We start from the raw sequence: 134,336 nt of genomic DNA, 5'->3' as shown, positions 1-134,336 counted from the left end.
GGCATTACCCTCCTCTACAAAACCCGTGGAAGGTGATAACTTAAACACTATCAAATCTCCCATTGCATCTCCTAGGGGAACTAGTGGAGGTGAGAGCTACAATCGAGTAGCTCCACCGTTTCTATCTCCCGATATACCGGTTCCCCATCCCCATTTGAACATTCGAGGCAACCCACCTAAGTTTTCTGTTGATAATTTTGATACTTTGCAATTTGAGTTTCGCTCTCATGTTTGCAGTGCCTCCAATGAACTTTGGAGAATCATCTTGGAAGGCTTCAAGCCCTACAACCCCGACAAGTTGACTAGAAGAGAAGCGGTTGATAGTCAACTCAACAACACCGCCTTGCACATGATTCAAACTAGTGTGGGGACAAAGGATTTGTCTCGTGTTCGGAACTACACCACCGCCAAGGAAGCTTGGGAGGGTTTGGCCGCTAGTTTCATTGGAAGTGAGAGCACGAGAAGGAACAAATATAATGCTCTTCGGAATCAAGCCGAAGGATTTATGAGGCTACCGGATGAAGATCATCAAGTCATGTATGGAAGACTTCTCACCGTTGCCGATTCCTTCCGGCTTATTGGTGCCACCCACATCAATGACTCTTGGATCAAGGAGAAGTACATTGAATGCATGATGCCGTTTGTACCCATTGATGTCAAGACACTTGTTGGGAGAGAATGCTATTCCTCTCTCACGTCTCAAGAAGCCGTGCACGAGATGCAAGCCCTCAAGGTGCTCGAGCAAAACTCTCATGATTCTCGCAATCGTGCCATTGGTATGTCAAAAGGGAACAACCTTGCCTTGATGGCCAACCCCGTAGAAGAAGTGCACCCTCAAGAGCAATATAGGGCATCTTGGAGTATGTCCTATCCGGAAGATTTGGAATGCCACTACCATGATCACATGGCCTTCCATGCAAAGTCCTTTTGGGTTGATCCCTCCAAGGCCAAGGAAGACAACATCAAGAGAAACCACAAAAGTGGGTTCACTAGCTTTGGTCCAAAGACAAGATCATGCTACAATTGTGATGAGAAGCGCCACTTCATTGCCGAATGCCCCTATGAGAATAGAGAGCTTCATAATGGAAGGCTCATTCCCAAGGACAAGAGCAAAGACACAAAGGGCAAATATTCAAAAGCCCCCAACAAGAAATTCTACAACAACAAGACCAAGAAGGGCAAGAGGCCCTCAAGAGTTGTGCTAGTGACTAGGGAAGAATATTCTTCCGATGAAGTTGAAAGTTCTAGTGGTGATGAAGGAGAAGAAAGCTCAAAGGAAGTGGTCGCCATTGCCACTACCAACATTCCCTCTTCATCTCTCTTTGAGTCCCCCAATGAGAATCCTCATATCAAGAATGCACATTGCTTCATGGCAAGGTCCTCCTTGGACACATCTATTGTGCTATCAACTCAAGAAGAATATACCTCCGGAGATGATGATGTTGATGATGAAGAAGATGCAACCTCTAATGGATTGGTCACTCTTGCCTCCCTCTCCACTAACTCTTCATCACCAAGTGAATCCCCCAATGAGGTCATTCATGTGGAGGAAGAAAGTTGTCTTATGGCTAAATCCTCCGAGGTATTATCTCCTAGCCCCTCCATGCCTAACATATCAAGTGATCTAGGGGTTGATCATGCTAGTCTAAAAGTGAAACAAGAAATGCTAGAGTTTGATGATTTCATTCTTAACTTACAAGGTAACACTAAAAAGCATGTTTCAAATCTCATGGTTCGTATAGCACAACTAAGTGATACTCTTGAGAAAAAATGTCAAATAGAGAGAGAAGACTCTCTTGAAATACATGCTCTTAAAAATGCTCTTGAGGAAAGTCAAGAAACCATAGCTTCTCTTGAAGAGAGGCTAGAAAATATTGAAGAGCCTCAAGATAAAATTAACAAGCTCACTAAAGCTAGAGATCGTGCTAGGGCTAAGAATAAAGTGCTTAAAAAGTAAAAGGCCCAATTTGGTGTTGATCATGAGAAACTTGTGAAGGATCTAGATGAACTAGACAAAGCTCACAAAGCTTTGAAGAGTGAATACACTCTCCTATCCAAGTCAAATGAGCAACTTCAAATTAGGCTTGCTTCATATGATGTGCCTAGTTCCTCTACCCCTTCATGTGATCATGCAAATGTTATTGAGGAAAATGCTAGGTTGAAGGATGAACTTGCTAAGGCCTCCTCTCCCCAAGGTAAACTTTCGTTGGATGATCTTTTGAGTAAGCAAAGATCAAACAATGGGAAGGAGGGCCTTGGTTATAATGCCAAGGCAAAGAACACAAACAAGCAAAAGGCCAAGCCCGCACAAGAGAAGAAGAAAGATATCACTAAGGGTGAAGCCCCAAAGGGCAACACCATTAATGATGATGATGCGGGAAATGCTAACCCTCACTATGTTCTATTTAAAGATTACTATGGTGATGTTTATGCTAAATATGTTGGCCCATATGATGGTTATGTTGCTTGGTCTATTTGGGTCCCAAAGACCCTTGTTGCTAACAAAAGAGGACCCATTGTGAAATGGGTACCTAAATCCAAGAATTGATCTCATGTAGGACTATGCCGCCGGAGGGTCAAAATGGGTACTTGATAGTGGATGTACAAGTCATATGACCGGCGGCAAGAACCTCGTCAAGGAGTTGAGGCCCAATATAAATAATATCACCGTCTCCTTTGGCAATAATTCTATATCCGAGGTAATGGGTTTTGGCAAGGTTGTGGTTGCACACAACATTACTCTTGTGGATGTCATGCTTGTCAAAACCCTTGGTTACAATTTTCTTTCCGTTTCCGCCCTTGGCAAGATGGGTTTCGCCGTCTTTATTGATAATGATATTGTGGTCCTCTTGTGGAGCAAGACTCTAAAATTCGCTTTCGTTGGGTATCGCGAACATAACTTGTATGTGGTGGACTTTTCGGGGACCACCACTTCAAGTGTGATGTGCCTATTCGGAAAGGCGGATGTGGGTTGGTTGTGGCATCGCCGCTTGGCCCATGTCAACATGAGAACTTTGCAAAGTCTTCACAAGGGGAACCATATTGTGGGACTAATGGAAAATGTGTCTTTTGCCAAAGATCGTGTTTGTAGGGCTTGTGTTGAAGGCAAAATGCATGACTCTCCGCATCCAAGCAAGACTATCATCTCTTCCAAGAGGATCTTGGAGCTCCTTCATGTGGATCTCTTTGGTCCCATTACTCACGCAAGTCTTGGTGCGAAGAAACATTGCTTGGTGATTGTTGATGACTACTCAAGATACACTTGGGTCTACTTTCTCAAGACGAAAGATGAGACTCAACAAATATTCATTGACTTTGCTACCGAGGTGCAACGCCAACACAACCTCCTCATTATGGCAATAAGAAGTGACAACGGCTCCGAGTTCAAGAACTATACACTCAATGATTTTCTTAGTGATGAGGGGATTCGTCATCAATATTCCGCTGCTTACACCCCTCAACAAAATGGTGTTGCGGAGAGGAAGAACCGGACTCTTATGGATATGGCAAGATCTATGATGGCGGAGTATAAATCTCGCTATAATTTTTGGGCCGAAGCCATCTCCACCGCTTGCCACTCTTCTAACCGGCTCTATCTCCGCAAGGGCTTGAACAAGACTCCATATGAAATACTCACCGGGAACAAGCCTAATATCTCATACTTCAAGGTGTTCGGGTGTAAGTGTTTCTACAAAATCAAAGGAGTTCGTTTATCTAAATTTGCTCCTAAAGCTTTGGAGGGTATATTTGTTGGTTACGGTGCCAAATCTCACACTTATAGAGTCTATGATATAGCCTCCGGGATTATCATCGAATCTTGTAGTGTGAGGTTCGAAGAAAATGATGGCTCCCAAGTGGGGCAAGTTGATGTACGTGCAGGTGATGAAATACCTCAAGATGCCATAGTAAGAATGGGTGTGGGATTTTTCCGCCCCATTGAGGGACACGGTGTGGCGTCTCGGGAAGGACTATGCTCTACCACGGTGGAGCCCTCATCTTCTCAACATCAACACACCCCATCTCTTGAAGCAAATAATGCACCAACCCAAGAACAAGAACAAAACCCTCCCTCTTGTGTGCAAGATCAAGGACAAGATCAACCATGGATTCATGATGGATCCGATGAATATCCTTTCAACATTCTCCTCTCACCGGATAATGTCCAAGATCAAGCACATGAGGATGAGCAACCTCAAGAAATTGAGGAAGCTCAAGTTGAAGGTCAAGACGGGGACCCAAATGATCAAGTTGATCAAGTGACACCTCCAAGGCCTAGAAGAACCAAGGAGGAGATCGAGGCCCGTCGTCTAGCAAGAAGAGAAAGGACCCTTGAAATTCGTGGACACACACATGACAAGGTCCTTGGTGATGTTCGCGCAAAGGTCTCCACAAGAAGGCAATTGGCTAACTTTAGCAATCATCACGCTTATATCTCCGTAGTGGAACCAAAGAAAGTGTTTGAAGCCCTTGAAGATTCGGATTGGGTGGAAGCTATGCATGAGGAACTCAACAACTTCAAGGAGAGTGGATTTTGTACACCCACGCATGGGTGTGGGTGTTTCCGTCACCGTTCATTGTGCTTTAAGATTCGGATAAAAAGAGGAGAGAGAAAGGAATCTTTCTATCTACCATGATGGGCACGAATCTCGAGGAATAAATGAACGGTGATAGAAACACCCACACCCATGTGTGGGTGTACAAAAGTATTTCCGCAACTTCAAGCGCAACAAAGTGTGGACCTTAGTAGAGAAGCCAAAGGGGTGCCGCAATGTTATAGGCACTAAATGGATATTCAAGAACAAGCAAGATGAGTTTGGAAATATTGTGAGGAACAAGGCAATATTGGTGGCTCAAGGTTTCTCTCAAGTTGAAGGAATTGACTTTGGAGAGACCTATGCTCCCGTGGCTCGCCTTGAGTCCATCAGTATCCTTCTTGCTTATGCATCGCATCATAACTTTAAGTTACAACAAATGGATGTGAAAAGTGCATTTCTTAATGGTCCTTTGCATGAAGAGGTTTATGTTAAGCAACCCCCGGGGTTTGAGGATCTCAACTTTCCTAACCATGTCTACAAGCTTGATAAAGCACTTTATGGTCTCAAACAAGCTCCTAGAGCTTGGTACGAGCACCTTAAAGAATTGTTGGTAGACCGTGGGTTTGATGTTGGGCTAATCGATCCCACTCTTTTCACTAAGAGGGTCAATGGGGAGCTTTTCATTTGCCAATTATATGTTGATGACATTATCTTTGGCTCTACTAACAAAGCTTTCAATGATGAATTTTCAAAGCTTATGACCGATAGGTTTGAGATGTCTATGATGGGAGAGATGAAGTTCTTCCTTGGTTTTGAGATCAAGCAATTGAGAGAAGGAACCTTCATCAATCAAGCAAAATATCTCCAAGACATGCTCAAGAGGTTCAGGATGACCGAGATGAAGGGTGTGGCCACTCCTATGGTCACCAAATGTCATCTTGCACTAGATCCCAATGGTAAAGAGGTGGATCAAAAGGTATATCGCTCCATGATTGGATCCTTGCTTTACCTTTGTGCATCTAGACCGGACATAGTGTTGAGTGTTGGTGTGTGTGCAAGGTATCAAGCTTCTCCTAAGGAGAGCCACATGATGGCTCTCAAAAGAATCTTTCGATATTTGGTTGATACCCCAAGATATGGTATTTGGTACTGATGCGTGTAGTTGACACGTCCGTTGGGAACCCCAAGAGGAAGGTGTGATGCGCACAGTAGCAAGTTTCCCTCAGTAAGAAACCAAGGTTTAATCGAACCAGTAGGAGTCAAGAAGCACGTTGAAGGTTGATGGTGGCGGAATGTAGTGCGGCGCAACACCAGGGATTCTGGCGCCAATGTGGAACCCGCACAACACAACCAAAGTACTTTGCCCCAACGTAACAGCGAGGTTGTCAATCTCACCGGCTTGCTGTGAACAAAGGATTAACCGTATTGTGTGGAAGATGATTGTTTGCGAAGAACAGTAAAGAACAATTGCAGTAGATTGTATTTCAGATGTAAAGAATAGACCGGGGTCCACAGTTCACTAGCGGTGTCTCTCCCATAAGATAAATAGCATGTTGGGTGAACGAATTACAGTTGGGCAATTGACAAATAAAGAAGGCATAACAATGCACATACATATATCATGATGAGTACTATGAGATTTAATCAGGGCATTACAACAAAGTACATAGACCGCCATCCAGCATGCATCTATGCCTAAAAAGTCCACTTTCAGGTTATCATCCGAACCCCTTCCGGTATTAAGTTGCAAGCAACAGACAATTGCATTAAGTATGGTGCATAATGTAATCAACACAAATATCCTTAGACAAAGCATCGATGTTTTATCCCTAGTGGCAACAGCACATCCACAACCTTAGAACTTTCTGTCACTGTCCCAGATTTAATGGAGGCATGAACCCACTATCGAGCATAAATACTTGATACGTCTCCGACGTATCGATAATTTCTTATGTTCCATGCCACATTATTGATGATATCTACATGTTTTATGCATACTTTATGTCATATTTATGCATTTTCCGGCACTAACCTATTAACGAGATGCCGAAGAGCCAGTTGCTGTTTTCTGCTGTTTTTGGTTTCAGAAATCCTACAAAGGAAATATTCTCGGAATTGGACGAAATCAACGCCCAGGGGCCTATTTTTACACGAAGCTTCCAGAAGACCGGAGGGGAGATGAAGTGGGGCCACAAGGCGCCGCCACAACAGGGCGGCGCGGCCCAGGCCTTGGCCGCGCGGCCCTGGTGTGTGGGGCCCTCGTGTGGCCCCCTGACCTGCCCTTCCGCCTGCTTAAAGCCTCCGTCGCGAAACCCCCAGTACCGAGAGCCACGATACGGAAAACCTTACTGAGACACCGCTGCCGCCAATCCCATCTCGGGGGATTCAGGAGATCGCCTCCGGCACCCTGCCGGAGAGGGGAATCATCTCCCGGAGGACTCTTCACCGCCATGGTCGCCTCCGGAGTGATGAGTGAGTAGTTCACCCCTGGACTATGGGTCCATAGCAGTAGCTAGATGGTCGTCTTCTCCTTATGTGCTTCATTGTTGGATCTTGTGAGCTGCCTAACATGATCAAGATCATCTATCTATAATGCTATATGTTGTGTTTGTCGGGATCCGATGGATAGAGAATACTATGTTATGTTGATTATCAATCTATTACCTATGTGTTGTTTATGATCTTGCATGCTCTTCGTTATTAGTTGAGGCTCTGGCCAAGTTTTTGCTCTTAACTCCAAGAGGGAGTATTTATGCTCGATAGTGGGTTCATGCCTCCATTAAATGCAGGACAGTGATGAAAGTTCTAAGGTTGTGGATGTGCTGTTGCCACTAGGGATAAAACATTGATGCTATGTCCGAGGATGTAGTTATTGATTACATTACGCACCATACTTAATGCAATTGTCTGTTGTTTGCAACTTAATACTGGAAGGGGTTCGGATGATAACCTGAAGGTGGACTTTTTAGGCATAGATGCATGCTGGATAGCGGTCTATGTACTTTGTCGTAATGCCCAATTAAATCTCACTATACTTATCATATCATGTATGTGCATTGTCATGCCCTCTCTATTTGTCAATTGCCCGACTGTAATTTGTTCACCCAACATGCTATTTATCTTATGGGAGAGACACCTCTAGTGAACTGTGGACCCCGGTCCATTCTTTTACATTAAATACAATCTACTGCAATACTTGTTCTACTGTTTTCTGCAAACAATCATCATCCACACTATACATCTAATCCTTTGTTACAGCAAGCCGGTGAGATTGACAACCTCACTGTTTCGTTGGGGCAAAGTACTTTGGTTGTGTTGTGCAGGTTCCACGTTGGCGCCGGAATCCCTGGTGTTGCGCCGCACTACATCCAGCCGCCATCAACCTTCGACGTGCTTCTTGACTCCTACTGGTTCGATAAACCTTGGTTTCTTACTGAGGGAAACTTGCTGCTGTACGCATCACACCTTCCACTTGGGGTTCCCAATGAGCGTGTGCTTTACGCGTCATCAAGCTAAATTTCTGGCGCCGTTGCCGGGGAGATCAAGACACGCTGCAAGGGGAGTCTCCACAATCCAATCTCTTTACTTTGTTTTTGTCTTGCTTTATTTTATTTACTTTCTTGTTTGCTGCACTTAAACAAAACACAAAAAAATTAGTTGCTAGCTTTACTTTATTTACTGTCTTGTTCTCCATATCAAAAACACAAAAAAATTAGTTACTTGCATTTACTTTATCTAGTTTGCTTTATTTACTACTGTTAAAATGAATACCCCTGAAAACACTAAGTTGTGTGACTTCACAACCACAAATAATAATGATTTCTTATGCACACCCATTGCTCCACCTCCTACTACAGCATAATTCTTTGAAATTAAACCTGCTTTACTGAATCTTGTTATGAGAGAGCAATTTTCTGGTGTTAGTTCTGATGATGCTGCTGCCCATCTCAATAATTTTGTTGAACTATGTGAAATGCAAAAGTATAAGGATGTAGATGGTGATATTATAAAATTGAAATTGTTTCCTTTCTCATTAAGAGGAAGAGCTAAAGATTGGTTGCTATCTCTGCCTAGAAATAGTATTGATTCATGGACTAAATGCAAGGATGCTTTTATTGGTAGATATTATCCCCCTGCTAAAATTATATCTTTGAGGAGTAGCATAATGAATTTTAAACAATTGGATAATGAGCATGTTGCACAAGCTTGGGAAAGAATGAAATCTTTGGTTAAGAATTGCCCAACCCATGGACTGACTACTTGGATGATCATCCAAACCTTTTATGCAGGACTGAACTTTTCTTCGCGGAACCTATTGGATTCAGCTGCTGGAGGTACCTTTATGTCCATCACTCTTGGTGAAGCAACAAAGCTTCTTGATAATATGATGATTAATTACTCTGAATGGCACACGGAAAGAGCTCCACATGGTAAGAAGGTAAATTCTGTCGAAGAAACCTCTTCCTTGAGTGATAAGATTGATGCTATTATGTCTATGCTTGTGAATGGTAGGACTAATGTTGATCCTAATAATGTTCCGTTAGCTTCATTGGTTGCTCAAAAAGAACATGTTGATGTAAATTTCATTAAAAATAACAATTACAATAATTCTAGGCCATATCCTGCTAATGGTAACTCTTATGGTAGATATGTTTCACCTAATGAGGAAAAGATGTTGGAAATTGAAAGATCCACCAAGAGCTTTATGCAATCACAATATGAGCAAAACAAATTGTTTACTAAAACTATGAATGAACAATCTACCTTGTTGAAGAGTATAGGAAATCAACTTGAAAATCTGAATATGGAGATTTCTGGGTTGCAAACTAAACTTGCAAATGCTGAAAACCAAATCTCATACATGTCTGCGTCACAATCTTCTTTAATTAATAAAATGGCTGCTAAACCTGAGGATATTGAAAATAAAATTGTTACTACAGCAAATGCCATCCAAGTTAGAATTAATGAGAATATAAGATTAATGGCTGAATTGCATGCTAGGTGGGAAAGAGAAGAAAATGAAAAACTAGCTAAAGAGAATAATGTAGCTAAAGTTTGGACTATTACCACCACTAGCAATGCTAATGTTCCACATGTTGCTGCACATCCTACTAATAATGGTGAAAGAATTGGTGTTGGCAATGTTTCTACTTCTAATGCAAAGCCTGCAAAACTGCCGGAAACTGCTAAAACTCTGAAATCGCTCATGATAAAACTGCTGAAATTTTTTCCAACATTGGGGATGATGATCCCATTGCTGTAGATCATAATGGTTTAGACTTTGATGATTTCCACATCTCTGAAGTCATAAAGTTTTTACAAAAGCTTGCTAAAAGTCCCAATGCTAGTGCTATAAATTTAGCCTTTACAAAACATATTACGAATGCTCTCATAAAAGCTAGAGAAGAGAAACTAGAACGTGAAGCTTCTATTCCTAGAAAGCTAGAGGATGGTTGGGAGCCCATCATTAATATGAAGGTCAATGACTTTGATTGTAATGCTTTATGTGATCTTGGTGCAAGTATTTCTGTTATGCCTAAGAAAATTTATGATATGCTTGACTTGCCACCATTGAAAAATTGTTATTTGGATGTTAATCTCACTGATAATGCTAAAAAGAAACCTTTGGGGAGGATTGATAATGTTCGCATTACCGTTAACAATAACCTTGTCCCCGTTGATTTTGTTGTCTTGGATATTGAATGCAATGCATCTTGCCCCATTATATTGGGAAGACCTTTTCTTCGAACTGTTGGAGCTATCATTGATATGAAGGAAGGTAATATTAAATATCAATTTCCTCTCAAAAAAGGTATGGAACACTTCCCTAGAAAGAGAATGAAGTTACCTTTTGATTCTATTATTAAAACAAATTATGATGTTGATACCGCATCTCTTGATAACACTTGATATACACTTTCTGCGCCTAGCTGAAAGGCGTTAAAGAAAAGCGCTTATGGGAGACAACCCATATTTTTACTACAGTACCTTTATTTTATATTTGAGTCTTGGAAGTTGTTTACTACTGTAGCAACCTCTCCTTATCTTAGTTTTGTGCATTGTTGTGCCAAGTAAAGTCGTTGATAGTAAGGTTCATACTAGATTTGGATTACTGCGCAGAAACAGATTTCTTTGCTGTCATGAATCTAGGCCTAATTCTCTGTAGGTAACTCAGAAAATTATGCCAATTTACGTGAGTGATCCTCAGATATTTACGCAAATTTCATTCAATTTGGGCATTTTCATTTGAGCAATTCTGGTGCCACTTTAAAATTCGTCTTTACGAACTATTCTGTTTTGACAGATTCTGCCTTTTATTTCGCATTGCCTCTTTTGCTATGTTGGATGAATTTCTTTGATCCATTAATGTCCAGTAGCTTTGTGCAATGTCCAGAAGTGTTAAGAATGATTATGTCACCTCTGAACATGTAAATTTTTATTGTGCACTAACCCTCTAATGAGTTGTTTTGAGTTTGGTGTGGAGGAAGTTTTCAAGGATCAAGAGAGGAAAATGATGCGATATGATCAAGGAGAGTGAAAGCTCTAAGCTTGGGGATGCCCCTATGGTTCACCCCTGCATATTTTAAGAAGACTCAAGCGTCTAAGCTTGGGGATGCCCAAGGCATCCCCTTCTTCATCGACAACATTATCAGGTTCCTCCCCTGAAACTATATTTTTATTCCATCACATCTTATGTGCTTTGCTTGGAGCGTCGGTTTGCTTTTGTTTTTGTTTTTGTTTGAATAAAATGGATCCTAGCATTCATTGTGTGGGAGAGAGACACGCTCCGCTGTTGCATATGGACAAATATGTCCTTAGGCTTTACTCATAGTATTCATGGCGAAGGATGAATCTTCTTCGTTAAATTGTTATATGGTTGGAATCGGGAAATGCTACATATAGTAATTCTAAAATGTCTTGAATAATTTGATACTTGGCAATTGTTATGCTCATGTTTAAGCTCTTGCATCATGTACTTTGCACCCATTAATGAAGAAATACATAGAGCCTGCTAAAATTTGGTTTGCATATTTGGTCTCTCTAAAGTCTAGATAATTTCTAGTATTGAGTTTTGAACAACAAGGAAGACGGTGTAGAGTCTTATAATGTTTACAATATGTCTTTTATGTGAGTTTTGCTGCACCGGTTCATCCTTGTGTTTGTTTCAAATAACCTTGCTAACCTAAACCTTGTATCGAGAGGGAATACTTCTCATGCATCCAAAATCCTTGAGCCAACCACTATGCCATTTGTGTCCACCATACCTACCTACTACATGGTATTTCTCCACCATTCCAAAGTAAATTGCTTGAGTGCTACCTTTAAATTTCCATCATTCGCCTTTGCAATATATAGCTCATGGGACAAAATAGCCTTAAAAACTATTGTGGTATTGAATATGTACTTATGCACTTTATCTCTTATTAAGTTGCTTGTTGTGCAATAACCATGCTCCTGGGGACACCATCAACTCTTTGTTGAATATCATGTGAGTTGCTATGCATGTCCGTCTTGTCTGAAGTAAGGGCGGTTTTCACAATCAAATGGTTTGAGTACGCATACTGTTAGAGAAGAACATTGGGCCGCTAACTAAAGCCATGAATCATGGTGGAAGTTTCAGTTGGACATAAAACCTCAATCTCTTATGAGAATATTATCTGTTGTTGAATGCTTAAGCATTAAAAGAGGAGTCCATTATCTGCTGTCTATGTTGTCCCGGTATGGGTGTCTAAGTTGAAGAATGATCAAAAGCGAGAAATCCAATGCGAACTTTCTCCTTAGACCCTTGTACAGGCGGCATAGAGGTACCCCTTTGTGACATTTGGTTGAAACATATGTCATGCAATGATAATCTGTGTTAATCCAAGCTAATTAGGACAAGGTGCGGGCACTATTAGTACACTATGCATGAGGCTTGCAACTTGTAAGATATAATTTACATGATACATATGCTTTATTACTACCGTTGACAAAATTGTTTCTTGTTTTCAAAATCAAAGCTCTAGCACAAATATAGCAATCGATGCTTTCCTCTTTGAAGGACCATTCTTTTACTTTTAATGTTGAGTCAGTTCATCTATTTCTCTCCTTCTCAAGAAGCAAACACTTGTGTGAACTGTGCATTGATTCCTACATATTTGCATATTGCACTTATTATATTACTCTATGTTGACAATATCCATGAGATATACATGTTATAAGTTGAAAGAACCGCTGAAACTTAATCTTCCTATGTGTTGCTTCAATGCTTTTACTTTGAATTATTGCTTTATGAGTTAACTCTTATGCAAGACTCATTGATGCTTGTCTTGAAGTACTATTCATGAAAAGCCTTTGCTATATGATTCACTTGTTTACTCATGTCATTTACATTGTTTTGATCGCTGCATTCACTACATATGCTTTACAAATAGTATGATCAAGGTTATGATGGCATGTCACTCCAGAAATTATCTTTGTTTATCGTTTACCTGCTCGGGACGAGCAGAAACTAAGCTTGGGGATGCTGATACGTCTCCGACGTATCGATAATTTCTTATGTTCCATGCCACATTATTGATGATATCTACATGTTTTATGCATACTTTATGTCATATTTATGCATTTTCCGGCACTAACCTATTAACGAGATGCCGAAGAGCCAGTTGCTGTTTTCTGCTGTTTTTGGTTTCAGAAATCCTACAAAGGAAATATTCTCGGAATTGGATGAAATCAACGCCCAGGGGCCTATTTTTACACGAAGCTTCCAGAAGACCGGAGGGGAGACGAAGTGGGGCCACGAGGCGCCGCCACAACAGGGCGGCGCGGCCCAGGCCTTGGCAGCGCGGCCCTGGTGTGTGGGGCCCTGGTGTGGCCCCCTGACCTGCCCTTCCGCCTACTTAAAGCCTCCCTCGCGAAACCCCCAGTACCGAGAGCCACGATACGGAAAACCTTACTGAGACGCCGCCGCTGCCAATCCCATCTCGGGGGATTCAGGAGATCGCCTCCGGCACCCTGCCGGAGAGGGGAATCATCTCCTGGAGGACTCTTCACTGCCATGGTCGCCTCCAGAGTGATGAGTGAGTAGTTCACCCCTAGACTATGGGTCCATAGCAGTAGCTAGATGGTCGTCTTCTCCTTATGTGCTTTATTGTTGGATCTTGTGAGCTGCCTAACATGATCAAGATCATCTATCTGTAATGCTATATGTTGTGTTTGTCGGGATCCGATGGATAGAGAATACTATGTTATGTTGATTATCAATCTATTACCTATGTGTTGTTTATGATCTTGCATGCTCTCCGTTATTAGTAGAGGCTCTGGCCAAGTTTTTGCTCTTAACTCCAAGAGGGAGTATTTATGCTCGATAGTGGGTTCATGCCTCCATTAAATCTGGGACAAAGGATGTAAAGTTCTAAGGTTGTGGATGTGCTGTTGCCACTAGGGATAAAACATTTATGCTATGTCCGAGGATGTAGTTATTGATTACATTACGCACCATACTTAATGCAATTGTCTGTTGTTTGCAACTTAATACTGGAAGGGGTTCGGATGATAACCTGAAGGTGGACTTTTTAGGCATAGATGCATGCTGGATAGCGGTCTATGTACTTTGTCGTAATGCCCAATTAAATCTCACTATACTTATCATATCATGTATGTGCATTGTCATGCCCTCTCTATTTGTCAATCGCCCGACTGTAATTTGTTCACCCAACATGCTATTTATCTTATGGGAGAGACACCTCTAGTGAACTGTGGACCCCGGTCCATTCTTTTACATTAAATACAATCTACTGCAATACTTGTTCTACTATTTTCTGCAAACAATCATCATCCACACTATACATCTAATCCTTTGTTACAACAAGCCGGTGAGATTGACAACCTCACTGTTTCGTTGGGGCAAAGTACTTTGGTTGTGTTGTGCAGGTTCCACGTTGGCGCCGGAATCCCTGGTGTTGCGCCGCACTACATCCCGCCGCCATCAACCTTCGACGTGCTTCTTGACTCCTACTGGTTCGATAAACCTTGGTTTCTTACTGAGGGAAACTTGCTGCTGTACGCATCACACCTTCCACTTGGGGTTCCCAACGATCGTGTGCTTTACGCGTCATCAATACTCCCTCTTGGAGTCACAAGTATCAACTTGGCCAGAGCCTCTACTAGCAACGGAGAGCATGCAAGAACATAAACAACTCATATATGATAGATTGATAATCAACTTGACATAGTATTCAATATCCATCGGATCCCAACAAACACAACATGTAGGATTACAAAGAAACGATCTTGATCATGATAGGCAGCTCACAAGATCGAGCATGATAGCACAATTAGGAGAAGACGACCATCTAGCTACTGCTATGGACCCATGGTCCAGGGGTGAACTACTCACACATCAATCCGGAGGCGATCATGGCGATGAAGAGTCCTCCGGGAGATGATTCCCCTCTCCGGCAGGGTGCCGGAGGCGATCTCCTGAATCCCCCGAGATGGGATTGGCGGCGGCGTCTCTGGAAGGTTTTCCGTATCGTGGCTCTCGGTACTGGGGGTTTCGCGACGGAGGCTTTAAGTAGGCGGAAGGGCGGGTCAGGGGGCGTCACGAGGGACCCACACAACAGGCCGGCGCGGCCCAAGCCCTGGCCGCGCCGCCTTGTTGTGTCGTCGCCTCGTGGCCCCACTTCGTATCTCCCTCGGTCTTCTGGAAGCTTCGTGGAAAAATAGGCCCCTGGGCGTTGATTTCGTCCAATTCCGAGAATATTTCCTTACTAGGATTTCTGAAACCAAAAACAGCAGAAAACAGCAACTGGCTCTTCGGCATCTCGTCAATAGGTTAGTGCCGGAAAATGCGTAATAACGACATATAATGTGTATAAAACATGTGAGTATCATCATAAAAGTAGCATGGAACATAAGAAATTATAGATACGTTTGGGACGTATCAAGCATCCCCAAGCTTAGTTCCTACTCGCCCTCGAGTAGGTAAACGATAACAAAGATAATTTCTGAAGTGACATGCTATCATAATCTTGATCAATACTATTGTAAAGCACATGAGATGAATGCAGCAATTCGAAGCAATGATGAAGATAATGAGTAAACAAATGAATCATATAGCAAAGACTTTTCATGAATAATACTTTCAAGACAAGCATCAATAAGACTTGCATAACAGTTAACTCATAAGCAATAAATTCTTAGTAGAAAGCTTTGAAACAACACAAAGGAAGATATAAGTTTCAGCGATTGCTTTCAACTTCAACATGTATATCTCATGGATAATTGTCAACACAAAGTAATATAACAAGTGCAATAGGTAAACATGTAAGAATCAATGCACACAGTTTACACAAGTGTTTGCTTCTAAGATAGAGAGAATAGGCAAACTGACTCAACAATAAAGTAGAAGAAAGGCCCTTCGCAGAGGGAAGCATGGATTACTATTTTTGTGCTAGAGCTTTTCATTTTGAAAACAAGAAACAATTTTGTCAACGGTAGTAATAAATCATATGAGTTATGTATAAGATATCTTATAAGTTGCAAGCCTCATGCATAGTATACTAATAGTGCCCGCACCTTGTCCTAATTAGCTTGGATTAACACGGATTATCATTGCATAACATATGTTTCAACCAAGTGTCACAAAGGGGTACCTCTATGCCGCCTGTACAAGGGTCTAAGGAGAAGGTTCGCATTGGATTTCTCGCTTTTGATCATTCTCAACTTAGACACCCATACCGGGACAACATAGACAACAGATAATGGACTCCTCTTTTAATGCTTAAGCATTCAACAACAGTTAATATTTCTCATAAGAGACTGAGGTTTTATGTCCAAACTGAAACTTCCACCATGATTCATGGCTTTAGTTAGCGGCCCAATGTTCTTCTCTAACAATATGCATACTCAAACCATTTGATCATGAAAATCTCCCTTACTTCAGACAAGATGAACATGCATAGAACCTCACATGATATTCAACAAAGGTAAAAGTTGATGGCGTCCCCAGAAAACATGATTACCGCTCAACAAGCAACTTACTAAGAAATAAGACACATAAGTACATATTCTTCACCACGATAGTTTTTAAGCTATTTTGTCCCATGAGCTATATATTGTAAAGGTAAAGAATAGAAATTTTAAAGGTAGCACTCAAGTAATGTACTCTGAAATGGCGGAGAAATACCATGTGGTAGGTAGGTATGGTGGACACAAATGGCATGGTTTTGGCTCAAGGATTTGGATGCACGAGAGGAATCCCTCTCAATACAAGGCTAGGCTAGCAAGGTTGTTTGAAGCAAACTCAAGTATAAATGGTGCAGCAAGACTCACATATAAACATATTGTAAGCATTATAAGACTTTACATCGTCTCCTTGTTGTTCAAACACCTCAACCAGAAAATATCTAGACTTAGAGAGAACAATCATGCAAACCAAATTTTAACATGCTCTATGTAGTTATTCATTAATGGGTACAAGGTACATGATGCAAGAGCTTAAACAAGATCTATATGAGCACAACAATTGCTAAGTATCACATTATTCAAGACATTATACCAATTACCACATGCGGCATTTTCCGTTTCCAACCATATATCAATGAATGAGGTAGTTCAACTTTCGCAATGAACATTAAAGATAAAGCTAAGAACACATGTGTTCATACGAAACAGCGGAGCGTAATATCTCCAATATAAAGAATGCTAGGATCCGACTTTATTCAAACAAAACAAAAACTAAAGCAAACAGACGCTCCAAGCAAAGCACATAAGATGTGACTGAATAAAAATATAGTTTCATTAGAGGAACCTGATAATGTTGTCGATGAAGAAGGGGATGCCTTGGGCATCCCCAAGCTTAGACGCTTGGGTCTTCTTAAAATATGCAGGGATGAACCACGGGGGCATCCCCAAGCTTTGACTTTTCACTCTTCTTGATCATATTGTATCATCCTCCTCTCTTGATCCTTGAAAACTTCCTCCACACCAAACTCGAAACAAACTCATTAGAGGGTCAGTGCATAATTCATATATTAAGAGGTGACATAATCATTCTTAATACTTCTGAACATTGCACAAAGCTACTGAAAGTTAATGGAACAAAGAAATCCATCAAACATAGCAAAACAGGCAATGCGAAATAAAAGGCAGAATCTGTCAAAACAGAACAGTCCGTAAAGACGAATTTTAAAATGGCACCAGAATTGCTCAGATGAAAATGTCCAAATTGAATGAAAGTTGCGTACATATCTGAGGATCAAACACGTAAATTGGCAGATTTTTCTGAGTTACCTACAGAGAATTCTGCCCAGATTCGTGACAGCAAGAAATCTGTTCCTGCGCAGTAATCCAAATCTAGTATTGACTTTACTATCAAAGATTTTACTTAGCACAACAATGCAATAAAATAAAGATAAGGAAAGGTTGCTACAGTAGTAACAACTTCCAAGACTCAAATATAAAACAAAGTACTGTAGTAAAAACATGGGTTGTCTCCCATAAGCGCTTTTCTTTAACGCCTTTCAGCTAGGCGCAGAAAGTGTGAATCAAGTGTTATCAAGAGATGAAGCATCAACATTACAATTTGTTCTAATAATAGAATCATAAGGTAACTTCATTCTCTTTATAGGGAAGTGTTCCATACCTTTCTTGAGAGGAAATTGATATTTAATATTACCCTCCTTCATATCAATGGTAGCACCAACAGTTCGAAGAAAAGGTCTTCCCAATATAATGGGACAAGATGCATTGCATTCAATATCCAAGACAACAAAATCAACGGGGACAAGGTTATTGTTCACATAATACGAACATTATCAATCCTCCCCAAAGGTTTCTTCGTAGCATTATGATGGCGTGTAACTCACACGTTCGTTGGGAACCCCAAGAGGAAGGTATGATGCGCACAGCAGCAAGTTTTCCCTCAGAAAGAAACCAAGGTTTATCGAACCAGGAGGAGCCAAGAAGCACGTTGAAGGTTGATGGCGGCGGGATGTAGTGCGGCGCAACACCAGGGATTCCGGCGCCAACGTGGAACCTGCACAACACAACCAAAGTACTTTGCCCCAACGAAACAGTGAGGTTGTCAATCTCACCGGCTTGCTATAACAAAGGATTAACCGTATTGTGTGGAAGATGATTGTTTGCAGAAAATAGTAGAACAGTATTGCAGTAGATTGTATTTCAGTAAAGAGAATTGGACCGGGGTCCACAGTTCACTAGAGGTGTCTCTCCCATAAGACAAACAGCATGTTGGGTGAACAAATTACAGTTGGGCAATTGACAAATAAAGAGAGCATGACAATGCACATACATATCATGATGAGTATAGTGAGATTTAATTGGGCATTATGACAAAGTACATAGACCGCCATCCAGCATGCATCTATGCCTAAAAAGTCCACCTTCAGGTTATCATCCGAACCCCCTCCAGTATTAAGTTGCTAACAACAGACAATTGCATTAAGTATTGCGCGTAATGTAACTAGTGACTACATCCTTGAACATAGCACTAATGTTTTATCCCTAGTGACAACAGCACATCCATAACCTTAGTGGTTCTTGTCACTCCTCCAGATTCACAGAGGCATGAACCCACTATCGAGCATAAATACTCCCTCTTGGAGTTACTAGCATCAACTTGGCCAGAGCATCTACTAATAACGGAGAGCATGCAAGATCATAAACAACACATAGACATAGCTTTGATAATCAACATAACAAGTATTCTCTATTCATCGGATCCCAACAAACGCAACATATAGAATTACAGATAGATGATCTTGATCATGTTAGGCAGCTCACAAGATCCGACAATGATAGCACAATGGGGAGAAGACAACCATCTAGCTACTGCTATGGACCCATAGTCCAGGGGTAGACTACTCACACATCACACCGGAGGCGACCATGGCGGCGTAGAGTCCTCCGGGAGATGATTCCCCTCTCCGGCAGGGTGCCGGAGGCGCTCTCCTGGATCCCCCGAGATGGGATCGGCGTTGGCGGCGTCTCTGGAAGGTTTTCCGTATCGTGGCTCTCGATGCGGGGGTTTCGTCACGGAGGCTATTTGTAGGCGGAAGGGCAGGTCAAGAGGCGGCACGGGGGCCCCACACCATAGGGCCGCGCGGCCAAGGGGGGGGGCCGCGCCGCCCTAGGGTGTGGCCCCCTCGTGGCCCCTCTTCGTCTCTCCTTCGGACTTCTGGAAGCTTCGTGGAAAAATAGGCCCCTGGGCTTTGATTTCGTCCAATTCCGAGAATATTTCCTTACTAGGATTTCTGAAACCAAAAACAGCAGAAAACAGCAACTGGCACTTCGGCATCTTGTTAATAGGTTAGTTCCAGAAAATGCACGAATATGACATAAAGTGTGCATAAAACATGTAGATAACATCAATAATGTGGCATGGATCATAAGAAATTGTCGATACGTCGGAGACGTATCACATTATCAGCAAGATTAACATCCAAATAACAATTTTTCAATGGTGGCAAGTCAAGCATATCATAGAGTTTCTTAGGCATAACGGAAATACTTGCACCAAGTTCACATAAAGCATTACAATCAAAATCATTGACCCTCATCTTAATGATGGGCTCCCAACCATCTTCTAACTTCCTAGGAATAGAAGTTTCAAGTTTTAGTTTATCTTCTCTAGCTTTTATGAGAGCATTTGTAATATGTTTTGTAAAGGCCAAATTTATAGCACTAGCATTAGGACTTCTAGCAAGTTTTTGTAAAAACTTTATAACTTCAGAGATGTTACAATCATCAAAATCTAAACCATTATGAGCTACAGCAATGGGATCATTGTCCCCAATGTTGGAAAAAATTTCAGCAGTTTTATCACGAGCAGTTTCAGCAGTTTTAGCAATTTCAGGTAATTTTGCACGCTTTGCACTAGGAGTAGAAACATTGCCAACACCAATTATTTCACCATTGATGGTAGGAGGTGTAGCAACATGTGAATCATTATCATTACTAGTGGTGGTAATATTCCAAACTTTAGTTAGATTATTCTCTTTAGCTAGTTTTTCATTTTCTTCTCTATCCCACTTAGCTCGCAATTCAGCCATCAATCTTATATTCTCATTAATTCTAACTTGGATGGCATTTGCTGTAGTAACAATCTTATTATCAATATCCTTATTAGGCATAACTTTCAATTTTAAAAGATCAACATCAGAGGCAAGTCTATCAACCTTAGAAGCAAGAATATCAATTTTATCAAGCTTTTCCTCAACAGATTTGTTAAAAGCAGTTTGTGTACTAATAAATTCTTTAAGCATGGCTTCAATACCAGGGGGTACACTCCTATTATTGTTGTAAGAATTACCATAAGAATTACCATAACCATTACCATTAGCAGAAGGATATGGCCTATAGTTGTTACCAGAATTATTCCTATAAGCATTGTTATTGAAATTATTATTTTTAATGAAATTCACATCAACTTGTTCTTCTTGGGCAACCAATGAAGCTAAAGGAACATTATTTGGATCAACATTAGATCTACCATTCACAAGCATAGACATAATCACATCAATCTTATCACTCAAGGAGGAGGTTTCTTCAACAGAATTTACCTTCTTACCTTGTGGAGCTCTTTCCGTGTGCCATTCAGAGTAATTTATCATCATATCATCAAGAAGCTTTGTCGCCGCCCCCAAAGTAATGGACATAAAGGTACCTCCAGCAGCTGAATCCAATAGGTTCCGCGAAGAGAAATTCAGTCCTGCATAGAAAGTTTGGATGATCATCCAAGTAGTCAGTCCATGGGTTGGGCAATTCTTTACCAAAGATTTCATTCTTTCCCATGCTTGAGCAACATGTTCATTATCCAATTGCTTGAAATTCATTATGCTACTTCTCAAAGATATAATTTTAGCAGGAGGATAATATCTACCAATAAAAGCATCTTTACATTTAGTCCATGAATCAATACTATTCTTAGGCAAAGATAGCAACCAATCTTTAGCTCTTCCTCTTAATGAGAAAGGAAACAATTTCAATTTTATAATATCACCATCTACATCCTTATACTTTTGCATTTCACATAGTTCAACAAAATTATTAAGATGGGCAGCAGCATCATCAGAACTAACACCAGAAAATTGCTCTCTCATGACAAGATTCAGTAAAGCAGGTTTAATTTCAAAGAATTCTGCTGTAGTAGCAGGTGGAGCAATAGGTGTGCATATGAAATCATTATTATTAGTGTTTGTGAAGTCACACAACTTAGTTTTTTCAGGGGTATTCGTTTTTTAGTAGTAGTAAATAAAGCAAACTAGATAAAGTAAATGCAAGTAACTAATTTTTTTGTGTTTTTGGTATAGAGAGCAATACAGTAAATAAAGTAGTAAATAAAATAAAGCAAGACAAAAACAAAGTAAAGAGATTGGAAGTGGAGACTCCCCTTGCAGCGTGTCTTGATCTCCCCGGCAACGGCGCCAGAAATTTACTTGATGCATGTAGTTGACACGTCCGTTGGGAACCCCAAGAGGAAGGTGTGATGCGCACAATAGCAAGTTTCCCTCAGTAAGAAACCAAGGTTTAATCGAACCAGTAGGAGTCAAGAAGCACGTTGAAGGTTGATGGTGGCGGAATGTAGTGCGGCGCAACACCAGGGATTCCGGCGCCAACGTGGAACCTGCACAACACAACCAAACTACTTTGCCCCAACGTAACAGCGAGGTTGTCAATCTCACCGGCTTGCTGTGAACAAAGGATTAACCGTATTGTGTGGAAGATGATTGTTTGCGAAGAACAGTAAAGAACAATTGCAGTAGATTGTATTTCAGATGTAAAGAATAGACCGGGGTCCACAGTTCACTAGCGGTGTCTCTCCCATAAGATAAATAGCATGTTGGGTGAACGAATTACAGTTGGGCAATTGACAAATAAAGAAGGCATAACAATGCACATACATATATCATGATGAGTACTATGAGATTTAATCAGGGCATTACGACAAAGTACATAGACCGCCATCCAGCATGCATCTATGCCTAAAAAGTCCACTTTCAGGTTATCATCCGAACCCCTTCCGGTATTAAGTTGCAAGCAACAGACAATTGCATTAAGTATGGTGCGTAATGTAATCAACACAAATATCCTTAGACAAAGCATCGATGTTTTATCCCTAGTGGCAACAGCACATTGATGGCGTGTAACTCACACGTTCGTTGGGAACCCCAAGAGGAAGGTATGATGCGCACAGCAGCAAGTTTTCCCTCAGAAAGAAACCAAGGTTTATCGAACCAGGAGGAGCCAAGAAGCACGTTGAAGGTTGATGGCGGCGGGATGTAGTGCGGCGCAACACCAGGGATTCCGGCGCCAACGTGGAACCTGCACAACACAACCAAAGTACTTTGCCCCAACGAAACAGTGAGGTTGTCAATCTCACCGGCTTGCTGTAACAAAGGATTAACCGTATTGTGTGGAAGATGATTGTTTGGAGAAAACAGTAGAACAGTATTGCAGTAGATTGTATTTCAGTAAAGAGAATTGGACCGGGGTCCACAGTTCACTAGAGGTGTCTCCCCCATAAGACAAACGGCATGTTGGGTGAACAAATTACAGTTGGGCAATTGACAAATAAAGAGAGCATGACAATGCACATACATATCATGATGAGTATAGTGAGATTTAATTGGGCATTACGACAAAGTACATAGACCGCCATCCAGCATGCATCTATGCCTAAAAAGTCCACCTTCAGGTTATCATCCGAACCCCCTGTAGTATTAAGTTGCTAACAACAGACAATTGCATTAAGTATTGCGCGTAATGTAACTAGTGACTACATCCTTGAACATAGCACTAATGTTTTATCCCTAGTGGCAACAGCACATCCATAACCTTAGTGGTTCTTGTCACTCCTCCAGATTCACAGAGGCATGAACCCACTATCGAGCATAAATACTCCCTCTTGGAGTTACTAGCATCAACTTGGCCAGAGCATCTACTAATAACGGAGAGCATGCAAGATCATAAACAACACATAGACATAGCTTTGATAATCAACATAACAAGTATTCTCTATTCATCGGATCCCAACAAACGCAACATATAGAATTACAGATAGATGATCTTGATCATGTTAGGCAGCTCACAAGATCCGACAATGATAGCACAATGGGGAGAAGACAACCATCTAGCTACTGCTATGGACCCATAGTCCAGGGGTAGACTACTCACACATCACACCGGAGGCGACCATGGTGGCGTAGAGTCCTCCGGGAGATGATTCCCCTCTCCGGCAGGGTGCCGGAGGCGATCTCCTGGATCCCCCGAGATGGGCTCGGCGTTGGCGGCGTCACTGGAAGGGTAGCCGTATCGAGGCTCTCGGACCAGGGGGCTGCGTCACGGAGGCTATTTGTAGGCGGAAGGGCAGGTCAAGAGGCGGCACGGGGGCCCCACACCATAGGGCCGCGCGGCCAAGGGGGGGGCCGCGCCGCCCTAGGGTGTGGCCCCCTCGTGGCCCCTCTTAGTCTCTCCTTCGGACTTCTGGAAGCTTTGTGGAAAAATAGGCCCCTGGGCTTTGATTTCGTCCAATTCCGAGAATATTTCCTTACTAGGATTTCTGAAACCAAAAACAGCAGAAACAAAGAATCGGCACTTCGGCATCTTGTTAATAGGTTAGTTCCGTAGAAAATGCACGAATATGACATAAAGTGTGCATAAAACATGTAGATAACATCAATAATGTGGCATGGATCATAAGAAATTATCGATACGTCGGAGACGTATCAGCATCCCCAAGCTTAGTTCTGCTCGTCCCGAGCAGGTAAAACGATAACACAGATAATTTCTGGAGTGACATGCCATCATAATCTTGATCATACTATTTGTAAAGCATATGTAGTGAATGCAGCGATCAAAACAATGTATATGACATGAGTAAACAAGTGAATCATAAAGCAAAGACTTTTCATGAATAGCACTTCAAGACAAGCATTAATAAGTCTTGCATAAGAGTTAACTCATAAAGCAATAATTTAAAGTAAAGGCATTGAAGCAACACAAAAGAAGATTAAGTTTCAGCGGTTGCTTTCAACTTGTAACATGTATATCTCATGGATATTGTCAACATAGAGTAATATAATAAGTGCAATAAGCAAGTATGTAGGAATCAATGCACAGTTCACACAAGTGTTTGCTTCTTGAGGTGGAGAGAAATAGGTGAACTGACTCAACATTGAAAGTAAAAGAATGGTCCTCCATAGAGGAAAAGCATCGATTGCTATATTTGTGCTAGAGCTTTGATTTTGAAAACATGAAACAATTTTGTCAACGGTAGTAATAAAGCATATGCATCACGTAAATTATATCTTATAAGTTGCAAGCCTCATGCATAGTGTACCAATAGTGCCCGCACCTTGTCCTAATTAGCTTGGACTACCTGGATTATCACCGCAATACATATGCTTTCACCAAGTATCACAAAGGTACCTCTATGCCGCCTGTACAAAGGTCTAAGGAGAAAGCTCGCATTTGGATTTCTCGCTTTTGATTATTCTCAACTTAGACATCCATACCGGGACAACATAGACAACAGATAATGGACTCCTCTTTTAATGCTTTAAGCATTCAACAACAATTAATTCTTTTCTCATTAGAGATTTGAGGATGTTTGTCCAAAACTGAAACTTCCACCATGGATCATGGCTTTAGTTAGCGGCCCAATGTTCTTCTCTAACAATATGCATGCTCAAACCATTCAACTCAGTGTAGATCACCCTTACTTCAGACAAGACGAACATGCATAGCAACTCACATGAAATTCAACAATGAATAGTTGATGGCGTCCCCAAGAACATGGTTATCGCACAACAAGCAACTTAATAAGAGATAAAGTGCATAATTACATATTCAATGCCACAATAGTTTTTAAGCTATTTGTCCCATGAGCTATATATTGCAAAGGTGAATGATGGAATTTTAAAGGTAGCACTCAAGCAATTTACTTTGGAATGGCGGAAAATACCATGTAGTGGGTAGGTATGGTGGACACAAATGGCATAGTGGTTGGCTCAAGTATTTTGGATGCATGAGAAGTATTCCCTCTCGATACAAGGTTTAGGCTAGCAAGGCTTATTTGAAACAAACACAAGGATGAACCGGTGCAGCAAAACTCACATAAAAGACATATTGAAAACATTATAAGACTCTACACCGTCTTCCTTGTTGTTCAAACTCAATACTAGAAATTATCTAGACCTTAGAGAAACCAAATATGCAAACCAAATTTTAGCATGCTCTATGTATTTCTTCATTAATGGGTGCAAAGCATATGATGCAAGAGCTTAAACATGAGCACAACAATTGCCAAGTATCACATTACCCAAGACGTTTATAGCAATTACTACATGTATCATTTTCCAATTCCAACCATATAACAATTTAACGAAGGAGAAACTTCGCCATGAATACTATGAGTAGAAACCAAGGACATACTTGTCCATATGCTACAGCGGAGTGTGTCTCTCTCCCATAAAGTGAATGCTAGGATCCATTTTATTCAAACAAAACAAAAAACAAAAACAAACCGACGCTCCAAGCAAAAGCACATAAGATGTGATGGAATAAAAATATAGTTTCAGGGGAGGAACCTGATAATGTTGTCGATGAAGAAGGGGATGCCTTGGGCATCCCCAAGCTTAGACGCTTGAGTCTTCTTGATATATGCAGGGGTGAACCACCGGGGCATCCCCAAGCTTAGAGCTTTCACTCTCCTTGATCATGTTGCATCATACTCCTCTCTTGATCCTTGAAAACTTCCTCCACACCAAACTCGAAACAACTCATTAGAGGGTTAGTGCACAATAAAAATTAACATATTCAGAGGTGACACAATCATTCTTAACACTTCTGGACATTGCATAATGCTACTGGACATTAGTGGATCAAAGAAATTCATCCAACATAGCAAAAGAGGCAATGCGAAATAAAAGGCAGAATCTGTCAAAACAGAACAGTTCGTATTGACGAATTTTAAAATGGCACCAGACTTGCTCAAATGAAAATTCCCAAATTGAATGAAAGTTGCGTACATATCTGAGGATCATGCACGTAAATTGGCTTAATTTTCTGAGCTACCTACAGGGAGGTGGACCCAGATTCGTGACAGCAAAGAAATCTGGAACTGTGCAGTAATCCAAATCTAGTACTTACTTTTCTATCAACGGCTTAACTTGGCACAACAAAACACTAAACTAAGATAAGGAGAGGTTGCTACAGTAGTAAACAACTTCCAAGACACAAAATAAAAACAAAGTACTGTAGGTAAAAACATGGGTTGTCTCCCATAAGCGCTTTTCTTTAACGCCTTTCAGCTAGACGCAGAAAGTGTGCATCAAGTGTTATCAAGAGATAGTGCATCGGCATTCTTACCAGGGGTGTTACTCTTACCTTTCTTACTCTTTGGTCTAGGGAATACATGACCGCATCCGGGTGTAGAGGTAAAATTTAGAGTGCCTTTCCCAACATCTATGACTGCTCCCATGAGTTTCATCAGGGATCTTCCAAGTGTGATTTGTCCTGTCCCTACACATTCAATAACGAGATAATCAATGGATACCGTCCTTCCAAGAAAGGTTGTGAAAACACCTTCAGCTATGCCCATAGGAATTACAACAGAGTTATCTGCAAGAGTTATTTCTTCTCCCCCTTCAGTAAGTCCCCAAAGTGTCAAAGATTTATAAATTTTTTCAGGCATGAGGCAAAACTCGGACATAATATCACAACGAGCAGGAAAAGTTTCACCACCAATATTAACTTTAACAGTAGGCACCCACATTGAAGGTTCAAAGCTTAATGGAACATAATCATAATATTCGCGAATTCGATTATACACTTCTTTTAAACAGGATATATTTGTTTCAATAGTGTCTAATCTATTATTCATACTAGCAAGAGATGGATCAAAATTATTATCGGAGCTAAATGATGTAATCAATTTCCTTATAGCATTAAAAGCTTGATCCCCATCACAATGAAGGAAATCTCCTCCCACTACAGCATCTAAGGCATATCTATAGCGAAGAATAAGCCCGAAATAGAAATTACTAAGAAGCAAACTTAAGGTCATTTTAGGTTCAGTTTTACTATAAGCATCAAAAATTCTAGACCATGCTTCTTTAAAATTCTCTTCACCTCCTTGTTTAAAGGTGAAGATTGATTCCTCAGGTGATAGAGTAACAACTACGGGACTAGACATTATAATAAGGTAAATGCAAGTAAACTAATTTTTTTGTGTTTTTGATATAGCAAACGAGATAGCAAATAAAGTAAAACTAGCAACTAATTTTTTTGTATTTTGATTTAGTGCAGCAAACAAAGTAGTAAATAAAACTAAGCAAGACAAAAACAAAGTAAAGAGATTGAGAAGTGGAGACTCCCTTGCAGCGTGTCTTGATCTCCCCGCAACGGCGCCAGAAAAGAGCTTGATGGCGTGTAACTCACACGTTCGTTGGGAACCCCAAGAGGAAGGTATGATGCGCACAGCAGCAAGTTTTCCCTCAGAAAGAAACCAAGGTTTATCGAACCAGGAGGAGCCAAGAAGCACGTTGAAGGTTGATGGCGGCGGGATGTAGTGCGGCGCAACACCAGGGATTCCGGCGCCAACTTGGAACCTGCACAACACAACCAAAGTACTTTGCCCCAACGAAATAGTGAGGTTGTCAATCTCACCGGCTTGCTGTAACAAAGGATTAACCGTATTGTGTGGAAGATGATTGTTTGCAGAAAACAGTAGAACAGTATTGCAGTAGATTGTATTTCAGTAAAGAGAATTGGACCGGGGTCCACAGTTCACTAGAGGTGTCTCTCCCATAAGACAAACAGCATGTTGGGTGAACAAATTACAGTTGGGCAATTGACAAATAAAGAGAGCATGACAATGCACATACATATCATGATGAGTATAGTGAGATTTAATTGGGCATTACGACAAAGTACATAGACCGCCATCCAAAGATGCATCTATGCCTAAAAAGTCCACCTTCAAGTTATCATCCGAACCCCTCCGCATTAAGTTGCTAACAATGCACAATTGCATTAAGTATTGCGCGTAATGTAACTAGTGACTACATCCTTGAACATAGCACTAATGTTTTATCCCTAGTGGCAACAGCACATCCATAACCTTAGTGGTTCTTGTCACTCCTCCGCATTCACGTAGGCATGAACCCACTATCGAGCATAAATACTCCCTCTTGGAGTTACTAGCATCAACTTGGCCAGAGCATCTACTAATAACGGAGAGCATGCAAGATCATAAACAACACATAGACATAGCTTTGATAATCAACATAACAAGTATTCTCTATTCATCGGATCCCAACAAATGCAACATATAGAATTACAGATAGATGATCTTGATCAGGTTAGGGCAAAGCTCACAAGATCCGACAATGATAGCACAATGGGGAGAAGACAACCATCTAGCTACTGCTATGGACCCATAGTCCAGGGGTAGACTACTCACACATCACACCGGAGGCGACCATGGCGGCGTAGAGTCCTCCGGGAGATGATTCCCCTCTCCGGCAGGGTGCCGGAGGCGATCTCCTGGATCCCCCGAGATGGGATCGGCGTTGGCGGCATCTCTGGAAGGTTTTCCGTATCGTGGCTCTCGGTACTGGGGGTTTCGTCACGGAGGCTATTTGTAGGCGGAAGGGCAGGTCAAGAGGCGGCACGGGGGCCCCACACCATAGGGCCGCGCGGCCAAGGGGGGCCGCGCCGCCTAGGGTGTGGCCCCTCGTGGCCCCTCTTCGTCTCTCCTTCGACTTCTGGAAGCTTCGTGGAAAAATAGGCCCCCGGGCTTTGATTTCGTCCAATTCCGAGAATATTTCCTTACTAGGATTTCTGAAACCAAAAACAGCAGAAACAAAGAATCGGCACTTCGGCATCTTGTTAATAGGTTAGTTCCAGAAAATGCACGAATATGACATAAAGTGTGCATAAAACATGTAGATAACATCAATAATGTGGCATGGATCATAAGAAATTATCGATACGTCGGAGACGTATCACACATCCACAACCTTAGAACTTTCTGTCACTGTCCCAGATTTAATGGAGGCATGAACCCACTATCGAGCATAAATACTCCCTCTTGGAGTCACAAGTATCAACTTGGCCAGAGCCTCTACTAGCAACGGAGAGCATGCAAGAACATAAACAACTCATATATGATAGATTGATAATCAACTTGACATAGTATTCAATATCCATCGGATCCCAACAAACACAACATGCAGGATTACAAAGAAACGATCTTGATCATGATAGGCAGCTCACAAGATCGAGCATGATAGCACAATTAGGAGAAGACGACCATCTAGCTACTGCTATGGACCCATGGTCCAGGGGTGAACTACTCACACATCAATCCGGAGGCGATCATGGCGATGAAGAGTCCTCCGGGAGATGATTCCCCTCTCCGGCAGGGTGCCGGAGGCGATCTCCTGAATCCCCCGAGATGGGATTGGCGGCGGCGGCGTCTCTGGAAGGTTTTCCGTATCGTGGCTCTCGGTACTGGGGGTTTCGCGACGGAGGCTTTAAGTAGGCGGAAGGGCAGGTCAGGGGCGTCACGAGGGACCCACACAACAGGCCGGCGCGGCCCAAGCCCTGGCCGCGCCGCCTTGTTGTGTCGTCGCCTCGTGGCCCCACTTCGTGTCTCCCTCGGTCTTCTGGAAGCTTCGTGGAAAAATAGGCCCCTGGGCGTTGATTTCGTCCAATTCCGAGAATATTTCCTTACTAGGATTTCTGAAACCAAAAACAGCAGAAAACAACAACTGGCTCTTCGGCATCTCGTCAATAGGTTAGTGCCGGAAAATGCGTAATAACGACATATAATGTGTATAAAACATGTGAGTATCATCATAAAAGTAGCATGGAACATAAGAAATTATAGATACGTTTGGGACGTATCAGGTACCCCAAAGGATCAAGTTTTATTCTCAATGGATATACCGATGCGGATTGGGCGGGTGACAAGGATGATAGGAAATCAACTTCCGGGGCTTGCCAATTCCTTGGTAGGTCCTTGGTGTGTTGGTCCTCTAAGAAGCAAAATTGCATATCTCTCTCCACCGCCGAAGCCGAATATGTTGCCGCCGCAAGTGGATGCACTCAATTGTTATGGATGAGGCAAACTTTAAAGGAATACGGTGTCATTTGTGACAAAGTGCCTCTATTATGTGACAATGAAAGTGCCATCAAGATTGCCTATAATCCGGTGCAACATTCAAGAACGAAGCATATTGAGATCCAGAATCATTTCATTAGGGATCATGTTGCCCGTGGTGATATTGAGCTTATCTATGTTCCTACTAAAGATCAACTTGCCGATATATTCACGAAGCCTCTTGATGAAGCAAGGTTCACTTATTTGAGGAATGAGCTAAATATCATTGATTCAAGGAGTATAGCTTGACCATCTTGCAAACACACCTTCGTCTCAAAACTTTATTTGGTTTAGATGTGGGCATGGAAATAGGGGGAGTGCGGTTTAAATTATTGAGCTATCCCTCCCCCCATAATGCCAACATTAAGAAATCATTCTCTTTATATCATATGTTGATATGTGAGCTTCAATGATGAGTAGTGGCTTGGACCCAAGATATATCTTTGCGGTGCCATGCCACAACACTCATATATGGTGGCCTAGGCCACCACACTCTTCTTTGAGAAGAGTTGGAGTTATTTGGATCTTCATTGGTTTTTATTGACATCTCCTTGTTTATGGGAAATCACTCACTTTTGGCCTTCATTTGCATTATTTGCAAAAATGAGTGATCATGTACCATCTCACAGTTTGGCGCATCTGTCCTAAGCCTATCTAATGTAAGCCATATTCTCTTCTCTCTCCGAGTGCATCAATTCCCTGTCAAATTCCAGTTTTTGGCACGTTTTTTCTGCTTCACCGGAAGTTTCGGTCGTTTCGGCTGGTACTTCTGGCTGGATCCTGTCTGCCAGCGTCTGTCCGCTGTTCCTGATCTGTTGGTGGGATTTCTGTGGGACCGGAAGTTCCGGCTCCAACGAGCGGAACTTCCGCCCTTACGATTCCTCCACTTAACCGCTTGGGAACGGGGTGGCAGTTCACACCCTCCACTTTTCCCCATCCAAGATCTCTTTGCTCTCTCTCTCTCCCGTGTGGCGGCTGCAACCTCTCCGGCCGGATCTCCCTCCTCCGGCGATCTTCGCCGGATCGGCTCCGTGGATTGGCATCCCCTCCCTCTCCTCCTCCATGGCTGCCCCCGGTTTGTGCCCTCTCCCTCTCTATGTGTGGGTAGACCTCACTAGATGAACTATAGGGCATACTCTAGGCAAAGCTATGGTAGAACATCTCTAGATGCCTTTCCTTTACTAGATCTTGCATAGGAGGTTGTGGTAATGAGGTTAAGCGAGCCATTGCCGCAGATCTGGTGAGAAACTGCTGCTGTTTTCGAACAGCCGGATGTTCCGGCTCTACACGCCGGAACTTCCGCCCCGGGCGGAACTTCCGCCGGTTCTCACCGGAACTTCCGGCCTGGCAAATTTTTCTGCTGTTACTCAATATCCTGTGCAGGCTCTGGTTTTTGGCTTCCTTGCTAGTGTGCACTCATTTATCATTCATATCCTGTTGATTCCATCCCAGGTAGTTCGAAGAAGAGAGGCAAGGGTCATGTGGATGAGATTGAGGAAGAACTTGAGCAAACTAGACCATCCAAGCTCACCGCTCGTCAGCAATCTGCTCAAAGGCAAAAGGCACCCGCTGGTCGAGGCAAGAATATCCATGTATCCGTGAAGAACTTGCAGTATCTTGAGTACAAGGAGCTCCGTGACATGAACCCTTACCTCACCCCTCGGAACAATAGGGTTGGGGATAAGCGGTTCCACAACAAGACTCAAGAGGAGATTTTCTATGAGGTGTATGTGCCATTCAAGAAGGGGGTAGCCCCTCAACATGCTATTGACACCGGCAAGATGGCCGCTTCTAGGTACTTTGAAGAAGCCTATGCTATGTGTGGTGAGTTTGGGCTCTATCCCATTATGGAGCTCAACAAGGATTATGATATCGGGTTGATCCAACAATTCTATGCCACCGTCCACTTTGATTCAGATGAAGCTAAAACATTCCGGTGGATGTCTCATGAAAGGCTCCTTGAGTCTAACTTGGCAAAGTTTGGAAGTGCCCTTGGATACCCTCGCCACCCGGAAGTAGATGCAAATGGTTGGAGGTGCCATGACAGTTCATTTTCTCAACCAAGGGAAGTCTTGGAGAACCTCTACATCAAAGGTTGGGGTATCCCGGGCAAGAGTGCGGATCTTCTTCCTACTTGGGACATTATGCTTAGAGTCTACCGGGAAACCATTGGACCAAAGGGTGGCAACCTTGATGAGTTGCATTTATATGAAGTGGATCTTATGGCAAACTCCTTTGCTAAGAAGGGCACCGGTGAGAAGCTTGATGTGATGGACTACATCTACAATGAGATGTGGTCATGTGTGATGGAGAAGAAGCTTCCCTCGTATGCTCCGTACATTATGAAGCTCATTGAGGACACTTGGATGGAGACTTGTCAGACTTCCCTCGTTCACTCTATTCCTCTCAACGTTACATCCCATGAAGTGAAGGTTTTGAGGACCAAGCGCCACAACGCGCCCATTGAAGATGTTCCTCCCATGGTTGAGAAGCCCCCTAGTTGGGCTTCTAAGCTTGCCCGCCGCATGAGACAGATTTTTTGCCTCACCTCTACAGTCAACCACCATCAGTATCAGCAACATGCAGAAGCCAAGAAGTCTCGGGTATGTCAGAAGAGCATCACGAGGGCTCTAAGTGTGGACGTGTCCCCTCCCGGATCCGAGGAGAACATCACTCCGGAGGCTGAGTGGGTCTCTCAGCACGGCATGCCTCTTCCTCCAGATGGCCTCGAGATCGAGTCTCCTCACACTCCTCCCTACCCCGGCGCTACATCGAACCTCCCTCCCGACTGGGTTAACGCCGACCCTTGGGACGAGTAGTTTCTCCTATCCCTTTTTGGTGCCTTGGTGCCAAAGGGGGAGAGTGAGAACCTTATTATGTTGCTCTCCGTTGGGTATTTGCATGGGGGAGTCACAAGCTCGTGTTGGCTTTGATTTTTATCGCTTCTGATTCTATTTATCCTTGTGGTGTCGAACTATGTTCTTAGTTTATTTGGCTTGTAAACTCTATCTATGTGTTTGGAACCTTATCTATGTGGATGGTAAACTCTGTATGTGAGTCTTCCATGGTTATCTATGTGTGCATGATCTTATTATCCATATGCTTATCACTATGTTGTATTGCTAACTCATGGAAGACGGATGCAAGATTTAGGGGGAGCTTCGTATGTACCAATGCTCATATCTAGGGGGAGCTCCTCTATATCTTTCACATTGTTGGTTTACATTATTCATTCCCTGCAAATACTTGTGTTGTCATCAAACACCAAAAAGGGGGAGATTGAAAGAACATTTCCCGCCCTTTTGGGTTTTGTGTGTTTGATGTCAACACTAGTTATATTTTTATGTGTGTTGATGTAGACAGGTACAAGATCTCAAGATATATACTTGGCTGATGATTTGGACAGACAAAAATGAAGCTATGCTGGTTTTTCTCATCTGGCGGAAGTTCCGTCCACAGCCGGCGGAACTTCCACCCAGGGGCGGAAGGTCCGGCCATAGCCAGCGGAACTTCCGCCCAGATTCTCCCCGCAGAGGCTTCTCAGCGCCTTTCTTATTGCAGGTTTTATTCTCTAGCCGGAAGTTCCGGTGAAGATGGCCGGAAGTTCCGGTCAAGCGGAACTTCCGCCTAACTTCCGGACAAGTTCCGAAAGTCGGCGATTTGTGGCTCAGTATGTCCAGTATGGTTTTTCTGGAATTCCGGAACTTGGCCGGAACTTCCGGTCACCGGAAGTTTCGCCCCCTATCTTTTCTGACAAGGTCGTCTGATGAAGAATCTTCCAGGCGGAAGTTCCGGCGCTCCTGGCCGGTACTTCCGGTGCCAGCCGGAACTTCCGGCCCTCCTGGCCGGAACTTCCGGTGTTACGAGAAATAGTTCAAACGGTCAGATCTGAGAGCTCCAATCATATAAATAGCTCTCTTCTCCAAAGGGACAAGTTGCTCAATCATTGCAAGAAATATCTGCCAAGCTTCACCACCATTAGAGCCACCTCAAGAACACAAGATTACAAGATCTCCTTCCTCCCCCAACCAAAGCTCTTGATCTTTGGAGATTCGAAGGAGAAGACACCGATCTACATCCTCACCGAAGCGTTTTTCATTTCCCCCTCATTTGTCTGAGGGATCTCATGCTAGTGTTCCTATTTGGTTCCCTAGTTGATTTGTGTTGATGTGTTGTTGTTGATTGTTGTATTGTTACAGATTTGGGAGCCTCCAATTCAGTTGTGGATGTGTGCCCCAAGAACCTTGTAAAGGCCCGGTTTCTGCCTCGAGGAAATCCCTTAGTGGAAGTGGGCTAGGCCTTCGTGGCGTTGCTCACAGGAGATCTGAGTGAAGCCTTCGTGGCTGTTGGTTTGGCTTGCGTAGCAACCACACTCCTCCAAACGTAGACGTACCTTCTTGCAAAGGAAGGGAACTACGGGAATCATCTCCGTGTCATCGCGTGCTCCACTCTCGGTTACCTCTATCCTATTCTATCTCCTATATATTGCATAGCTATATCTTGCTTAGTTGACAACCTTGTCATATAGGGAAATTCACTTAGTTGCATATCTAGATAATTTACCTTTGTGTCAAGCCTAAATTGAAAAAGAACTAAAAATTGGTTAGCACCTATTCACCCCCCCCCTCTAGGTGCGGCATACGATCCTTTCACTCGGGCTCCAACCCGGAGGAGCTCGGGACCCGTAAGGCAAACTCTTCGCCTCCTGCATCAAAAGCGTGCCGCCGAGCGCGACAAGTTGGCGAGTGGAGCGGGGGCGGTGGGAGGCGTTGCTAGGATGGGCGCCTTCACAACCTTGGAGCGCACCACCATGAACTGCCCTCAAACGACAGGGTACAACCTATGCGAGGCGAGGGCAGATGCTGCAAGGTTGGCGGTGTGGCTAGGGAGGCTGCCAACGTAGACATGGGGAGGGGGCGCGAGCTTCAAGAACGGCAACACCGCGGCGTTGGCAGGCCCAACACCTACAAGACGAGCAGAGGGGTGGGAGAGGAAGACGAGAGAGAAACACATATAAAAATATTTTAAATACGCAAAGTAGCAAGATGCAAATCATGAAAGGCAGATGATTAAGTAGGAAACAAAAGCATAAAAACAAACTCTAATAAACCCTCGAAAATTCTCCCCCGTTGGCGCCAATGCTGAAATGTGTGACTTTTTAGAAGATTAATATAGTGAGAGTTCATCATAAGGTGTGCATTTCTCTGAATCGAATCAAATGCATCTATCCAATGATAAATATGCGGAATGAATCAAACTATATTTAGAATTTTGCATTTGAATACAATATGCACAACATGAAATCCTCACTCCCTCTTTATCACTTAGAATACAAAAAAAGATGTCAAGTAAAATAAAATATTATGATAACCATAAAATAGTGCTTGAAATAAAACGAGGAACCTCTCTAAGATAAATACACGTACAAGTTAGAATGTTGCATTGAGATATGATGTGCACAATCATGGAATCACCACTCCCTCAATATGATTTAAAACATAATTTTTTTCAAGCGATCGATCATGGATATGAAATTAACCTAAACACGTCTACCAATAAATGGTTGAGAAATAAGATGAAACATATTAAAAGGCTCAACCAAAGAAATGTGTGAGAGGCAAAAAAAATCATATTATAAGACTAATACAAGGATGAGAATTGAGCATTAACATAGTCTTCGATGAATGATATTCCTTAGCATGACCAACCAACACAAAAGAATTAAAGAAGATATGAAATAAAGAAATACTATCTCTCATGTGTATAAGTTTTTAAGTAGAAAATATCACGAAGATATTTATCCACAACCAACATGTACACACAAAATAGATACTAAAAAATAGAACATGATATTCAAACGAAATCATGTACCAATGAGATTTTTTGTGATTTAAATCATGGCCAAAGGCTCCATTTTATCTTATTATTATATTGATCAACTTCAACCCCATACATATCAAAGACATCACAAATATCAACAAAGAAAATAATATATATGAGATAAAATTTCTAGATAGACATATTTTGGATGGGTGAATCATGAACAAGATTTTATATACTTCCTAGCATATATACTCATCTCAATTTACTCAAATTTGCACTAATACATTTGCAAGAAAAATAATATTTATAAATAAAGAGTTTCATGTAAAGAAGTAATCATGTGGTTGGATACAAGAAAATAAGGCATGAAAAAATACTTGTTACCGAGAAATCATTGGTATGGTGTAATAGATAATATTTCATCAATCATCATAGCTTGTCTCTAATTATTATTTAGTCACCACTTCTTTCTTTAAAATAGTAAAATTATTCAATGTATCTTCTCTGTATCTAAACAAAGTTCAAGTACAAAAATGGTCCCCAAACTAATAGGTTCAAAGTAGCTAGAGACACTACAACTTACTCCCTCCGTCCCAAAATATAAGGCGCCTAAACTTTAGCCAAAGTTCAACATATTTTAAGTTTGATTAAATTTATACGTAGAATTATAAACATTCACAATACCAAATTATTATCAATAGATTTAGTAGAAAGTGTAGTTTCTCAAAATGTCCATTTGATATTATAAATATTCATATTTTTTGTATAAACTTGGTCAAACTTAGAAGATGTTGACTTTTGGCGAAAACTTAATTAGGCGTCTTAAATTTTGGGACCGAAGGAGTATAAAACAAAATCCACATAAATATGTGCATACAGATGCAATTAAATTTCATGCACATCTTAAGCAATTTAAAATTTATTAGAATTTAACTATACATTAGATCAACGAAAGCAAGCATGCTATAGTTAAAAATATAGTAAATATGCATGGACACGTCTTTCAAGAACCAAAAGAAGACACAGTTTGGAACAATATCAAATAAAAGAAGAAGACACACAAAGGTGTGACACAATAAAGGTTGTTCAAATTATATAAAAAATCAATTAACACAAGATCGATTCTCAACTTCAACACATTAAAAAAACAAAAACGAATGAGCATGAAGGATAAATAAAACACACACGCTCGAACGCTCATGTCATTTTTAATGTGGTAAAGAAAACATAAAGAAATGAGATAACTACCTCCTAAATAGAGCAAGGTTCTAACACATAAACAAAACCCTCCATATTTTTCATGATAACACAAAGAAAAAAAAATATTTTTTTTGGCTTCCAAACAGAAATTCTTGAAAGTATAGATGTTATGATAAGATAATAAGGAGAGTGTTCAAGCAAATATATGAGAGCTCCTCCAAAATTAGTGCATTATTTATGATTTTGCATTTGAGTACAAAATGCAAACAACTTGGATTATCACTCTAGGTATACCTAATAAAACACGAAGAGATTTCAAGTAAATAAAATGGATCAATAAGATGTAGGGAAGACACATGGCCACATGGGAATCACATCAAAATAATTTCTTGGAAAGAGATAGGACGATTAAAAGTAAAAGACCAATGTAAAATATGATCATTAAATATCTACCTTATAATAGATTACCAACTATCCAAGGATAAGAAGTATTGGAAAATATTTTCTCATGATAGTTTGTAATTATATCAAAGATCATCTTCACAGGAAAAAATATAGTAAGAATTAAGCACCATGCAAAAACAAATTCTTGATAGTCTCAAATAGTTAAACAATCACGCAAAGCAATAATTATAATAAGGGAAAATTTGCTACAGGACACCGTTATTTTATGTCATTTGCTGAAACACACTGCTCAAATGTGTCTTTATCAAGTACCATTACAATTTTGTGGCACATTTGCTAGAACACACCACCTGGCTAAAACGGGAAGTTTTGCACTTTTGGCTAAGTGCAAAACTTTCCGTTTTAGCCAGGTGGTGTGTTCTGACAAATGTGCCACAGAATTGTAATGGTATCTGGTAAAAACACAATCGAGCGGTGTGTTTCAGCAAATGCCCAGAAATAGCAGTGTCCTGTGGCAAATTTTCCCTTATAATAACTTGAAGCAAATTGGTTTTCAACTTAGATGTAGAGGTCCTCATCTTAGAAAAATCTTACCAAGAATATATCTCACGAACTAGATCCACAAAGATATTATAATTTATAAAAGAAACAATATATCGCATATGCACAAGATAATTTATAATATCAATTCTATGTGATATAACCTAAAATATACACATTTTATTGGCTTGTGAATTTATGAGCGTTATAAATATAATTTATTCAACTAGCTAATTCAACTACCTAATTAGATCTACAAAGGTATTTGAAAAACATACAATGCTCATACACTTAAATAATCACTCGTCGTGACTGTAGATTCCTTCAGTTATATTAATCTTTTCCTTATATGCCGCATTAGTGATCTTTAGCATCGAAGGCGAGAATCATATTTTGAAGCACATTCAATAGCTAATGCAGCGACTACGCGGAACACAGATCGCAATATATGGATTTTATATCCGCCTACCTATGTCTCCTACCTGTGTAGATGTGCATGTATATCGATGCATATTTTGAATATTGTTTTGAAAAAAAAACTCCTTTGCCAGTAAAAACCTCAAGCTAGCTAGTAGTCGATTCTATCCAAGCCGATCCAACAAACTGTGGGAAAATATAACATAGATGGCTTATGAAAGCAACCGACTATATATTTGAGAAACCATATATCAATACATCAATTCTATAAAAATAAAAAGCACACTAGCCTATACCTCAAATGAGGTGTTAAATATAATTGTGTCTAGTCTCTCCCACCATTGATCTTTTCGTTGAGCTTGCTAGAGCATGAAATTCCACATAGTATCAGACCGATGAGGTCATGGTTTTAAATCGTAGTCAACACAGCGAGATCCAAATAAAAGGCTCACCCAACTAGACGTGGGGGAAGATGTTGAATATAGTTGCCTAATCTTGAACGGTCTTTTGGTTGAACTGAATACAACATGTAATTTTACGGTATGAATGCATTTTATTTCCTCTTTGCATTCACACAAAGTACAATGGAATGGATACTAATATTTTTGTTGCTAGGAATATTATACTTCTAGTACAAAAACATCGTCTATGACTTTCTGTTCTTGTCGGTGTAACCTCGTGGTTATATCGAGATGGTGGTGTGTAAATATATATGAATATGTCCACGAGCACTGAAGTAACTATATAAGTCTATGTGGCTTTGAAGTGTCCACATGGAATAGCTATTAGTTGTAGGTCGGTTTTTCTTCCCACTGTTATTCCAAATTTCTCAGACATGTCCAATGACTCTAGGCTCGTCCCACCAGGAAGAACCCAATCGAAATGGTAGAGAAGGTTTGCCAAAGCAATTTCCAAGGTTGACGTGCCGAATAGCATCCCTGGGCATTGCCTTCGTCCTGCCCCAAAGGGGGTGAATTCATAGTGTGTCCCAATGTAATCCATTGTGTTGTTCTCAAACCTCTCTGGCACAAATTCTTCAGCGTTCTTCCAACACTTTGGATCCCTAGAAACTGCAAAGACATTAATGAATATTGTGGTGCCTTTAGGCATGTCATAGCCTAAAATTTTACAATCCTCTCTGGCCATGCGGGGAATTAGAGGAGCGGGTTGATGCAACCTAAGAACCTCCTTAATGACCATTCGCATGTAGGTTAGTTCAGTAAGGTCGCTATTAGTAATGACATCTCGATCTTGACCAAGGGTCTCTCTGATCTCTAGTTGTGCCCTAGCCATGGCTTTAGGATGACGGACAAGCTCCGACATAGCCCATTCCAAAATGGTTCCTGTGGTATCTGTAGCACCTGAAAATATATCCTGGAAAGCAAGGATGTGATATGTATAATTAGATTTCTATAATGTGTAGTAGTATTACCGAGTTAAAATTTACTGAAACATAATGTACTATATAGTTTAAAATAAAGTAACATACATGGTATGAGAAATACTAACTATTACTACTGTACAAATGATTAAAAACATATTTCTGAGAAAATAAAAGGCACCTCCTCTTTTTTTGACTTTTGCTTTTTCAGTTCTCTCAGATTATATACTTTTTGATTTTATTTTTTTTCCAAGTCTAGTCACTCGAAAATAACAAACAGAATGGGGCAAAAATAGTTTGCAATTTTTTTGTGCATAAATTTCAAATTATTTAAAATTCAAAATAAATTCTTTAAATATATATACATAATGATAAAAAAATCCAAACTATTTTTCTCACGTTCCAATTGTTATGTTTAATTGATATGATTTTTTTTTCAAACAATGTGTGGCGTGAGAGATACAAAAATGAGAAAATTGTTTGAGAGGGTAATAAAAAAAAATTGCACGGATCTTGATGATATGGGTGCTCACCAAGCACCTGCTCCAAAAGTCCACTCTCTAATTAAAAACATACTTTGCAAAGAAAGAGTGCTAATTAAGAAAACTAGTGCTATGAAGAGAAGGTAGTACTCACAAATAAGACGGCACATATACTCTCAGTGGTTAGGGGGAATGCTAGTGAGTCCTCCTTCTGCAGCCTGAGCAGCACGTCCAGGAGGTCCTCGTCGTCGACGCTGCAGGTGCCTTCTCCGGCAGCTCGCACGGCCTTACGCTCCTCAATGACGTTTTCAATGATGCGCTGCATGCAGCCGTAGCTTCTCTGCATGCGGCGCGCGCCAAAGCTGAGCCAACGCGCTAACCGCGACGACGGGAAGAGGTCGACGAGGCAGAACCCACCCAGCAGAGTGAGCACCACGTCCAGCTCGCGTATGTACTCCTCCTGCTCGGCGAACTTGCCGCCGAACACCGCCCGCGCCACGATGCCGTTGCTGAGCTCCATCATCTTCTCGCTGACGTTAACGGAGGCGCCGGTTGATGCGGCGCCGGCGATGTAATGGAGGAGGCTGCCCACCTCCGCCAGCCTGATACCGTCCATGCGCCTCACCTGCTTGGCGCTGAGGAGCTCCACGATGCACACCTTGCGCATCTGGCGCCAGTGGTCGCCGTAGGGTGCGAAGATGATGCCCCTGCCGCCGCAGCCGGCGATGTCCTGCGTCGGGGTGCCCGGCCGCGTCGCGAACGTGAGGTCGTTCGTCTTCAACACCTGCGCCGCCGCCTCTCCGCTGGAGACGATCACGGCTGGGACCTCCCCGAGCTTGAGGAGCATGAGTGGCCCGTGCCAGCGGCACAGCTCCGTGATCTTGCGGTGCGGGACGACGCTGATGACGTGGTGGAGGCTGCCGATGATCGGGAGAGTCCACGGCCCGGGAGGCTGCGGCTTATGTGGCTTGCTCTTGGTCCCCGAGAGGTTGAGAAACCAAAGGGCCGGTATAGTGATGAGGGCTATGAAACACAGGCTTAGCCACGCCTCCATCGCAGCCTAGCAGCTAGCTTACAGGAAGTGTGAAGTTTGATCAACTTATGACCAGTATGCGCGCGGTGGCCTGCTGCTAGCAGAGGCCGAGTATATATGGAGAACGTGGTTATGTAAACCATGTCTATACTTGTAGTAACTTGTTCCTGTGAAACGAAAACAAAAACGTATCCTGGGCTTCCACCGATTCTTTTCCGGCCGATGCTTTCTGATTTAATTTGATCCAGCCACATATTGTAAGTTAGTGGGGGGCTGCTAATTGGCGAAGCTTCGGACGAGCAGATCGCTGGCTGCTAGCGCCACCACGTCTTGGTGCCACCATGACGCAGACCTTGCATCTGCCGCCACTATGTTACCGAGGCACCGTAGCAGAGGCGATGCTGCGCCCACGCCGGCGAAGGATATCTTCACGAAGTGTTATCGCCTAGTAGTATAATTTAACAGGACAGTATTACATTCCTTTCGATGGATAAGGCCTATGCTTGTTTCATAACGAATTTTGACCAAAAAATGGAGCAATAAAATTTTAATTATATTTTACGTAATTCCTATTGTAGATTCGTATTGAAAAACACTTTCTAATGACGTTAATTTACACCAACAATCTTTATATAGCTGTAGTAATTTTTGGTTAGAATGGTGTAAGTTGAGCTTCCAACTTGCACAGTTCGAACTGTCGACTACGACATTCATTGGCTCTCAAGTACACCTGGCCATCTGTCGGGCCGGGCCAGGCCTCGGGCCGGGCCAAGGAAAGCCCGACGGAAATCAGGCCCAAGCCCGGCCCAACCAAATACCCATGAAGCCCGTCGGGCCGCGGGCCGGGCCGTAATGTTAAATGCGATTTTCGGGCTATCAGGCCCGGCCCGGCCCGACCATCGGGCCAACTTTTACAGGCCCAGGCCTAAGTTTTTCGGGCCGGGCTTCGGGCCGGGCTGCCCATGGTCAGGCATGCTCTCAAGTAGGCCACACTCGCAAGCGCCTAGACATTGCTTAGTGTGTGACAACTCGATCTTCATTCCTACAAGTTGAACTATCGACTGTGGTTAATGTGATCACATTAGTGAAAAAATAGAAAGAGATAAGTTTCGAGACCCATCGAAATTCATGAAATTTCAGGTGTTTCGGAAATTATTTTGGATTTGTCTCCTTCAAATTTCATCAAATGTAAGAAAAAATGAATATATTTTATATTTGAAGCAAACGTATTCCGTGATATTCAGCTAAAATTTGGTCCCACCCAAATTAGCGAAATTTCAGAGATTTAGGGATATTTCGTTGAAATTTTGAGCCCTATTCACAAGTTCCCAACTCCATGCGGTTCCACACAAACTAAGCTCTAAAATGGAAGTATTATTACTTGAAAATTTGATTATTTTACTACTTCAGTTGGTGGAACACTCGGATAGTCATTTCTAACGGAGCCGGTAACTACCGGAGTCCCACAGGCCAATCATATGGTGCCAGCACATCCAGTACAAGTCTACAACACCTACGTATTCCTGGGTATTCGTTCCATCGCATCGCGCACGAAAGCTCGCGCTCCCCCACCACTCTTCCACCATTAACTCCCCTCCGTGCTCTGCTCTGCTTCCATGGCGTCGCCGCCGCAGCTGCAGCAGCAGGCCGACGTGGACCTGGGCAAGCTCAGATCTTCTCCTTCCTCGAGAGCAAGTTCCTCTACGGCGGCGGCGGTGGACCCGGCGGGCCCTGCTCGCGCTGCCTGGGACGCCGGCCAGGGCTACCGGCGCGCGGGTCAGGGTGCTGGCGATTGATGGGTGCGGGCCCGGGCCAGGCGACGCGCTGCTTGCCGCGGAGGCGCTCGCGAGGCTGGAGGCCGCGCTCAGGGCCAAGGCGGGCGACCCGGACGCCCGCGTCGCCGACTTCTTCGACGCCGCGGCCGGGGCGGGTGCGGGCGGCGTGCTGGCCGCGATGATGTTCGTCAAGGGGGATGACGGGCGGCCCCGGTACACGGCGGCTGACGCGCTAGCGTTCGTTACAAATTTGAAATCATGATTCATAGTCCAGTTAAGATGTTTTTCTAAATTTCAATAAAATATTCTTCAAACTTCTATGAGCAAGTCAAATCAAAGAAACAAGATATTTGTCTACGTATGGGTTTACATAATTTTTAAGAACATTTTGTGGAAGTTTAGTCTGTTTTTCACATGTAGTCCATTTATTTTTCTTTTTTCACATAAATATGATTCACACATAATCTAATTATATATTTTGTGTCAAAACAGTTTCAGTCTGTTTCAAAATTTTAATAAAATATTTTGTGAACAAGATAGTTGTCTAAGTATGGGTTCATATACATTTTAAGAAAAATATGTAGGAGTTCAGTTTGTTTTCCACACATACTCCAATTATAAAATATTTTTTATTGTATTTCCACACAAACTTTTTAATAACTTTTCCAGAAATTTGGAAGTTCATAATACTTTTCAAGTATGGCTTCAGTAATATTTGGGAGAAATCACCCTCCCTTTCCTCTCCCCGATACAGATCTGAGAGGCGATTTTGAGAGTCCACCGCCGGTCCACCTCTTTCGCCGGTGAGGCGTGGGTTCCCTCCCCTCCGTCGGCTGCTCCGGCGGCGGGAGGGTGGGGGAAGCCCGTCTCACGGCGTGTATTCATGGTAGGGCTTGGCAGGTGTCCGGCCGGCGGCGCTTCGGAGGCGGAGGTGCTGTTGGTTCGTCTGTTGTCTGCGCAGATCCCCTCCGGCGATGGAGTTCTCTGGGGCTTCACCGACCTGCGTGCGACTTTCCCTGCACCACGGCCAGATCCAGGTATGCGGTGGATCTGGATGCAGTTCAATAAGTGGATGATGCAGAGGTTCTTCGCGGCGGCGTCGGCGTTCCCGGCAGTAGTCTCTTCGGAGGCGGTGCTCGGTGACTTCCCGTCTGCGGTGTGGTGGGCTCCGGTGATCCAATGTTTGGGGAGCTTCAGCAGCGGCGCGCCATCGTCAGCTCCTGCTCGTCGTCGTCGGGATCCAGAGGGCTTCCTTGTAATTTTTCCTTTGGTTCTGAACCTTTCTGTAAGTTCGGAGAATTAATATACCATCCCTTTCGCAAAAAAAAGAGATATGACATACATCTCTTATATTACTGGAAAAGGATCATACTGAACTGAAGCGAATTACGTTTCAGAAATCAATTCGTTTAAGGACAAAATCAAAATACCTTCAAAATTTTGTGAGCTCTTCAAATCAAACAAAAAGATATTTTGTCAAAGTCTGAGTTCACTAACATCTTGGTATCAAATAAATATGACGTACATTCACTGAAATTTGTGTCATACCTAGTATGATCCAATTATGTTTCAGATATCAAAAAGATTCATGTCACAAATTTACTAATATTTGGGACTTCCCAAATAGTTCATATAATTCTCTTATTTATCAAAGTCGTTTCATATAAGTTCAAACCAAAGTATACTCCAGTTCCACCGAGGCTTCAATTTTAAAATATGTTTTAACAAGAATCCATTCATATCATACATTTTTTGTTGGAACTTTTGTTTTAAAAAATCTTGTTTCATATTTTTTTTCAAAATTTTCAGATAATTTTCATGACCTGAAACATGGTCCACTGAAAGTCTGAAACTAGCAAGTTCTGTATATAATTCTGAGAAATTTCATAAATAGTTTACAAATGTCAATCACACTCCAAAGTGGTTTCTTTCACAAGTATTTCATTCCTCTCCACAAATATTTCACAACTTTCTAGAAAATAGATGGATGCAATTCGATTCAAATCCTGTATAAAACAAAAAAAAGAGGAAAGAATCGCTCGATTCTTTTTTACACACATTCAACGATTTCCTGTATTATTAAAAACAATCACCCCATTCATTACATCTACTTTTAACAAATGACTCGCACATTCCACTGAAGCTTCACGAAATCAAAACCATATCAAGAAACACATGAACCAAATTCGGTTCAAATTCCAAAGCAAAGAAAATATTACGCAGATGTATCATATGACTTTCTTGGTCAAAGATAGAATCATGCCGCCGTTGGAGCACCGGGTTGTTGGCCGCAGTGAACGAGCGCAAGATCTGGAACCACTTTGTGCCTTGGCGTGAACTTGCGACTGCGCCTGCGAATCCCGTCGCAGAGCCCGCACGGAAGACGTAGAAAGAGGCTGAGCTCGTCGTGGTGCCTGACTATGCGGCAAATAAGCTGACCTCGTTGACGTCCTGCCCGCGGTTGGTGCGGCCGGTGCGCCTCCGGAGCTCCGCGTCGAGGAAGTCGTATGCACGACGTCGGCCCTGCTCGCCGCCTGCCAAAGGCTCGCCAGCCGCCTCGCTGCGTTGCTGTGTATTTTCTAGATCTCGATCCAGTGGAGGACTAGAACAGAAAGGCAGGAGAGATAGCGACGAGAGGATAAAGAAGCCAGCAAGCCGGAGAAGAAGCGGGGCCACCAGCAGAAACGTATAGATACGTATTGTATCCATCGCTCAGCTTCTTTCCGGGCAACACCAAACGAAAAGTCAGGAATACCGCTTCGCCCAGCACGCATCGCGAGCAATGAACCCACGGGCAGATGGTGACCGGTAGTTACCGGCTCCGCTAGAAAATCCGCTCCACGTGGAACACTAGTATTGCTGAAAGACCAGGAGCACTTGTCTTTGTCCCTTTCTCCCTCCGAGGATGGCGGCTAAGGCTTAGATTCGTCATTGGTCTACCTAGGCTGCTACGCATTGCTATGTCAGCTGCATCATCAAATAGGCCAAAGGGAGCGAAACGGGTTCACTCAGTTGCCAAGCTCTGCCTGCCATGGAGGGGTGGTTAATCTTGTGTTGCATAGCCATCTCCACTGTAGTACTAGCCCTTTGGTTTCTCAACATCTCCGGTGGCAGCAAAAGCAACGCCAAGATCAAGAGGCAGCTGCCACCCGGGCCATGGACACTCCCGATCATCGGCAGCCTCCACCATGTCGCCAGCATCCTTCCGCATCGCAGGATGATGGAGCTGTCCCGCCGGCACGGGCCGCTCATGCACCTCATGCTAGGCGAAGTGCCCACGGTGATCGTCTCCAGCGCCGAGGCCGCGTCCCTGGTGATGAAGACCAACGACCTGGCCTTTTCGGGCCGCCCGCACAGCGCGACGCTCGACATCTTCGGGTGCGGCGGCAGGGGCATCGTATTCGCCCCCTACGGCGACCCCTGGCGCCAGATGCGCAAGGTCTGCGTCATGGAGCTCCTCAGCGCCAAGCAGGTGCGCCGCATGGACGGCATCAGGCCCGAGCAGGTCGGGATCCTCCTCCGCTCCATCGCCGCCGCATCGTCCGCCGTCAACGTCAGCGACATGGTCATGGCGCTCAGCAACGACGTGGTGTCGCGGGCGGTGTTCGGCGGCAAGTTCCCCCAGCAGGAGGAGTACCTCCGAAACCTGGACGAGGCGTTTGTACTGCTCGGCGGCTTCTGCCTCGTCGACCTCTTCCCGTCGTCGCGGCTGGTGCGGTGGCTCAGCAGCGGCGAGCGCGGCATGAAGAGGAGCTACGGACACGTCCAGCGCATCAACACCGATGTCATCGAGCGCCGGAAAGCTGCGCGAGCTGCCGGTGTGTGCAGCCGCGCCGATGACGAGGACCTGCTGGATGTGCTGCTCAGGCTACAGGAGGAAGACGCGTTTACATTTCCCCTCACCACCGAAAGTATTGGCGCCGTCTTATTTGTGAGTCTTTGACTCTGTTGAAACCATTCTTTCCTTTTTCATAAGATATAACTAATTCTAATAGTAACACAACTCTGGTTTTCAGGACATATTTGCAGGTGCGACCCAAACCACGGGAGTTGCTTTGGAGTGGGCTATGTCGGAGCTCGTCCGTCATCCTAAAGCCATGGCTAAGGCACAACTTGAGATTAGAAATGTGCTAGGTAAAGATCGAGGTGTCATTACAAATAATGACCTTCATGGACTCCCTTACATGCGGATGGTTACTAAGGAGGTTCTTAGATTGCATCCACCCGGTCCTTTGATCCCCCGCAGAGCTAGGGAGGACCGTAAGGTTATGGGTTTTGACATGCTCGAAGGCACCAACGTGTACATTAATGCCTTTGCAGTTTCCAGGGATCCAAAATGCTGGAAATGTCCTGAAGAGTTTATGCCTGAAAGGTTTGAAAATAATAGCATGGATTACAACGGGACATACTTTGAATTCACTCCCTTTGGAGCTGGGAGAAGGCAGTGCCCTGGAATATTTTTCGGCGAGTCAACCATGGAGATTGCCTTGGCGAACCTTCTTTACCACTTCGACTGGGTGCTACCTGGTGGGGAGAGCCCAGAGTTGCTAGACATGACTGAGAAATACGGGATAATTGTAGGAAGAAAATATGACCTACATTTGATAGCTCTTCCACGTGGAGGCTTTAATGCCACATAGATACGTATAGATGTGGAAATGCACGCGGATACATATATCTTCAATTATACACAAGTATTATTACTATGTAACTACTGTTGCACTATATCACAATAAAAGAACGGCTAATATATTATGGTGGATAATGCAAACTACTGATTGCACCAAAAAAAGGAAGTTTGCTCTATGCCGAATGTTTCTAGGCCAGCCCAAAATGCGAGTTCTCAGGTTTTCAATTAATTTGAGAGCGCAATGTGCACCTGATCCTATGTTTTTTTAGAAGAGTTTGCCAGATACCATCTTAACTTTGGCAAGAAGCTTAACAATTCATTTACCTGGAGGAGACCTGTTTTGACTAGGCCCTAGTTTTGAACTCAATATCACAAATACCAAGTTCTCCTAGATCTTTAGGACATCAAACTACATTTTATTTAGCCAGTCGATATTTTTTCACCATCACCTTATGAAAAAATCTTGATCAAAAAATAATCCAATCATTACAAAACTTGTTTAGGTAGCTGAAAGAAAGAAATCATATACAATATCATATTACTTAGTGAGTTGAAATAATGAGAACTAATCTTCTACCACAGGATAGTAGTTTTCCTTCATAACTACTCAATTTTTTCTGCAACCTCCCATCGGCATGTTTCCATTCAACATCTGTGAGTCTCTGATAATGTATCGGGATGCCTAAATAGCAGATGGGTAATTGGCCTTGCTCACAACCAAAAAGTTTGACATACATGGGGCATCTCGTCTTCAACCTAACCAAAGGAAAACAATTCACTTGTTATGGAAAAAAAACTTTGAGTCCTGATGCCCGAAAGCTGATAATATTAATTTTGATACATCTGTTTCTAGAAAAAGATGCAACATTTATTTTGGAACATAGGGAGTATCATGTTTTTCTGGAATTAAGCAGAAAAGTGCTTTCGAAATTTATAAGCTAGCTTTATGTTTTGTATTTTTTTTTCTAGTTCGACATAGCGTTTTATTGATTGAACATAGATAGTTGAATACAAACGTGATATAGATGCAAGTGAGCCACTATAAGGGTACACTCTACCCTCTTCAGTTTAACAAAATGTACTAATTTTATAATGATAGTATCATTATTTTGTAAAAGATATATAGTTCTTTTGTTCGCACTAAAGAGGGTACCAAGGGCGGACCTAGAAAATAGTCTGACTAGGGCATATCGTTTGAGTGGAGGCATTTTTTCTATAAATTTGCAGATTTTAAGTGAGCTTCCTTCAAATATGTACAAATACGAGATTATAAAATTTTGAGTACGTGGGGGCACAACGCTGACATTATGTATCGCAGACTGGGCGATAGCATGAGCATCTGCATTACAAGCTCCGTTATCGTGAACAAACGAAATTAATAGACCTAAACGAAGTAGATGTCATGGATCACTCCACCAATAATAATGCCTGACCAGTAAAGCAAAGAGGAATTGATTTGGGAGTACTACTCTTTTGCTATCTTTATGTCTACTCCTAGCGCACAAACGTTCTAGGATACGTCAGAAAACTAAACTTAGAGATATGCTTTATGCATGTGAGTAAATAATTCCTGGGGTGGGTGCAGTCGGCCGCTGATCACAAATAATTATCTTTTTTGAGTAAGTATTGTACTTGATGTACCTGCTGCCAAACTGAGACGTGCCAATCTATCGGCCGGATGAAGTATATATTAAACCATACAGATAACATACGTCTCAATTCCGCCGGCTGCTAACGATGAGGAACATGCACGCGCGCATGTATATATGCGTTTATGAGAGCCTGTCGCATATCTACCGATAGAAAAGGTGCCACTAGCTGGCTGCCGGAGCGAGCAGCCGCGGCAACAGCCTGTGGACGATTGACACGAGGGAGGAGAGACCGTCTCATCTTGACGTCAGGTACACGTCGGCCATGCAAATAACGCACCATAACTGTTTGCAGGAATATCCCTTAGATAGTGTAACACTGTTATGGTCTATGTCTAGCCTTGTTTTCCAAAATGTAAGATGATTTGGTGGGCTGCTTTAGCATACCAAAACGTTATATTATAGAACAGAGATAAGGTCACTCCGTCTGAAACGTTTTTATTTTATTGTTTGAGAGCAACCACGTATTTATTAATCGAAAATCAAGATACATGAAGCAAACACACTTGAAAACTAAAACACAAACCGAGATAAAACAATTATCCTGAAGTTGCAGCTGAAATCCTAAAAGATCGACAAATACAAAACGATCCCTAGGGTTTCCTGTAACTACCGCAGCCAGCGGCGGGCACCCAACTCCAGCACCGCTAAGACGGGCACCGGAAGAGACGTCGAGGCTCCACCATTGCAATATCCAAAAAAAAAAACACCATCACCAACAAGGTTTTGTTAGTCGATGAAGAGGCTTGCTGCAAGGAGCGAGTCACAAGTCGATGTGGCATGTCGACCGAGAGACGTCCATGTGCTGTCTTGGACCAAGATCCGCCACTTCCCATTGACGAAGTTGGAGAAGAATGGCATATCCACCACCTCCGAACTAACATATTCGCTCCAGAAGAACTACCTTGCCCCTACCGCCAACGTCGTTGCAGATAAAAACAAACGTCAGCGACACACAAGAAACTAATCTTGTTAGATCTGAAAAAGGGCGAGAAGACCAAGCCCCTGATTTCAAGGATCGATCAACACACATTGCCATCAACTCTAAGGCGCCGCCCAACTGTCGCTAGTGTGAGAGTAGAGTTGAAGCAGATTTATTCTCCTAGACGCTGCTCCCAAAACCCCAACGGCGCACCACAGCAGATAAAACCTAACCCTAACTATTAGGCCAGAACGCCGGAACGAGTCCCCCCCCACTACCTCCCGCCGCTGCCATAGTGGCAAGCGGAGAGAGAGAGGACCAAGGACAACGTCCTGGTCGATGGAGGTGGAGATCGGGAGGAGTTAGGCCACCGCCGCCTCTCAAGGGAGGACATAGAGGCAAAACACGTTTCCGCCAAACGTTTTATATAGTGAAAGGAGGAAGTAGTAGTTTCATGTATTATATGGTCTATCCTTCTAATATTTTTTGTGATTTCTTTTGTCGCTGTGCATCCCACAACTGTTGCAAGGCTCCCTCCCATCATCTGACGACCACATGCCATGAGATTCATTGTGTGCGCATGTGTTCTGAGAGCAGGGTTTTTTTCTCCGCCGAGAATTTCGAAATCTCGCCAAAAATCTATTATTCCGGTTATCATCAGGAAAACTTTATACCGAATGAAATAGATAGGTATTTACATAATTTCCTCAAATTTATAAATTATGGATAAATTTACAAATTCGTTTAACAAATTCCGAGTGGTATTATAACCGCTATTTTCGACAATATATCCGAATCAGTATGGTGCAGCGTCACTGTCTCGGTATGTGACGCAGTGGTATAGGATGTGGATGTGTGCTACAGGCTGCTTAGAGCATCTCCACTCGTCTCCCCGACGAGGCCCCCGAGCGATGTTTTTTCCATCCGGACGGCGTAATTCGGCCCAGTCGCGCCCCCGGTTCCTCGTTTTCGTCCGGATTTGGCCCTTAATCCATCCGGCGAGCCCACGCCATCCCCGGTCCCCCGGGAATCTATCGGGGACTCCGGATGAGTGAAAAGCGGGGAATGGCCCGATCTGTCGGCGACTCGACACACGAACCCCACCGCCACCTCGCTGAAAATCTTCCCCACCCCTCGTATCTCTCTCGCCGCCGGCACCACCCCGCCGGCTTGTTGCCCAGATTCCGCCGTCCCTCCTTCTCCACCTGCCTATATTCCGCCGTCTTTCGACGAAGGCGTACCTGGCTGCTCCTCCGCCGGCCTGTTTTGCGGCTTTGGCATACTCCTCGTCGCTCGCGGCTCGGGTTGCCTCGACCACGCCCGTCAGGTGTTCGTTCATTTGCCTCGCCGGCCATGGACTCAGACGAAGAGGAGGAGCAGATGTTCGTCGAGCTTATGCGAGAAGAGATGGCAGCCGCCGCCCAAGACGAGGAGCACATGATGATCCTCGGTTGCTTGTCAAGCATTTACGCCGGACTGGCAACTGGTCGACGTGGTGGGTCGGCACCAGGTCGCCGGAAGTGCAAGCCGAGACAACGAATGGAGGGCTACTGCATGTTGTACGCCGACTACTTCGCCGACAATCCATTGCACGGTGAGAGTGTTTTCCGGCGTCGTTATCAGGATGAGCAGAAAGCTATTTCTGCAAATTGTGTATGCCATCCGATACTTTGACCCCTACTTCAGATGCAAGGCGGATTGCACTGGTTTGGTTGGATTTTCGTCACTGCAGAAGTGCACAGTGGCTATGAGGATGCTGGCGTATGGAGCTCCCGGTGATGGTGCAGATGACTATCTTCGGATGGCGGAGTCCACCGCCCTTGATTGTTTCTACCGGTTCTGCAGGGCCGTCATAGCAGTGTTCGGGGACTTTTACTTGAGATCACCCACTGTCGAAGACACTCAGAGGATCCTTGCAACAAATGAAGCTAGAGGTTTTCCAGGGATGCTTGGAAGCATTGACTGCATGCATTGGAAATGAAAGAACTATCCGTTTGCGTGGCAGGGAATGTACAAGGGTCACAAAAACGGCTGCACTGTGATACTTGAAGCAGTGGCTACCCATGATCTCTGGATTTGGCACTCTTTCTTTGGTATGCCTGGATCCAACAATGACATCAACGTCCTAAACTGCTCCCCGATCTTTTCCAAGCTTGTTGAGGGTCATGCTCCCCCGGTGAACTATGAGATCAATGGTCGGCAGTACAACAAAGGATACTACCTTGCAGACGGTATCTATCCAAAGTGGGCAACATTTGTGAAGACTATCTCGAAACCTAGCACCCCCAAACTTTGCGAGTTTGTGAAGAAACAAGAAGCTTGCCGAAAAGACGTCGAGCGTGCATTTGGTGTCCTCCAGCAGAGATTTGCTGTCGTCCGGTTCCCCGCTATGACTTGGTCCAAAGATCAGATGTGGGAGGTGATGAACTGCTGTGTGTGCCTATACAATATGATTATTGAAAATGAGCGAAAACATCCGGTTCCTCTGGCTGAGCAACAAGCACCATATGAGAGAGAGGGACCTCTTGCACAGCCTAATCACCAGGTGCCTCCATCATGGGCCGCCTTCATTGCTATGCGCCAGGAGATCCGAGACTCTACAATGCATCAACAGCTGCAAGATGATCTGGTAGAGCACATATGGACGCTCCGAGGCAACGCCAACTCCGACGCCAACTAGTGTGTCTTTATTTATTTGTTTCAAAACTTGTGAAATTGTGTGCTTCATTTGTTTCAGCACTTGTTAAACATTGTACTCCCTCCGATCCGAAATAAGTGTCGGATCCATTACTACAATGTCATTTTACAAAATAATCCTTATAGTAATTGAAAACTCTGACTAAAACTGTCTCAAGAACCGGATCGGCCGCTTGCACGCTGGATCTCCGGCCTGTCCAGGTCGTCGTCGGAGGAGATGCAGGACGTCCAAGGGGGCGCCGACCTGCTGCGCCACGCGAGGGCGCCGCCGGGTCCGGGGAATCCATGCCGGCGAGCGGTTGAACTGAGAGGTGAGGAGGCCCGCGACCTGCTGCTCCATGCGATGGCACCGCCGGGTCCGGGAATCCCTGCCGGTGAGCGGCTGAACAGGGAGGCGAGAGGGGATGAGGGCGCCGCCGGCGAGGGGACGGCCGCTCCGAGCTGTTGAGTAGGGGCCTCGAGCTCGAACCCTGCACGCGTGAGGAGGGCGGCTTCGCGTCGTGCCTCGCACTGGATGGGTCGAGGAAGAGGAACTTTGGCCGGTGATGTGGGATCTCCAGCCGGCGCCGGCGAGGTTGCCTCCCTCGTGGCCTGCAGAAAGAGGTGCGGGTGCGGGGGATGTGCGGGTGCGGTCATGCGGGAGATTGGTGTGGTGGCTAGTTGACTGAGCGGGGAAAGAAATTAGAGGACTGATTTGCAAAATGACCACTTCGGACACTTTTTCCGGACTGGAGGGAGTACTGATTTTCGCCCAATTTGTTTCAGCAATTTTCTGAATCCTGTTCGCCGAACTTGTTAAATTTTATGTCGAATTTGATTGAAATATGTCAAATGCCCCAAGTTGGGGGTGTCCTGCCGGGGGGACGGCTGAAACTTCGGCGCTCCCCAGGCCTAATTTTCCTCCAATCCGGACGAAACTTTCGCCGGATTTGGGCGTGGGGAGCACCAACGAGTGGAGATGCTCTTAGTATGTGGTCTTCGATCTCTCTCCTTTTTCTTTGTTTAATTCCATGGCGGAGCGCGATTGCTTGGTTCAGATCGCGGACCTGCACCATATGTGAAGCAGGTGAAATCTAATGAAAAGCTGCAGCGGCTGCTATGCAATCTAACCGTTGTTGGCTTTGACGACGGTTCCACTGGGCTGCTTAGCCGCAAGGCCCATCAGCTGCAAGTTGGGAAGAGAACATTTTCAACATCGATGTAGTACACTTGAGACACTCCCGGTAAGCTGGAAGTTGCGAAGAGAGAACCTTTTGCCCGGCTGCTACTATGCACTAGATTCAGGTCGCAATGACGACGTTATCTCTCGATCGAACATGTATATAATGGGCCTCACTCTCCTTCGTCCCCAAATACACTCGACTAGCTAGCTAACTCCTCGACACAAGAGGGCAACGTACCATATCTCGTACCTTGACATGGCGACAGGCGTCGCTACCACTCCTGCGTTCACCTATGAACCCTCGCCGTGGATTGATTTCTTTGCTGCATACGAGCCGCTGCCCCTGCAGGTATATATGCATGCACATTATTTGGAGGCCATTTGGTATTCTATATGTAAACTGTACCAAGGATTTTGTTTGTAAATATAATACATCTATAGACGTCAATGTTGCTCTTTCTGTGTGCTTCTTTGTATAGTAAGTGGCACCTTTCGAGGATTCATTTTCACTAAGTCAAGAGATATATATGTAAACAAACAATACGATTTAGTTAAATTTATAGACCAACTTTTACGATGCAACCACCACAGGCGAAATGGCAAACCACTTGGGAAACACGTAAATACTAGGTGGGCTACTCTGGTGGGGCGGCTTACGAATTCCAAAAGTTAATAAAATTCGAAGAAAGATATGAAAGGTGAAGTTTATAAATATACGTTTTGCAAAAAAGGGTGTATAATAAATGATCCAACACCAAACATAAAAATCAATAGGTATTGCATTAGTTCTTGCAATTTTCATATATGATGAAAAAATTACATAACTAATTATCAATGAAAAGAGGGTGAAATGAAAAGGGAAAATGGTCTAGCACTTTGTTACATGGGCCCAAGCTATCAAATTAATGGGTATCACTCTACACCTACTATTCGCCCAAAAGGCACACGTTTATCATGTTTGATTTCACAATATGTCTCCCATACTAGCAGGGATGGAGCCAGAAAAGTAACACAAGGGGAGCCAATTGCATGTAAAATTTATTGGATGGGGCCATATATGTAAATTTAGGTAACTTGCAGGTCAAATATATAGATTAACCAAGGTTTTTTAACAAAAAAAAATTACCATGAGGGGGGCCATGGCCCCAGCCAGCCCCTGCTGGCTCCGTCCCTGCATACTAGTATCTTTTTTACATAATTGGTACTTCTAATTATGCTTTAAAAAGATAATACTTCTAATCATTACAAATAGGTACATGGTGCAGACGAATTTGGAGGTTTAAATTTGGCAATCAATTTTGTAACAAAAAGTGTGTTGTGAACCACAAAAAATACATCATCTAAGTAGGTACAAGGGGTATAATGTAGGCCTACGCATGCTAACAATTGAACATCCAACGGAAAACACAAAAGGCTCCACTAATTTCATTATTTTTTATTGGTTACGATGTCAAAAGTAGAAAATAAGAGTTACTATATTGTATATATAAACGTGAAGCTAGAGATGCTGAGACACTCATTTACTAAGAGAATAAGCTCCGACATTATGCGACAACAAAACATAGTCAAAATAACCCAAATGAAATTAATTTCTAAACTGTAACTAGGCTAAAGAAGAAGAAGAATAAGAGGAGAGTGATGATAATCCATGTATTGACACTATTAGTTAAAGTGATTCAACATTTCAAAGTTTGTATGTCTCTAATTTCTATATATTTTACATACAGTGGGTTCCATTGAATAAAACTATAGGAATTAATATACTCCTATATGATACTATCAATTATTTCTTTGTAATACGATGGCTAATATTACTATAACCTATTGACCCAAATAAGATTTTTTTATTTTATTAAATAAAGACGGTAAACTAGGACACATATACTGAATCAAGATAATGATATATGTGCCTTCTAAATTATTATGGAGTAGGCACCGACCGGTGTATTTTGTGTGTTTTTATGCATAAATTCTAGGAGAGCATATAATTTCAAATATTAATTATTTAGCTAATGCTGCTAAAACTATTAGAAGCACACGTGAAGATACCATTTTCATAGTACAAACAATATTCATATAGTTAGTCAGATAAGTAAGTTGTACAAACTATATATGTACCATTTGTAACATAACCCATGTAAAATATCATCGGATGAAATATCATTAGGATTACTTAAGTAAGGATATGTAATCTAAAGCATATAATTCGATGTCGACGTGATATATGTATCTGATAATGTTTTTATTTAATAGTACGACATGGTAATTAAGGTGTAATATGCACATGTACAATATATTTTTAAGTGCATGTATGATACGTCCCAAACGTATCTATAATTTCTTATGTTCCATGCTACTTTTATGACGATACTCATATGTTTTATACACATTATATGTCATTATTATGCATTTTCCGGCATTAACCTATTGACGAGATGCCGAAGAGCCAGTTGTTGTTTTCTGCTGTTTTTGGTTTCAGAAATCCTAGTAAGGAAATATTCTCGAAATTGGACGAAATCAACGCCCAGGGTCCTATTTTTCCACGAAGCTTCCAGAAGTCCGAAGAGGAAACGAAGTGGGGCCACGAGGTGGCCACACACTAGGGCAGCGCGGCCCAAACCCTGGCCGCGCTGGCCTGTTGTGTGGGCCCCTCGTGATGCCCCCTGACCTGCCCTTCCGCCTACATATAGTCTTCGTCGCGAAACCCCCAGTACCGAGAGCCACGATACGGAAAACCTTCCAGAGACGCCGCCGCCGCCAATCCCATCTCAGGGGATTCAGGAGATCGCCTCCGGCACCCTGCCGGAGAGGGAATCATCTCCCGGAGGTCTCTTCATCGCCATGATCGCCTCCGGATCGATGTGTGAGTAGTTCACCCCTGGACTATGGGTCCATAGCAGTAGCTAGATGGTTGTCTTCTCCTCATTGTGCTATCATGTTAGATCTTGTGAGCTGCCTATCATGATCAAGATCGTCTATTTGTAATGCTACATGTTGTGTTTGTTGGGATCCGATGAATATTGAATACTATGTCAAGTTGATTATCAATCTATCATATATGTTGTTTATGTTCTTGCATGCTCTCCGTTGCTAGTAGAGGCTCTGGCCAAGTTGATACTTGTGACTCCAAGAGGGAGTATTTATGCTAGATAGTGGGTTCATGCCTCCATTAAATCTGGGACAGTGACAGAAAGTTCTAAGGTTGTGGATGTGCTGTTGCCACTAGGGATAAAACATCGATGCTTTGTCTAAGGATATTTGTGTTGATTACATTACGCACCATACTTAATGCAATTGTCTGTTGCTTGCAACTTAATACCGGAAGGGGTTCGGATGATAACCTGAAAGTGGACTTTTTAGGCATAGATGCATGCTGGATAGCGGTCTATGTACTTTGTCATAATGCCCTAATTAAATCTCATAGTACTCATCATGATATTTGTATGTGCATTGTTATGCCTTCTTTATTTGTCAATTGCCCAACTGTAATTTGTTCACCCAACATCTGTTTATCTTATGGGAGAGACACCACTAGTGAACTGTGGACCCTGGTCCTATTTTTTACATCTGAAATACAATCTACTGCAATTGTTATTTACTGTTCTTCGCAAACAAACATCATCATCCACACTATACATCTAATCCTTTGTTTACAGCAAGCCGGTGAGATTGACAACCTCACTGTTACATTGGGGCAAAGTACTTTGATTGTGTTGTGCAGGTTCCACGTTGGCGCCGGAATCCCTGGTGTTGCGCCGCACTACATTCCGCCACCAACAACCTTCAACGTGCTTCTTGGCTCCTCCTGGTTCGATAAACCTTGGTTTCTTTGTGAGGGAAAACTTACTGCTGTGCACATCACACCTTCCTCTTGGGGTTCCCAACGGACGTGTGTCTCACGCGCATCAAGACTGTTTTCTGGCGCCGTTGTCGGGGAATCTGAAGAAAAGCTACACCACGGAATTGCCAACTCCCACGGCAACAGCTTGTTTTCTGGCGCCGTTGCCGGGGAGATCAAGACACGCTGCAAGGGGAGTCTCCACTTCCAATCTCTTTACTTTGTTTTTGTCTTGCTTTATTTTATTTACTACTTTGTTTGCTGCACTAAAACAAAACACAAAAAAATTAGTTGCTAGTTTTACTTTATTTACTGTCTTGTTCTCCATATTAAAAACACAAAAAATTAGTTAATTGCATTTACTTTGTTTTGTTATCATGTCTCGCTCTGTACCTGTTACTTCCTCGCCTGAGGAATTAGTTTTTACTTTCAAACAAGGGGATGAGGAAAGTTTTAAAGATGCTTGGACTAGAATTTTTTTCCTATCGTAAAGCTGAACCTCAAATGACTCTAAGTTTGCTCCTTAGTAACTTTTATTTTGGGCTTATGATTCGCTATAGATATGCCTTGGATGTTGTAGTGGGAGGAGATTTCCTTCATTGCGATGGGGATCGAGCTTTTAATGCCATAAAGAAATTGGTTGCATCACATAGTTCAGCTAATAACTTTGATTCAGCTCTTATTAGCATTTATAATAGATTAAACACTCTTGAGACAAGTGCATCTTGCTTGAAAGAAAATTATAGTTATGTTCGTAACCGTCTTGATCAAGTTTTAGTGAACTCTGAACCTGTTATCACCAGATTTTGGACAAATCCAGAGGTGGGCCGTAAGAGAGATGTGCTTAGAGGACTACACGTGGAAGATCTCTGAAGCGGCCTTGCACGGAGAATTTGGGCTAGTTTGCCCGTGTATCTTTAATTGTAGTAGGTTATATCTTAGATCAAGATTTAGAGTTTGTATCGCACACGGTGGGATATTCCCACGTTAGAAAGTCCGCTGGACTATAAATATGTATCTAGGGTTTATGGAATAAACAACAACACAACGTTCACCCCAAAAACAAACCAATCTCGGCGCATCGCCAACTCCTTCGTCTCGAGGGTTTCAATCAGGTAGCGACATGCTGCCTAGATCGCATCTTGCGATCTAGGCAGCACAAGCTCCACGTTGTTCATGCGTTGCCCGTACTGAAGCGTCTTTGATGGCGGGCAACGTAGTTATCATAGATGTGTTAGGGTTAGCATAGTTCTTCGTATAACATGCTTACGTAGTGCAACCCTTGCATGTCTAGCCGCCCTCACGCCTATCTCAGGCGTGGGGGCGGCACCCTGCTTGTTCATCATCTAGTAGATCTGATCCGTTACGATTGCTCCTTGTTATGCAAGGATTAGTTTAATATCTGCAATAGTTAGGCCTTACAAAGGGGGGGAGGATCCAGTGGCACGTAGGGTGGCGTTCGCAAGTCCTAAACAGGATGTTCCGCGGATCAACATCATTGTTGGTTCTTTGGCCTTGTTTAGGATCGGCTTATGAGCACCGTGCGTGGCCGCGAGGCCCAACCTGGAGTAGGATGATCCGATTATGCGGTGAAAACCCTAAATCGTCGTAGATCTCATTAGCTTTATCTTGATCAAGCAGGATCACCAAGTATTCGTGCACCCCGTACGAATCATGGGTGAATCGGCTCTTTGAGCCGATTCACAGGATAACCTGAGAGCCGATCGAGGCTCGTATTTAATGTTTACGTGTATGCCATGCAGGAACTAAGCGAGGCATCCCCATCACCTTCCTGACCAGGTATAGGTCAGGTGGCACGCCCTTGCACTTCGCATCGCCGCGTGTGACCAGAAGAGCATTGCGGGCCGTCGCTCGGAGGGGTCTCAGCCAGCCGCAGCTCTAGGCTCTTCCCGGCTCTACCGTGTTGACAGGCCGCTGCCCGCCGGTGGGTTTTGGCGATCAACACATTCTGGCACGCCCGGTGGGACAATCGTCTACATCAACCACATCGCCATCTACATCTGAGATGGCGACGGACGGCACGCCAGTCACCTACGAGGAGCTGCCTGCTGAGCTCAAGAAGAAACATGACGAGATCAAGGCCACCCTCGAAGCCGACCTCATCGGCTCTTTTCAGAGAACCCGTACCCATGGCATCAGATGGAAGGGGTTCTCACCACAAGGTGCACTCGATGGGATAGATCTCTCTGCCCCGTCGGAGGAACGCACCAGGGCCCTGCGGCAGGAGATCAACTACTTGGTGGCTCACTCGCTACACCGCCACTCTGAAAACTTGGTCAACGTGTTGGAGCGTCTCGCTCTGCGCGTGATCCAGGAGATCATGAGCCACCAGTACTCGCCGTCAGGACCAGCTCTCGGGACGCACCAAGGAGAGTTGCCACTCCAGTCCCGTCCACCGCTGCCATATGCGTTGGCAGCACCACCTGAAGTGCCGGCTACACCGGCATTCGTCGTCTACAAGATCGGTGGTGACCCTAGTGACTACCAGTTCTTGGCTGAGGCGCCTAAGGAGAACCCTCAAGGATACGCGTGCACGTATGTGCCAGATTGTGGCAACTGGGCACTCTCAAACCAGGCCACAACGTCAGGGACTCCGGCGCAGACAGGAGGGACGTCGGCCGACAGAGCTTGAGAAGCGTACGTGGCTAACTAAGTACGCCACCCCGACGAAACTCCGAGCCCAGCTCCTGCAGCTGGCTCGTAGCTGGAAAAGCAAACATGGCTGGCTAAGTACGCCACCCCGGCGAATCTTCGAGTGCATCTCCTGCAGCCAGCACGGCGGATCAGATCGGTACCATGCGAGAGACCAGTTCGGCATTATGCCGAAAAGGAGGGCAATCGGCTATTCCAAGCCGTACCCCGACGAGTACGAGATGATCCCGCTGCCACCTAAATATCGGCTCCCTGACTTCTCCAAATTCAGTGGATCAGATGGCTCCAGCTCCATCGAGCACATCGGCCGATATTTGGCGCAACTAGGACCGGCTTCAGTGTCGGATCAGCTACGTGTGAGGCTCTTTTCACAGTCCCTCACAGGATCGGCTTTTGGATGGTATACCTCTTTGCCAGCAAACTCCATCCAGTCTTGGAAGCAATTGGAAGAACAGTTCCATATGCAATATCATTCAGAAGCTTCCGAGTCTAGCATTGCCGATCTAGCACAACTACGTCAGAAGCGCGGAGAAACGGTGACAGAGTACATCCAGCGCTTCAGGAATCTTAGGAACCGATGTTATTCGGTTCGTATAATCGAAAAGGAAGCAATCGAGTTGGCGATAGCTGGCCGTGCAACACAGCTCAAGGACATGGCCTCCCAAGCAGATTATCCCTCGCTGGCGCACATGGTTCAGAAACTATCAGCATATGAACAGCGCCACCCAGACCTGTACCAAGACAAGTTCAAGCGTGCGGTAGTCATGGTCGATACAGAGGAAGGTGAAGTGCTCGCGGAGACCAAGAAGTAGCATGGCTGAATGGACTCGGGGAGGAACCCCTGTGTCCTGCAAATGGGTAAAGCCACCAGGGCCGCCCAGGGGATTTGATTTTGACGTGACCAAGACTGAACAAATCTTCGACCTCCTGCTCAAGGAGAAACAGTTGACGATTCCTGAAGGTCTCAAGTTCCCTACGGCGCAAGAGCTAAACGGAAAGCCATACTGCAAGTTCCACAACTCGCTTTCCCATGCCACCAACGACCGCAGTGGTGTGGCGTCGCACATCCAAGCGGCGATAGAGAAGGGGCGTTTAATTTTCAACCAGTACGCCATGAAGGTAGACACCCAGCCCTTCCCCGCCGTTAACATGGTAGAAGTCATCTACCCTGAGAGTTGCCAGCCAGGTCCCACGTTCAGCATCAACATGGTAGGACCTGGGAACCACTCTGGCAAAGATGGAGATGAGGGCAGCTGCTCTCATAGCAAGGATACAGAGGAGGCCGCTCCACGCGATCGGCTCCATCATGATGGCAAGCGCTACGTTACAGAGGGAGAAGTGAAGAACATAAGATATCAACGACCTCTCTCTGATCACCTCCTCAACAAATATGTGAGACAAGATGACCAACGCCGACGGTCCAACTATGTTGATGAAGGAGATCGTGCCCGGCTAGAGAAGCCGAAGACATCGTCGGCAGGATCGCGATGAGGAGGAGCACGAGCGCCGTGCCACGGACACATCAAGGGAGCAAGATGACAACGCCGGACACCGGGACTGCCCTTTCTTCGTACAATCGCTGGGATTCAGGAATGAGCCGATTGCCCACAATCGGCAATTGCCGTAATGCAACAAGAAGAAGAAGGAGGCAGCCAACGTGTCTGTGTTTGAACGCTTAGGGCCTCTCCCACCACCAAACAAACGTGCTGAGTCACTTCGTTGGGCAGATCTTGAGGATTCCGAAGACGAAGGACTAGAAGAAGAAGAAGACAGGTGCCACCGTCCAAGGTGGTGCCCTGACGGACTCAGCCGTTCACAAAAGCGCAGGGTTCAACGTTTGCGCGGCCTGGAGGAAGCCGAAAGGTTATACCTGCATACGCTAAGGAAGGCACGGCCTGATCTGGCCGCAAAGGTTCAGCGAGCCCTGGATGAAGAGGGTCGTCCACGAAGAATGGAGTGGCGTCCCAAGCAAAAGAAAGCCGATGATGAAACATCGGCTGGCACAAACATGGTGCTTCTCTTGCCGACGGAGCTTAGTGTTCCACGATTATACGATGCACTTAAGGTGGACGACAGCAGGCGCGTCAAGTCAGAGGTTGGGTTGGTTTTATCCAGCCTAACCGAGTAGCAAGATTAAACCAATGAGCAAACCGTGCGAGGCTGATCCTTGTGATCGGCCCCAAAAGTTTATGGAGGGACATTACAAAACCTTCATCGAACGAGCAAGGTGGAGGCCGATTCCAGCAATCGGCCAAAATTATCTTCTGCACATATTCTGTTTGTGGTCAGCAACGATCTATCGCGGTGGCCACGTCGGCGAGATGAAAGTCAGCATAAGTCTTTGCGAAGCCGACGTGCAAGTACAAAGTGCCCGACTAACCAAGAAAGCCGATATCTGCAGTCATTCAATAGATTCGGCTCGGGGGGCATATAGTCAAATGAACATATGCGAGATAAACATGTGCGTACATGCGTGCGATGGAACATTGGGGGCCGGTTAAGGAAAAAATTGGCCAAATAAAAAAATTTCAGAAGCAAAGCCGATGCGCAGCCATCGACTTTAGTACGATTGCACAGGACCAAGACCTACTGGCTATGTGCTCAAGGGTTTACATCAACGTCGATGTTCAGTAGAAAGAAAGCTGATCAACGACTTATGCATCCTCGCCGGTATTCTTGCCTTGATGAAAGCTCGGGGGGCAGCTCGCCCTGAAAGTTCTTAAGAGAGCCGATTTTGATGGAATCGGCTGATTCTGCGTTACGATTCGGAGGCTGATGGTGACACATGTGGTTGGCTCACGATTGTCCTCGCCTTGATGAAGACTCGGGGGGCAACGGACTACATGAAGATTTGGTTCTTTAGAAACCAATTGGAGTTGCATCGGTTGATCCTGCGTCGTGATCCTCTCTGGAAGCGCCCGGTCGCGAAAGAAGATTGCTGAAGCTATGGAGAGGAATCAGAAGGGAGGCCGTCGGCTTTACAGATTTTGGACTGTCTGTCAGCTGCAAAGGGATTGGATTCTCAAAATAGCCGATGAGTGGTCATCGGCTAAGGGATTGCGAAGAAAATATGGTCGATACCAAATCGCAGCCCGAAATTGAGAAGTTCTCGGCCTACGAGCTAATCGACATGAGAATCCAGCTTCATGGGCGTCCAAAAGAAGAAAAAATCGATACATTGCTATCGGTCTTGATATGACAGGCGGAAGGAATGAAATTGGGGCAATTGAAGGATGAATCAAAAGAACAATTTCATTAATTCATAGGAGCGGCTTTACAAGAAAGAGCCGATGGCTCTCAAAAGAGGGATCTAGTGCCTAGCACACTGCTACTACTAGTCCTATTCTACTAGTCGTCGCTGTCCTCGTCGTCACCGCCGTCGATGTCGTCGGCGCTGCTCCCGGGGAGCTCCTCGTCGCTGCTACCCCAGCCCATGGCCGGAGCCTCTTCCTCCTCGTCATCATCATCGTCCTCGCTGTCCGCCCCGGGGAGCGGAAGCGGTTGGTTGGCGGGTACCCGGCGGAAGAGGAAGATTCATCTTCCTCCTCCTCTTCTTCTTCTTCGTCGTCATCTTCATCCTCGCTGTCCGCCCACATGCGGGAGCGCTTCTTCAGCGGGAGCTAGGCGGAGGGGAAGGTCTTGGCCTTCGTTACTTCTCCTTCTTTCTTCTCATCATCGGAGGGGAGGGGGTCCACTTCGGAAGAAGGTTTGTCCTCGTTCTTCTTCGGCGAGAATGGGGGGAAGAGGTTTGAGAAGGAGGAGGAAGAGGAAGACATTGCTGAGGGAGAAGAGGGTTTTTTGGGTGCCGATGGCTGGAACAGAGGAAGGGGATGAAGAAAGCTAATCGATCGGCACAGTTACATAATGAGGAGCCTGGTGGAAATTTACTGTCATTACAGTTTCCAAGGAGATGACGCCAGAGCTATCGAATTTTGGCAAGAGAAGCCGAGAAGACAGGGCATAATGATAACGGATACTGCAACAGCTCTGCTCTGCCACGACATGACCCGACGGAGGAACGCTTAATGATTTTGGAAAAATTATTTCCAAAACCAGGGGGGCATGTGTTATCACCAGATTTTGGACAAATCCAGAGGTGGGCCGTAAGAGAGATGTGCTTAGAGGACTACACGTGGAAGATCTCTGAAGCGGCCTTGCACGGAGAATTTGGGCTAGTTTGCCCGTGTATCTTTAATTGTAGTAGGTTATATCTTAGATCAAGATTTAGAGTTTGTATCGCACACGGTGGGATATTCCCACGTTAGAAAGTCCATTTGGACTATAAATATGTATCTAGGGTTTATGGAATAAACAACAACACAACGTTCACCCCAAAAACAAACCAATCTCGGCGCATCGCCAACTCCTTCGTCTCGAGGGTTTCAATCAGGTAGCGACATGTCGCCTAGATCGCATCTTGCGATCTAGGCAGCACAAGCTCCACGTTGTTCATGCGTTGCCCGTACTGAAGCGTCTTTGATGGCGGGCAACGTAGTTATCATAGATGTGTTAGGGTTAGCATAGTTCTTCGTATAACATGCTTACGTAGTGCAACCCTTGCATGTCTAGCCGCCCTCACGCCTATCTCAGGCGTGGGGGCGGCACCCTGCTTGTTCATCATCTAGTAGATCTGATCCGTTACGATTGCTCCTTGTTATGCAAGGATTAGTTTAATATCTGCAATAGTTAGGCCTTACAAAGGGGGGGAGGATCCAGTGGCACGTAGGGTGGCGTTCGCAAGTCCTAAACAGGATGTTCCGCGGATCAACATCATTGTTGGTTCTTTGGCCTTGTTTAGGATCGGCTTATGAGCACCGTGCGTGGCCGCGAGGCCCAACCTGGAGTAGGATGATCCGATTATGCGGTGAAAACCCTAAATCGTCGTAGATCTCATTAGCTTTATCTTGATCAAGCAGGATCACCAAGTATTCGTGCACCCCGTACGAATCATGGGTGAATCGGCTCTTTGAGCCGATTCACAGGATAACCTGAGAGCCGATCGAGGCTCGTATTTAATGTTTACGTGTATGCCATGCAGGAACTAAGCGAGGCATCCCCATCACCTTCCTGACCAGGTATAGGTCAGGTGGCACGCCCTTGCACTTCGCATCGCCGCGTGTGACCAGAAGAGCATTGCGGGCCGTCGCTCGGAGGGGTCTCAGCCAGCCGCAGCTCTAGGCTCTTCCCGGCTCTACCGTGTTGACAGGCCGCTGCCCGCCGGTGGGTTTTGGCGATCAACAGAACCTTCAATGTGGGACCCTACTATTAAAGTTATTATTGGTGGTGAAACTTTTCATGCCCGTTGTGATATTATGTCTGAATTTTGCCTTATGCCTAAGAGTATTTATGAATCTTTGACACTTTGGGGACTCATTGAAGGGGGAGAAGGAGTAACTCTTATTGATAACTCTGTTATAATTCCTAAGGGAATAACCGAGTGTGTGCACACAACCATTCTTGGAAGAACGGTATCCACTGATTATCTTGTTATTGAATGTGTAGGAACAGGACAAATCACACTTGGGAGATCCCTGCTGAAATTATTGGGAGCAATCATAGATGTGGGAGAAGGCACCCTAAAATTCACCTCTACACCGGGAGGTAGACATGTATTCCCTAACCCAAAGAGTAAGAAAAAGAGTAAGAAGGGTAGGCGTAAAGCCCGAGGTAATGTCGATGCTTCATCTCTTGATAATACTTGATTCACACTTTCTGCGCCTAGCTGAAAGGCGTTAAAGAAAAGCGCTTATGGGAGACAACCCATGTTTTTACTACATCACTTTTTGTTTTATATTTGAGTCTTGGAAGTTGTTACTACTGTAGCAACCTCTCCTTATCTTTATTTTATTGCATTGTTGTGCCAAGTAAAGTCTTTGATAGTAAAGTCAATACTAGATTTGGATTACTGCGCAGAAACAGATTTCTTGCTGACACGAATTTGGATATGGTTCTCTGTAGGTAACTCAGAAAAATCTGCCAATTTATGTGCGTGATCCTCAGATATGTACGCAACTTTCATTCAATTTGGGCATTTTCATCTGAGCAAGTCTGGTGCCTCTAAAAAATTCGTTTTTACGGACTGTTCTGTTTTGACAGATTCTGCCTTTTATTTCGCATTGCCTGTTTTGCTATGTTTGATGGATTTCTTTGTTCCATTAACTTTCAGTAGCTTTGTGCAATGTCCAGAAGTGTTAAGAATGATTATGTCACCTCTGAATATATGAATTATGCACTGACCCTCTAATGAGTTTGTTTTAAGTTTGGTGTGGAGGAAGTTTTCAAGGGTCAAGAGAGGAGGATGATACAATATGATCAAGAAGAGTGAAGAGTTTAAGCTTGGGGATGCCCCGTGCTTCATCCCTGCATATTTTAAGAAGACCCAAGCGTCTAAGCTTCGGGATGCCCAAGACATCCCTTCTTCATCGACAACTTATCAGGTCACCTCTAGTGAAACTATATTTTTATTCCGTCACATCTTATGTGCTTTACTTGGAGCGTCTCGTTTGTTTTTATTTTTGTTTTGTTTGAATAAGATCGGATCCTAGCATTCTTTGTTTGGGAGAGAGACACGCTCTGCTGTTTCGTATGAACACATGTGTTCTTAGCTTTATCTTTAATGTTCATTGTGAAATCTGGACTATTTCATTCATTGCTATATGGTTGGAAACGGAAAATGCCGCATGTGGTAAATGGTATAATGTCTTGAATAATGTGATACTTGGCAATTGTTGTGCTCATATAGATCATGTTTAAGCTCTTGCATCATGTACTTTGTACCTATTAATGAATAACTACATAGAGCTTGTTAAAATTTGGTTTGCATGATTGATCTCTAGAGTCTAGATATTTTCTGGTTAAGGTGTTTGAACAACAAGAAGACAATGTAAAGTCTTATAATAGCTACAATATGTTCATATGTGAGCTTTGCTGCACCTTTTATACTTGAGTTTGCTTCAAACAACCTTGCTAGCCTAGCCTTGTATTGAGAGGGATTCTTCTCGTGCATCCAAATCCTTGAGCCAAATACTATGCCATTTGTGTCCACCATACCTACCTACCACGTGGTATTTCTCCGCCATTCCAAAGTATATTACTTGAGTGCTACCTTTAAAACTTCTATTCTTTGCCTTTACAATATATAGCTCATGGGACAAATAGCCTTAAAAACTATTGTGGTGAAGAATATGTACTTATGTGTCTTATTTCTTAATAAGTTGCTTGTTGAGTGGTAACCATGTTTCTGGGGACGCCATCAACTTTTACCTTTGTTGAATATCATGTGAGTTGCTATGCATGTTCGTCTTGTCTGAAGTAAGAGTGATTTTCATGATCAAATGGTTTGAGTATGCATATTGTTAGAGAAGAACATTGGGCCGCTAACTAAAGCCATGATTCATGGTGGAAGTTTCAGTTTGGACACAAATCCTCAATCTCTTATGAGAATATTAACTGTTGTTGAATGCTTATGCATTAAAGAGGAGTCCATTATTATCTGTTGTCTATGTTGTCCCGGTATGGATGTCTAAGTTGAGAATAATCAAAAGCGAGAAATCCAATGCGAACTTTCTCCTTAGACCTTTGTACAGGCGGCATAGAGGTACCCCTTTGTGACACTTGGTTGAAACATATGCTATGCAATGATAATCCGTGTTAATCCAAGCTAATTAGGACAAGGTGCGGGCACTATTAGTATTCTATGCATGAGGCTTGCAACTTATAGGATATCTTATACATAACACATATGCTTAATTACTACCGTTGACAAAATTGTTTCTTGTTTTCAAAATGAAAAGCTCTAGCACAAATATAGTAATCCATGCTTCCCTCTGCGAAGGGCCTATCTTCTACTTTATTGTTGAGTCAGTTTACCTATTCCTTCTATCCCAGAAGCAAACACTTGTATCAACTGTGTGCATTGATTCTTACATGTTTACCTATTGCACTTGTTATATTACTTTATGTTGACAATTATCCATGAGATAAATATGTTGAAGTTGAAAGCAACCGCTGAAACTTATATCTTCCTTTGTGTTGCTTCAATGCCTTTACTTTGAATTTATTTCTTTATGAGTAACTCTTATGCAAGTCTTATTGATGCTTGTCTTGAAAGTATTATTCATGAAAAGTCTTTGCTATATGATTCATTTGTTTACTCATTATCTTCATCATTGCTTCGAATCGCTGCATTCATCTCATATGCTTACAATAGTATGATCAAGATTATGATAGCATGTCACTTCAGAAATTATCTTTGTTATCGTTTACCTACTCGAGGGCGAGTAGGAACTAAGCTTGGGGATGCTTGATACGTCCCAAACGTATCTATAATTTCTTATGTTCCATGCTACTTTTATGATGATACTCAGATGTTTTATACACATTATATGTCATTATTATGCATTTTCCGGCACTAACCTATTGACGAGATGCCGAAGAGCCAGTTGCTGTTTTTTGCTGTTTTTGGTTTCAGAAATCCTAGTAAGGAAATATTCTCGGAATTGGACGAAATCAACGCCCAGGGTCCTATTTTTCCACGAAGCTTCCAGAAGTCCGAAGAGGAAACGAAGTGGGGCCACGAGGTGGCCACACACTACGGCGGCGCGGCCCAAGCCCTGGCCGCGCTGGCCTGTTGTGTGGGCCCCTCGTGACGCCCCCTGACCTGCCCTTCCGCCTACATATAGTCTTCGTCGCGAAACCCCCAGTATCGAGAGCCACGATACGGAAAACCTTCCAGAGACGCCGCCGCCGCCAATCCCATCTCGGGGGATTCAGGAGATCGCCTCCGGCACCCTGCCGGAGAGGGGAATCATCTCCCGGAGGTCTCTTCATCGCCATGATCGCCTCCGGATCGATGTGTGAGTAGTTCACCCCTGGACTATGGGTCCATAGCAGTAGCTAGATGGTTGTCTTCTCCTCATTGTGCTATCATGTTAGATCTTGTGAGCTGCCTATCATGATCAAGATCATCTATTTATAATGCTACATGTTGTGTTTGTTGGGATCCGATGAATATTGAATACTATGTCAAGTTGATTATCAATCTATCATATATGTTGTTTATGTTCTTGCATGCTCTCCGTTGCTAGTAGAGGCTCTGGCCAAGTTGATACTTGTGACTCCAAGAGGGAGTATTTATGCTCGATAGTGGGTGATGTCTACGCCCCCTCCTTTTCCTGTAGACAGTGTTGAGCCTCCAAGAGCAGAGGTTTGTAGAACAGCAGCAAGTTTCCCTTAAGTGGATCACCCAAGGTTTATCGAACTCAGGGAGGAAGAGGTCAAAGATATCCCTCTCATGCAACCCTGCAACCACAAAGCAAGAAGTCTCTTGTGTCCCCAACACACCTAATAGGTGCACTAGTTCGGCGAAGAGATAGTGAAATACAGGTGGTATGAATAAGCAGTAGCAACGGCACCAGAAAAGTGCTTTGCCCAGACGGTAAACAAGCAGTAGTAACGCAAAGAAACAAAGAAACAAGCAGCAATAGCAGTATTTAGGGACAAGGCCTAGGGATCATACTTTCACTAGTGGACACTCTCAACTTTGATCACATAACAGAATAGATAAATGCATACTCTACACTCTTGTTGGATGATGAACACATTGCGTAGGATTACACGAACCCTCAATGCCGGAGTTAACAAGCTCCACAATTCAATGTTCATATTTAAATAAGCTTAGAGTGCATGACAGATCAACACAACTAAACCAAGTACTAACATAGCATGCACACTGTCACCTTCACACTATGTAGGAGGAATAGATCACATCAATACCATCATAGCAATAGTTAACTTCATAATCTACAAGAGATCATAATCATAGCCTACGCCAAGTACTAACACGGATGCACACACTGTCACCATTACACCGTGCAGGAGGAATAAAACTACTTTAATAACATCACTAGAGTAGCACATAGATAAATTGTGGTACAAAACACATTGCAATCATAAAGGGATATAAATAAGCACTTCACTATGCCATTCATAACAGTGAATAAGTATTCTGTGAAATATAGCCTAAGAGACCCACTTGGTGCACACACTGTCACCTTTACACACGTGGGACAAGGAGTCTCCGGAGATCACATAAGTAAAATTCACTTGACTAGCATAACGACATCTAGATTACAAGCATCATCATATGAATCTCAATCATGTAAGGCAGCTCATGAGATTATTGTATTGAAGTACATAAGGAGAGAGATGAACCACATAGCTACCGGTACAGCCCCGAGCCTCGATGGAGAACTACTCCCTCCTCATGGGAGACAACAGTGTTGATGGAGATGGCGGTGGTGTCGATGGAGGAGCCTTCCGGGGGCACTTCCCCGTCCCGGCGGCATGCCGGAACAGAGACTCCTGTCCCCCAGATCTTGGCTTCGCGATGGCGGCGGCTCTGGAAGGTTTCTTGTACCGTGGCTTTTTCGTCTCGAAGTTTTAGGTCGAGGGGCTTTATATAGGTGAAGAGGCGGCGTCAGAAGGTCAACGGGGCGCCGACACTATAGGGCGGCGCGGCCAGGGCCTGGGCCGCGCCGGCCTATGGTCTGGGTGGCCCGTGCCCCCTCTCTGCCGGTTCTCGTGTGTTCTGGATGCTTCCGGGCAAAATAGGAACCTGGGCGTTGATTTCGTCCAATTCCGAGAATATTTCGTTACTAGGATTTCTGAAACCAAAAACAGCAGAAAACAGCAACTGGCACTTCGGCATCTTGTTAATAGGTTAGTTCCGTAAAATGCACGAATATGACATAAAGTGTGCATAAAACATGTAGATATCATCAATAATGTGGCATGGAACATAAGAAATTATCGATACGTCGGAGACGTATCAGCATCCCCAAGCTTAGTTTCTGCTCGTCCCGAGCAGGTAAACGATAAACAAAGATAATTTCTGGAGTGACATGCCATCATAACCTTGATCATACTATTTGTAAAGCATATGTAGTGAATGCAGCGATCAAAACAATGTAAATGACATGAGTAAACAAGTGAATCATATAGCAAAGACTTTTCATGAATAGTACTTCAAGACAAGCATCAATGAGTCTTGCATAAGAGTTAACTCATAAAGCAATAATTCAAAGTAAAAGCATTGAAGCAACACATAGGAAGATTAAGTTTCAGCGGTTGCTTTCAACTTATAACATGTATATCTCATGGATATTGTCAACATAGAGTAATATAATAAGTGCAATATGCAAATATGTAGGAATCATCGCACAGTTCACACAAGTGTTTGCTTCTTGAGATGGAGAGAAATAGGTGAACTGACTCAACATTAAAAGTAAAAGAATGGTCCTTCAAAGAGGAAAGCATCGATTGCTATATTTGTGCTAGAGCTTTGATTTTGAAAACAAGAAACAATTTTGTCAACGGTAGTAATAAAGCATATGTATCATGTAAATTATATCTTACAAGTTGCAAGCCTCATGCATAGTGTACTAATAGTGCCCGCACCTTGTCCTAATTAGCTTGGACTACCGGGATCATCGCAATGCACATGTTTTAACCAAGTGTCACAAAAGGGGTACCTCTATGCCGCAGTACAAAGGTCTAAGGAGAAAGCTCGCATCGGATTTCTCGCTATTGATTATTCTCAACTTAGACATCCATACCGGGACAATATAGACAACAGATAATGGACTCCTCTTTTATGCATAAGCATGTGGCAACAATTAATTTTCTCATTTGAGATTGAGGATATTGTCCAAAACTGAAACTTCCACCATGGATCATGGCTTTAGTTAGCGGCCCAATGTTCTTCTCTAACAATATGCATGCTCTAACCATAAGGTGGTAGATCGCTCTTATTTCAGACAAGACGAACATGCATAGCAACTCACATGAAATTCAACAAAAGGTAGTTGATGGCGTCCCTAGTGAACATGGTTATCGCACAACGAGCAACTTAATAAGAGATAAAGTGCATAAGTACATATTCAATACCACAATAGTTTTTAAGCTATTTGTCCCATAAGCTATATATTGTAAAGGTGAAGAATGGAAATTTAAAGCTAGCACTCAAGCAATTTATTTTGGAATGGCGGAGAAATACCATGTAGTAGGTAGGTATGGTGGACACAAATGGCATAGTGGTTGGCTCAAGTATTTGGATGCATGAGAAGTATTCCCTCTCGATACAAGGTTTAGGCTAGCAAGGCTATTTGAAACAAACACAAGGATGAAGCGGTGCAGCAAAACTCACATAAAAGACATATTGAAAACATTATAAGACTCTACACCGTCTTCCTTGTTGTTCAAACTCAATACTAGAAATTATCTAGACTCTAGAGAGACCAAATATGCAAACCAAATTTTAGCATGCTCTATGTATTTCTTCATTAATGGGTGCAAAGCATATGATGCAAGAGCTTAAACATGAGCACAACAATTACCAAGTATCACATTACCCAAGACATTTATAGCAATTACTACATGTATCATTTTCCAATTCCAACCATATAACAATTTAACGAAGAAGAAACTTCACCATGAATACTATGAGTAGAAACTAAGGACATACTTGTCCATATGCAACAGCGGAGCGTGTCTCTCTCCCACACAAAGAATGCTAGGATCCATTTTATTCAAACAAAACAAAAACAAAAACAAACCGACGCTCCAAGCAAAGCACATAAGATGTGATGGAATAAAAATATAGTTTCAGGGAGGAACCTGATAATGTTGTCGATGAAGAAGGGGATGCCTTGGGCATCCCCAAGCTTAGACGCTTGAGTCTTCTTGATATATGCAGGGGTGAACCACCGGGGCATCCCCAAGCTTAGACTTTTCACTCTTCTTGATCATAGTATATCATCCTCCTCTCTTGACCCTTGAAAACTTCCTCCACACCAAACTCGAAACAAACTCATTAGAGGGTTAGTGCATAATCAAAAATCCACATGTTCAGAGGTGACACAATCATTCTTAACACTTCTGGACATTGCTCAAAGCTACTGGAAGTTAATGGAACAAACAAATCCATCCCACATAGCAAAAGGAGCAATGCGAAATAAAAGGCAGAATCTGTCAAAACAGAACAGTCCGTAAAGACGAATTTTATTGAGGCACCAGACTTGCTCAAATGAAAATACTCAAATTGAATGAAAGTTGCGTACATATCTGAGGATCACTCATGTAAATTGGCATAATTTTCTGAGTTACCTACAGAGAATTTTGCCCAGATTCATGACAGCAAAGAAATCTGTTTCTGCGCAGTAATCCAAATCTAGTATGAACCTTACTATCAACGACTTTACTTGGCACAACAAAACACTAAACTAAGATAAGGAGAGGTTGCTACAGTAGTAAACAACTTCCAAGACACAAATATAAAATAAAGTACTGTAGCAAATTAACACATGGGTTATCTCCCAAGAAGTTCTTTCTTTATAGCCATTAAGATGGGCTCAGCAGTTTTAATGATGCACTCGCAAGAAATAGTATTTGAAGCAAAAGTGAGCATCAAGAAGCAAATCAAAAACATATTTAAGTCTAACATGCTTCCTATGAAAAGGAACCTTGTACACAAATAAATTCATGAAGAGCAAAATGACAAGATCAGGAAGATAAAACAAGTGTAGCTTCAAAAATTTCAGCACATAGAGAGGCATTTTAGTAACATGAAAATTTCTACAACCATATTTTCCTCTCTCATAATAACTTTCAGTAGCAACATGAGCAAACTCAACAATATAACTATCACATAAAGCATTCTTATCATGAGTCTCATGCATAAAATTATTACTCTCCACATAGGCATAATCAATTTTATTAGTTGTAGTGGGAGCAAATTCAACAAAGTAGCTATCATTATTATTCTCATCATCAAATATAGGAGGCATATTGTAATCATAATCAAATTTATCCTCCATAACAGGTGGTACTAAAAGACCAATATCATTATCATAAATAGGAGGCAAAGTATCATCAAAGTAAATTTTCTCCTCAATGCTTGGGGGAATAAAAAGATCATGAAAACCAGCTTCCCCAAGCTTAGAACTTTCTATATTATTATCAACAATGGTGTTCAAAGCGTTCATACTAATATTACTACCAGCATGCAAATAAGATTCCATAGGTTTTTTAATTTTCGCATCAAACAATCCATGTTTTAAATCAGGAAATAGAATAAGAAGATCATTCTTGTCCATTATGACAAACTAGTGTAAACAAGAAACAAAAAGATGAAATTGCAGGATCTAAAGGAAATAGCTTTGAGTACTTACGGCGCCGGAAAATATCTTAGTAGCCGAGATCCGGAGTGTGAGTACCTTTTACCTTTCCTCCCCGGCAACGGCGCCAGAAAATAGCTTGATGTCTACGCCCCCTCCTTTTCCTGTAGACAGTGTTGGGCCTCCAAGAGCAGAGGTTTGTAGAACAGCAGCAAGTTTCCCTTAAGTGGATCACCCAAGGTTTATCGAACTCAGGGAGGAAGAGGTCAAAGATATCCCTCTCATGCAACCCTGCAACCACAAAGCAAGAAGTCTCTTGTGTCCCCAACACACCTAATAGGTGCACTAGTTCGGCGAAGAGATAGTGAAATACAGGTGGTATGAATAAGCAGTAGCAACGGCACCAGAAAAGTGCTTTGCCCAGGACAGTAAACAAGCAGTAGTAACGCAGTAAAACAGTAAACAAGCAGCAATAGCAGTATTTAGGGACAAGGCCTAGGGATCATACTTTCACTAGTGGACACTCTCAACTTTGATCACATAACAGAATAGATAAATGCATACTCTACACTCTTGTTGGATGATGAACACATTGCGTAGGATTACACGAACCCTCAATGCCGGAGTTAACAAGCTCCACAATTCAATGTTCATATTTAAATAACCTTAGAGTGCATGACAGATCAACACAACTAAACCAAGTACTAACATAGCATGCACACTGTCACCTTCACACTATGTAGGAGGAATAGATCACATCAATACCATCATAGCAATAGTTAACTTCATAATCTACAAGAGATCATAATCATAGCCTACGCCAAGTACTAACACGGATGCACACACTGTCACCATTACACCGTGCAGGAGGAATAAAACTACTTTAATAACATCACTAGAGTAGCACATAGATAAATTGTGATACAAAACACATTGCAATCATAAAGGGATATAAATAAGCACTTCACTATGCCATTCATAACAGTGAATAAGTATTCTGTGAAATATAGCCTAAGAGACCCACACGGTGCACACACTGTCACCTTTACACACGTGGGACAAGGAGTCTCCGGAGATCACATAAGTAAAATTCACTTGACTAGCATAACGACATCTAGATTACAAGCATCATCATATGAATCTTAATCATGTAAGGCAGCTCATGAGATTATTGTATTGAAGTACATAAGGAGAGAGATGAACCACATAGCTACCGGTACAGCCCCGAGCCTCGATGGAGAACTACTCCCTCCTCATGGGAGACAGCAGCGTTGATGGAGATGGCGGTGGTGTCGATGGAGGAGCCTTCCGGGGGCACTTCCCCGTCCCGGCGGCGTGCCGGAACAGAGACTCCTGTCCCCCAGATCTTGGCTTCGCGATGGCGGCGGCTCTGGATGGTTTCTCGTACCGTGGCTTTTTCGTCTCGAAGTTTTAGGTCGAGGGGCTTTATATAGGTGAAGAGGCGGCGTCAGAAGGTCAACGGGGCGCCGACACTATAGGGCGGCGCGGCCAGGGCCTGGGCCGCGCCGGCCTATGGTCTGGGTGGCCTGTGCCCCCTCTCTGGCGGTTCTCGTGTGTTCTGGATGCTTCCGGGCAAAATAGGAACCTGGGCGTTGATTTCGTCCAATTCCGAGAATATTTCGTTACTAGGATTTCTGAAACCAAAAACAGCAGAAAACAGCAACTGGCATTTCGGCATCTTGTTAATAGGTTAGTTCCAGAAAATGCATGAATATGACATAAAGTGTGCATAAAACATGTAGATATCATCAATAATGTGGCATGGAACATAAAAAATTATCGATACGTCGGAGACGTATCAGTGGGTTCATGCCTCCATTAAATGCGGGACAAAGGATGAAAGTTCTAAGGTTGTGGATGTGCTGTTGCCACTAGGGATAAAACATCGATGCTTTGTCTAAGGATATTTGTGTTGATTACATTACGCACCATACTTAATGCAATTGTCTGTTGCTTGCAACTTAATACCGGAAGGGGTTCGGATGATAACCTGAAAGTGGATTTTTTGGCATAGATGCATGCTGGATAGCGGTCTATGTACTTTGTCGTAATGCCCTGATTAAATCTCATAGTACTCATCATGATATTTGTATGTGCATTGTTATGCCTTCTTTATTTGTCAATTGCCCAACTGTAATTTGTTCACCCAACATCTGTTTATCTTATGGGAGGACACCACTAGTGAACTGTGGACCCCGGTCCTATTCTTTACATCTGAAATACAATCTACTGCAATTGTTCTTTACTGTTCTTCGCAAACAAACATCATCATCCACACTATACATCTAATCCTTTGTTTACAGCAAGCCGGTGAGATTGACAACCTCACTGTTACGTTGGGGCAAAGTACTTTGATTGTGTTGTGCAGGTTCTACGTTGGCGCCGGAATCCCTGGTGTTGCGCCGCACTACACTCCGCCACCAACAACCTTCAACGTGCTTCTTGGCTCCTCCTGGTTCGATAAACCTTGGTTTCTTTCTGAGGGAAAACTTATTGCTGTGCACATCACACCTTCCTCTTGGGGTTCCCAATGGACGTGTGTCTCACGCGCATCAATGTACAACATGTATGGCAGTGCCAATTTGGAATAAGGGACCACTAAATCTGTCAATAATATTTCATGTGTTATCTTGCTATACTTAGAATATTTGAACAAACGAATTTATGATTGACAAATTAATGATCAAGATTAAATTATCATATTATGTCCATTTATGTGCAAGGCGTGATGACTAACATATATAGTTTAACTGAAGTTGTGTTTTCTCTATTTTGTGTAGATCATACTGTCTATTTTTCTTCAAGCTTTGCACAAGTAAATATCAAGGTGATATGTATGTGTGTGACTTATTTCAAAAAATTAAACATTTAAATAGCATAATTAGATTTTTTTTATATCATGTGCACCTACACCTAGGTTCTCCATCATATTTTCGATGCTATGTGTTCCTATTATAAATATATGGTTATCTATACTATTGTAATCTACTCATATTTATTTCACTCCTGATAAATTGTAGTACTAATATCACACCCCTCCCCTAATTTTTGTTGTGGTAAATAAAACTTTGCACTTAACTACCCCAATTTTGGTTTAATCTTAATTATAAATGCATGAATGTTAGGGATCTTTGGAATGGATAACAAACAGATCCGATGAACTGAAAGAAGATATCCGTGTATTGCTCAGTACTCGCAAAAACACGATAGAGAGAATGTTCTTACTAGATACACTACAACATCTGGGAATCGATTACCACTTTGAAGAGCAGATCAACATGGTTTTAAGACAAATATTGGAAAGTGAAATTAGCAACTCCAACTTGCATGAAGTTTCTCTTCGGTTTCGGTTGCTTAGGGAGCAAGGACATTGGGTATCTCCAGGTATCCATCTTTACTTTTATATCATAATTGTTGGGAAAAATGTTAATGCCAGAAAATCATAAAGATATATTTTTATAATTATAGCTAACTGGGTTACCAATCTTGAATTTCTTATTCTTGAAAATAATAATTTCATAAACTAGGTATTATATATACCACAATTAAAACCTTGTTATCTTTGTGATGGCTAGCAACATGATTTTTTCGAGCTTGTAGATGTTTTCAATAAATTCAGAAGTGAAGATGGCAGCTTCATCAGGGATATAATGAATGATCCTAAGGGTCTATTAAGCTTATACAATGCAACTCATCTGCTCGTTCATGGTGAGAAAATGTAATAACCCAGAACATAGGAACAACGAAGGGTAGATTTAGAAATGGGATGTGCATTTCATCGCTAAACGGGGGAAATTTTCGCGCCTTATTGCAACTAAACCTAAGAGGGATCGAGGTTCTCTCTCATTTTGCACTTAGGGTTAGGCAATGTGAGTTAGGGAAATTTCGACATGATCTCTTTTGTATCTTGATTGATTTGGGGAATTGATTTCATTTGACAAGTGTTAATACATTTAACAATAAACATTGAACAATATAAATGGAATTCATAATTCAAAACAACTTATGAATTCAAACAACTTTGAATTTCAAAGTGAATCATAAATACAATGTTTATTCCAGAATATAAATGTTACATAAATCAAAAGCTCATAAACAAAAACTTGGGCTTTATTGATATCACAACACAGATTACAAAGTCTTTACAATATTCTTGATACAAAAATTGATGAATAATAAACAGAAATGAAAATGAAGATTACAATATTATTCCTAAACTAAAACTTAGACTAAATGACTTGAAGTATTTCTTCATGGTCATGTCCATCTTCAAAACCTGCAAAACAAAGAACCAACACTAGCCAGAATGTTAGTGTTAGTCAAATAGTTCAGTTTGGACAGCTTAGCAAATAACACAATGTTCAGTTTGGACAGTGCAAACTGTCACCACACACCCGTGCTTGTCCAAAACCAGGGACAAGACAAGATAAGGGCAGCAAAGAGACCAAACCCGAGCACACACCAGGGCTCAAGTTTCAGCATATGAGAGCACACAGCTCAAGTGTGTGGGCAGCAACAAGAAGGCCATGCAACAGATTAGTCACCAAGCAAGCCAGGCTTGTGTGTCAATGCAGGGATAGAAGCAGGGTTCATATAAAAGGGGCACAAACCCTAGAAATCATAACCAGTCGACTAGATAAGATTCACCAGGTAAGGGTGAAGCAAGAACAAGCTCAGTTCATCCAGCTTCTTGAGCAAGAACAGAACCAACACACACAACCACTTAAGCCACCGTAAATCATGGTGACCTAGAAGATCATCCAAGATCTGGAGGTGAAGGGCTGTGAACAAACCCAAGTCTGCATCAACAAAACATTTCTTTCTAGGAGCTGGAACAAGGTATACCTAGTTCCTGGAAAAGATCCAATGGATCTAATCCATCATATGCATGAAATAAGCATGGGATGAGCAGATGCTCATATGGGTAGATCATCACTTGGTGTTCACCAAGGATTACCGCTACCAAAAGCTACTAAGATAGAAACCATCCAGATACAGATCATGTGCACAGAAGCTAGAAATCATGCACAGATGCACACACTAGCAAGATCACATGCACAGATAGCACCAGTAGATAGCAAAGATTAGCAACCAAGACTACACAGAAAATCCTAAGCATGCAACCATCAGAAACCCTAGATTTCTTCACGTGCAAGCATATTGGCATTCATAGTTACTATGATCCCCAAATATGCAAGCAAAGATGAGTAGCCAACAAGATCCAACCAACTAGGTGAGCAACCAGTACAGCAAGGCTACTGAGGTCACATCACACTTAGCACCAATTAAAAGAAAGCTAAATAGATCACATCACTATCCAGTAATGGATTCAGACTCTAATTGCTTGTAAAAGAATCATGAACAGCAAATTCATATTCAAGCAAGTCATTTAAATCATCACTGCATAAGCAGTTCATCATCATTAAGTAATCCAAGCATGAATTTATCACAGATCCATGCTAAGCATGACAGCTGCATACTGTTAAGCAATACAGTCTAATTCATAGCCACTAGAGCAAGTCTAGATAGCTAAAAATAAGCAACAGCACAAGTAAGCAACAGCACAGTGATGCTTGAGCATCAGCATCACCAGATAAGTGAATCATTTAACCACGATTAGCCAGTAAGCCATCACTGACAATCAATTGATCAAATGGATCAATCATAGCAAGCCAAGTTACACAGAGAGGTTAGCCAACAAGCAAGAAATGATCCAATGGATCATTGGCTTGGAGAGGTAGCACTGAAGCATATCACAGGCACCACTGGCACACACACAAGTGTCACAGATACAATACAAGTACACCTAGACAAGCATAGCATGGCATAGTTAGCTCTTGAGCAAGCACAGTAGAGCATGGCAAGTGTAGAGCATGCTAGGAACAGCAGAGAAGTAAGCACAACATGGACAGCAAGCAAAGCAAAGAAGGTGCCAAGATCAAGAAATGGTAATTGGGCCATGAGCTTGCAATTAACAGAAGCACAAGCAAATTGCATAGGAGTAGCATAGCTCTGTGTGATCACAGGATCACCAGAGAGCAGCAGAGCATGAGGAGGAAGAAGAACAGAAGCATGGGAGGCGCACAAAAGAGGTAGAGGAGAGACAACACTTACTTGCGCCTGGAAGCAGAGGCTAGGGCATGGCGAGGCAGTGCTCGCGCGGCCCTAACAGCTGCAAGTCCAGGGTAGGCGCCGACGTTACGCCGGCGAACCCAGACACGAAACCGCACCACCATAGCAAGCACCTGAGGCGACGGCACGAGTACTGCAAGCAGCACCCGCGCCAGGTCAACCCCAGGCGCGTACCATCGTCGGCGAGGACGAGATCTCGCCGGAGTTCGTCGAGGCGATTCTCCAGTGGATCCAGATCGAGGCGATTCGCCAGGAGAGGACGAGAAGGGAGAAACTGTGCGGACAGATCGATAGATCTGCTCGCGGCGGTTCAGGTTCGGTAGGTGGCTACGGCGGAGGAGGCCGGCGATGGCCGGAGCAGGGCGGCGGCCATGGCGGCGACGCCATCGCCACGGGAGTCGCCAGAGATTAGGGTTAGGTCGAGTGAGTGAGAGGGCCGAGTGAGAGTGAGTGAGGTGGGCCGCTTCGGCGCCACCGAACCCAAAAGGGGGCCAGCCTTATTGGGCCGTCCCTGGTTAGGTTATTGGGCTGGGCCCAATATGAGTCCAGGGGGTATTTTGGTCTTTTTACATTTAATAAAAGACCAAAACTTTACCAAATTTTAATAAATCATAAACAACTCTAAAAATCCAATAAAAATTGGATTTATGAATGAAAAATAAATCTTAACCAGAATAAAATATGAAATGGAATTTATGAAACAAATTCAAAATTATGAATTTTCAGAATTTAAATAATAACTTGGAATTTAAAATTATTATTTCCTTGTAATTTAAATTCAAGGAAAAATCTCAAATAAGTTCAAATATTTATTTTCAAACATTTCAAAATGAAATTCTACTAATCCAAGTCATTTCTTTTGAAAGAGGGTATTTTTCCCAGAAAAATACTATACTCCTTTTTATTCCAAAAACTATAGAGTTCACTCTATAATTTCAAATTATTTTGGAATGACTAAGGTAATCATCAAGTAAAATCATTTTACTTTGAATTGTTGTACTTTGTGTGAATCACAATGATTAATACTTTTAAATCAATTGTAAATTACCGTCAAAGACATAAATCTTAAATACAACCCTAAATTGTAATAACTCATTGGGGTAAGGGATTCAACATAAAATAATCCATCCATGATTGCATTATTTGGATTTTTATAACATTGTCCTTACCGGACAATGATGCTTCTTACAGAACCCGAGGTCCAGGTTCCATCAACTGCATTGAACTGCACTATCTCGCAGTCCACAGGCAAGTTCACCCTTGCTCATGTCAACTTGATTATTTTCTATTACTTTAATGCAAAGCTATATACTTATCATTCCTGCATCGCAAATGAAATGTTATTTTCCAACTATGAATATGACTATGTGGCTGGCAATGGAACCATGGTATGTGTTGATATGGTGGAGGTTCCATTGCAATGGGTTATATCACCCTAGGATTAATTACCAATGCCGTCCAGTGATTCTAGCGCCGTACAAACCGCGTTGACCATGAGATCTATAATGGCTCTGGAAAAGCCAGCTGTATCTTTTCCCTTCTGCACGCCAACGGATCGGAGAGACGGTGGGGTCTTTAGGCACTGCCGCAATAGGTTGGGAAATCCTTTTAAATCCCCATCCATTGGTGATGTTAATCTCTTTCGATCTATGAGGGATTGTCCGGAGTACACCATGAGTAAAGCCGTATTATCGGGGGAAAGTCTACTGGAGGTGTACGGTCGGACAAAAGGGTGGGTTTGCAGTCGCGGAGAAGGCGGTGTGGGCTTGGATCTTTATACCTGGCCTCACACCAAAGGAAGTGTGAACGGGGGCAAGTCCCTGCGGATGGCAAAAAGGGTGAGATCTCTTGTGGGAAAAGTAACGCACCTCTGCAGAGTGTATCAAATTGTGGCTGTCACTCCCTGTTCCGGGAAGGGAACTGCGAACGCGGTAGGAAAGGAACTCCACGAAGTTCTGGTCAACCTGTGAAAACTGACGGGCATAGTTTTCATAATAAAAGCAACCTTTTGAAGAAATGTTTTCAAAACATGCATTGACCTGCGATTTCCTGATCAATGGTCGTAGCTAGTGCATCAAACACCTTTTATTCTTTTAGAACTTGCTGAGTACCTCTGTACTCACTTTCTTTCGACACCCTTGCTAGACTGTGATCCGGAAGTGGAGGCTATCAACGATGGAGCACCAGAAGGAAGCTACGAGCTGGTCTACGAAGAACCTGATCTTACCGGCGGAGTGGAAGGCGTAGACTATGGGATAGTCTACGGACCAGATGACACGGAGGTGGAGGAGTAGTGACATACCCTAGCAACATAGAGCCGAGCAGCGTAGAACTTACCTAAATAAGTTGTTGAGCTCTTTATATTTGTTATGAGTTGTAATCGTACTTAAGTAGTATCTTAGGGTGTTCTCATAGGACCTGTGAGAATACCAACTTGTTAAGACAATGTTTGTAATAAAGTATGGAGTGTTATGACCTGCAATGTTTCTGTTGTACCACTCTGAGGGATATGGCAATTTGTGAGGAAGCCCCTTCACAAAGATCATATCAACGACTTGTATACTACAACATGCAGTGGTATGCTGGGTCACCGCAGAAAACACTTGAAGAAGCAATGGATTTTAGCAGGCATCATCTTAAATTAATGAGTGGCAGCCTCAAGTTCCCATTAGATAAGCAAGTCCAGCGGGCCCTTTGCATACCGCTACCAAGGACCAATAAGAGGGTGGAAATGATGCATTATATCCTGGAGTATGAACAAGAGGATCATACCTTAATTCTATTGGAGCTTGCAAAACATGATTTTAACCTTCAGCAACATGTCCACCTAAAGGAGCTCAAAGCTATAACTAGGTATGTTATTTTTTCCCAGTCAACATGATGACATTAAGAAAGGAATAAGTCATTCATCGGTTCATATATTCATGCATTCCTTCTATTTCACTATGAATTTCGCTTGTGTTATTGGATATTCATCAAATAAAGATATATCTGAAATCTCCATCTTAGTGAATTTCTTTGGAACTAAAAGGCAAATATATGTGTGCATGGTAGGAAAAGTAGATATATGGTACAATAATGGAGTAAATATTAAACGGATTGCTTAATAGGGCTAGATATAGTATAATTTAACTCCATGGAAAATTTACTACATAAAGTAACATAAAATTAATTCTCAGGCGGTGGAAAGATTTTTATGGATACATACAGCTAAGCTTTATTCGAGATCGTGTGGTGGAGGGATTCACTTGGGCCTCTGTGTTGTTCTACGATACAGGCTTTGAGTTTGTCCGAAGTATCATCACAAAGATGATTGTACTAATTACCACATTAGATGACATCTATGATAACCATGCCACGCTGGAGGATTGTCGGAAACTACATGAAGCCATACAAAGGTTTGATTAATTGAGCTTTGCATTTTTATCAATATATTGGCCTACCTATTTAGATTCTTAATCTAGTAAGGTAATATATTTCATACCATATCATGAATTCCTAATAATTGGAAATTAATCGTGAAAAATAATACCTATCCCCCAAGATTTTCACAATGGTGAGAATGATATCTCAGATATAAGCATGTGTGTGCCAGCTAGTAACGACTTATAGCATTCAAGATGATTTAGTTCATACCTCACACATTGTCACGTGCATAGTGGAGCAGCTGCATTCACACACCCAAATGGAGTTGATATAATTTATGGGAAACGCCGCTCCAAATAGAATAGAAGTTCTGAGGAAAAACAAACTTATATTTGCTACCATGTGTGCTAAGCTAACAAAATATACATTTTTACTATATACATGTAGTTCAACCTGCAGCAGGGATGATTAGGTGGTCAGCAAAAATATCAGCTGAAAATTTACTAGTGTCACAAATGTCACTAGTCTATGTTACTTCCTCCATAGTTGAAAGCAACATACCGGTGATATCATGCAAAGTCTTATTTACTAGGGTGCAGACTCATTTTATCTTGAAATATGTGATATTATAGTAACATAGCTAGTTACCACAAGCATCTCTCTCCACATTTAATTGCATGCCATATGATTAAAATGCCTAGTTAGTATTGCATGTGGGAACTTATTATCGACTAAATTACTCCCACTATTAATAGTGTGAGAATCTCATATAGTAAGAGGCGAGAGAAAATGTGGTTTCTCTACTCGAATGCTGAATTAGTAGTGCCAAAGCCCAAATTAAATGATCCGGTCGCTTAAGATGCGCGAGTATAACATAGAAAGTTCAGTTACCTACAACCTCACAATTATATATTTCCATTTTTAAAGGCTTGACACGAGTATGTTTTCTTTGCCATTTCAAAGGATTATTCCACTATTAATGTGATGCTTATTTTGTTTTTGTAGTGTTACATGGTTGTATTTTACCTTATTATATTGATTCTTGGAACATATAGATATTCTATCGTTAGAAGTAAAGGGTAAAAAAAGAAAAATTATATCCAAGATGTAGGAAGAACAACAAATATTGTACTAGTAATGTTAGAGTCATCCCAGAGAAATTAGCCACAGATAGAATTCTTAACGAGTGATCTGTCAATAACGGGAACATGTATCTCTTCTTGATGAAATCTGGTTTAAATTAAACAAAGATAAGAAAGTGATTTGATTATCATGCATCAACAAATCATTGACCTAACGAATCTTGTGTCAAATGCAATTCACCTTGTAGATGGGATCATAGCGCTGTTTCTATTCTACCGAAGTACCTGAAAAAGTTCTATATGGAGATATTAAGGACATTCCAGAATGTTGAGGTTGAAATGCCAATTAATATTAACTATGATATTGCACATCTCAAGAGAGCGGTAATATATATTTAATATTTGTGTATATTGTGAAAACAACAACATATACCATATATCTTGTTGCCTCAACATATAGATTCAAAGAAAGTTTAGCTCAATATACAATCTCAGCTCTGCAATAATTGTACTCACTCGATATAATTCCATGATAGTTTCAAGATTGACATGCTATCTAATATGTATCTTTAATTATTTACATTTTATAATTTCATGTCAATATAAAATTATAAATTGGACTATAAGAATATCTAGTTGAAAATATTATTGCCTACAAAATAATAAAAAGTTTATGTAATGCCTTTAGTCTTGAAAAATATTGATATTTAATTTGGGAATTTATGTGGTCTAAAATATGTCTATGGCCATACTCAATATTAATATTGAAATCTAATAAATATATCGTGTTGGACAAGTGTTTTTTTTAGAAAAACATGTCCAGAACACATCTAATACTCCCTCAGTCCCAAATTAGATGCCATAGATTTGTCTAGATAGATACATAGAAATCTTAACAAATTTGTAACAAGTAATTTCGGTTAGATGGATTAAGATACTTCTGAAAGCATTAAATTGATGCCTTAGGAATTTGAAAAAGAATGCTTTTTAAATTAATGCTTCTATAAACTAGAGAGAGTAGTAGTCAAAGTAAATAATAATAATAATAATTTGATTTGTACTAAATATATAATGTAAATCATGTAAGAACACACATATGTAGTGAATAACAAATCTCACTACCTATAATTTGTTTTATTAATATTCATTTGCTGGACACGCAGGTCCAAAATAATGTGATGGGTTATCTTCATGAAGCGGAATGGTCACACCAGAATCACAAGCCAAGTTTTGTGGATCATGTGAAGTTAACTAGCCTGAACATAGGCGTGCCGGCAATATGTGTGAGTATGATGACATGCATGAATGACCAAATGATGAAGCCAGCACTCGAGTGGGCAGCAAGTGTCCCGGATGTCATCATAGCAGTAGGAAAGATTTCCCGTTTCATGAATGACATTGGTGCATTTGTGGTATATATGATATTTCTAGATAATGTATGGCATGTTACTCATTTTATTCACATAAATATGAGGTTCAAGAAGTTGATATTTAATCTTGAGAAACAATTTAAATAAAATGTGAGTTACATGAAACAAAAAATTATCAAATCAAAATTTAGAATTATTTATAATAATGTCATTTTTGCAATGCTACCCTTAACTCAATTTCTAGATTTTGCATAACATATTATATATTTAAAGAGGGGTAGTGATTTTACTATTACAATTACTACACATGTGTGCGAGATTATTACTTTAATGTGATACATAATTATTTAATCTAAACGTGAGTGTTGATGCAATCATACAGCGTCGGAAGTGCAAGGGCGATCTTCCAAGCACCGTGGAGCGTTACATAAGTGAGCATTGCGTCACAAGTGAGGTGGCCATTACAAGAATTGATACATTGATGGAAGAGGAATGGAGGACCCTGAACCAAGACCGCTTCAAAAACCATGCTCTTCTCCCAGCATTACAACAATTTATTAGCTTAGCTATTAGTACAATATTTTTTTATGGCAACAGGAATGATGTGTACACACACAGCACACACATCGGGTGCACTATTGAGAGTCTCTTCATCAAGCCTATCTAGTATTTACTGAATGTATGGTTGTGATGATATGTTGTTTAATCGTGGCATATATTTATTCTAGGTACTTGGTTTCGCCTTTATATATGGAAATATCATCATGTATGCTTATGAGGCACTAATACAAATAGAGTTTTACTAAAAAGAAAGTATGTATTTGTTCATCCTTACGGTGTGATAATATTTTCCCACTTACCCATCTACTAAATAATGTTATATTTTTCGGAAGAATCAATAAATTATTCTTGTTGTGCTTGCCGTAGAGGAAGGGCATTGGGGATTTCTTGTGCGAGGCATTGCATATGCAGTTAGAGTGAGGAATGATGATTAACTCTCGATGAGAAAATACATAGAACTTATTGTTGACATACTACAGAAAAGCTTAACAAAGATTTTCCTTTCGCACACACCATCTCTAATGTAATTATCACATATTGCTTTATTTAAGCCTACTACAATGTAATAGCACATTAAGACAACTATTGAAATAAGCACTCAACATATGTGATGGAGACTCTATGTGATTTGCTTTTCGGCTAGACCACCAAAGACCACCTAAATTGTACCCTGATATGGATAAGAAATCCCCATCCTCAATTCGCCTAGCCGCATCCGCACCCTCATTGCACCTTTACCCATTAGGTCTCCCAGTTTTCATTGCTAGATGACTATAGCGGCGAGCTTTCTCCTACTTTGCCTTTCACTGGCCGCTCTTGCCACATATTCCCAATGTTCGTCACATTCCTTCCTAGTTTTGTGAAGAGTGGTGGAAGGTGCCATGGAGAAGCACGGGTGAAGGATACAAGAGCTCCATCCATCTCTCATTTTTTTTGGAGTTTTGTCCCACCTCGTTGATTCCTTAGGCCTCGTTACGAATTGAAGGGGAGGTATTATCAGTGAGTTGTGGTTTGGATGGCAAATACAAACATCTATCTCTAATATCCACAAGTATAGAAGATTGATTATAGCATGTTTCAATAAGTAATTAGTGTCAAAATCACCAGTAGTTGAAGGTATTTTTTATAACTTCACATTGAAATTATATTATTATTTTGGTTTCATTGGAAAAATGAGTGACTTGCCAGACCCCGAGTCAAATGGACCTGGGATTGAAGACAATGACCTGGAGCACTTGGACCTCAGGAGGGGAGACTGGAGGCCCAAAAGAGACCAGGTGTCCTTGGTCCCACCCCGGGCCTTTCCACCCATGTTATTTTCCTCCTCGAGTGTCGCCATTCATCCATCTTCATCTCAGACTTGAAGTCTTGACCTAAAAACTCCTATAAAAATGACCCCCGAGGCGTTCTACAGGGACGCGGCCACGAAAACACAGAAACACCGAAACAGTACCAAAACCACCGAAGATTAGAGGGCGAAACGATGTCGGAGCCGCCTCCGGTTGGATCTCTGCCGATCGTCCCTCCGGATGAGTGCTGGATTCCGGCTAAAACCGACCCCGTCAAGCTCTCCATCGTCCCAGTTGGCGGCATACACATCTTCATCGGGGAAACCGTCGATTCCGACGGAAACCCACTGGTAAGTAGCGCTGACGCGATCGCCGCTGAGCAGGACGCAGCTGCAAAGATCCGATCCGAGTCGCTGGAGCTTTCTACGGAAGAATCCGCCTTAGACCTGGAAATTTCAAATTCTGGTTTTGGTAGCCGGATCCATACCTATTTTTGGTAGTTGGATCCGCACCTATATTTTTTGGTAGCCGGATCCATACATATTTTTGGTAGTTGGATCCGCACCTATATTTTTTTTTTGGTAGCCGGATCCATACCTATTTTTGGTAGTCGGATCCGCACCTATATTTTTGTAGCCGGATCCATACCAAAATATTGGTAGGTGGATCCGCACCTAAATTTTTGGAAGTCGGATCCACACCTAAATTTTGGTAGGTGGATCCGCACCGATAGGACCACTGCGACAATCAATCTCGCACCGGCTCGACGGAACGCCGAAGAAAAACCGCCACGACCGACGTTGATTCCGCTCCAAACAGCTAAGTCCCTATTTATATTTCATATTTTAAAATTTTATGATCATGAGATTAAGATTGGTTCACTCATATCCTGAGTCTTTTACCGCTTTCACTGTTGGTCATATCTTTCCCACGATTTGCCTCGCGCTCGTGAAAAACTTTGTACTGTTTTTTGCCGCTTAAGGCTCCAGTACGCTGCAAAATTTCCGCCTTCGGGCGTTAGCTTGAGTTTTCTGGCCTACACGTTTTCTGTTGTTTTATGTGTGGATTCCTTAGTAGTGACATCTCGGTACTTAAAGCCGGCCTCTGTTTCTGAGGTTCTTGATTGTTTCGCTATTAAGCGCTATCGCCTCAGCAGATGTTCTGTGTTTAAAGTTTGCCGTCTCGCGAAAAGTCAAGCATATAAACCAGAAGAACGGATAAACCAGCACTTGCTTAAAACATATAAATTACATTAACTGTTCAAGATAGTCGAGTTATTTCCGCCTTGACAGTTTTATGTTGTTCAACTGCTGCATAGTTTCAGCTTTAAAACATTTGTTCAAAGGCCGTTTTTGTTCCGCCTTACATTTGTTCGTTGAACATGATCAAAGAAACAATTTAATACAAATATGTTTTTATGTTTATGTATCAGGTACATGACACTTGGACGTACAACAATCTCCCGAGGTTAGGCGGATCCATGGCGTGCACAGCTGGAAAAGCAACTTGAGTCTTGATTCCGCTATGCTTAGCCGGAACCAACCCTCGGGGGCTGCGGTTTGATCTTAGGTGAAAAGTGTGTTTCCTTTCGGGTATCAGTGCTGGGAATTTCCGCCTAGATGCTTGGGATTTACGCTATTCCTAAGTCACATATAAAGATAAAGCTACTCTAAGAGCACCAAGCCGGATTTTCAAGTAAATTCACCTTGGCGCTCGGGGGCTACACCGATGAAGTTCTCTTTGGAGCAACAGGCCGGAAATTTTCCACCTTGACGCTTGGGGGCTAAGTTTCTGAGCATCGAGTCTCCTTGGAGCAAGCCGACTCAACGCTCGGGGGCTACATACATATGGTTATGTCAAGAAAAATTTCAAAGATGGCGAAAATCTGGCTAACTACTCGGATCCGCACCTAATTTTTTGGTAGCCGGATCCGCACCTAATTTTTTGGTAGCCGGATCTGCACCTAATTTTTGGTAGTCGGATCCGCACCTCAATTTTTTGGTAGCCGGATCCGCACCTAATTTTTGGTAGTCGGATCCGCACCTCAATTTTCGGTAGCCGGATCCGCACCTAATCTTTTGTTAGTCGGATCCGCACCTATATTTTGGGTAGTCGGATCCACACCTATATTTTGGCTAGTCAGATCCGAACCTACATTTGGCTAGTCGGATCCATACCGAAGATTACGTTGGATGGTGTCTCCGAAGAATCTGACCATTGGATCATGAAGTTTCCGACCAATACTTGGTTGGAGATACGAAGTTTGGAGTCCTTCAAGATTCTCTATTATTCGTTCCAGCCAAAGGATGAAGATACATGCGCAAGCTGAGCTGGATGGAAGAACGGTGAATCTTGGAGAACTCCGGGGGCTACTGTTGTGGATATACTTCATAGGTATACCATCGACATGGTCCGATTCCGGCAAGCCCGGGTGGCTCACAGATGGTGGTGATGGCTTATGACCCACCGGGCAGCCCAGTTGCTGTTGATCCTAAAGGATGAAGTCCAGCCCAGGATAGGGAAGCCGGATCCCAGCCGACCATCGGAGGAAGTCGGATCCGTGAAGGTCCATGTGGAACCCGGATCCATGGAGGCCCAGGAGTAACCCGGATCCATGGAGGCCCAGGAGTAACCCGGATCCATGGAGGCCCAGGAGTAACCCGGATCCATGGAGGCCCAGGAGTAACCCGGATCCATGGAGGCCCAGGAGTAACCCGGATCCATGGAGGCCCATGTGGAACCCGGATCCAGTACGACGTAGGGAGGAAGGCAGATCCTTGACGTACACGGCAAGACCTTGTACCGTAGTTAGGCGACCTGTAATCCGGCTAGGACTCTCCATGTAAACCCTAGATCCGTGCGCCTTTATAAGCCGGATCCTGGGAGCCCTAGAGGCACGTTCACGTTCACGTTCACGTGCACGTTCAGAACAACCACAACTCATTGTAACAACGCGAAAGCGCCCAGATAATACCAGACAAGCAGCAGTAGGCCCTGTCATCGTGCAGGTGTTCCGAAGCTGGGTAACTCGCGTACCACCGTCCCGTGTGCACTCCGCCCTATGGCCCCTACTTCTTCTCCCCCTCGTGAGGATCCCTCCTCCGGGGTACCGTCGATTAGGCAACGACACTCTCCAACAACATCAACATGAGGAAGAAGGGAGTAGTTCACCTCTGGACTATGGGTTTGTGGCAGTAGCTTGATCTATTTATCTCTTGTGCTATCATTGATTTAGTACCATATAAGCTGCCCAACATAATTATAGTCATCTATATAATTCCTATATATGTGGTGGATCTTTATTCTATGAGTTGATATTTGAGATTGGAATTCTATTATGTGTGAGATGTATTTGTAGATGCATATTATTTAAATGTTCTTAAGTAATTGTTATGATCCAACTTGTATGAGAGAGCGTGTGTGGGAAAATGTGCGTATTAGTTGGAATAACATGGTGGTTGCAATTGGATAGTGACAAAAAATTGGAGATCCACGATTGTTTTTACCTTTTTTGTTACATCACTAGGGATTAATTGAATGCATGTGTTATAATTATCTAGTGATAGCTAAGATAATCTTGTTTGCTTAAGATAACACATTTGATATTTAAACATCATGTCAAAAGTATCAAAGGCTATACTCTGTTTATTCTTAATTCTAGATTGCATGAAGTTTTCCCTTTCTGGAGGTGTATAAGAGAGATGTGTTGCATCATCTCTACAAAAACGCGTGATGCCCATATAAATGCTTATCATACACATAATGAAGTTTTATCAATATTATATTGCTAGTGAATTGTTTTATGTCCGTTACACCTTATAAGAGAATAATCAACTGAACACATGAAACCCAACCAACTTTTTATTATAAAAACAACTTTCCAACACTTTTATCACTTTTCATATTTTCTCCATTAATAATTCCGAAAATAAAAAAACACGTTTACTATTAGCAAACACAAACAAAAACCCAAAAATACCTTTATCTTATTGTTTTAACTTTCCTTGTCTAGTCATATATTATTTTACTTTATTTATTTACAAGTTTATTTCAGTTTTACTAATACGAAACCTTGTGCTTGACAACCACATGGTGGAGTTGGGAACACAAGGCAAAGACTTTGTGTTGTAAGTTGCTTGAAGAGGAGAAGGAAAAGATATCTCTCCGTCAATTCCTCGAAAGTTCGATATAAACGCTCGAGTCACCCTTGTGGGCAAGAAACGATTATTTCTACAATATTTTGTACTTGGAATCCCAATGAGTTGGTACACACTGAGTTGTTGTTGTCATCAGGCAAGATTCAAAACCAATTTCCTTGATAAAACAGCGGATATGGTGTTTCTTTGTCCCAAATGTCCATCTAGTTGTAGTACGTGTCAGTTTCTTCACAACATTTCTAATTAGTTTGGTTTAACTGACAATATCCTTAGTACTGAATCTCTATAACTTCCCAAGAATAATAATGTGAAGTCTTTATGATAGCTTCAAGTACATAAAGGAGCTCCCATCATGACTTACTATACCAAATAGGTGTAATTTAGTTTTAATATATACTTATCCCTTTTTATATTCCATTAGAAGTGTAAGTTTATATAGAAAATCAATAATATTTGGCAAGAATATCCACAACAATCGTGTGTTGGACCCATATCGCAAAGGTGTGCACGGAGACACATTCTATGGCCCGCAAATAAAATTGCCGCTAGTGACTCCTCGCTTACTTCAATCCCTGCTTGAATCGGCTCACTGATCCTTGGGTTTGCTCAATTCAGCATTTCCTCCTTTGTACAACTCGTCCGCAAAGTTCTCAATGTGATTTTACATATTACCCACAAGAAACAAATATTGTCATGAATTAACTAATATTGTGATATATCAACCTCCTAATTTTATTTGTGTTTCTTTGCTTGTTAATAGACGTCTTGTTATGTAAAAAAACATGTTTGGTGAAGTCACGGCAGTTTGCGTCCAGCCCATGCAGCTGCCCCAGATCACTATCAAAATGAAATTGAAATTATTACTACTATTTGGTTGTTATATGCTGTTTTCATTAAATTCAATGCAGCAGCTAGGTTCGTTATCAACTGGCACTGATCCACTTTAACTCCTACATTTCTGTGCCCTTCAAACAAGTACGCACTTGATCTCACACGTTGCAACGTAGGGTTCTTTTCTCTCTACATGTACCTATCTATATGTTTATAGCCTGACAAGCTTGCATGCATGTGTACCACGGCACTATGTAGCTTGGTAGTTTGAGAATGATGCTGTGGTCCATATATAGGCCAACTTGGCCGACACATTGGCTTAATTGAGTTCTCATCAACTCGACGGTAGCTATGGAAGTCCTAATCAACCAATTAAGTAGCCAAAAGGGAAATTAGCGACGAACATTTTAATCGCTTTGGAATGACTTCCACCCTAAAGGGGCCGTTTGGAATGGAGGTAAATTAGTGGTGGCATTGGGTATTTAGCTCAAAGTTAAACTAAATAGTGATGAACCCACTATTTTTACCCTTAATCCAAACAGGGCCTAAACAGTTAGCCAAAAACGTCTACAAATATATGCTTACCAACAGATGGCAATTAGAAAAAAATCACACAATGATGAGCTCGTGTGTGATAAGATGTTGCTGTCATTATTCTACAAGGATAAGCACCAAAGATTATTCTAAATATGTCACGTAATGTAACATTTGTGATAATAATGTGGCAAAGTGTGTACACAATGATACAAAAGACCGCACCACATATTGCAGAAGCAAAGAGCAATAAACTTGTCTTTATCTAAAATGAAGTTATGAACGTCACCTAGCTATCTAGCCTAACAACCAACATTTCAACGCTCCGATATTTTTGGATAATTTTTTTTTGGTGTGGTATGGATAAGAAATATATGTCGGATGAGTGTAGTGCCCCATAGGATTCTTGGTTATCCAACTTGTATAGTATCTAGTCTAATCCTTCTGATTTAGGTTGTTATGTTTTGAAGGTTAGGCAGGCATAGCTTTCCTTGTACGTTACAACTCTATATCACATTATCAGCGGGCCCCTTCAACTTTGGTCCTCTCATTGTTGTCCACCTCGGCACCGACAACTACTTGTACTGGCGTGTTCAGGTGTGATCCAAGTTATCCGCAACTATGTGCTCCTTGGCTTCATCGACGGCAGTTTTCACTGCGCCGAGGAAGAGGTCAGCGACACCATGGCCATCAAGGCCATATATTTCATTAGACAATCTATTTATAGAGATTACACATATGGTCACCACACAAGACAAATATTTGCGTCAAACAACTTTGCACAAGAAACCTCACAAGAAGCAAAACTACAAGTTCACCCTTGGAGAAACATGTGCCTCGCTGAAACATCGTCCATCTTCCTCCACCGTCACTCTGGTAGCACCGGAAAAAGAGGCGAACAACCGCCACACCGAGATCTGGGAGAGCACCATCGCATTCAATGATGCTTTTTGAGCCGATGAACCGGGTCGTCGCAGAGGACGAGCCCGAGACTTTGTGGCACATCGGCCGAGGATCTTCCCCGTGATCACCAGATCTCAGCGCCGCCATCTTCCCTGCACTCGGTCGAAGAAGACGAACGCCGCCGCTGCCGTCATCCACACACCCAACTGCAAGACGCCACACATAACTGCAGCAGCCAACGCAACCGTCACCCGCGAGAGTGCCGAACGCCAACCACCAGACACGAGTCTCACCAGATCCGAAGACCGGCGAGAAGACCAGGCCACCTGACCCCGATGCCACCGATTGAAGCAACACCGGGATGCAGAAAAAGTAGAGGCAAATTATTCCGACGCGACGCAGTCTTCTCCATAGAACAGCGCCCCAAGAAAACACTTCACCAAGACCGGAACCGACACTCCGGGGTCCCCACCCCCTCCGGTCGCCGGAGCGGCCGACAGGAGGAGGCAGGGACCAGCGGTAGAGATCGCCTCGGAGCGGTTCCTGGTATAGGAGCGGTTTCTGTTTCCGTGCTTGTTGGTGGGCTGCTTTAGCATACCAAAACGTTATATTATAGAACAGAGATAAGGTCACTCCGTCTCAAACGTTTTTTATTTTATTGTTTGAGAGCAACCACGTATTTATTAATCAAAAATCAAGATACATGAAGCAAACACACTTGAAAACTAAAACACAAACCGAGATAAAACAATTATCCTGAAGTTGCAGCTGAAATCCTAAAAGATCGACAAATATAAAACGATCCCTAGGGTTTCCTGTAACTACCGCAGCCAGCGGCGGGCACCCAACTCCAGCACCCGCTAAGACGGGCACCGGAAGAGACGTCGAGGCTCCACCATTGCAATATCAAAAAAACCACCATCGCCAACAAGGTTTTGTGAGTCGATGAAGAGGCTTGCTGCAAGCAGCGAGTCACAAGTCGATGTGGCATGTCGACCGAGAGACGTCCCTGTGCTGTCTTGGACCAAGATCCGACACTTCCCATCGACAAAGTTGGAGAAGAATGGCATATCCACCACCTCCGGACTAACATATTCGCTCCAGAAGAACTACCTCGCCCCTGCCGCCAACGTCGCCGCAGATAAAAACAAACGTCAGCGACACACCAAGAAACTAATCTTGTTAGATCTGAAAAAGGGCGAGAAGACCAAGTTGCTGATTTCAAGGATCGATGAACACACATTGCCATCAACTCTGAGGCGCCGCCCAGCTGTCGCTAGTGTGAGAGTAGAGTTGAAGCAGATTTATTCTCCTAGACGCCGCTCCCAAGACCCCAACGGCGCACCACAACAGATAAAACCTAACCCTAACTATTAGGCCAGAACGTCGGAACGAGTCCCCCCACTCCCCTCTCCCGCCGCTGCCATAGTGGCAAGCGGAGAGAGAGAGAGGACCAGGACCATAGTGGCAAGCGGAGAGAGAGAGGACCAAGGACAACGTCCTGGTCGACGGAGGTGGATATCGGGAGGAGTTAGGCCGCCGCCGCCTCTCAAGGGAGGACATAGAGGCAAAACACGTTTGGAAACGTTTTATATAGTGAAAGGAGGAAGTAGTAGTTTCATGTATTATATGGTCTATCCTTCTAATATTTTTTGTGATTTCTTTTGTCCCTGTGCATCCCACAACTGTTGCAAGGCATGTGTTCTGAGAGCAGGTTTTTTTTCTCCGCCGAGAATTTCGAAATCTCGCCAAAAATCTATTATTCCGGTTATCATCAGGAAAACTTTATACCGAATGAAATAGATAGGTATTTACGTAATTTTCTCAAATTTATAAATTATGGATAAATTTACAAATTCTTTTAACAAATTCCGAGTGGTATTATAACCGCTATTTTCGACAAATATATCCGCTAGTGTTTTTCTCAACCGAGTAAAAAAAAACCCTCTGGGAATCAGTATGGTGCAGCGTCACTGTCTCGGTATGTGACGCAGTGGTATAGGATGTGGATGTGTGCTACAGGCTGCTTAGTATATGGTCTTCGATCTCTCTCCTTTTTCTTTGTTTAATTCCATGGCGGAGCGCGGTTGCTTGGTTCAGATCGCGGACCTGCACTATATGTGAAGCAGGTGAAATCTAATGAAAAGCTGCAGCGGCTGCTATGCAATCTAACCGTTGTTGGCTTTGACCACGATTCCACTGGGCTGCTTAGCCGCAAAGGCCCATCAGCTGCAAGTTGGGAAGAGAACATTTTTAACGTCGATGTAGTACACTTGAGACACTCCGGGTAAGCTGGAAGTTGCGAAGACAGAACCTTTTGCCCGGCTGCTACTATACACTAGATTCGGGTCGCAATGACGACGTTATCACTCGATCGAACATGTATATAAGGGGCCTCACTCTCCTTCGTCCCCAAATACACTCGACTAGCTAGCTAACTCCTCGACACAAAAGGGCAACGTACCATATCTCGTACCTTGACATGGCGTCAGGCGTCGCTACCACTCCTGAGTTCACCTATGAACCCTCGCCGTGGATTGATTTCTTTGCTGCACACGAGCAGCTGCCCCTGCAGGTATATATGCATGCACATTATTTGGAGGCCATTTGGTATTCTATATGTAAACTGTACCAAGGATTTTGTTTGTAAATATAATACATCTATAGACGTCAATGTTGCTCTTTCTGTGTGCTTCTTTGTATAGTAAGTGGCACCTTTCGAGGATTCATTTTCACTAAGTCAAGAGATATATATGTAAACAAACAATACGATTTAGTTAAATTTATAGACCAACTTTTACGATGCAACCACCACAGGCGAAATGGCAAACCACTTGGGAAACACGTAAATACTAGGTGGGCTACTCTGGTGGGGCGGCTTACGAATTCCAAAAGTTAATAAAATTCGAAGAAAGATATGAAAGGTGAAGTTTATAAATATACGTTTTGCAAAAAAGGGTGTATAATAAATGATCCAACACCAAACATAAAAATCAATAGGTATTGCATTAGTTCTTGCAATTTTCATATATGATGAAAAAATTACATAACTAATTATCAATGAAAAGAGGGTGAAATGAAAAGGGAAAATGGTCTAGCACTTTGTTACATGGGCCCAAGCTATCAAATTAATGGGTATCACTCTACACCTACTATTCGCCCAAAAGGCACACGTTTATCATGTTTGATTTCACAATATGTCTCCCATACTAGCAGGGATGGAGCCAGAAAAGTAACACAAGGGGAGCCAATTGCATGTAAAATTTATTGGATGGGGCCATATATGTAAATTTAGGTAACTTGCAGGTCAAATATATAGATTAACCAAGGTTTTTTAACAAAAAAATTACCATGAGGGGGCCATGGCCCCAGCCAGCCCCTGCTGGCTCCGTCCCTGCATACTAGTATCTTTTTTACATAATTGGTACTTCTAATTATGCTTTAAAAAGATAATACTTCTAATCATTACAAATAGGTACATGGTGCAGACGAATTTGGAGGTTTAAATTTGGCAATCAATTTTGTAACAAAAAGTGTGTTGTGAACCACAAAAAATACATCATCTAAGTAGGTACAAGGGGTATAATGTAGGCCTACGCATGCTAACAATTGAACATCCAACGGAAAACACAAAAGGCTCCACTAATTTCATTATTTTTTATTGGTTACGATGTCAAAAGTAGAAAATAAGAGTTACTATATTGTATATATAAACGTGAAGCTAGAGATGCTGAGACACTCATTTACTAAGAGAATAAGCTCCGACATTATGCGACAACAAAACATAGTCAAAATAACCCAAATGAAATTAATTTCTAAACTGTAACTAGGCTAAAGAAGAAGAAGAATAAGAGGAGAGTGATGATAATCCATGTATTGACACTATTAGTTAAAGTGATTCAACATTTCAAAGTTTGTATGTCTCTAATTTCTATATATTTTACATACAGTGGGTTCCATTGAATAAAACTATAGGAATTAATATACTCCTATATGATACTATCAATTATTTCTTTGTAATACGATGGCTAATATTACTATAACCTATTGACCCAAATAAGATTTTTTTATTTTATTAAATAAAGACGGTAAACTAGGACACATATACTGAATCAAGATAATGATATATGTGCCTTCTAAATTATTATGGAGTAGGCACCGACCGGTGTATTTTGTGTGTTTTTATGCATAAATTCTAGGAGAGCATATAATTTCAAATATTAATTATTTAGCTAATGCTGCTAAAACTATTAGAAGCACACGTGAAGATACCATTTTCATAGTACAAACAATATTCATATAGTTAGTCAGATAAGTAAGTTGTACAAACTATATATGTACCATTTGTAACATAACCCATGTAAAATATCATCGGATGAAATATCATTAGGATTACTTAAGTAAGGATATGTAATCTAAAGCATATAATTCGATGTCGACGTGATATATGTATCTGATAATGTTTTTATTTAATAGTACGACATGGTAATTAAGGTGTAATATGCACATGTACAATATATTTTTAAGTGCATGTATGATACGTCCCAAACGTATCTATAATTTCTTATGTTCCATGCTACTTTTATGACGATACTCATATGTTTTATACACATTATATGTCATTATTATGCATTTTCCGGCATTAACCTATTGACGAGATGCCGAAGAGCCAGTTGTTGTTTTCTGCTGTTTTTGGTTTCAGAAATCCTAGTAAGGAAATATTCTCGAAATTGGACGAAATCAACGCCCAGGGTCCTATTTTTCCACGAAGCTTCCAGAAGTCCGAAGAGGAAACGAAGTGGGGCCACGAGGTGGCCACACACTAGGGCAGCGCGGCCCAAACCCTGGCCGCGCTGGCCTGTTGTGTGGGCCCCTCGTGATGCCCCCTGACCTGCCCTTCCGCCTACATATAGTCTTCGTCGCGAAACCCCCAGTACCGAGAGCCACGATACGGAAAACCTTCCAGAGACGCCGCCGCCGCCAATCCCATCTCAGGGGATTCAGGAGATCGCCTCCGGCACCCTGCCGGAGAGGGGAATCATCTCCCGGAGGTCTCTTCATCGCCATGATCGCCTCCGGATCGATGTGTGAGTAGTTCACCCCTGGACTATGGGTCCATAGCAGTAGCTAGATGGTTGTCTTCTCCTCATTGTGCTATCATGTTAGATCTTGTGAGCTGCCTATCATGATCAAGATCGTCTATTTGTAATGCTACATGTTGTGTTTGTTGGGATCCGATGAATATTGAATACTATGTCAAGTTGATTATCAATCTATCATATATGTTGTTTATGTTCTTGCATGCTCTCCGTTGCTAGTAGAGGCTCTGGCCAAGTTGATACTTGTGACTCCAAGAGGGAGTATTTATGCTAGATAGTGGGTTCATGCCTCCATTAAATCTGGGACAGTGACAGAAAGTTCTAAGGTTGTGGATGTGCTGTTGCCACTAGGGATAAAACATCGATGCTTTGTCTAAGGATATTTGTGTTGATTACATTACGCACCATACTTAATGCAATTGTCTGTTGCTTGCAACTTAATACCGGAAGGGGTTCGGATGATAACCTGAAAGTGGACTTTTTAGGCATAGATGCATGCTGGATAGCGGTCTATGTACTTTGTCATAATGCCCTAATTAAATCTCATAGTACTCATCATGATATTTGTATGTGCATTGTTATGCCTTCTTTATTTGTCAATTGCCCAACTGTAATTTGTTCACCCAACATCTGTTTATCTTATGGGAGAGACACCACTAGTGAACTGTGGACCCTGGTCCTATTTTTTACATCTGAAATACAATCTACTGCAATTGTTATTTACTGTTCTTCGCAAACAAACATCATCATCCACACTATACATCTAATCCTTTGTTTACAGCAAGCCGGTGAGATTGACAACCTCACTGTTACATTGGGGCAAAGTACTTTGATTGTGTTGTGCAGGTTCCACGTTGGCGCCGGAATCCCTGGTGTTGCGCCGCACTACATTCCGCCACCAACAACCTTCAACGTGCTTCTTGGCTCCTCCTGGTTCGATAAACCTTGGTTTCTTTGTGAGGGAAAACTTACTGCTGTGCACATCACACCTTCCTCTTGGGGTTCCCAACGGACGTGTGTCTCACGCGCATCAAGACTGTTTTCTGGCGCCGTTGTCGGGGAATCTGAAGAAAAGCTACACCACGGAATTGCCAACTCCCACGGCAACAGCTTGTTTTCTGGCGCCGTTGCCGGGGAGATCAAGACACGCTGCAAGGGGAGTCTCCACTTCCAATCTCTTTACTTTGTTTTTGTCTTGCTTTATTTTATTTACTACTTTGTTTGCTGCACTAAAACAAAACACAAAAAAATTAGTTGCTAGTTTTACTTTATTTACTGTCTTGTTCTCCATATTAAAAACACAAAAAATTAGTTAATTGCATTTACTTTGTTTTGTTATCATGTCTCGCTCTGTACCTGTTACTTCCTCGCCTGAGGAATTAGTTTTTACTTTCAAACAAGGGGATGAGGAAAGTTTTAAAGATGCTTGGACTAGAATTTTTTTCCTATCGTAAAGCTGAACCTCAAATGACTCTAAGTTTGCTCCTTAGTAACTTTTATTTTGGGCTTATGATTCGCTATAGATATGCCTTGGATGTTGTAGTGGGAGGAGATTTCCTTCATTGCGATGGGGATCGAGCTTTTAATGCCATAAAGAAATTGGTTGCATCACATAGTTCAGCTAATAACTTTGATTCAGCTCTTATTAGCATTTATAATAGATTAAACACTCTTGAGACAAGTGCATCTTGCTTGAAAGAAAATTATAGTTATGTTCGTAACCGTCTTGATCAAGTTTTAGTGAACTCTGAACCTGTTATCACCAGATTTTGGACAAATCCAGAGGTGGGCCGTAAGAGAGATGTGCTTAGAGGACTACACGTGGAAGATCTCTGAAGCGGCCTTGCACGGAGAATTTGGGCTAGTTTGCCCGTGTATCTTTAATTGTAGTAGGTTATATCTTAGATCAAGATTTAGAGTTTGTATCGCACACGGTGGGATATTCCCACGTTAGAAAGTCCGCTGGACTATAAATATGTATCTAGGGTTTATGGAATAAACAACAACACAACGTTCACCCCAAAAACAAACCAATCTCGGCGCATCGCCAACTCCTTCGTCTCGAGGGTTTCAATCAGGTAAGCGACATGCTGCCTAGATCGCATCTTGCGATCTAGGCAGCACAAGCTCCACGTTGTTCATGCGTTGCCCGTACTGAAGCGTCTTTGATGGCGGGCAACGTAGTTATCATAGATGTGTTAGGGTTAGCATAGTTCTTCGTATAACATGCTTACGTAGTGCAACCCTTGCATGTCTAGCCGCCCTCACGCCTATCTCAGGCGTGGGGGCGGCACCCTGCTTGTTCATCATCTAGTAGATCTGATCCGTTACGATTGCTCCTTGTTATGCAAGGATTAGTTTAATATCTGCAATAGTTAGGCCTTACAAAGGGGGGGAGGATCCAGTGGCACGTAGGGTGGCGTTCGCAAGTCCTAAACAGGATGTTCCGCGGATCAACATCATTGTTGGTTCTTTGGCCTTGTTTAGGATCGGCTTATGAGCACCGTGCGTGGCCGCGAGGCCCAACCTGGAGTAGGATGATCCGATTATGCGGTGAAAACCCTAAATCGTCGTAGATCTCATTAGCTTTATCTTGATCAAGCAGGATCACCAAGTATTCGTGCACCCCGTACGAATCATGGGTGAATCGGCTCTTTGAGCCGATTCACAGGATAACCTGAGAGCCGATCGAGGCTCGTATTTAATGTTTACGTGTATGCCATGCGGGAACTAAGCGAGGCATCCCCATCACCTTCCCGACCAGGTATAGGTCAGGTGGCACGCCTGCACTTCGCATCGCCGCGTGTGACCAGAAGAGCATTGCGGGCCGTCGCTCGGAGGGTCTCGGCCAGCCGCAGCTCTAGGCTCTTCCCGGCTCTACCGTGTTGACAGGCCGCTGCCCGCCGGTGGGTTTTGGCGATCAACACATTCTGGCACGCCCGGTGGGACAATCGTCTACATCAACCACATCGCCATCTACATCTGAGATGGCGACGGACGGCACGCCAGTCACCTACGAGGAGCTGCTGCTGAGCTCAAGAAGAAACATGACGAGATCAAGGCCACCCTCGAAGTCGACCTCATCGGCTCTTTCGGAGAACCCGTACCCATGGCATCGGATGGAAGGGGTTCTCACCACAAGGTGCACTCGATGGGATAGATCTCTCTGCCCCGTCGGAGGAACGCACCAGGGCCTGCGGCAGAGATCAACTACTTGGTGGCTCACTCGCTACACCGCCACTCTGAAAACTTGGTCAACGTGTTGGAGCGTCTCGCTCTGCGCGTGATCCAGGAGATCATGAGCCACCAGTACTCGCCGTCAGGACCAGCTCTCGGGACGCACCAAGGAGAGTTGCCACTCCCGATCCGTCCACCGCTGCCATATGCGTTGGCAGCACCACTGAAGTGCCGGCTACACCGGCATTCGTCGTCTACAAGATCGGTGGTGACCCTAGTGACTACCGAGTTCTTGGCTGAGGCGCCTAAGGAGAACCCTCAAGGATACGCGTGCACGTATGTGCCAGATTGTGTAACAGCTGGGCACTCTCAAACCAGGCCACAACGTCGGGGACTCCGGCGCAGACGGGAGGGACGTCGGCGACAGAGCTTGAGAAGCGGACGTGGCTAACTAAGTACGCCACCCCGACGAAACTCCGAGCCCAGCTCCTGCGGTTGGCTCAGAGCTGGAAAAGCAAACATGGCTGGCTAAGTACGCCACCCCGGCGAATCTTCGAGTGCATCTCCTGCAGCCAGCACGGCGGATCAGATCGGTACCATGCGAGAGACCAGTTCGGCATTATGCCGAAAAGGAGGGCAATCGGCTATTCCAAGCCGTACCGACGAGTACGAGATGATCCCGCTGCCACCTAAAAATCGGCTCCCGTACGTCTCCAAATTCAGTGGATCAGATGGCACCAGATCCAGCGACCACATCGGCCGATATTTGGCGCAACTAGGACCGGCTTCGGTGTCGGATCAGCTACGTGTGAGGCTCTTTTCACGAGTCCCTCACAGGATCGGCTTTTGGATGGTATACCTCTTTGCCAAAGAAACTCCATCCGATCTTGGAAGCAATTGGAAGAACAGTTCCATATGCAATATCATTCAGAAGCTTCCGAGTCTAGCATTGCCGATCTAGCACCACTACGTCAGTAGCGCGGAGAAACGGTGACAGAGTACATCCAGCGCTTCAGGAACCTTAGGAACCGATGTTATTCGGTTCGTATAAGTGAAAAGCAAGCCCTCGAGTTGGCGATAGCTGGCCTTGCAACACAGCTCAAGGACATGGCCTCCCAAGCAGATTATCCCTCGCTGGCGCACATGGTTCAGAAACTATCAGCATATGAACAGCGCCACCCAGACCTGTACCAAGACAAGTTCAAGCGTGCAGTAGTCATGGTCGATACAGAGGAAGGTGAAGTGCCTGCGGGAGACCAAGAAGTAGCAGTGGCTGAATGGACTCGGGGAGGAACCCCGTGTCCTGCAAATGGGTAAAGCCACCAGGGCCGCCCAGGGGATTTGATTGTGACGTGACCAAGACTGAACTACTCTTCGACCTCCTGCTCAGGGAGGAACCGTTGACGATTCCTGAAGGTCTCAAGTTCCCTACGGCGCAAGAGCTAAACGGAAAGCCATCTTTGCCAAGTTCCACAACTCGCTTTCCCATGCCACCAACGACCGCAGGTGTGGCGTCAGCACATCCAAGCGGCGATAGAGAAGGGGCGTTTAATTTTCAACCAGTACGCCATGAAGGTAGACACCCAGCCCTTCCCCGCCGTTAACATGGTAGAAGTCATCTACCCTGAGAGTTGCCAGCCAGGTCCCACGTTCAGCATCAACATGGTAGGACCTGGGAACCACTCTGGCAAAGATGGAGATGAGGGCAGCTGCTCTCATAGCAAGGATACCGAGGAGGCCGCTCCACGCGATCGGCTCCATCATGATGGCAAGCGCTACGTTACAGAGGGAGAAGTGAAGAACATAAGATATCAACGACCTCTCTCTGATCACCTCCTCAACAAATATGTGAGACAGTATGACCAACGCCGACGGTCCAACTATGTTGATGAAGGAGATCGTCTGGCTAGAGAAGCCAGAAGACATCGTCGGCAGGATCGCGATGAGGAGGAGCACGAGCGCCGTGCCACGGACACATCAAGGGAGCAAGATGACAACGCCAGACACTGGGACTGCCCTTTCTTCAGACACTGCTGGGATTCAGGAATGAGCCGATTGCCCACAATCGGCAATTGCCCAGAATGCAACAAGAAGAAGAAGGAGGCAGCCAACGTGTCTGTGTTTGAGCGCTTAGGGCCTCTCCCACCACCAAGCAAACGTGCTGAGTCACTTCGTTGGGCAGATCTTGAGGATTCCGAAGACGAAGGACTAGAAGAAGAAGAAGACAGGTGCCACCGTCCAAGGTGGTGCCCTGACGGACTCAGCCGTTCACAAAAGCGCAGGGTTCAACGTTTGCGCGGCCTGGAGGAAGCCGAAAGGTTATACCTGCATACGCTAAGGAAGGCACGGCCTGATCTGGCCGCAAAGGTTCAGCGAGCCCTGGATGAAGAGGGTCGTCCACGAAGAATGGAGTGGCGTCCCAAGCAAAAGAAAGCCGATGATGAAACATCGGCTGGCACAAACATGGTGCTTCTCTTGCCGACGGAGCTTAGTGTTCCACGATTATACGATGCACTTAAGGTGGACGACAGCAGGCGCGTCAAGTCAGAGGTTGGGTTGGTTTTATCCAGCCTAACCGAGTAGCAAGATTAAACCAATGAGCAAACCGTGCGAGGCTGATCCTTGTGATCGGCCCCAAAAGTTTATGGAGGGACATTACAAAACCTTCATCGAACGAGCAAGGTGGAGGCCGATTCCAGCAATCGGCCAAAATTATCTTCTGCACATATTCTGTTTGTGGTCAGCAACGATCTACTGGGCAGTGGCCACGTCGGCAGATGAAAGTCAGCATAAGTCTTTGCGAAGCCGACGTGCAAGTACAGTGCCCTGACTAACCAAGAAAGCCGATATCTGCAGTCATTCAGCAGATTCGGCTCGGGGGGCATATAGTCAAATGAACATATGCAGATAAACATGTGCAGACATGCGTGCAGTGGAACATTGGGGGCCGGTTAAGGAAAAATTGGCCAAATAAAAAAAATTTCAGAAGCAAAGCCGATGCGCAGCCATCGACTTTAGTACAGTTGCACAGGACCAAGACCTACTGGCTATGTGCTCAAGGGTTTACATCAACGTCGATGTTCAGTAGAAAGAAAGCTGATCAACGACTTATGCATCCTCGCCGGTATTCTTGCCTTGATGAAAGCTCGGGGGGCAGCTCGCCCTGAAAGTTCTTAAGAGAGCCGATTTTGATGGAATCGGCTGATTCTGCGTTACGATTCGGAGGCTGATGGTGACACATGTGGTTGGCTCACGATTGTCCTCGCCTTGATGAAGACTCGGGGGGCAACGGACTACATGAAGATTTGGTTCTTTAGAAACCAATTGGAGTTGCATCGGTTGATCCTGCGTCGTGATCCTCTCTGGAAGCGATTACGGTCGCGAAAGAAGATTGCTGAAGCTATGGAGAGGAATCAGGAAGGGAGGCCGTCGGCTTTTACAGATTTTGGACTGTCCTGTCGCTGCAAAGGGATTGGATTCTCAAAATAGCCGATGAGTGGTCATCGGCTAAGGGATTGCGAAGAAAATATGGTCAGATACCAAATCGCAGCCTGAAATTGAGAAGTTCTCGGCCTACGAGCTAATCGACATGAGAATCCAGCTTCATGGGCGTCCAAAAGAAGAAAAAAATCGATACATTGCTATCGGTCTTGATATGACAGGCGGAAGGAATGAAATTGGGGCAATTGAAGGATGAATCAAAAGAACAATTTCATTAATTCATAGGAGCGGCTTTACAAGAAAGAGCCGATGGCTCTCAAAAGAGGGATCTAGTGCCTAGCACACTGCTACTACTAGTCCTATTCTACTAGTCGTCGCTGTCCTCGTCGTCACCGCCGTCGATGTCGTCGGCGCTGCTCCCGGGGAGCTCCTCGTCGCTGCTACCCCAGCCCATGGCCGGAGCCTCTTCCTCCTCGTCATCATCATCGTCCTCGCTGTCCGCCCAGGAGCGGAAGCGCTTGGTTGGCGGGTACCCGGCGGAAGAGGAAGATTCATCTTCCTCCTCCTCTTCTTCTTCTTCGTCGTCATCTTCATCCTCGCTGTCCGCCCACATGCGGGAGCGCTTCTTCAGCGGGAGCTAGGCGGAGGGGAAGGTCTTGGCCTTCGTTACTTCTCCTTCTTTCTTCTCATCATCGGAGGGGAGGGGGTCCACTTCGGAAGAAGGTTTGTCCTCGTTCTTCTTCGGCGAGAATGGGGGGAAGAGGTTTGAGAAGGAGGAGGAAGAGGAAGACATTGCTGAGGGAGAAGAGGGTTTTTTGGGTGCCGATGGCTGGAACAGAGGAAGGGGATGAAGAAAGCTAATCGATCGGCACAGTTACATAATGAGGAGCCTGGTGGAAATTTACTGTCATTACAGTTTCCAAGGAGATGACGCCAGAGCTATCGAATTTTGCAGAGAAGCTGAGAAGACAGGGCATAATGATAACGGATACTGCAACAGCTCTGCTCTGCCACGACATGACCCGACGGAGGAACGCTTAATGATTTTGGAAAAATTATTTCCAAAACCAGGGGGGCATGTGTTATCACCAGATTTTGGACAAATCCAGAGGTGGGCCGTAAGAGAGATGTGCTTAGAGGACTACACGTGGAAGATCTCTGAAGCGGCCTTGCACGGAGAATTTGGGCTAGTTTGCCCGTGTATCTTTAATTGTAGTAGGTTATATCTTAGATCAAGATTTAGAGTTTGTATCGCACACGGTGGGATATTCCCACGTTAGAAAGTCCGCTGGACTATAAATATGTATCTAGGGTTTATGGAATAAACAACAACACAACGTTCACCCCAAAAACAAACCAATCTCGGCGCATCGCCAACTCCTTCGTCTCGAGGGTTTCAATCAGGTAAGCGACATGCTGCCTAGATCGCATCTTGCGATCTAGGCAGCACAAGCTCCACGTTGTTCATGCGTTGCCCGTACTGAAGCGTCTTTGATGGCGGGCAACGTAGTTATCATAGATGTGTTAGGGTTAGCATAGTTCTCCGTATAACATGCTTACGTAGTGCAACCCTTGCATGTCTAGCCGCCCTCACGCCTATCTCAGGCGTGGGGGCGGCACCCTGCTTGTTCATCATCTAGTAGATCTGATCCGTTACGATTGCTCCTTGTTATGCAAGGATTAGTTTAATATCTGCAATAGTTAGGCCTTACAAAGGGGGGGAGGATCCAGTGGCACGTAGGGTGGCGTTCGCAAGTCCTAAACAGGATGTTCCGCGGATCAACATCATTGTTGGTTCTTTGGCCTTGTTTAGGATCGGCTTATGAGCACCGTGCGTGGCCGCGAGGCCCAACCTGGAGTAGGATGATCCGATTATGCGGTGAAAACCCTAAATCGTCGTAGATCTCATTAGCTTTATCTTGATCAAGCAGGATCACCAAGTATTCGTGCACCCCGTACGAATCATGGGTGAATCGGCTCTTTGAGCCGATTCACAGGATAACCTGAGAGCCGATCGAGGCTCGTATTTAATGTTTACGTGTATGCCATGCGGGAACTAAGCGAGGCATCCCCATCACCTTCCCGACCAGGTATAGGTCAGGTGGCACGCCTGCACTTCGCATCGCCGCGTGTGACCAGAAGAGCATTGCGGGCCGTCGCTCGGAGGGACCAGCCAGCCGCAGCTCTAGGCTCTTCCCGGCTCTACCGTGTTGACAGGCCGCTGCCCGCCGGTGGGTTTTGGCGATCAACAGAACCTTCAATGTGGGACCCTACTATTAAAGTTATTATTGGTGGTGAAACTTTTCATGCCCGTTGTGATATTATGTCTGAATTTTGCCTTATGCCTAAGAGTATTTATGAATCTTTGACACTTTGGGGACTCATTGAAGGGGGAGAAGGAGTAACTCTTATTGATAACTCTGTTATAATTCCTAAGGGAATAACCGAGTGTGTGCACACAACCATTCTTGGAAGAACGGTATCCACTGATTATCTTGTTATTGAATGTGTAGGAACAGGACAAATCACACTTGGGAGATCCCTGCTGAAATTATTGGGAGCAATCATAGATGTGGGAGAAGGCACCCTAAAATTCACCTCTACACCGGGAGGTAGACATGTATTCCCTAACCCAAAGAGTAAGAAAAAGAGTAAGAAGGGTAGGCGTAAAGCCCGAGGTAATGTCGATGCTTCATCTCTTGATAATACTTGATTCACACTTTCTGCGCCTAGCTGAAAGGCGTTAAAGAAAAGCGCTTATGGGAGACAACCCATGTTTTTACTACATCACTTTTTGTTTTATATTTGAGTCTTGGAAGTTGTTACTACTGTAGCAACCTCTCCTTATCTTTATTTTATTGCATTGTTGTGCCAAGTAAAGTCTTTGATAGTAAAGTCAATACTAGATTTGGATTACTGCGCAGAAACAGATTTCTTGCTGACACGAATTTGGATATGGTTCTCTGTAGGTAACTCAGAAAAATCTGCCAATTTATGTGCGTGATCCTCAGATATGTACGCAACTTTCATTCAATTTGGGCATTTTCATCTGAGCAAGTCTGGTGCCTCTAAAAAATTCGTTTTTACGGACTGTTCTGTTTTGACAGATTCTGCCTTTTATTTCGCATTGCCTGTTTTGCTATGTTTGATGGATTTCTTTGTTCCATTAACTTTCAGTAGCTTTGTGCAATGTCCAGAAGTGTTAAGAATGATTATGTCACCTCTGAATATATGAATTATGCACTGACCCTCTAATGAGTTTGTTTTAAGTTTGGTGTGGAGGAAGTTTTCAAGGGTCAAGAGAGGAGGATGATACAATATGATCAAGAAGAGTGAAGAGTTTAAGCTTGGGGATGCCCCCGTGCTTCATCCCTGCATATTTTAAGAAGACCCAAGCGTCTAAGCTTCGGGATGCCCAAGACATCCCTTCTTCATCGACAACTTATCAGGTCACCTCTAGTGAAACTATATTTTTATTCCGTCACATCTTATGTGCTTTACTTGGAGCGTCTGTTTGTTTTTATTTTTGTTTTGTTTGAATAAGATCGGATCCTAGCATTCTTTGTTTGGGAGAGAGACACGCTCTGCTGTTTCGTATGAACACATGTGTTCTTAGCTTTATCTTTAATGTTCATTGTGAAATCTGGACTATTTCATTCATTGCTATATGGTTGGAAACGGAAAATGCCGCATGTGGTAAATGGTATAATGTCTTGAATAATGTGATACTTGGCAATTGTTGTGCTCATATAGATCATGTTTAAGCTCTTGCATCATGTACTTTGTACCTATTAATGAATAACTACATAGAGCTTGTTAAAATTTGGTTTGCATGATTGATCTCTAGAGTCTAGATATTTTCTGGTTAAGGTGTTTGAACAACAAGAAGACAATGTAAAGTCTTATAATAGCTACAATATGTTCATATGTGAGCTTTGCTGCACCTTTTATACTTGAGTTTGCTTCAAACAACCTTGCTAGCCTAGCCTTGTATTGAGAGGGATTCTTCTCGTGCATCCAAATCCTTGAGCCAAATACTATGCCATTTGTGTCCACCATACCTACCTACCACGTGGTATTTCTCCGCCATTCCAAAGTATATTACTTGAGTGCTACCTTTAAAACTTCTATTCTTTGCCTTTACAATATATAGCTCATGGGACAAATAGCCTTAAAAACTATTGTGGTGAAGAATATGTACTTATGTGTCTTATTTCTTAATAAGTTGCTTGTTGAGTGGTAACCATGTTTCTGGGGACGCCATCAACTTTTACCTTTGTTGAATATCATGTGAGTTGCTATGCATGTTCGTCTTGTCTGAAGTAAGAGTGATTTTCATGATCAAATGGTTTGAGTATGCATATTGTTAGAGAAGAACATTGGGCCGCTAACTAAAGCCATGATTCATGGTGGAAGTTTCAGTTTGGACACAAATCCTCAATCTCTTATGAGAATATTAACTGTTGTTGAATGCTTATGCATTAAAGAGGAGTCCATTATTATCTGTTGTCTATGTTGTCCCGGTATGGATGTCTAAGTTGAGAATAATCAAAAGCGAGAAATCCAATGCGAACTTTCTCCTTAGACCTTTGTACAGGCGGCATAGAGGTACCCCTTTGTGACACTTGGTTGAAACATATGCTATGCAATGATAATCCGTGTTAATCCAAGCTAATTAGGACAAGGTGCGGGCACTATTAGTATTCTATGCATGAGGCTTGCAACTTATAGGATATCTTATACATAACACATATGCTTAATTACTACCGTTGACAAAATTGTTTCTTGTTTTCAAAATGAAAAGCTCTAGCACAAATATAGTAATCCATGCTTCCCTCTGCGAAGGGCCTATCTTCTACTTTATTGTTGAGTCAGTTTACCTATTCCTTCTATCCCAGAAGCAAACACTTGTATCAACTGTGTGCATTGATTCTTACATGTTTACCTATTGCACTTGTTATATTACTTTATGTTGACAATTATCCATGAGATAAATATGTTGAAGTTGAAAGCAACCGCTGAAACTTATATCTTCCTTTGTGTTGCTTCAATGCCTTTACTTTGAATTTATTTCTTTATGAGTAACTCTTATGCAAGTCTTATTGATGCTTGTCTTGAAAGTATTATTCATGAAAAGTCTTTGCTATATGATTCATTTGTTTACTCATTATCTTCATCATTGCTTCGAATCGCTGCATTCATCTCATATGCTTACAATAGTATGATCAAGATTATGATAGCATGTCACTTCAGAAATTATCTTTGTTATCGTTTACCTACTCGAGGGCGAGTAGGAACTAAGCTTGGGGATGCTTGATACGTCCCAAACGTATCTATAATTTCTTATGTTCCATGCTACTTTTATGATGATACTCAGATGTTTTATACACATTATATGTCATTATTATGCATTTTCCGGCACTAACCTATTGACGAGATGCCGAAGAGCCAGTTGCTGTTTTTTGCTGTTTTTGGTTTCAGAAATCCTAGTAAGGAAATATTCTCGGAATTGGACGAAATCAACGCCCAGGGTCCTATTTTTCCACGAAGCTTCCAGAAGTCCGAAGAGGAAACGAAGTGGGGCCACGAGGTGGCCACACACTACGGCGGCGCGGCCCAAGCCCTGGCCGCGCTGGCCTGTTGTGTGGGCCCCTCGTGACGCCCCCTGACCTGCCCTTCCGCCTACATATAGTCTTCGTCGCGAAACCCCCAGTATCGAGAGCCACGATACGGAAAACCTTCCAGAGACGCCGCCGCCGCCAATCCCATCTCGGGGGATTCAGGAGATCGCCTCCGGCACCCTGCCGGAGAGGGGAATCATCTCCCGGAGGTCTCTTCATCGCCATGATCGCCTCCGGATCGATGTGTGAGTAGTTCACCCCTGGACTATGGGTCCATAGCAGTAGCTAGATGGTTGTCTTCTCCTCATTGTGCTATCATGTTAGATCTTGTGAGCTGCCTATCATGATCAAGATCATCTATTTATAATGCTACATGTTGTGTTTGTTGGGATCCGATGAATATTGAATACTATGTCAAGTTGATTATCAATCTATCATATATGTTGTTTATGTTCTTGCATGCTCTCCGTTGCTAGTAGAGGCTCTGGCCAAGTTGATACTTGTGACTCCAAGAGGGAGTATTTATGCTCGATAGTGGGTGATGTCTACGCCCCCTCCTTTTCCTGTAGACAGTGTTGAGCCTCCAAGAGCAGAGGTTTGTAGAACAGCAGCAAGTTTCCCTTAAGTGGATCACCCAAGGTTTATCGAACTCAGGGAGGAAGAGGTCAAAGATATCCCTCTCATGCAACCCTGCAACCACAAAGCAAGAAGTCTCTTGTGTCCCCAACACACCTAATAGGTGCACTAGTTCGGCGAAGAGATAGTGAAATACAGGTGGTATGAATAAGCAGTAGCAACGGCACCAGAAAAGTGCTTTGCCCAGGACAGTAAACAAGCAGTAGTAACGCAGTAAAACAGTAAACAAGCAGCAATAGCAGTATTTAGGGACAAGGCCTAGGGATCATACTTTCACTAGTGGACACTCTCAACTTTGATCACATAACAGAATAGATAAATGCATACTCTACACTCTTGTTGGATGATGAACACATTGCGTAGGATTACACGAACCCTCAATGCCGGAGTTAACAAGCTCCACAATTCAATGTTCATATTTAAATAAGCTTAGAGTGCATGACAGATCAACACAACTAAACCAAGTACTAACATAGCATGCACACTGTCACCTTCACACTATGTAGGAGGAATAGATCACATCAATACCATCATAGCAATAGTTAACTTCATAATCTACAAGAGATCATAATCATAGCCTACGCCAAGTACTAACACGGATGCACACACTGTCACCATTACACCGTGCAGGAGGAATAAAACTACTTTAATAACATCACTAGAGTAGCACATAGATAAATTGTGGTACAAAACACATTGCAATCATAAAGGGATATAAATAAGCACTTCACTATGCCATTCATAACAGTGAATAAGTATTCTGTGAAATATAGCCTAAGAGACCCACTTGGTGCACACACTGTCACCTTTACACACGTGGGACAAGGAGTCTCCGGAGATCACATAAGTAAAATTCACTTGACTAGCATAACGACATCTAGATTACAAGCATCATCATATGAATCTCAATCATGTAAGGCAGCTCATGAGATTATTGTATTGAAGTACATAAGGAGAGAGATGAACCACATAGCTACCGGTACAGCCCCGAGCCTCGATGGAGAACTACTCCCTCCTCATGGGAGACAACAGTGTTGATGGAGATGGCGGTGGTGTCGATGGAGGAGCCTTCCGGGGGCACTTCCCCGTCCCGGCGGCATGCCGGAACAGAGACTCCTGTCCCCCAGATCTTGGCTTCGCGATGGCGGCGGCTCTGGAAGGTTTCTTGTACCGTGGCTTTTTCGTCTCGAAGTTTTAGGTCGAGGGGCTTTATATAGGTGAAGAGGCGGCGTCAGAAGGTCAACGGGGCGCCGACACTATAGGGCGGCGCGGCCAGGGCCTGGGCCGCGCCGGCCTATGGTCTGGGTGGCCCGTGCCCCCTCTCTGCCGGTTCTCGTGTGTTCTGGATGCTTCCGGGCAAAATAGGAACCTGGGCGTTGATTTCGTCCAATTCCGAGAATATTTCGTTACTAGGATTTCTGAAACCAAAAACAGCAGAAAACAGCAACTGGCACTTCGGCATCTTGTTAATAGGTTAGTTCCAGAAAATGCACGAATATGACATAAAGTGTGCATAAAACATGTAGATATCATCAATAATGTGGCATGGAACATAAGAAATTATCGATACGTCGGAGACGTATCAGCATCCCCAAGCTTAGTTTCTGCTCGTCCCGGCGAGTAAACGATAAACAAAGATAATTTCTGGAGTGACATGCCATCATAACCTTGATCATACTATTTGTAAAGCATATGTAGTGAATGCAGCGATCAAAACAATGTAAATGACATGAGTAAACAAGTGAATCATATAGCAAAGACTTTTCATGAATAGTACTTCAAGACAAGCATCAATGAGTCTTGCATAAGAGTTAACTCATAAAGCAATAATTCAAAGTAAAAGCATTGAAGCAACACATAGGAAGATTAAGTTTCAGCGGTTGCTTTCAACTTATAACATGTATATCTCATGGATATTGTCAACATAGAGTAATATAATAAGTGCAATATGCAAATATGTAGGAATCACTGCACAGTTCACACAAGTGTTTGCTTCTTGAGATGGAGAGAAATAGGTGAACTGACTCAACATTAAAAGTAAAAGAATGGTCCTTCAAAGAGGAAAGCATCGATTGCTATATTTGTGCTAGAGCTTTGATTTTGAAAACAAGAAACAATTTTGTCAACGGTAGTAATAAAGCATATGTATCATGTAAATTATATCTTACAAGTTGCAAGCCTCATGCATAGTGTACTAATAGTGCCCGCACCTTGTCCTAATTAGCTTGGACTACCGGGATCATCGCAATGCACATGTTTTAACCAAGTGTCACAAAAGGGGTACCTCTATGCCGCCTGTACAAAGGTCTAAGGAGAAAGCTCGCATCGGATTTCTCGCTATTGATTATTCTCAACTTAGACATCCATACCGGGACAATATAGACAACAGATAATGGACTCCTCTTTTATGCATAAGCATGTGGCAACAATTAATTTTCTCATTTGAGATTGAGGATATTGTCCAAAACTGAAACTTCCACCATGGATCATGGCTTTAGTTAGCGGCCCAATGTTCTTCTCTAACAATATGCATGCTCTAACCATAAGGTGGTAGATCGCTCTTATTTCAGACAAGACGAACATGCATAGCAACTCACATGAAATTCAACAAAAGGTAGTTGATGGCGTCCCTAGTGAACATGGTTATCGCACAACGAGCAACTTAATAAGAGATAAAGTGCATAAGTACATATTCAATACCACAATAGTTTTTAAGCTATTTGTCCCATAAGCTATATATTGTAAAGGTGAAGAATGGAAATTTAAAGCTAGCACTCAAGCAATTTATTTTGGAATGGCGGAGAAATACCATGTAGTAGGTAGGTATGGTGGACACAAATGGCATAGTGGTTGGCTCAAGTATTTGGATGCATGAGAAGTATTCCCTCTCGATACAAGGTTTAGGCTAGCAAGGCTATTTGAAACAAACACAAGGATGAAGCGGTGCAGCAAAACTCACATAAAAGACATATTGAAAACATTATAAGACTCTACACCGTCTTCCTTGTTGTTCAAACTCAATACTAGAAATTATCTAGACTCTAGAGAGACCAAATATGCAAACCAAATTTTAGCATGCTCTATGTATTTCTTCATTAATGGGTGCAAAGCATATGATGCAAGAGCTTAAACATGAGCACAACAATTACCAAGTATCACATTACCCAAGACATTTATAGCAATTACTACATGTATCATTTTCCAATTCCAACCATATAACAATTTAACGAAGAAGAAACTTCACCATGAATACTATGAGTAGAAACTAAGGACATACTTGTCCATATGCAACAGCGGAGCGTGTCTCTCTCCCACACAAAGAATGCTAGGATCCATTTTATTCAAACAAAACAAAAACAAAAACAAACCGACGCTCCAAGCAAAGCACATAAGATGTGATGGAATAAAAATATAGTTTCAGGGGAGGAACCTGATAATGTTGTCGATGAAGAAGGGGATGCCTTGGGCATCCCCAAGCTTAGACGCTTGAGTCTTCTTGATATATGCAGGGGTGAACCACCGGGGCATCCCCAAGCTTAGACTTTTCACTCTTCTTGATCATAGTATATCATCCTCCTCTCTTGACCCTTGAAAACTTCCTCCACACCAAACTCGAAACAAACTCATTAGAGGGTTAGTGCATAATCAAAAATCCACATGTTCAGAGGTGACACAATCATTCTTAACACTTCTGGACATTGCTCAAAGCTACTGGAAGTTAATGGAACAAAGAAATCCATCCCACATAGCAAAAGGAGCAATGCGAAATAAAAGGCAGAATCTGTCAAAACAGAACAGTCCGTAAAGACGAATTTTATTGAGGCACCAGACTTGCTCAAATGAAAATACTCAAATTGAATGAAAGTTGCGTACATATCTGAGGATCACTCATGTAAATTGGCATAATTTTCTGAGTTACCTACAGAGAATTTTGCCCAGATTCATGACAGCAAAGAAATCTGTTTCTGCGCAGTAATCCAAATCTAGTATGAACCTTACTATCAACGACTTTACTTGGCACAACAAAACACTAAACTAAGATAAGGAGAGGTTGCTACAGTAGTAAACAACTTCCAAGACACAAATATAAAATAAAGTACTGTAGCAAATTAACACATGGGTTATCTCCCAAGAAGTTCTTTCTTTATAGCCATTAAGATGGGCTCAGCAGTTTTAATGATGCACTCGCAAGAAATAGTATTTGAAGCAAAAGTGAGCATCAAGAAGCAAATCAAAAACATATTTAAGTCTAACATGCTTCCTATGAAAAGGAACCTTGTACACAAATAAATTCATGAAGAGCAAAATGACAAGATCAGGAAGATAAAACAAGTGTAGCTTCAAAAATTTCAGCACATAGAGAGGCATTTTAGTAACATGAAAATTTCTACAACCATATTTTCCTCTCTCATAATAACTTTCAGTAGCAACATGAGCAAACTCAACAATATAACTATCACATAAAGCATTCTTATCATGAGTCTCATGCATAAAATTATTACTCTCCACATAGGCATAATCAATTTTATTAGTTGTAGTGGGAGCAAATTCAACAAAGTAGCTATCATTATTATTCTCATCATCAAATATAGGAGGCATATTGTAATCATAATCAAATTTATCCTCCATAACAGGTGGTACTAAAAGACCAATATCATTATCATAAATAGGAGGCAAAGTATCATCAAAGTAAATTTTCTCCTCAATGCTTGGGGGAATAAAAAGATCATGAAAACCAGCTTCCCCAAGCTTAGAACTTTCTATATTATTATCAACAATGGTGTTCAAAGCGTTCATACTAATATTACTACCAGCATGCAAATAAGATTCCATAGGTTTTTTAATTTTCGCATCAAACAATCCATGTTTTAAATCAGGAAATAGAATAAGAAGATCATTCTTGTCCATTATGACAAACTAGTGTAAACAAGAAACAAAAAGATGAAATTGCAGGATCTAAAGGAAATAGCTTTGAGTACTTACGGCGCCGGAAAATATCTTAGTAGCCGAGATCCGGAGTGTGAGTACCTTTTACCTTTCCTCCCCGGCAACGGCGCCGAGGAAAATAGCTTGATGTCTACGCCCCCTCCTTTTCCTGTAGACAGTGTTGGGCCTCCAAGAGCAGAGGTTTGTAGAACAGCAGCAAGTTTCCCTTAAGTGGATCACCCAAGGTTTATCGAACTCAGGGAGGAAGAGGTCAAAGATATCCCTCTCATGCAACCCTGCAACCACAAAGCAAGAAGTCTCTTGTGTCCCCAACACACCTAATAGGTGCACTAGTTCGGCGAAGAGATAGTGAAATACAGGTGGTATGAATAAGCAGTAGCAACGGCACCAGAAAAATGCTTTGCCCAGGACAGTAAACAAGCAGTAGTAACGCAGTAAAACAGTAAACAAGCAGCAATAGCAGTATTTAGGGACAAGGCCTAGGGATCATACTTTCACTAGTGGACACTCTCAACTTTGATCACATAACAGAATAGATAAATGCATACTCTACACTCTTGTTGGATGATGAACACATTGCGTAGGATTACACGAACCCTCAATGCCGGAGTTAACAAGCTCCACAATTCAATGTTCATATTTAAATAACCTTAGAGTGCATGACAGATCAACACAACTAAACCAAGTACTAACATAGCATGCACACTGTCACCTTCACACTATGTAGGAGGAATAGATCACATCAATACCATCATAGCAATAGTTAACTTCATAATCTACAAGAGATCATAATCATAGCCTACGCCAAGTACTAACACGGATGCACACACTGTCACCATTACACCGTGCAGGAGGAATAAAACTACTTTAATAACATCACTAGAGTAGCACATAGATAAATTGTGATACAAAACACATTGCAATCATAAAGGGATATAAATAAGCACTTCACTATGCCATTCATAACAGTGAATAAGTATTCTGTGAAATATAGCCTAAGAGACCCACACGGTGCACACACTGTCACCTTTACACACGTGGGACAAGGAGTCTCCGGAGATCACATAAGTAAAATTCACTTGACTAGCATAACGACATCTAGATTACAAGCATCATCATATGAATCTTAATCATGTAAGGCAGCTCATGAGATTATTGTATTGAAGTACATAAGGAGAGAGATGAACCACATAGCTACCGGTACAGCCCCGAGCCTCGATGGAGAACTACTCCCTCCTCATGGGAGACAGCAGCGTTGATGGAGATGGCGGTGGTGTCGATGGAGGAGCCTTCCGGGGGCACTTCCCCGTCCCGGCGGCGTGCCGGAACAGAGACTCCTGTCCCCCAGATCTTGGCTTCGCGATGGCGGCGGCTCTGGATGGTTTCTCGTACCGTGGCTTTTTCGTCTCGAAGTTTTAGGTCGAGGGGCTTTATATAGGTGAAGAGGCGGCGTCAGAAGGTCAACGGGGCGCCGACACTATAGGGCGGCGCGGCCAGGGCCTGGGCCGCGCCGGCCTATGGTCTGGGTGGCCTGTGCCCCCTCTCTGGCGGTTCTCGTGTGTTCTGGATGCTTCCGGGCAAAATAGGAACACAGGCGTTGATTTCGTCAATTCGAGAATATTTCGTTACTAGGATTTCTGAAACCAAAAACAGCAGAAAACAACAACTGGCATTTCGGCATCTTGTTAATAGGTTAGTTCCAGAAAATGCATGAATATGACATAAAGTGTGCATAAAACATGTAGATATCATCAATAATGTGGCATGGAACATAAAAAATTATCGATACGTCGGAGACGTATCAGTGGGTTCATGCCTCCATTAAATCTGGGACAGTGACAGAAAGTTCTAAGGTTGTGGATGTGCTGTTGCCACTAGGGATAAAACATCGATGCTTTGTCTAAGGATATTTGTGTTGATTACATTACGCACCATACTTAATGCAATTGTCTGTTGCTTGCAACTTAATACCGGAAGGGGTTCGGATGATAACCTGAAAGTGGATTTTTTGGCATAGATGCATGCTGGATAGCGGTCTATGTACTTTGTCGTAATGCCCTGATTAAATCTCATAGTACTCATCATGATATTTGTATGTGCATTGTTATGCCTTCTTTATTTGTCAATTGCCCAACTGTAATTTGTTCACCCAACATCTGTTTATCTTATGGGAGGACACCACTAGTGAACTGTGGACCCCGGTCCTATTCTTTACATCTGAAATACAATCTACTGCAATTGTTCTTTACTGTTCTTCGCAAACAAACATCATCATCCACACTATACATCTAATCCTTTGTTTACAGCAAGCCGGTGAGATTGACAACCTCACTGTTACGTTGGGGCAAAGTACTTTGATTGTGTTGTGCAGGTTCTACGTTGGCGCCGGAATCCCTGGTGTTGCGCCGCACTACACTCCGCCACCAACAACCTTCAACGTGCTTCTTGGCTCCTCCTGGTTCGATAAACCTTGGTTTCTTTCTGAGGGAAAACTTATTGCTGTGCACATCACACCTTCCTCTTGGGGTTCCCAATGGACGTGTGTCTCACGCGCATCAATGTACAACATGTATGGCAGTGCCAATTTGGAATAAGGGACCACTAAATCTGTCAATAATATTTCATGTGTTATCTTGCTATACTTAGAATATTTGAACAAACGAATTTATGATTGACAAATTAATGATCAAGATTAAATTATCATATTATGTCCATTTATGTGCAAGGCGTGATGACTAACATATATAGTTTAACTGAAGTTGTGTTTTCTCTATTTTGTGTAGATCATACTGTCTATTTTTCTTCAAGCTTTGCACAAGTAAATATCAAGGTGATATGTATGTGTGTGACTTATTTCAAAAAATTAAACATTTAAATAGCATAATTAGATTTTTTTTATATCATGTGCACCTACACCTAGGTTCTCCATCATATTTTCGATGCTATGTGTTCCTATTATAAATATATGGTTATCTATACTATTGTAATCTACTCATATTTATTTCACTCCTGATAAATTGTAGTACTAATATCACACCCCTCCCCTAATTTTTGTTGTGGTAAATAAAACTTTGCACTTAACTACCCCAATTTTGGTTTAATCTTAATTATAAATGCATGAATGTTAGGGATCTTTGGAATGGATAACAAACAGATCCGATGAACTGAAAGAAGATATCCGTGTATTGCTCAGTACTCGCAAAAACACGATAGAGAGAATGTTCTTACTAGATACACTACAACATCTGGGAATCGATTACCACTTTGAAGAGCAGATCAACATGGTTTTAAGACAAATATTGGAAAGTGAAATTAGCAACTCCAACTTGCATGAAGTTTCTCTTCGGTTTCGGTTGCTTAGGGAGCAAGGACATTGGGTATCTCCAGGTATCCATCTTTACTTTTATATCATAATTGTTGGGAAAAATGTTAATGCCAGAAAATCATAAAGATATATTTTTATAATTATAGCTAACTGGGTTACCAATCTTGAATTTCTTATTCTTGAAAATAATAATTTCATAAACTAGGTATTATATATACCACAATTAAAACCTTGTTATCTTTGTGATGGCTAGCAACATGATTTTTTCGAGCTTGTAGATGTTTTCAATAAATTCAGAAGTGAAGATGGCAGCTTCATCAGGGATATAATGAATGATCCTAAGGGTCTATTAAGCTTATACAATGCAACTCATCTGCTCGTTCATGGTGAGAAAATGTAATAACCCAGAACATAGGAACAACGAAGGGTAGATTTAGAAATGGGATGTGCATTTCATCGCTAAACGGGGGAAATTTTCGCGCCTTATTGCAACTAAACCTAAGAGGGATCGAGGTTCTCTCTCATTTTGCACTTAGGGTTAGGCAATGTGAGTTAGGGAAATTTCGACATGATCTCTTTTGTATCTTGATTGATTTGGGGAATTGATTTCATTTGACAAGTGTTAATACATTTAACAATAAACATTGAACAATATAAATGGAATTCATAATTCAAACAACTTATGAATTCAAACAACTTTGAATTTCAAAGTGAATCATAAATACAATGTTTATTCCAGAATATAAATGTTACATAAATCAAAAGCTCATAAACAAAAACTTGGGCTTTATTGATATCACAACACAGATTACAAAGTCTTTACAATATTCTTGATACAAAAATTGATGAATAATAAACAGAAATGAAAATGAAGATTACAATATTATTCCTAAACTAAAACTTAGACTAAATGACTTGAAGTATTTCTTCATGGTCATGTCCATCTTCAAAACCTGCAAAACAAAGAACCAACACTAGCCAGAATGTTAGTGTTAGTCAAATAGTTCAGTTTGGACAGTTAGCAAATAACACAATGTTCAGTTTGGACAGTGCAAACTGTCACCACACACCTGTGCTTGTCCAAAACCAGGGACAGCACAAGATAAGGGCAAGAACGAGACCAAACCTGAGCACACACCAGGGCTCAAGTTTCAGCATATGAGAGCACACAGCTCAAGTGTGCTGGGCAGCAACAGCAAGGCCATGCAACAGATTAGTCACCAAGCAAGCCAGGCTTGTGTGTCAATGCAGGGATAGAAGCAGGGTTCATATAAAAGGGGCACAAACCCTAGAAATCATAACCAGTCGACTAGATAAGATTCACCAGGTAAGGGTGAAGCAAGAACAAGCTCAGTTCATCCAGTTCTTGAGCAAGAACAGAACCAACACACACAACCACTTAAGCCACCAGAAATCATGGTGACCTAGAAGATCATCCAAGATCTGGAGGTGAAGGGCTGTGAACAAACCCAAGTCTGCATCAACAAAACATTTCTTTCTAGGAGCTGGAACAAGGTATACCTAGTTCCTGGAAAAGATCCAATGGATCTAATCCATCATATGCATGAAATAAGCATGGGATGAGCAGATGCTCATATGGGTAGATCATCACTTGGTTTTCACCAAGGATTACTGCCAGTCAAAAGCTACTAAGATAGAAACCATCCAGATACAGATCATGTGCACAGAAGCTAGAAATCATGCACAGATGCACACACTAGCAAGATCACATGCACAGATAGCACCAGTAGATAGCAAAGATTAGCAACCAAGACTACACAGAAAATCCTAAGCATGCAACCATCAGAAACCCTAGATTTCTTCACAGGCAAGCATATTGGCATTCATAGTTACTATGATCCCCAAATATGCAAGCAAAGATGAGTAGCCAACAAGATCCAACCAACTAGGTGAGCAACCAGTCAGTAGCAAGGCTACTGAGGTCACATCACACTTAGCACCAATTAAAAGAAAGCTAAATAGATCACATCACTATCCAGTAATGGATTCAGACTCTAATTGCTTGTAAAAGAATCATGAACAGCAAATTCATATTCAAGCAAGTCATTTAAATCATCACTGCATAAGCAGTTCATCATCATTAAGTAATCCAAGCATGAATTTATCACAGATCCATGCTAAGCATGACAGCTGCATACTGTTAAGCAATACAGTCTAATTCATAGCCACTAGAGCAAGTCTAGATAGCTAAAAATAAGCAACAGCACAAGTAAGCAACAGCACAGTGATGCTTGAGCATCAGCATCACCAGATAAGTGAATCATTTAACCACAGTATTAGCCAGTAAGCCATCACTGACAATCAATTGATCAAATGGATCAATCATAGCAAGCCAAGTTACACAGAGAGGTTAGCCAACAAGCAAGAAATGATCCAATGGATCATTGGCTTGCAGAGGTAACAACTTGAAGCATATCCACGGGCACCAGCACACACACAAGTGTCACAGATACAATACAAGTACACCTAGACAAGCATAGCATGGCATAGTTAGCTCTTGAGCAAGCACAGTAGAGCATGGCAAGTGTAGAGCATGCTAGGAACAGCAGAGAAGTAAGCACAACATGGACAGCAAGCAAAGCAGCAGGTGCCAGTACCAGTAAATGGTAATTGGGCCATGAGCTTGCAATTAACAGAAGCACAAGCAAATTGCATAGGAGTAGCATAGCTCTGTGTGATCACAGGATCACCAGAGAGCAGCAGAGCATGAGGAGGAAGAAGAACAGAAGCATGGGAGGCGCACAAAAGAGGTAGAGGAGAGACAACACTTACTTGCGCCTGGAAGCAGAGGCTAGGGCATGGCGAGGCAGTGCTCGCGCGGCCCTAACAGCTGCAAGTCCAGGGTAGGCGCCGACGTTACGCCGGCGAACCCAGACACGAAACCGCACCACCATAGCAAGCACCTGAGGCGACGGCACGAGTACTGCAAGCAGCACCCGCGCCAGGTCAACCCCAGGCGCGTACCATCGTCGGCGAGGACGAGATCTCGCCGGAGTTCGTCGAGGCGATTCTCCAGTGGATCCAGATCGAGGCGATTCGCCAGGAGAGGACGAGAAGGGAGAAACTGTGCGGACAGATCGATAGATCTGCTCGCGGCGGTTCAGGTTCGGTAGGTGGCTACGGCGGAGGAGGCCGGCGATGGCCGGAGCAGGGCGGCGGCCATGGCGGCGACGCCATCGCCACGGGAGTCGCCAGAGATTAGGGTTAGGTCGAGTGAGTGAGAGGGCCGAGTGAGAGTGAGTGAGGTGGGCCGCTTCGGCGCCACCGAACCCAAAAGGGGGCCAGCCTTATTGGGCCGTCCCTGGGTTAGGTTATTGGGCTGGGCCCAATATGAGTCCAGGGGGTATTTTGGTCTTTTTACATTTAATAAAAGACCAAAACTTTACCAAATTTTAATAAATCATAAACAACTCTAAAAATCCAATAAAAATTGGATTTATGAATGAAAAATAAATCTTAACCAGAATAAAATATGAAATGGAATTTATGAAACAAATTCAAAATTATGAATTTTCAGAATTTAAATAATAACTTGGAATTTAAAATTATTATTTCCTTGTAATTTAAATTCAAGGAAAAATCTCAAATAAGTTCAAATATTTATTTTCAAACATTTCAAAATGAAATTCTACTAATCCAAGTCATTTCTTTTGAAAGAGGGTATTTTTCCCAGAAAAATACTATACTCCTTTTTATTCCAAAAACTATAGAGTTCACTCTATAATTTCAAATTATTTTGGAATGACTAAGGTAATCATCAAGTAAAATCATTTTACTTTGAATTGTTGTACTTTGTGTGAATCACAATGATTAATACTTTTAAATCAATTGTAAATTACCGTCAAAGACATAAATCTTAAATACAACCCTAAATTGTAATAACTCATTGGGGTAAGGGATTCAACATAAAATAATCCATCCATGATTGCATTATTTGGATTTTTATAACATTGTCCTTACCGGACAATGATGCTTCTTACAGAACCCGAGGTCCAGGTTCCATCAACTGCATTGAACTGCACTATCTCGCAGTCCACAGGCAAGTTCACCCTTGCTCATGTCAACTTGATTATTTTCTATTACTTTAATGCAAAGCTATATACTTATCATTCCTGCATCGCAAATGAAATGTTATTTTCCAACTATGAATATGACTATGTGGCTGGCAATGGAACCATGGTATGTGTTGATATGGTGGAGGTTCCATTGCAATGGGTTATATCACCCTAGGATTAATTACCAATGCCGTCCAGTGATTCTAGCGCCGTACAAACCGCGTTGACCATGAGATCTATAATGGCTCTGGAAAAGCCAGCTGTATCTTTTCCCTTCTGCACGCCAACGGATCGGAGAGACGGTGGGGTGCTGGAGGCACTGCCGCAATAGGTTGGGAAATCCTTTTAAATCCCCATCCATTGGTGATGTTAATCTCTTTCGATCTATGAGGGATTGTCCGGAGTACACCATGAGTAAAGCCGTATTATCGGGGGAAAGTCTACTGGAGGTGTACGGTCGGACAAAAGGGTGGGTTTGCAGTCGCGGAGAAGGCGGTGTGGGCTTGGATCTTTATACCTGGCCTCACACCAAAGGAAGTGTGAACGGGGGCAAGTCCCTGCGGATGGCAAAAAGGGTGAGATCTCTTGTGGGAAAAGTAACGCACCTCTGCAGAGTGTATCAAATTGTGGCTGTCACTCCCTGTTCCGGGAAGGGAGCTGACAGCCTAGGAAAGGAACTCCACGAAGTTCTGGTCAACTTTGTGAAAACTGACGGGCATAGTTTTCATAATAAAAGCAACCTTTTGAAGAAATGTTTTCAAAACATGCATTGACCTGCGATTTCCTGATCAATGGTCGTAGCTAGTGCATCAAACACCTTTTATTCTTTTAGAACTTGCTGAGTACCTCTGTACTCACTTTCTTTCGACACCCTTGCTAGACTGTGATCCGGAAGTGGAGGCTATCAACGATGGAGCACCAGAAGGAAGCTACGAGCTGGTCTACGAAGAACCTGATCTTACCGGCGGAGTGGAAGGCGTAGACTATGGGATAGTCTACGGACCAGATGACACGGAGGTGGAGGAGTAGTGACATACCCTAGCAACATAGAGCCGAGCAGCGTAGAACTTACCTAAATAAGTTGTTGAGCTCTTTATATTTGTTATGAGTTGTAATCGTACTTAAGTAGTATCTTAGGGTGTTCTCATAGGACCTGTGAGAATACCAACTTGTTAAGACAATGTTTGTAATAAAGTATGGAGTGTTATGACCTGCAATGTTTCTGTTGTACCACTCTGAGGGATATGGCAATTTGTGAGGAAGCCCCTTCACAAAGATCATATCAACGACTTGTATACTACAACATGCAGTGGTATGCTGGGTCACCGCAGAAAACACTTGAAGAAGCAATGGATTTTAGCAGGCATCATCTTAAATTAATGAGTGGCAGCCTCAAGTTCCCATTAGATAAGCAAGTCCAGCGGGCCCTTTGCATACCGCTACCAAGGACCAATAAGAGGGTGGAAATGATGCATTATATCCTGGAGTATGAACAAGAGGATCATACCTTAATTCTATTGGAGCTTGCAAAACATGATTTTAACCTTCAGCAACATGTCCACCTAAAGGAGCTCAAAGCTATAACTAGGTATGTTATTTTTTCCCAGTCAACATGATGACATTAAGAAAGGAATAAGTCATTCATCGGTTCATATATTCATGCATTCCTTCTATTTCACTATGAATTTCGCTTGTGTTATTGGATATTCATCAAATAAAGATATATCTGAAATCTCCATCTTAGTGAATTTCTTTGGAACTAAAAGGCAAATATATGTGTGCATGGTAGGAAAAGTAGATATATGGTACAATAATGGAGTAAATATTAAACGGATTGCTTAATAGGGCTAGATATAGTATAATTTAACTCCATGGAAAATTTACTACATAAAGTAACATAAAATTAATTCTCAGGCGGTGGAAAGATTTTTATGGATACATACAGCTAAGCTTTATTCGAGATCGTGTGGTGGAGGGATTCACTTGGGCCTCTGTGTTGTTCTACGATACAGGCTTTGAGTTTGTCCGAAGTATCATCACAAAGATGATTGTACTAATTACCACATTAGATGACATCTATGATAACCATGCCACGCTGGAGGATTGTCGGAAACTACATGAAGCCATACAAAGGTTTGATTAATTGAGCTTTGCATTTTTATCAATATATTGGCCTACCTATTTAGATTCTTAATCTAGTAAGGTAATATATTTCATACCATATCATGAATTCCTAATAATTGGAAATTAATCGTGAAAAATAATACCTATCCCCCAAGATTTTCACAATGGTGAGAATGATATCTCAGATATAAGCATGTGTGTGCCAGCTAGTAACGACTTATAGCATTCAAGATGATTTAGTTCATACCTCACACATTGTCACGTGCATAGTGGAGCAGCTGCATTCACACACCCAAATGGAGTTGATATAATTTATGGGAAACGCCGCTCCAAATAGAATAGAAGTTCTGAGGAAAAACAAACTTATATTTGCTACCATGTGTGCTAAGCTAACAAAATATACATTTTTACTATATACATGTAGTTCAACCTGCAGCAGGGATGATTAGGTGGTCAGCAAAAATATCAGCTGAAAATTTACTAGTGTCACAAATGTCACTAGTCTATGTTACTTCCTCCATAGTTGAAAGCAACATACCGGTGATATCATGCAAAGTCTTATTTACTAGGGTGCAGACTCATTTTATCTTGAAATATGTGATATTATAGTAACATAGCTAGTTACCACAAGCATCTCTCTCCACATTTAATTGCATGCCATATGATTAAAATGCCTAGTTAGTATTGCATGTGGGAACTTATTATCGACTAAATTACTCCCACTATTAATAGTGTGAGAATCTCATATAGTAAGAGGCGAGAGAAAATGTGGTTTCTCTACTCGAATGCTGAATTAGTAGTGCCAAAGCCCAAATTAAATGATCCGGTCGCTTAAGATGCGCGAGTATAACATAGAAAGTTCAGTTACCTACAACCTCACAATTATATATTTCCATTTTTAAAGGCTTGACACGAGTATGTTTTCTTTGCCATTTCAAAGGATTATTCCACTATTAATGTGATGCTTATTTTGTTTTTGTAGTGTTACATGGTTGTATTTTACCTTATTATATTGATTCTTGGAACATATAGATATTCTATCGTTAGAAGTAAAGGGTAAAAAAAGAAAAATTATATCCAAGATGTAGGAAGAACAACAAATATTGTACTAGTAATGTTAGAGTCATCCCAGAGAAATTAGCCACAGATAGAATTCTTAACGAGTGATCTGTCAATAACGGGAACATGTATCTCTTCTTGATGAAATCTGGTTTAAATTAAACAAAGATAAGAAAGTGATTTGATTATCATGCATCAACAAATCATTGACCTAACGAATCTTGTGTCAAATGCAATTCACCTTGTAGATGGGATCATAGCGCTGTTTCTATTCTACCGAAGTACCTGAAAAAGTTCTATATGGAGATATTAAGGACATTCCAGAATGTTGAGGTTGAAATGCCAATTAATATTAACTATGATATTGCACATCTCAAGAGAGCGGTAATATATATTTAATATTTGTGTATATTGTGAAAACAACAACATATACCATATATCTTGTTGCCTCAACATATAGATTCAAAGAAAGTTTAGCTCAATATACAATCTCAGCTCTGCAATAATTGTACTCACTCGATATAATTCCATGATAGTTTCAAGATTGACATGCTATCTAATATGTATCTTTAATTATTTACATTTTATAATTTCATGTCAATATAAAATTATAAATTGGACTATAAGAATATCTAGTTGAAAATATTATTGCCTACAAAATAATAAAAAGTTTATGTAATGCCTTTAGTCTTGAAAAATATTGATATTTAATTTGGGAATTTATGTGGTCTAAAATATGTCTATGGCCATACTCAATATTAATATTGAAATCTAATAAATATATCGTGTTGGACAAGTGTTTTTTTTAGAAAAACATGTCCAGAACACATCTAATACTCCCTCAGTCCCAAATTAGATGCCATAGATTTGTCTAGATAGATACATAGAAATCTTAACAAATTTGTAACAAGTAATTCCGGTTAGATGGATTAAGATACTTCTGAAAGCATTAAATTGATGCCTTAGGAATTTGAAAAAGAATGCTTTTTAAATTAATGCTTCTATAAACTAGAGAGAGTAGTAGTCAAAGTAAATAATAATAATAATAATAATTTGATTTGTACTAAATATATAATGTAAATCATGTAAGAACACACATATGTAGTGAATAACAAATCTCACTACCTATAATTTGTTTTATTAATATTCATTTGCTGGACACGCAGGTCCAAAATAATGTGATGGGTTATCTTCATGAAGCGGAATGGTCACACCAGAATCACAAGCCAAGTTTTGTGGATCATGTGAAGTTAACTAGCCTGAACATAGGCGTGCCGGCAATATGTGTGAGTATGATGACATGCATGAATGACCAAATGATGAAGCCAGCACTCGAGTGGGCAGCAAGTGTCCCGGATGTCATCATAGCAGTAGGAAAGATTTCCCGTTTCATGAATGACATTGGTGCATTTGTGGTATATATGATATTTCTAGATAATGTATGGCATGTTACTCATTTTATTCACATAAATATGAGGTTCAAGAAGTTGATATTTAATCTTGAGAAACAATTTAAATAAAATGTGAGTTACATGAAACAAAAAATTATCAAATCAAAATTTAGAATTATTTATAATAATGTCATTTTTGCAATGCTACCCTTAACTCAATTTCTAGATTTTGCATAACATATTATATATTTAAAGAGGGGTAGTGATTTTACTATTACAATTACTACACATGTGTGCGAGATTATTACTTTAATGTGATACATAATTATTTAATCTAAACGTGAGTGTTGATGCAATCATACAGCGTCGGAAGTGCAAGGGCGATCTTCCAAGCACCGTGGAGCGTTACATAAGTGAGCATTGCGTCACAAGTGAGGTGGCCATTACAAGAATTGATACATTGATGGAAGAGGAATGGAGGACCCTGAACCAAGACCGCTTCAAAAACCATGCTCTTCTCCCAGCATTACAACAATTTATTAGCTTAGCTATTAGTACAATATTTTTTTATGGCAACAGGAATGATGTGTACACACACAAGACACACATCGGGTGCACTATTGAGAGTCTCTTCATCAAGCCTATCTAGTATTTACTGAATGTATGGTTGTGATGATATGTTGTTTAATCGTGGCATATATTTATTCTAGGTACTTGGTTTCGCCTTTATATATGGAAATATCATCATGTATGCTTATGAGGCACTAATACAAATAGAGTTTTACTAAAAAGAAAGTATGTATTTGTTCATCCTTACGGTGTGATAATATTTTCCCACTTACCCATCTACTAAATAATGTTATATTTTTCGGAAGAATCAATAAATTATTCTTGTTGTGCTTGCCGTAGAGGAAGGGCATTGGGGATTTCTTGTGCGAGGCATTGCATATGCAGTTAGAGTGAGGAATGATGATTAACTCTCGATGAGAAAATACATAGAACTTATTGTTGACATACTACAGAAAAGCTTAACAAAGATTTTCCTTTCGCACACACCATCTCTAATGTAATTATCACATATTGCTTTATTTAAGCCTACTACAATGTAATAGCACATTAAGACAACTATTGAAATAAGCACTCAACATATGTGATGGAGACTCTATGTGATTTGCTTTTCGGCTAGACCACCAAAGACCACCTAAATTGTACCCTGATATGGATAAGAAATCCCCATCCTCAATTCGCCTAGCCGCATCCGCACCCTCATTGCACCTTTACCCATTAGGTCTCCCAGTTTTCATTGCTAGATGACTATAGCGGCGAGCTTTCTCCTACTTTGCCTTTCACTGGCCGCTCTTGCCACATATTCCCAATGTTCGTCACATTCCTTCCTAGTTTTGTGAAGAGTGGTGGAAGGTGCCATGGAGAAGCACGGGTGAAGGATACAAGAGCTCCATCCATCTCTCATTTTTTTTGGAGTTTTGTCCCACCTCGTTGATTCCTTAGGCCTCGTTACGAATTGAAGGGGAGGTATTATCAGTGAGTTGTGGTTTGGATGGCAAATACAAACATCTATCTCTAATATCCACAAGTATAGAAGATTGATTATAGCATGTTTCAATAAGTAATTAGTGTCAAAATCACCAGTAGTTGAAGGTATTTTTTATAACTTCACATTGAAATTATATTATTATTTTGGTTTCATTGGAAAAATGAGTGACTTGCCAGACCCCGAGTCAAATGGACCTGGGATTGAAGACAATGACCTGGAGCACTTGGACCTCAGGAGGGGAGACTGGAGGCCCAAAAGAGACCAGGTGTCCTTGGTCCCACCCCGGGCCTTTCCACCCATGTTATTTTCCTCCTCGAGTGTCGCCATTCATCCATCTTCATCTCAGACTTGAAGTCTTGACCTAAAAACTCCTATAAAAATGACCCCCGAGGCGTTCTACAGGGACGCGGCCACGAAAACACAGAAACACCGAAACAGTACCAAAACCACCGAAGATTAGAGGGCGAAACGATGTCGGAGCCGCCTCCGGTTGGATCTCTAACCTCTCCAACAACATCAACATGAGGAAGAAGGGAGTAGTTCACCTCTGGACTATGGGTTTGTGGCAGTAGCTTGATCTATTTATCTCTTGTGCTATCATTGATTTAGTACCATATAAGCTGCCCAACATAATTATAGTCATCTATATAATTCCTATATATGTGGTGGATCTTTATTCTATGAGTTGATATTTGAGATTGGAATTCTATTATGTGTGAGATGTATTTGTAGATGCATATTATTTAAATGTTCTTAAGTAATTGTTATGATCCAACTTGTATGAGAGAGCGTGTGTGGGAAAATGTGCGTATTAGTTGGAATAACATGGTGGTTGCAATTGGATAGTGACAAAAAATTGGAGATCCACGATTGTTTTTACCTTTTTTGTTACATCACTAGGGATTAATTGAATGCATGTGTTATAATTATCTAGTGATAGCTAAGATAATCTTGTTTGCTTAAGATAACACATTTGATATTTAAACATCATGTCAAAAGTATCAAAGGCTATACTCTGTTTATTCTTAATTCTAGATTGCATGAAGTTTTCCCTTTCTGGAGGTGTATAAGAGAGATGTGTTGCATCATCTCTACAAAAACGCGTGATGCCCATATAAATGCTTATCATACACATAATGAAGTTTTATCAATATTATATTGCTAGTGAATTGTTTTATGTCCGTTACACCTTATAAGAGAATAATCAACTGAACACATGAAACCCAACCAACTTTTTATTATAAAAACAACTTTCCAACACTTTTATCACTTTTCATATTTTCTCCATTAATAATTCCGAAAATAAAAAAACACGTTTACTATTAGCAAACACAAACAAAAACCCAAAAATACCTTTATCTTATTGTTTTAACTTTCCTTGTCTAGTCATATATTATTTTACTTTATTTATTTACAAGTTTATTTCAGTTTTACTAATACGAAACCTTGTGCTTGACAACCACATGGTGGAGTTGGGAACACAAGGCAAAGACTTTGTGTTGTAAGTTGCTTGAAGAGGAGAAGGAAAAGATATCTCTCCGTCAATTCCTCGAAAGTTCGATATAAACGCTCGAGTCACCCTTGTGGGCAAGAAACGATTATTTCTACAATATTTTGTACTTGGAATCCCAATGAGTTGGTACACACTGAGTTGTTGTTGTCATCAGGCAAGATTCAAAACCAATTTCCTTGATAAAACAGCGGATATGGTGTTTCTTTGTCCCAAATGTCCATCTAGTTGTAGTACGTGTCAGTTTCTTCACAACATTTCTAATTAGTTTGGTTTAACTGACAATATCCTTAGTACTGAATCTCTATAACTTCCCAAGAATAATAATGTGAAGTCTTTATGATAGCTTCAAGTACATAAAGGAGCTCCCATCATGACTTACTATACCAAATAGGTGTAATTTAGTTTTAATATATACTTATCCCTTTTTATATTCCATTAGAAGTGTAAGTTTATATAGAAAATCAATAATATTTGGCAAGAATATCCACAACAATCGTGTGTTGGACCCATATCGCAAAGGTGTGCACGGAGACACATTCTATGGCCCGCAAATAAAATTGCCGCTAGTGACTCCTCGCTTACTTCAATCCCTGCTTGAATCGGCTCACTGATCCTTG

The 134,336-nt window shown here is 42.5% G+C and overlaps 4 protein-coding genes across 4 annotated transcripts; 3 read left to right on the top strand and 1 right to left on the bottom strand.

Moving 5' to 3' along the window:
• Positions 1 to 39,431: 39,431 nt before the first annotated feature.
• Positions 39,432 to 42,059, bottom strand: LOC127336997 (germacrene A hydroxylase-like). The gene is made up of 2 exons (XM_051363861.2): positions 41,111 to 42,059; positions 39,432 to 40,467 (listed from the first exon to the last, which is right to left on the bottom strand). The coding sequence occupies exons 1-2, from the start codon at positions 42,008 to 42,010 to the stop codon at positions 39,844 to 39,846; spliced, it is 1,524 nt and encodes a 507-aa protein (XP_051219821.1). The 5' UTR covers positions 42,011 to 42,059; the 3' UTR covers positions 39,432 to 39,843.
• Positions 42,060 to 46,629: 4,570 nt separating this feature from the next.
• Positions 46,630 to 48,504, top strand: LOC127336998 (desmethyl-deoxy-podophyllotoxin synthase-like). Its single transcript, XM_051363862.2, has 2 exons — positions 46,630 to 47,695; positions 47,781 to 48,504. The coding sequence occupies exons 1-2, from the start codon at positions 46,796 to 46,798 to the stop codon at positions 48,402 to 48,404; spliced, it is 1,524 nt and encodes a 507-aa protein (XP_051219822.1). The 5' UTR covers positions 46,630 to 46,795; the 3' UTR covers positions 48,405 to 48,504.
• Positions 48,505 to 55,080: 6,576 nt separating this feature from the next.
• Positions 55,081 to 88,147, top strand: LOC139835349 (alpha-copaene synthase-like). The gene is made up of 7 exons (XM_071825207.1): positions 55,081 to 55,173; positions 78,800 to 78,914; positions 79,131 to 79,241; positions 84,257 to 84,515; positions 86,359 to 86,494; positions 87,274 to 87,522; positions 87,863 to 88,147. Exons 1-7 carry the CDS (start codon positions 55,081 to 55,083, stop codon positions 88,145 to 88,147), a joined length of 1,248 nt encoding a protein of 415 aa, XP_071681308.1.
• Positions 88,148 to 98,237: 10,090 nt separating this feature from the next.
• Positions 98,238 to 131,300, top strand: LOC127330848 (alpha-copaene synthase-like). The gene is made up of 7 exons (XM_071825206.1): positions 98,238 to 98,330; positions 121,949 to 122,063; positions 122,280 to 122,390; positions 127,407 to 127,665; positions 129,509 to 129,644; positions 130,427 to 130,675; positions 131,016 to 131,300. The coding sequence occupies exons 1-7, from the start codon at positions 98,238 to 98,240 to the stop codon at positions 131,298 to 131,300; spliced, it is 1,248 nt and encodes a 415-aa protein (XP_071681307.1).
• The last annotated feature ends 3,036 nt before the right edge of the window (positions 131,301 to 134,336 follow it).

Source organism: Lolium perenne, chromosome 2, assembly GCF_019359855.2.
Source record: "Lolium perenne isolate Kyuss_39 chromosome 2, Kyuss_2.0, whole genome shotgun sequence".
NCBI classification, from domain to species: Eukaryota; Viridiplantae; Streptophyta; class Magnoliopsida; order Poales; family Poaceae; genus Lolium; species Lolium perenne.
The sequence above is the reverse complement of the archived record's forward strand: the minus strand, read 5'-3'. Positions and strand labels throughout refer to the sequence as shown.

What these genes read in the sequence shown, in the direction of transcription:
- LOC127336998 (XM_051363862.2), top strand. Translation starts at nt 46,796, where the DNA reads ATGGAGGGGTGGTTAATCTTGTGTTGCATAGCCATCTCCACTGTAGTA. An exon ending in GTATTGGCGCCGTCTTATTT is followed by an intron (nt 47,696 to 47,780) that starts GTGAGTCTTTGA and finishes TCTGGTTTTCAG; the next exon opens with GACATATTTGCAGGTGCGAC.
- LOC139835349 (XM_071825207.1), top strand. Translation starts at nt 55,081, where the DNA reads ATGGCGACAGGCGTCGCTACCACTCCTGCGTTCACCTATGAACCCTCG. An exon ending in TCATCTGCTCGTTCATGGTG is followed by an intron (nt 79,242 to 84,256) that starts AGAAAATGTAAT and finishes CTGGGTCACCGC; the next exon opens with AGAAAACACTTGAAGAAGCA. An exon ending in TTGCACATCTCAAGAGAGCG is followed by an intron (nt 86,495 to 87,273) that starts GTAATATATATT and finishes CTGGACACGCAG; the next exon opens with GTCCAAAATAATGTGATGGG.
- LOC127330848 (XM_071825206.1), top strand. Translation starts at nt 98,238, where the DNA reads ATGGCGTCAGGCGTCGCTACCACTCCTGAGTTCACCTATGAACCCTCG. An exon ending in TCATCTGCTCGTTCATGGTG is followed by an intron (nt 122,391 to 127,406) that starts AGAAAATGTAAT and finishes CTGGGTCACCGC; the next exon opens with AGAAAACACTTGAAGAAGCA. An exon ending in ATGACATTGGTGCATTTGTG is followed by an intron (nt 130,676 to 131,015) that starts GTATATATGATA and finishes GCAATCATACAG; the next exon opens with CGTCGGAAGTGCAAGGGCGA.
- LOC127336997 (XM_051363861.2), bottom strand. Translation starts at nt 42,010, where the DNA reads ATGGAGGCGTGGCTAAGCCTGTGTTTCATAGCCCTCATCACTATACCG. An exon ending in GTATATGTGCCGTCTTATTT is followed by an intron (nt 40,468 to 41,110) that starts GTGAGTACTACC and finishes CTTGCTTTCCAG; the next exon opens with GATATATTTTCAGGTGCTAC.